This window comes from Podarcis bocagei (genome assembly GCF_964188305.1).
Source record: "Podarcis bocagei genome assembly, chromosome: W".
Classification (NCBI taxonomy): domain Eukaryota; kingdom Metazoa; phylum Chordata; class Lepidosauria; order Squamata; family Lacertidae; genus Podarcis; species Podarcis bocagei.
This window is the reverse complement of record NC_138131.1, coordinates 61,855,686-61,993,870: the sequence shown is the minus strand read 5'-3', so window position 1 is coordinate 61,993,870 and position 138,185 is coordinate 61,855,686. Positions and strand designations below refer to the sequence as shown.

At 44.9% G+C, this 138,185-nt stretch overlaps 1 protein-coding gene and 1 long non-coding RNA gene across 9 annotated transcripts; one reads left to right on the top strand and one right to left on the bottom strand.

Moving 5' to 3' along the window:
- The first annotated feature begins 20,059 nt into the window (after nt 1-20,059).
- Nucleotides 20,060-47,551, top strand: LOC308578287. Of its 3 annotated transcripts, none has more exons than XR_014003860.1 (4): nt 20,060-20,137; nt 24,479-24,539; nt 39,761-39,808; nt 47,477-47,551. It is a non-coding gene; the product is annotated as an uncharacterized lncRNA (long non-coding RNA). The 3 variants fall into 3 exon arrangements; XR_014003861.1 differs by lacking the exon at nt 20,060-20,137 and adding an exon at nt 20,974-21,103; XR_014003862.1 differs by lacking the exon at nt 20,060-20,137 and adding an exon at nt 21,289-21,341.
- LOC308578285 (receptor-type tyrosine-protein phosphatase epsilon-like) lies at nt 35,713-112,324 on the bottom strand. Of its 6 annotated transcripts, none has more exons than XM_081178549.1 (19): nt 112,132-112,324; nt 78,732-78,834; nt 78,343-78,416; nt 74,126-74,256; nt 70,937-71,027; nt 69,112-69,188; nt 68,946-68,982; nt 66,531-66,628; nt 64,580-64,699; nt 63,756-63,916; nt 59,563-59,698; nt 57,490-57,639; nt 49,421-49,514; nt 49,111-49,187; nt 47,582-47,716; nt 39,834-39,959; nt 39,415-39,566; nt 38,274-38,409; nt 35,713-37,444 (listed from the first exon to the last, which is right to left on the bottom strand). In XM_081178549.1, exons 1-19 carry the CDS (start codon nt 112,286-112,288, stop codon nt 37,370-37,372), a joined length of 2,130 nt encoding a protein of 709 aa, XP_081034675.1. In that variant the 5' UTR covers nt 112,289-112,324; the 3' UTR covers nt 35,713-37,369. The 6 variants fall into 6 exon arrangements, with proteins under 6 accessions (XP_081034675.1, XP_081034673.1, XP_081034674.1 ...); XM_081178547.1 differs by having other exon boundaries at nt 74,126-74,259; nt 112,132-112,321; XM_081178548.1 differs by having other exon boundaries at nt 63,756-63,919; nt 112,132-112,320.
- Nucleotides 112,325-138,185: the final 25,861 nt, after the last annotated feature.

The window sequence follows — 138,185 nt, the reverse complement described above, 5'->3', positions numbered from 1 at the left end:
GCCCTGTCTGGTCAAGTTGCATGGAATCAATTTCAATCCGTTACCCCCGAGAATGTGGACAGGCTGCTTGGATGCGTGAAACCAACCACCTGTCTCCTTGATCCTTGCCCATCCTGGCTAATAAAAGCAAGCCGGGAAGGGCTGGGCAATGGGCTCTGCGGGGTGGTGAATGCTTCCCTCTGTGAGGGGGCATTCCCAGACCAGCTGAAAGAGGCGGTCATTAAACCGCTTCTTAAAAAAACATATTCAGACCCGGCCAGTATGGCCAACTATCGCCCGGCCTCAAATCTTCCATTCTTGGGCAAGGTGATTGAGCGGGTGGTTGCTGAACAACTCCAGGCACGCCTGGAGGATGCAGACCATTTGGATCCCTTCCAATTGGGATTCACGTCTCCTCATGGGACTGAAACTGCCTTGGTCGCGACAATCGATCATAACATCCTTCTGGACCGTCTAGAGGAGCTGGGAGCTGAGGGCACTGTTATACAGTGGTTCTGCTCCTTCCTCCTGGGCTGTGTCCAGAAAGTTGTGGTGGGGGATGAGTGTTCAGACTTACTTGTGGGGTGCCTCGGGGTTCCGTCCTCCCCTCCATGCTTTTTAACATCTACAGGAAGCTGCTGGGAGAGATCATCAGGGAGTTTGGGCTTGGTGTCCATCAATATGTGGATGATACCCAACTCTACCTCTCTTTCAACTCAGAACCAGTGAAGGTGGTGAAGGTCCTGTGTGAGTGCTTGGAGGCGGTTGGAGGATGGATGGCAGCTAGTGGATTGAGGTTGAATCCTGACAATAATGAAGTTCTGTTCTTGGGGGACAGGGGGTGGGCTGGTGTGAAGGACTCCCTGGTCCAGAATGGGGTAACTGTGCCCCTGAAGGGCCAGGTGCACAGCCTGGGAGTCATTTTGGACTCACAGCTGTCCATGGACGCACAGGTCAATTCTGTATCCAGGGCAGCTGTCTACCAGCTCCATCTGGTACGCAGGCTGAGACCCTACCTGCCCGGAGACTGCCTCACTAGAGTGGTGCATGCTCTTGTTATCTTCCGCTTGGACTACTGCAATGTCCTCTACGTGGGGCTACCTTTGAAGGTGACCCAGAAACTACAACTAATCCAGAACGCAGCAGCTAGTCTGGTGACTGGGAGTGGTCACCAAGACCATATAACACATGTCCTGAAAGACTTACATTGGCTCCCAGTACATTTCTGAGCACAATTCAAAGTGTTGGTGCTGACCTTTAAAGCCCTAAACGGCCTCGGCCCAGTATACCTGAAGGAGCATCTCCACCCCCATCGTTCAGCCCGGACACTGAGGTCCAGCACCGAGGGCCTTCTGGCAGTTCCCTCACTGAAAGAAGCAAAGCTACAGGGAACCAGGCAGAGGACCTTCTTGGTGGTGGCGCCCGCCCTGTGGAACGCCCTCCCACCAGATGTCAAGGCAGCCACCAGACTTTTAGAAGACATCTGAAGGCAGCCCTGTTTAGGGACGTTTTTAATGTGTGACTTTTTAATGTATTTTTATTTCATTTTTTGGGAAGCCACCCAGAGTGGCTGGGGAAACCCAGCCAGATGGGCAGGGTACAAATATATTTGTAGTAGTAGTAGTAGTAGTAGTAGTAGTACTTTGTAGGATTTGATAATCTTTATAGGTCTTTTAAATTTCTAATCTATCTATCTATCTATCTATCTATCCCCTCCCCCGTTTCCCTTTCTGTACTTCCTTATCCTTATAAAATTGAATATATATATATTTTTAAAATTTACGGCTCCACAGTTCTCTGGGTCGCCCCATATTCATTACCCAACCACCTATGCTGCTCATGGCCAGATCACTTTGGGGCACTGCCATGCTGTAAAAAGATTCTCATGAAGCACAGATCCCCATGGATCCTTAGGGTTTTTTTATGTTTGGTCACCCTGAAATCACTATCAAATCACACCTGATGTATATGACCACAGAACGAACCACAAAAACCACAGAGCACAGCCAAGGAACAAACACTATATTAAATACTTTAATCCTCATGGATCGGCATTGTCAGGGAACTGCCATCAGAGCATCAGGTGGTGGAGGGACTCAGGCAGGATGAAAGAGACTCAACTGCTGAAGCAGGGACCAGCAGGGGGAGGAGTGGGTCTCTGAGGGAATGCGAGCAGGAGGGAGGGCTCAGGGAGGCTTCCAGCGAGAACAGTGGGGAGGTATCGGAGTCTCCCATAGGGAGACCCATACCTCGCAGGAAACTGTCACGCCGTGAGTCCAGGAGACGCGTTTCCGTTAAGGAACTTCTTTGCTGGAAACGCTTCCGCAGGCAGCCACTGTCGGACTCTACTAGTGACTAGAGCAGACATGTCTGAGGAGCTCCGTCACACACGGAGGTTTGTGGGGGCGCACAAACTCTGAGGGAGCACGTTTTCACGCACAAGCAGCTAATCAAACCCTCACAGCAGTCCGACAGTCTTTGTACGCTGCCTGTGCAAGAGAAGGCATCATGAGCGAACCAACCGGAACCGGAGGAGCAGGGGCTGGAGCTGGTCCAAGCTTGGAAGATAGATACCGAGCGTTGGAGGTTCAACTGGCCCTGCAGACGGCGAGGCTGGAGGAGAGAAGGGCTCAGGATGCAGACAAGAAGGGGAGAGCCACTCAATTCCCCAGAAAGGTACCAGGATTGGTGCAGAAATTTGGGGGGGACCCCAAGGACTACCATGCTTTTAGGACAGAGATGCAATATGCCCTTAATGTGCAGTTCGATGAGTTCCCTGATGAGGAATCGCGAGTTGCTTTTGTAATTGGGCATCTTGAGAAAGGGGCTAGAGACTGGGTTCGACCCCTAATGGCAACGCACAATGACATACTAAAGGACACAATGAAGTTCTTTCGTGCAATGGATATCATGTTTTCCAGCGATATTGAGGAAGGGGTGGTGCGCAGACAGCTAATGGCTTGTAAGCAGGGGAGTCGATCTGTCCGTGAATATTGGACTGAGTTTACCATGCTGATTCACAGACTGAGTTGGGATTTATCGGCGGCACCCGTTCAAATGCTATTTGAAGAAGGTCTTTCTTCGGGGGTGAAAGACGAGCTGGCACGGAGCCCCAGGGCGGAGTCTATGGATCAGCTGACCAAATCTGCGCTGACCATAGGAGCGCGGCAGGAGGCAAGAGCCTTGGAGAGGCGGGAAGGGAGAGGGGAACGTTGGAAGGAGTTCCGCATTCCAGACATTCCTGAGCCAGCTTTCCCGCCGGCAGAGCCGATGGAAATCGGAACAGCGCGCGCGCGCGCATTTTCAAAAACCAGCGAGGGAGCTAAGAAGGAGGGAAAGGGCCCCCGGAAATGCTATCTCTGCCAACAGCCAGGCCACTTTGCCAGAGTCTGCCCCCAGAGGAAGGAATGGCAAGGGATGGTGGGAGCTGTTGAGGGGGGAGAAGAAGGGGGAGCGGAGCAGGTAAAAGCCAACGCCTGGTTGCCACAATTGGGGCACTGCAGCCAGGCCAAAGAGCAGTGAAAGTGCCCGTGCCAGAAGCTCCTCGACCTGCTCTAGTGATTGAAGTGTCGCTAGAGCTGCAGAATGGGCACCCCCTAAAAATAAAGGCGCTATTGGACTCAGGCAGCTCCTGCAATTTTATGAGCAAGGAGTTTGCTGCTGAACACCAGATACAGACCATCCCTTTAAGCAACCCCCTGCAGGTGACCACGATTGATGGCAGGGAGTTGTTGGGAGGAGGAGTCCGCTTGCAGACTGTCCCAATGATAATGAGGGTGGCAAGGCACACAGAACTGATAGCGTTTAATGTGGCCACCCTGGGAGGCGCTCCCATTATTTTGGGAATGAGCTGGCTAGCTCTACATGATCCGCTGGTTGGCTGGCATCAAAGAGTGGTGTCCTTTGGTTCAGCACATTGCCTAGAACACTGCAAAGGGGAGAAGGGTTCAGTAGGGGCCCAAGCCACCCTAGCAGGGACTGAAGTAATGGGGAAGGTGAAGGTACCACCACAGTATGCAGATCTCAGCGACGTGTTCAGTGAGAAGGAAGCTGACCAACTACCACCTCATAGACCCTTTGATTGTCAGATCAATTTACTCCCTGGAGCACAGCTTCCCGTGGGCAAGTTGTATGCCATGTCAGACAGGGAAATGCAGGAGTTGCGAGGGTTCATTGACAAGAACCTGAAGAGAGGCTTCATCAGAGAGTCCAAAGCAGCAGGGGGGAGCCCAGTGTTCTTTGTGGACAAAAAAAATGCGGACAAGCCGAGACTTGTATGTGATTTTAGGCGGCTGAATGCAGTGACTGAACCGGTGGCGTTCCCTATGCCCAGAATTGATGATATTTTGACCATGGTGAGGAAGGGAAAGATTTTCACAAAGCTGGATCTAAGGGGGGCGTACAACCTGATACGCATAAGGAAAGGGGATGAATGGAAAACCACCATGTTTACCCCTTTGGGGGCGTTTGAATACCTCGTTATGCCATTTGGATTACAAGCAGGCTCCGCGTGTTTTCAATCTTTTATGAACCACGTGCTGGGCCCTTTGCTCTACAAGAATTGCGTTGCCTTTCTAGATGATGTGTTGGTGTATTCTGAGAATGAGGAGCAACATGTGAGAGACGTCAGAGAAGTGTTGAGCAGACTGCAAGCCAACAGGCTGTGGGTCAAACTGGAGAAGTGTCGGTTCCATACCAAGGAGGTGGAATTCCTGGGGTACCGCCTGTCAGACAAGGGATTGGCCATGGATCCCGGCAAGGTACAGGCAGTGCTGGAATGGAAAACACCCAAAACCAAGAAGGATGTGCAGAGGTTCCTAGGGTTTGGAAACTTTTATCGTAAGTTCATCCGCAACTTCGCCCATCTGACGGCGCCCATCACTGACTGTCTCAGCAGTAAGAAGAAGTTTGTATGGACGGCGGAGGCGGAGCGAGCGTTTGAGGAACTGAAAAGGGCCTTCGCCTCTGAAGAACAACTTCTGCATGTGGATTTACGAAAGAAGCTAAGGGTTGAAACAGACGCATCTGACAGAGCCATAGGGGCGGTGCTTCTTCTGCAGCCGGGGAAGGAGGAGTCGGAGTGGCGTCCGTGTGCCTTCTTCTCGCGGAAGCTGAACAAATCCGAGAGGAACTACACGGTGTACGACCGAGAACTGCTTGCTATTCATGAGGCGTTCCGGAGATGGAGGCATCTGCTAGTTGGTGCACAACATAAAGTGCAAGTGTGCACGGACCATAAAAATCTAGAGTACTGGAGAACGGCGCGAGTGCTCAACCAAAGGCAGTTGAGATGGGCCCAAGAGTTCTCCAAATTTAACTTTGAGATTTGTTATGTGCCAGGCCCAGAGAATGTTAGGGCGGACGCTCTCTCACGCAAACCTGAATATTTGGAGGGGGAGGGAGCACCCGAAGAAACCCATATCATTCCAGAGGACCGCTGGGTGTGTGGGGCGACTTTGGTGGGGCAAAGGGAATTGGTAGAGGGTACGGTGCAGGATGCATACGCCCAGGGGAAACTCAGGGATCTCAGAGGGGAGGAAGACAAACCCGGTGGTTTTGAGGAGAGAAATGGGGCATTGTATTATAAGGGAGCGTTATATATACCTGAAGGGGAATTGAGGGAGAAAGTACTCAAGCAGCTGCACGATAGCCCCACAGCAGGGCACTTTGGGCAACACAAAACCATGTGGCTGGTTACCAGGGAATTTTGGTGGCCCAAGGTCAGGGAAGATGTGCGGGAGTATGTGAGAGGGTGTGAACAATGCCAAAGAGCCAAGGGGGAGAGGCAGGCGCCGGCTGGTTTATTAGAACCACTGCCCACACCTGAGAGACCGTGGGAAGCAGTGGCAATAGATTTCATGACTGATCTGCCAAGGTCTAGAGGGAAAACAGCCATCATGGTTGTAGTAGACCTGTTAACTAAAATGGCCCACTTCATAGCCTGCTCACATGCGGTTACAGCAGAAGAAACCGCCAAATTGTTTGTAGAGAATGTGTTTAGGTTGCATGGCGCCCCCTTGAGGGTGGTTTCAGACCGAGGGAAACAATTTACTTCCAGGTTCTGGAGGAAGCTCATGAGCTTACTGCATGTAGAGGTTAATTTCTCGACGGCCCGTCATCCTGAAACCAACGGGCAGGCGGAAAGAGCAAATGGGGTTCTCCAACAATATTTGAGGTGTTATGTTAATGACAGAGAGAATGATTGGGTGGAGAAGCTGGCGTTGACAGAATTTGCCTACAACAATGCAGAGAACGTGTCCACGGGGATGAGCCCCTTTTTGGCTAATCACGGGTGCCATCCCAGAGCCTTCCCAGGGGGGGAGGGGGAGAACTGGAGCGTTCCAGCTGCAGAACAGTTCGTGGAAGAAATGGAAGCGATCCATCGCCAGCTCCAACTCAACTTAAACAGGGCTAAGGAGGAATATAAGAGGCAAGCAGACAAAAACAGAAGGGAAGGTGAAAGCATCAGGGTGGGGGACCAGGTGTGGCTGTCAACCCAAGGGTTGCCATTCAAAGGAGGTTGTAAGAAATTAAGACCCAAAAGGCTGGGTCCGTTTGAAGTCATACAGCAGGTCAATCCAGTGGCTTTCAGGCTCCGGTTACCGAACCACATGAAGCTGCACCCAGTTTTTCACAGGTCGTTGCTGTCACCGTATAGAGGAGACAGTGAGGGGAGGGTCACTAGGGGACCAGCAATGGAGGAGAAGGAACACAGCTACCATGTAGCGGAGATCCTCGATTCCAGGTGGAAGGGAGATCAAGTAGAGTATTTGGTAATGTGGGAAGGGGAACCGGAGTCGGAAAACACCTGGGTTAGGGCAGAGGATGTCAATGACGAGGTTTTAATAGAGACTTTTCATCAGAGGTTCCCACGTAAACCTCAGCCTGTAGCGAGGTTCCGAAGGGAATACTTTGCCACCACCGACGAGGAAGAGGAGTTGGAGGGGTTCCCAGATTCTGAAGAGGAGGAGGATTCAGCTGGCCAGGACGACGATCGATGGAGAGAATTGTTCGAGACGTCAGAAGATGAGGAAGATTCGTTTCGGGGTTTTAGCCCTTCACCTCCCAGGGGGGAGGAATTGGGAGGGGGTGAGGGGGGCCCTGGAGGGGAAGTGGATGTCAGGGAACTGCCATCAGAGCATCAGGTGGTGGAGGGACTCAGGCAGGATGAAAGAGACTCAACTGCTGAAGCAGGGACCAGCAGGGGGAGGAGTGGGTCTCTGAGGGAATGCGAGCAGGAGGGAGGGCTCAGGGAGGCTTCCAGCGAGAACAGTGGGGAGGTATCGGAGTCTCCCATAGGGAGACCCATACCTCGCAGGAAACTGTCACGCCGTGAGTCCAGGAGACGCGTTTCCGTTAAGGAACTTCTTTGCTGGAAACGCTTCCGCAGGCAGCCACTGTCGGACTCTACTAGTGACTAGAGCAGACATGTCTGAGGAGCTCCGTCACACACGGAGGTTTGTGGGGGCGCACAAACTCTGAGGGAGCACGTTTTCACGCACAAGCAGCTAATCAAACCCTCACAGGCATGATTGTTAAATGGACTCCACCAAATTATATTGTAAGATCACACCAATGTCTATGGAATGACCGAAATACAAACGCTATCTGAAATGGTTCTGCATTAGCAAGAACATTGAAATAAAATGACATTCATATTCATAGCTTCCACTGTGAAGAACTGCACCTGGAAATTTTTGACACTGCTAAACCTCAAGAATGTCCAAGGCAGAGATTGTGATGATCTTACCTGTGAATGTAAATTATCAAACCAACTAGATGGAGACCACCAAAGTAACCATGAAAAACAATCACCTGTCTTGCGTCAATTCAGCTACAAATGGTTTTGGGACAAAAGTTGGTTGCTTTGCAGGGGTAGTAATTATAAATGGAGGTTTAACTGCAAGTTTTTTTGAGAACAGATTTTGTCAGTGCAAACTTTGAAATAGGGGGTTTCCAACGTGGTGCCCATGGGAATCATGTTGCCTGCTGACAGCTTTCCTGGAGTCCACCACGTGTTTTTAGAAAAAGAACAGGATTAGTGGTGAATTGTGCCCAGCATGACTTCAGATTGTTCATAGTACATTTGATTGACTACAGGGGCATATGAAGGGGCAGCGGGGTGATGGTGCCCCAGGGTGCCATGCTGGGGGGAGAGTGACAGTAAGGTCGCTGTACTGGCTGCCGCTCTTGCGGCAACTGTACAGGCAGCCCCTCTCGCAGCGACCGTATGGGCCATACGGGCAGCTGCTCTCACGGTGACTGTACAGGCTGCTGCTCGCGTAGCGTCCGTACAGGCAGCTCCTCTCACGGCGGCCGTACAGGCTGTATGGGCAGCCGCTCTCCTGGCGACCATACGGGCAGCCATGCATGCACAGTCCGTACAGGACATCATCCAGGACTTGTTACCATATTATAGCTGCCACAAAATCTATCGGCATGCCACCAGAACCAGGGAAGCCTTGCCAGTTGCAGCTCACACAGTTGAAGTGAAATAAAAGACAGAAGAGTAGATCGGGAAGAAAGTTCCCCAGACTGCAGGAAAAGATAACAGTAGCTCCAGCATCTGATTCAGTGCAGGCTGCTGAGGGGGTTGACTCCTTAAGATCACCAACTGACTATGAGACACCTGGAAAGCACTCAGCCTCAGATGACCTCCACGCCAAAAGGTGGGAAAGAGGATTTGACAGTGACCAATATTGATTATTTTGATAGCAGCCCCATATTCTCAACACAAAGTGAGAAGTGTTTGGACAAATCACTGATTTGTACATCAGTTCCCCCATGGCACAACTGTACCTTCCCCACACTCAGTCTACAAACCATGGGACTTGGGTTCAGTTGGCAACATCTGTGTGTATGACTATGACATAAACACACTGAAAGGATCAAACTGGATAAATGATCGCATAATAGATGCCTTTCTTGCCTCCAGGGTGATCATGGCCAAAGAGCTAGGTCACAATGGAACAATTTTCCCACTTACCGTACTTGCCACTTCATGCAGATATGTCAAAGATTGCCAGTGCAAGCTCTGAAGAACTGTTTGAGATTTGGAGTGCTAAAGAAAGATGTTTTGATTATTCCAGTAAATGACAGAGAAGTCCACTGGAAACTGATAGTAATCATTTTTAAAAGGAAGACCATGCTCTATCTAGATTCCAAACATGGATTGAACCACTCTGTGATTGATGCAATAACATCCTTCTTAGCATGTCTGTATGAGATGGATTCAAAATATCCCTATAGTTTTGCAGCTGATCATTTTTTGCACCAACTGATATACCCAGGCAAGGTACCGTAATTCCAGTGACTACGGTCCTTTCACATGTACCATTGCCCATCTGATTGCTTCTGCTGCCCAATTACAGTCCATACAAAAGGATATGGCTGCCATTAGACCCTGGATTGCAAAAGAAATAATACAGTACTGTGGGAAAACCTATTTTGAAGGACAAGACAAATATTTTCAAGTGGAAATTGATGCTGTTCCTCCCAAGAAGAGACAAATCTTGAACGAGAGTTACATTACTGTGTCTCGATCATGCCCAGAGGGATGGAAGGATACACTAGCCTATTGCTCAGATATCCTTGTTTGAAGGCTGCTGGTCACTATGTTTCTTGAAGGAAGGGTGCAGGAGGCCCAGTGGTGACCTAACTATGGCTTACTGTGAAGGAAACTGCAAGGACTGGTACCACTGCTTTCGCATAGGCATTGATTCAAAAGATCTTCCAGAGGTTTTTGTGTGTCCAGACTGTCAATCCACTGTGGCCAAATAGATTTTGAAACTGCGAACTGTCATATTCCACAGGTTGGTATAATACAGCAAAATCCAAACATATAGTTTTCATCATCATGGCAGGGATGGTCCTTTTCCATAGAATTCTTATTTATGGAGTTAGTTTTTATATCCTGCTTTTCTCTACTTGAAGGAGTCTCAAAGTGGCTAAAAATCTCCTTTCCCTTCCACCCCCACAACAGACACCTTGTGAGGTAGGTGGGGCTGAGAGAGTTCAGAGAGAAGTGTGACTGGCCCAAGGTCACCCAGCAGCTGCATGTGGAGGAGCGGGGAAGCGAACCCAGCTCACCAGATTAGAGTCCACCGCTCTTAACTACTACACCACAGAAACGTATCTCTTAAAACTCTGGAGCAAGCTGTTCAGTTCAGCCTCATAGTGATACTGATTTGTGGAGGGAAGGTTGGTGATGAGCAAGATCTGTTCCCATTTCCCAACACAGAGACCATAGAGCAGTTTCTTTTGGGGGCTGAACCTGCAGAGTGTTTCTGTTCAGAATTTCCGTGGCAGAAATTGGCTAAGTGCCTTTATAAACATTCAGCTTCTCAAATCGAACCCCATCATGAAACTTTCAGGTGTAGCTGTTGGAGGTGGAGGGCAGAGAAGGTGCTAGTCCTTACCTCCCTCCTCCCAGCCTATCATTGCCCAATGGGCTGAATTTCAGGGCTTTTGCATGTAAAGGGCAAGCTTGTTCTTTACTTGTTTAGACTCTTTAAACTTGGAAACAGATATTTGGCTCCATGACCAAAATGACCAAAAGGGTCAGCTTCTAGAGGACTGGAAAGATCATAATTGTACTTCCCCTACCCTCAGCCCTAACTCCGTTGAGTATTTTTTGTTATGAGACTGAGTGTTTGGGGCTGATGCTGTAGCATTCTTGTCTGGGAGCTTGATGAAAAAACAGAAAAGTGACCCTCACCTAACTCTCCAATGCCCTTCAACAAGAATGCTGTAGGAAATATTGCTAAGCCCAAAGGGAGGCAAGAATTTGCTTCAGCTCACCTTGTTAATGGCAGAGCAAAAGCTATGCGTGTGTCATTCTCAATCAGTCTACTTTCAGGACTGATTTTAGAACCCTCTTATATCAGGCCACATGGTCACTGGAGGTGGCCCCATCATGCAAACATGACTATCCACACAGGGACCATCTATTTTTGTTTTTTCCCCTGATACTGGATTTTAAGTCACAGTTACATCTTTTAAAACAGCTGTCAGTATATCACACTGTATTCCACTTGCCTTCCAAAGGAACACGTGGCTCTCCCCACATAGCGGGTTAGGTTGAAACTGCTGATCCAAAGTAATCAGTAATTTTTACGGTAATTACAATCCTGCTTTCCCTTGTACCAGCTTACCTTGACTTCAGTAAGGCCTTTGAAAAGGTCCCCCATGATATTATTGCAAAACAACTAGTAAAATGTGGGCTAGACAAAGCTACTGTTAGGTGGATTTGTAATTGGTTGATGGGCTGAACCCAAAGAGTGCTCATCAGTGGCTCACCTTCATCCTGGAAAAAAATGACTACTGGGGTTCCACAAGGTTCTGTCCTGGGCCTGGTGCTATTCACTATTTTTATAAATGATTTGGATGATGGAATAGAGGGTGTGCTAATCAAATTTGCAAATGACTGCAAACTGGGAAGGGGTTGCTAATACACCAGAGGACATGGTCAGAATTCAAAATGACCTGAATAGCCTAGAGAGCTGGGCCAAAACCAACAATATGGAGTTCAATAGGGAGAAATGTAAGGTACTGCACCTGGATAGAAAAAATGAAATGCACAGGTGGGGGACACTTGGCTTGACAACAGTACCTGTGAAAGGGATCTGGGAGTCTTAGTCGACCACAAGCTGAATATGAGTCAACAGTGTGATGTGGCAGCTAAGAATGCCAATACAATTCTGGGCTGCATCAATAGGAGTATAGTGTCTAGATCAAGTGAAGGAATGCTACCACACTATTCTGGTTGGTTGGTCAGACCACACCTGAAATACTGTGTCCAGTTGAAGAAGGATATTGTCAAGTTGGAGCATGTCCAGAGGAGGGTGACCAAAATGTAAAAGGTCTGGAATTCAAGCCCTATGAGGAGAGACTTGGGGAGCTGGATTTGTTTAATCTAGAGAAGAGAAGATTAAGGAGTGACATGATATCCATGTTTAAATATTTGAAGGGATGTCATGTTGAAGAGGGAGCAAGCTTGTTTTCTGCTGTTCTAGAGACTAGGATGCAGAATAATGGATTCAAACTATGGGAAAAGAGATTCCACCTGGGCGTGGTAATCCAGTCAGGGAAAAAGGGAGGCATACTATGTTTAGGGCACCGTTTCCAGCCCCTTCCCCTTTTCGGGGTGAGCATAGTGGATCCTAAAAAGGGCTGCTCAGTCATGGATACAGCTGCTGAGCTGCTCAACGGCCTCATTCCTTGAGTCAGAACGGCTGACCGCCCATGTGTCGGTTCATGACTAGGGGCTTCACATTCCTGCCCCCATAGCCATTTAGTGATGGCCATGGGGGGAGGGTTTGGGGAGGTTGGGTTTGGTTTTTGGAAGACGCCTGTGCGTGAATTTGTTTTATGTGTGTAGATTAGTGCACGCTGACCAACGCACAGTCTTCGCAGTAGGGCTCTGTTCTGATGGCATGAGTAGTCATGACAAACTGGTGGATCCTATCTGCTGCAGCCTTCATCCGCCTTCAGAGCCGTTGTAACACACTGCTTGTTGTAACACACCCGCCTGTTCTGCCGTTGAGGACTTCTTGGATCATTCTTTGTCTAACTCCTTCCCTGTTATGTACTAAGCTTGGATCCTAGAACAATAGGCAAGTAGGTTCCTAGAATGCAAGAACTGATTGGCTTGCAGGAAAAGACCAATCAGGCTCCAGGAGGGAAGCAGAATCAGCTAGTCAGACGGGACTCATTGTGTAAATAATGTATATAAAAGCCTGAGGTTTTGGGGGAAATTCAATCACTGTTTTACAAGCTGCAATAAAGAGCATGAAATCACTACAGGACTCTGAGCATATTTAATTTTCTTTGACCTTACCACCTTGGGTGACCCTGCTGGGAGTACGAGATTCCCAATGGCTTCACTCACAAGGGTCATAGGAATGTGCAAGCCCACTCACCATGACAAGTGAGAGAACTGAGATAGATTGCACTGAGCCCTGGTTCTCATTAGACAAAGCGTTCCACCAAAAAGGCTCTGGCTCTGGTTGAGGACAGCTGGATATGTTTTGGGCCAGGGACCACCAGTAGGTTGCTGTTAGATGAGCGTCACACTCATGGGGGGTGTATTGGAAGATAATTCCCACAGATAAGAAAGGTCACAGACTGTTTAGGGCTTTAAAGATTAGCACCAAAACATTGAACCTGATTCGATACTCCACCTGGAGCCAATCCAGCTGATGAACAACCAACTGAATGTGGGCTCTCCACAAAGTCCAAGTAAGAACTCATGCATCTGCATTTTAGACCATTTGGAGTTTCTGGAGCAGTCTCAAGGGTAGCCCTGCATATCTATCTCTCTCACTCTCTCTCTCTCTCTATCACATTTATACCCTGCACTCCCCGGCTCAGGTGTACAGCAAGTTAAAGTAGTCTAGTCTGCAGGTGACTACTGCATGGATCACCATGGCTACGTTGGAAAGGGACAGGTACGGTACCGATCTCCTAACCTGATATAGATTCAAAAATTCCAGTTTGGCTACATTTGTGACCAATGCCTCCATAGAGACAGAAGCATCCAGGATCACACCAGGACTCCTGATGGCAGCTACAGGTGACTATTGCGCCCCATGAAGACCTGGGAGCTGGCAAAACAAACTGAAATCATTCTGGCCCAGCCATTGGACGCCCATCCTTAAAGGATAGAGATTCAGCCGACTCCGTTTCCTCCATCCCAGCACACCCACCTAAAAATTGGCCAATATATCCAGGGTAGCATCTGGCCAGGGCCATGAAGCAGTAGAACCATGATGTTTGTGTTCAGATCTGTGGTTATGTACAAGATATGTGAATAAAGGGTGAGTTTGGGGTTCCCCAATGCAAAAAGGGTGATGATCCATGAGGATCTGTGCTTCAAAACCATGTTTTTGAGCCATGGAGTGGCCAGGAAGCCATGGATCCGTGATTTTTGTGGTGCAGGATGTGCCCCTGGCCATGATGTGTGATTTGATGGTGAGTTTGGGCTGATCTAGTGCAAAAAGCGTGAGGATCCATGAGGATCCGTGCTTCAAAACCACCTTTTTTGGTCCACAATATGGCCAGGAAGCCGTGGATCTGAGTTTTTTGTTGTGCAGGCTGTGCCCCTAGACATGATGTGTGATTTGACAGTGAGTTTGGGTTGGCCCAAAGCAAAAAGTGTGATGATCCATGAGGATCCGTGCTTCAAAACCACGTTTTTGGGCCACGGTATGGCCAGGAAGCCGTGGATCCGTGAATTTTGTGGTGGATGTTGTGCCCCTGGACATGATGTTTGATCTGATGGTGACTTTGGGCTGATCTAGTGCAAAAATAATGATGATCCATGTGGATCCGTGCTTCGAAACCATGTTTTTGGTCCATGGTGTTGCCAGATAACTGGGAATCCGTGATTTTTGTTGTGTAGGCTGTGCCCCTGACTATGATATGTGATTTGGCGGTGAGTTTGGGTTGGCCCAATGAAAAAAGCGTTAGGATCCATGAGGATCCGTGCTTCAAAACCACGTTTTTGGGCCACGGTATGGTCAGGAACCCCTTCATGGATCACTGCCTTGCCGTGGCGAAGGGGCTTGAAGAACTCAGAGAAGCTATGAACTACGCCGAGCAGGGCACCCAAGATGAACAGGTCATAGTGGAGAGTTTTGACCAAACGTGATCCACCTGGAGTAGGAACCGGCAAGCCACTCCAGTATCCCTGCCAAGAAAACTCCATGGACAAAGACAACAGGCATATAAAAGTTATGACGCTGGAAGATGAGCCCCTCAGGTCGGAAGGCGTCCAACATGCTACTGGGGAAGAGCGGAGGACAAGTACAAATAGATCCAGAGCTGATGAAGCGGCTGGGCCAAAGCCGAAAGGACGCTCAGTTGCGGATATGCATGGAAGCGAAAGGAAAGTCCAATGCTGTAAAGAAAAATATTGCATAGGAACCTGGAATGTAAGAACCATGAACCTGGGTAAGTTGGATGTGGTCAAAAATGAGATGGGGAGAATAAATATTGACATCCTGGGCATCAGTGAGCTAAAATGGACGGGAATGGGCGAATTCAGTTCGGATGACTATCATATCTACTACTGTGGGCAAGAAACCCGTAAGAGAAATGGAGTGGCCCTCATAGTCAACAAAAGAGTGGCGAAAGCTGTACTGGGATGCAGTCTCAAAAATGATAGAATGATCTCGATACGAATCCAAGGCAGACCTTTTAACATCACAGTAATCCAAGTTTATGCACCAACTACTGGTGCTGAAGAAACTGAAATTGACCAATTCTATGAAGACTTACAAGACCTTATAGAAGTGACACCAAAGAAGGATGTTCTGCTCATTATAGGGGATTGGAATGCTAAAGTAGGGAATCAAGAGATAAAAGGAACAACAGGCAAGTTTGGCCTTGGAGATCAAAACGAAGCAGGGCAAAGGCTAATAGAGTTCTGCCAAGAGAATAAGCTGGTCATCACAAACACGCTTTTCCAACAACACAAGAGACGACTCTACACATGGACATCCCCAGATGGGCAACATCGAAATCAGATTGATTATATTATCTGCAGCCAAAGATGGAGAAGCTCTATACAGTCAGCAAAAACAAGACCTGGAGCTGACTGTGGCTCAGATCATCAGCTCCTTATAGCAAAATTCAAGCTTAAACTGAAGAAAGTAGGAAAAACCACTGGACAGGTAAGATACAATCTAAACCAAATCCCTTATGAATACACAGTGGAAGTGAGGAACAGGTTTAAGGATTTAGATTTGCTGGACAGAGTGCCTGAAGAACTATGGGTGGAGGCTCGCAACATTATACAGGAGGCAGCAACTAAAACCAGCCCAATGAAAAAGAAATGCAAGAAAGCAAAGTGGCTGTCCAATGAGGCCTTACAAATAGCGGGGGAGAGAAGGCAAGCAAAATGCGAGGGAGATAGTGAAAGATACAGGAAATTGAATGCAGACTTCCAAAGAATAGCAAGGAGAGACAAGAAGGCCTTCTTAAACGAGCAATGCAAAGAAATAGAGGAAAGCAACAGAATGGGAAGAACCAGAGATCTGTTCAAGAAAATCGGAAATATGAAAGGAACATTTCGTACAAAGATTACCATAATAAAGGACAAAAGTGGTAAAGATCTAACTGACGCAGAAGACATCAAGAAGAGGTGGCAAGAATACACAGAGGAATTATACCAGAAAGATATGGATGTCTCGTACACCCCAGATAGTGTGGTTGCTGACCTTGAGCCAGACATCCTGGAGAGTGAAGTCAAATGGGCCTTAGAAAGCACTGCAAATAACAAGGCCAGTGGAAGTGATGGTATTCCAGCTGAACTGTTTAAAATTTTAAAAGATGATGCTGTTAAGGTGCTACACTCAATATGCCAGCAAGTTTGGAAAACTCAGCAGTGGCCAGAGGATTGGAGAAGATCAGTCTACATCCCAATCCCAAAGAAGGGAAGTGCCAAAGAATGCTCCAACTACCGCACAATTTCACTCATTTCACATGCTAGCAAGGTTATGCTTAAAATTCTACAAGGAAGGCTCAAGCAGTATGTGGACCGAGAACTCCCAGAAGTGCAAGCTGGATTTAGAAGAGGCAGAGGAACCAGAGACCAAATTGCAAACATGCGCTGGATTATGGAGAAAGCTAGAGAGTTCCAGAAAGACATCTACTTCTGCTTCATTGACTATGCAAAAGCCTTTGACTGTGTTGACCACAGCAAACTATGGCAAGTTCTTAAAGAAATGGGAGTGCCTGATCACCTCATCTGTCTCCTGCGAAATCTCTATGTGGGACAAGAAGCTACAGTTAGAACTGGATATGGAACAACTGATTGGTTCCAAATTGGGAAAGGAGTACGGCAAGGCTGTATATTGTCTCCCTGCTTATTTAACTTATATGCAGAATTCATCATGCGAAAGGCTGGGCTGGATGAATCCCAAGCCGGAATTAAGATTGCCGGAAGAAATATCAACAACCTCAGATATGCAGATGACACAACCTTGATGGCAGAAAGTGAAGAGGAATTAAAGAACCTTTTAATGAGGGTGAAAGAGGAGAGCACAAAATATGGTCTGAAGCTCAACATCAAAAAAACGAAGATCATGGCCACTGGGCCCATCACCTCCTGGCAAATAGATGGGGAAGAAATGGAGGCAGTGAGAGATTTTACTTTCTTGGGCTCCATGATCACAGCAGATGGTGACAGCAGCCACGAAATTAAAAGACGCCTGCTCCTTGGGAGAAAGGCGATGGCAAACCTAGACAACATCTTAAAAAGCAGAGACATCACCTTGCCAACAAAGGTCCGTATAGTAAAAGCCATGGTTTTCCCAGTAGTGATGTATGGAAGTGAGAGCTGGACCATAAAGAAGGCTGATCGCCGAAGAATTGATGCTTTTGAATTATGGTGCTGGAGGAGACTCTTGAGAGTCCCATGGACTGCAAGAAGATCCAACCTCTCCATTCTGAAGGAAATCAGCCCTGAGCGCTCACTGGAAGGACAGATCGTGAAGCTGAGGCTCCAATACTTTGGCCACCTCATGAGAAGAGAAGACTCCCTGGAAAAGACCCTGATGTTGGGAAAGATGGAGGGCACAAGGAGAAGGGGACGACAGAGAATGAGATGGTTGGATGGTGTTCTTGAAGCTACCAGCATGAGTTTGATCAAACTGCGGGAGGCAGTGGAGGACAGAAGTGCCTGGCGTGCTCTGGTCCATGGGGTCACGAAGAGTCGGACACGACTAAACGACTAAACAACAACAACATGGTCAGGAAGCCGTGGATCCGTGATTTTTGTGGTGCAGGCTGTGCCCCTGGAAATCATGTGTGATTTGACGGTGACTTTGGGCTGATATAGTGCAAAAAGGGTGAGGATCCATGAGGATCCGTGCTTGAAAACCAAGTTTTTGGGCCATGGAGTGGCCAGGAAGCCGTGGATCCGTGATTTTTGTGGTGTAAGCTGTGCCCCTGGGAATGATGTGTGATTTGAAGGTGAGTTTGGGGTAGCCCAATGCAAAAAGCGTGGGATCCATGAGGATCCGTGCTTGAAAACCACGTTTTTGGGCCATGGAGTGGCCAGGAAGCCGTGGATCCGTGATTTTTATGGGGCAGGCTGTGCCTCCGGACATCATGTGTGATTTGACGGTGAGTTTGGGGCAGCCCAATGCAAAAAGCGTGAGGATCCATGAGGATCCGTGCTTCAAAACCACGTTTTTGGGCCACGGTATGGTCAGGAAGCCGTGGATCCGTGATTTTTGTGGTGCAGGCTGTGCCCCTGGAAATCATGTGTGATTTGACGGTGACTTTGGGCTGATATAGTGCAAAAAGGGTGAGGATCCATGAGGATCCGTGCTTCAAAACCACGTTTTTGGGCCACGGAGTGGCCAGGAAGCCATGGATCCGTAATTTTTGTGGGGCAGGTTGTGCCCCTGGGAATGATGTGTGATTTGATGGTGAGTTTGGAGTGGCCCAATGCAAAAAGTGTGAAGATCCATGAGGATCCGTGGTTCGGAACCAAGTTTTTGGGCCACGGTTTCGCCAGGAAGTCGTGGATCCGTGATTTTTGTGTTGCATGCTGTGCTGCTGGTCATGATGTTTGATCTGATGGTGACTTTGGGCTGATCTAGTGCAAAAATAATGAGGATTCATGAGGATCCGTGCTTCGGAACCACGTTTTTGGGCCGGGGCATGGCCAGGCAGGCGTGGATCCGAGTTATTTGTGGTGTAGGCTGTGCCCCTGACTATGATATGTGATTTGACGGTGAGTTTGGGTTGGGCCGATGCAAAAAGCGTGTAGATCCATGAAGATCCGTGCTTCAAAACCACGTTTTTGGGCCACGGTTTTGCTAGGAAGCCGTGGATCCGTGATTTTTGTGGTGGATGCTGTGCCCATGGCCATGATCTTTGATCTGATGGTGACTGTGGGCTGATCTAGTGGAAAAATCATGAGGATCCATGAGGATCCGTGTTTTTTAACCATGTTTTTGCGCCCCTGCGCCCCCCCCAAAACAGTGGATGCGTGATTTTTTTGATGCTTTCTACAGAGTAAGACATGGTCTACAGTATCATGGTGGTTTTATTTAATTTGAATGAAAAAATCATATGAATTCACGAGGATCCGTGTAGATCCGCCTTTTACCTTTTTCCATAAAAAAACACAAATGAAATACAACCTATATACAGCAACAGTAGCAAATGGCTTTAGATACCTATTAGGTCCATAAATTACCATGTAGCATATATTCAACACAAAAAAACAGCGACAATTTGTTGTTGACAAAGGACAGCTGGACATATAAAGGGCCCCATTATCGTCAGTAGCTTAACGCCTCATCAAACCTAAATCCGGCCTTGGCTGTGAAGGCTCTAAGGGGAAAAACTAAAGGTAAAGGTAAAGGGGCCCCTGCCGCCAAATCTCACTGATTCCCCTCAATGACACCCTCATTTCCCCCAACGCCTCTCTCTCCTACGAACAGCACAGAGGGGACGCTTCTAAAAAAGAAGAGGCCGTTGGGCCAACTCACTCGCTTTGCCGGCACAACCGCTCGCCCCCAAACAAGCCTTAGCACCGTGGGCAGCGAATGCTCCTTCCCCCATTGCCAACTTCTCTCTCCCCCCCCCCCGCAATAAGAGTCTGGGTCGTGCCCCCCCCCCGTTCCCCACACGGGCTGAACGTCCCTTACCTGCGCGCGCGTCCTCCGCCAACGAGGATACGCAGGACCCTCTCGCTCTCCCCTTCTCTCCCCCCTAACAGTCCAAACCGAGTAACAAACCCGCGTGCGCGCGAGCGCCTAACTCCCCACTTAATTGAAATCCCCGCTCTGACGTCGTCACGTCCGTAACTCCGACGTAAAACTCTCCTCACTCCAGGTCTGTATCTCTCCGCCACGCAAAACTTTGCCGCCTTTTCTTTTAACTTAGTTGTCCCCTGCCCTGGAAGACCGATAAAATATAAGAATGTTCCTTACCCCACCACCACTCCCACACTGAAATGAGCTTTCTGGGGGGCGGGGGGGAGCGGGCTGCGTGGGGACTACTTCCGAATGGTTTCTGCGGAAGCATAAATATGGCGCAACGACAGCCGTAATGCCGCTTACCTGCGAGTAAGCGCCTCTGAACTCAAGTCTTCTCAATGGGCGTGCTTATGAGGGTGCCGTTCCTCCTCTGTTCTGAGGTGCTGCTTAAAAATAGCACAACAGGGGGGATATAATGACAACTTTGAGTGCTTATGAAGTAGCTGAAGAACTTCCAAGTACAATGATTGAATTTTAAGAAAAAGAAATTTTAGTGTTTTGTTGGAAGCCGCCCAGAGTGGCTGGGGAAACCCAGCCAGATGGGCGGGGTATAAGTAATACATTATTACGGTATTATTATTATTATTATTATTATTATTATTATTATTATTCCCCCTACCCTATTTTCTTTTTTTGAAAATGGAAAAACTTGCCAAGGCAGACACGCCCCCTAAATTAATGGAGGATGGGGGGCACCCACGTGACTACACATGACAGGGGTGTGGCAACTTGACTGAAATATTGGGGGGCCAAGCAAGCCCCGCTCAGCACATGACGCGGGCACGCACATGCCCATCAACTGGGGGGGGGGGACAGCCGTCAAATGTTTTACGGGGGGAGAAGACCCCTCGGTCCCTAGGAGTTGGATCCTATGATACAGGATTTGACAATTGCAGTTCCACACAAGTAACCCTCAAGTTCTCCAGTTTAGCATCTCTTTTGTACGCAGCCCGTCCCAAGCCCATGCAACTGCTAAAGCTTGCTTTTCACCATCCCAACTCCCATTTCTGAAAAACCCTTTCTCCTATGCAGTCCCACTGTACACTTGTTCGCATCTTCACCCCCGCGTCCGTGCCTCCCCGCATTTTTTTTGTGCAAGATCGCTGCAGTGGTGAACTCCATGGTGAACTCCTGCAGCTTTTCAATCATACGTAAACGACACGTCAGAAAAAATTAGCTACTTTTACTTACAAAGAGATACGTCTAAAACATACCTGGTTTATTTCAAATATTTGAAATTTTAGCTCAGAAAGAAGAGTACGTATAAATACATTCTACATTTATAAAGAAATGCTTTCTACATTTATGCAACAGGGGATGCATGGGAGTCTTCTGAATTTCTAAAGGTATAGATATATAATCCTTCCTGCTACCATCAAATACCGGTGCTTAATATAATTACAGTATTTTCCTGTGCCTTTGTGTGCTGGTTTGACTTTTTCTTTTCTGTTTTCTTTTCTTTTTCTTTTACAAAGTAGCCTCTTGTTTCCCTGGACAATATATGAATGGGAAGTGAATGGGAAGTGGACTCCTTTGTTACTTAGTTTCAATATTTATCTAAATTGGGAAGCTCCTTCTGATGCAGTAAGTGAAAGTGGTGCTGAAAGAAAAAGTATTTTATAAATAGCATACTCGTACGCTTTCCACCAAAATAGAAGAAATGTCCATCTCAAAAGAGTCTTAATGCAAAGATTTTTGTTTCTTAGTTTCTGGTCCAAGGAGTAGGGCCTCTTGAACCTTTGGGCTGGCTGTTCTAATTTCATCACATTTCTTTTTTTAATATGAGCAGAATTTTGTGAGTTAGGTTGTTGAGTTTGAGAAGGTTGATGACTCAGTTGATGGATGTTGTGTATATTTTGGGTGCTTGCTAATAAAATATCTGTTCTAAGTTGCTACATCAAATCTGGAACTTCATGCAGAACCAGGAGTGAAATACATTGCAAAAAAATACTATAGAATATTTGAGGACTCCACATCCTTTATCTCTCTCAAATGAGACAGCTGAGGAATGCAAAAGGGATAAGTTTCAGGATAACAAGAAGGGAGAAAACACTGAAAGGGGTGGAGGGGAGTGGCTGCTTTAAACCTTCCACCCCTAATTTACTAAAATTTCTGCTGGTGTTGAAAGTTACCATTTTCTTCCCAATTTTCTCCATCTCTGCTTTACTCAAACTTCCACAACTTTAAACCACTGCTTTCTGCCTCTCAGTGTGCCTCCCTTCCTCACTCCCATGCTGCTGTTGTGCAGCTTGCCTTCACATTTGCTCCTCTATACTGCCCTGACTTCATTCAAATCCAGGTTTGTGATGTGGCACTGCAAGCCTCCAGTGGGGGCTGTTTGATAACGTTCTTACATTTATATTATATACAGAGAAACCAATCCTCCCTCCCAATTAGGCTTCCTGGAGGAGGGTTTCTCCCCAACCTCAATCTGAATAAAACCTGCAGTCATTTTGATTTCATATCTGTATCGTCTTACATTAGTCTTGTCTGAGCTGCTTCCACTTCCACTTTCCATTATGTCATCAGATTCAAAAAAGTGGAAAAGTGAAAATCAAAAGCAGATGAGGAAAACTGCTTTAAAATTTAAAAGGTGATTGAGATAGTTATAGATTCTAAACTCTGTACACATGAATGAAACAAAATGAGTATGTACAGTGTATGTGTACACCTAAATGTCTTTGAGTGTTGAGGAGAGAAAACAGGATACTCCACCCATGGCCAGTAATGTATAATATTGTACACTTGTTACACAGAAACTGTATGCATGGTCTGCAGAAGTGCTGTTTTCCCTCCCACGTGCCGTATGCTAATTTTTTCTGCATATTTAATTAAGGGTACCTGGGAGTAAACCCCACTGAACCCCACAGGACTTATAAGGAACTTCCTTGCCTCGCCTCGCCTCACCCTCACTCCAGACATTTTGAGTACTTGAGTCATGTGAAATCTAGTAATTTCTAATGTGGTATTGCGATAAGGCTATTTTTTTCAGGGGAGGGCACAAGGGACCCTGTGTACACCTCTGGGTGTTTGTATATTGATGATTTAGTAAGGAGGTGATATATGTGTGAATTATATATATTTTTGTGTAAAAGTAGTTGATACTGAAAATTAATAGCATATACGTTGCAATTTATATGCTGCATATTAACTTACTTCCAGTAGTTTGCCTTTGTAGAATATATGGTCTAGTATCAAGTTAATAAAGTTTTTGTGAGCAGAATATATACACAAAGGAAGCAAAGGCTCAGCAAGGTCATACTTTCTTTTCTGCTGCAGGGCATAACATTTTAATATTTAGATCTTTCAAAAAGCAAAATCTCTTGACATTTGTGCTTTGCTTTTGTAATTTTTATAGTTTGCCTCATTTGCTGTTTTCATGTGGCTATGATGTTTAGTCACTTCAAATGTGTTGTAGTTCAGTGTAAACAGCTTTGTTAATGTTAGCTTCACTTTGGAATTAAATTACTCTGAAGTGGCAAAGCTACTGGCACGATCCAGCTTAGGCCATCCTGACCCCATTTACTTGAGAGTAAGCTAAGCCCCACTGAATCCAGTTCCCATTGGACTAACCTCTGACGAAACATGGTTAGGATTGCAGTGTCAATTTGCCATTAGATTACAATATGTAAAGTTTGAGTGGTCAACTTAGTAAAACCTAGTTATTTTCAAAATAGTATAACTTTTCAGTCCCAGTTATACAAATACACCATTCTGGAATTACTACTGTGTCATGTGCAAGGGTGTACAGTAATTGAGTAAATAGCTGACAATGTACATCATTTTATCATGGTAGAGTTGCTCTTTAACATGCTTTTGGAAGTTGCACCTTTGAGCCAGTTATAAGGGACATCACAATAGGATATTTTATTTTATTTATTGCATTTCTATTCCATCTCTTTCTCCATGGAGCTCAAGTTGACATACATGGTTCTCCTCCTCCTCATTTAATACCCACAGCTACCCTATGTAGTAAGTTTTACTGAGAGGCAGTGACTGGCCCAAGGTCACTTTGTGAGCTTCATGGCTGAGTGGGGATACCAGCCCTGGTCTCCCAGATCCTAGTCCGACCACTCCAGCATGTAGGAACAAATCATTTTGACCATACAATTGTAATTATCTGAATTATATTTTCACATATTTTCAGTATCTCGAGAATGAGGTACATGCCAAGGCTTGCTGCATAGGAGTGCACTCAAAAGAAAGGATTTTCTGCAGAAATAATGCTGCAAAGTAACTTCACTATAGTTTTACTGTAATAAAAAAAGAAAGACACCAAGCCTTTAGCACACATTCAGGATTTTTTACCAGTATGTTACGACTTACAGATAAGTGAACCAAGTTTATAAGGAGAGATACCACTAATGCCAGGGTGGTTAATGAGGAAAGTCAGAGAAGCTATTGGAGAAGGCTTCATTCAGAAAAAATACTTATTTTTTGTTCTCATTTGGCAAAGGGAGCACAGCCCTTGGGGGGGGGGGTTGCAAACAATAAGGGATTTAAAAAAGAATTTGAGGAGCAAATTACCAAAAACATTAAAACCAACAATAAAAAGAGGTGAAATAAAATGGAGACCAGCTATGGAGGCAGTCCTCTTATGGATCAGTAACTGGTTAAAGAACAGGGAGAAGTGACCAAGAAAAGCTTCTCAGAAGAGTCCCCTGAGTGTTTGAAGTTTCGCTGCTTTTCATGAAGTAATGAAGGTCACCTTCCCTTCTCAGGAATAAATGGACAGTTCTCCCAATGGAGAGATGTAGAAAGCCAAGTCCCCCAAGATTCTTGGTAAGACTCCACTTTTGAACTTGTTCATAAATAACCTGGGGTTAGGGGTGAGCAGTGAGGTCACCAGATTTGCTGTTGACACCAAATTGTTCAGGTTTGTAAGAAGAAAAATGGATTTGCAAATTAGCTACAAGAGGATCTATCCAGACTGGGATAGTGGGAATTAAAATGGCCAGTGCAATAAATGCAAACAATTCTAAAGTGATGTACATTGCAGGGGGAGTTCTAACTTTTCATATATGCATTTATGGGGTCTGAAATGGCAGTGACTTATGAGGAACGAGATCTTAGCTTAATGAAAATGTTGAGTCAGTGTGTGGCAGGTATGAAAATTAGGATTCATCAGGACAGGGTTTGAAAATAAAACTGTCAATATCCTAATGCTGTTACACAAATCTATGGTAGGAGTCATTCTGCAAAGAAACAGAAAAGATTGTTGTAACTTTAAGAACTGTTTCTGTGAGTTCATGGTGTGGTTTTCTAGACTGATTAGGTACAGCTGGTGATGGGTACAAAAGGAGAAGTTGCAGTTTGCATTAGCCTGCAAAAGAGAACACCCACATGCTTTGTGTTTGTAAGGTTGTAAATAAAACTCTTGCTTGAGTATTTTACACCTGTCTCATGGTCCTGTTGTCTGCTACCAGGAAGATACAGGTCCAATAATGTATGGTGACAGCACTGGAATACTGTGTTGAGCTGGAAAAGGATATTGTTGAGGTGGAAAAGGGAGGAGCTAACCAAAATGATCAGAGAGCTGGAACAAGATTACAACATTTGGAACTTTTTAGTTCAGAAAAAGGTATGGTGGAGCATGATAGAGTTGTATAAAATTATGCATGGTGTGCAGAAACTGGTAAGAGCAGGGGTTTTCAACCTGGTCCCCACCGCCCACTAGTGAGCATTTCCGAATTCTAGGTGGGCGGTAGGGGTTCTATGGCACAAGCTGAATCCTCCTTCCATCAAGCACTGGTGGGTGGTAAGGAAATTTTACCATCAAGAAAGATGCATTAGTGGGCGGTAGTTATAAAAAGGTTGACTACCCCTCGGTTAGAGAGACGTGTCTATCCTTCTCACATGTACTAGAACGTGGGCCATCCACCAAACTAGAATGCTGAAAGATTCAGGACCGACAAAAGGAACTATGTCACACAGCACGTGCTTAGACTATGGAATTCATGATTGCAAGATGTAGTGTTGGCCATCAACTTGGATAGCTTGAAAAGGACACTGGACAAATGTATGGAATAAGAGCTATCATGACTGTATTACTTCCACTGTCAAAAGCAGTATGCTTCTACATATCAGTTGCTGGGAGACACTGCTGTTGTGCTCCTGTCCTTCTCAAAGACTTCCCACATGAAACCATAGTTGGTTGTCCACTATGAGTACAGGATGCTGGACTAGATGGGAGTTGGTCTAATCTTATTTTATTTTATTTAGAACTCTATGTGTTTTCATTTTTGAGAAAGATGGGTCTGCACATTTTATTTTCTAGCTAAGGACAGTTACTGGCATAAGCTATAGCCATTTATTTTTTTCATTCTAGATATCTAGATAGTGTAATCTGAATGCCAGTATTTGAGGAAGGTATGGTTTATCAGTAACTATTTCATAAAAACTGCATCAAAAGTATTTTTTATTTCTATTTGTAAGACACAAATCAAAAGCTCAGAGACATGATTCTTGCATGCATTTATGAATATGCTTTATAAGAAGCTCATATTAAATTCAGATTTAAAGTCCTTTCAAATAATTAATCTATCTATCTTTTAGATGATAAAAGTGCAAAGTGTAGCAAATTACCTGGGGAAACAGAACTCCAAAACATCAAGATATTTTATTTGATATAAAAAATGGTAACAAATTGTCGAGATTTTTTTCTTTCAACTGCCCTTCTCCCACAAGAGTTCTGTGTTTTATTAGATCAAATATAATATAGAATATTACTTTTACTAATGTATTCTTTTTAAATACACTATTATCAAAGCCATAGAGGATGTTCAGAAAACAGACTACAAATCTCATGAGGTCTGCCACTGCAGTTTCAAATAAAACTATATAGCCTGGGTAGTAAGAAATTCTGGGAATGATCCCGAGAAAGTCACTTATAATCCAGCTACAGTGGTCTTTGTTTACACATGTTCTGGCAAAGTGAATAGATGTATGCTAGACTGGATAATTAAAGAATCTACCAATTTACAGGTTTTCAATATTCAGAATCAGACTTCTAAAAACGAGATCTCAACAGGGCCAAAATAGATTGGAAACATTTTAAATTCTTTCAAGCACTGACATCCCATGTAGTCAATTTTATAAGCTTTTTTCCATAGTCTGTGGAATTAGGTTACCAAGAATTAAACAAGGAACTGTCAGAAATGAAGAACTTGCTCATGGAAATTCACAAGTAGTTTTCTCATGGTGATGGCAGATCTGGATTTCAGTTATGTGAGACACCATGCAGTTATCTACTGCTTGGTGACTGAAAGGATTTTTAATTTTTTTAAAAAATAAATCTTCTAAAATAGTTGATTCTTCAAGAACTACAAGCAATAGGCTCTGATTGATAGCTGCTATATGTTAATTTCACAACAGGGATGTAATTGAAAATTGTAACTTTGTGACTTTGTGTGTGTCTGTGTGTTTTCATAGAATTCAGACACTCTTTTACAATGGCTATGAGTAGCTATCTACCTCCCATCAGAAAACCTCCCCAGCAAACAGGGTTCTACCAACTAAAAGCATGATGAAGGTAATCTGCAGTGTAACAATTTCTGGAACTTCTTGGGTGAAGATCTTACAGCAGGATCCTATTAGTGAAAGTAACATTGGACAACTGTGGATCGCCTCAAGGCAGGACATTTAGGAACATTTGGTAAATACAAATACCATAGAATGGTTTTGATATGAGTAAAGAAATCGTTAGCCCAAATAAATGGTTCTGTCCAGTTTTATGCTCCAATGAAATCCAGTCTAATTAGATTATATCTAATCAGGATACAATATTGTCCACATAGCTGAGATATCAGTGGTGTGTGCCTTTGAATTATAGAAAATAGTACCCTACTAAATCCAGAGCAGTGACTGAAGCAAACTAGGATATGGTCTCCACATAAAGCAATATGAGTGTAGAAAGAATGCTGAGGAAGGAGACAGGATGCAACCATGTTAAACTATCCATGGACACCCCAGATTTGAATGCTCCAGCATATTAAAACACCCTGCGAGTAAAAGCAGCATTACCAGGAAGAATGGTTCTAGAACAGCTTGTTCCCAGTTGTTTTCTACTCATGAAGGAGTTTTGCACATAGGGGAGCATTATAAATGTGACCACCTATTTGCAGTCTGAAGTGGAACACTGCCTGTAACACAGGCAGCACCAGAGAGGAGAAAGGGAGAGGACATACTGTCCAGACACTGCTGGATTCCTTTTGTACTTCCTTCAAAGGAAAGATGTTTTAACATAAACGTATCATTCTCTTTCAGAAATCTAAAATATGCAACAGAACCATCTCTCTTGGCACACACAAAAGTGCACCATGTCCTTTTTATGCCATTCCCCATCACCACCATGTTTCTGCTCCTGCAGTCCAGTCTAACCCTCCCAAATCCGTTTTGATGCATGTGTAGACAAGGTCTAAAATGCCTGCCATGGCTATATTTGTTTCAAGTAGACCAAAATGTACTGCCTAGGAAGATTACATTTACTTTTGTATAATCCATTGGAACAACTGAGAATAATGATTACTTTTATTCAGATTACTTAGAATAAATAAGCGTGTTCTGGTTGAGAAGATAAATTGCTGTTGCAAATTAATGTTATATGTATAATGCTTCATTTTTAACTTTTTTTTTTGTCAGAACAGTGCTCTGAGTCAAATAGCTAGAGTTTTTAAAGTTCTGGGAAGTAATTTAAGTAAGGGATTTTATGTCCTTTGCACCATTGCTGTATTTAGTTTAAACGAGCAAATAGTAGAGGAATGAAATTAAGAGATTTAAAGAAAGAAATGCAGCCTGAAAATAAAAATGAAACCTTGTTCTTGCATCAGAATTATTAGATCTTGCGATTTGCATATACAAATAATTCAGCAACATTCACTGGCATTATAAATACAGCAAGATCAAATTATAAATGTAATAAAAGAAAATATCACTGTATAATACATACATATATTATAAAGATCTTGACATAAATTAAATATAGTTTTGCATATACAGAATAAGGTTCAGTAGCAACATACTAAAAATGATACTGCGTAATGAAAACATTTTCAAATGCTGGAAACAAAGATGTTCAAATTCCTTTAAAAACCAATTCATAAAAGTCATTTTCAAAACACTAATCAATACAGCAGGCATTCTTCTGTTGGGCCTGATTAACCCAAGCCATTAAGTATCTTACTTAGTACAAGATTTCAAAACTTGCTTGCATCAAGAAATGCTTTCCACACTGAGTTGTCTGCCAAGAACTATGTTGTGTGTTGCAGGGAATTCTGGAGTGCATTGTGTCACCCTCTTAAATTTGCGTAGTGAGACTAGCTGGCCTCTATACAGAGCATGTATGTCCCACAGCACCAGGGCTGTTTCCAGGATTCTTTGGACCCCATGCAAGAGACAGCAGGAGGCCTGAACACGCAGAGATACACATCCACATCAAATACAAGAGAGTACATACTTCATGCATTCAAAAGAGTGCATGAGAGTTCAAATTGCGTAGGGTCACAGGGATGCAGTGCTGCCCTTTCCCCCAGTAACCCTCTGCATGCTTCCTACTCCCAACCTTTTGAGCTCTGAGCACAAAGGTCTGCAGGGAATTTCTGAATGCAGCTAGAATATTGCTGCAGATATTTCTGCTCAAACCTCAGGAGAGGAGAGAGTGGAGATGGCACACATGAGGATACTGGAGGCGGGGCTGGTGCACACACTCCTGGACTGTTTCAAGCTCAGGTGTTCTTTTGAATGCATGAGCAGGGCTCCCTCCAATATCTTCTTTTGCTCCTAAGCTCCATGCAGAGGGCTAGCTGGCTGACTAAATGGGGCGTGCGGATGGGCTGGCTCTAACAGCAGATGAGTTGGGAGCACGGAGCCTGCTCTGCCTGATACAGCATCCACTACTGGTAACATGGGAGACCAGGCAAACTGTGAGCTTAGGCTCTCCCAACTTCTGCAACAGTGCCAAGGAGGAGTTAATCCTGAACGTTGTGGCTGATTGTGGGCTCTGCAAATCCTGTGGCAATCAGGGGAGCAAGGAATCCAAGTACGGTATAGAATAGTATGACCTTGGCTGTCATACAGGCAACAGAAGGTCAAGACCAGAGCCTTCCTTTCCCCACACAGCTGCATTTCCCCCCCCCCCACATTAACTATTTGCATGCCTGTGTGCGCACTGCTCTTGTTTGTTTTTAAAGCAAATTTATGTATATAAACTATTAGAGGGGGCCCTGCAGATTTTACTAATCCCTGGTGCCAGGCCTGCAAAGGACATGTCTCCTCTGCTGCTATACTTTCCAGGAAAGTATCAGTAACAAATGATAAGATGCCTTTTGGTTAGCTAAGTTACAGTTCTTTATCTTGTTGTTAGTCCTTGCAAGGCATTAAAAAGCAGATGCAATAAAGGGAGTGCTGGCCTGCTCCCTCCATGCATTGGAGGGCAAAGATCTGTAGCCAGGATGCTGCTGCATTAGTGTTAGCTCTCCACATGATGCTGATTGTGCAAGGTTCTAAATCACACTGGATCTACATGCATATAGTAGACATCCAGCCTCGTGGAGGGTAAAGTTGGGGAGCTGACACGCCCCTGCCCTCTCCTTACGCAAGTAAAATCGCATGAGGGTTTTAACACACAAATAGGGCTATTGTTGACTCCCTGATAAATTGATAAGGAACCCCGAGTTTCTAGAAACATACTTCGAAATAAACTGCTTTAACAATATTACTATTTGTGCACTGTTTCTGAGTTAAGCATGTACTTAAGAGCTTTGGCAATCAATGTCCACTGTCACACAAGACAATAAGTTGAGTCACATAGTGACTAGATATGCAGATCAGAACATATAAATTTCTAATCACTGTTTGGCATTTATTAATGCAATCTCATGCAATGTAAAAAAAATTAAGTGTGGAAACCCATAAATATGTTTGTTATACCATTGTACGAAGTATCACAGTCTTATTTGACTAAACACCTTGAAGTGAAAAACAAGCTTTCTAAAGTTGCAATTCACCAACCTCATAAAACAGATTAGTTGTGATTAAAAGTGATTTGGCTGGGTTTAGCACAGTATTTCCTCAACTGTGGCAAGTCTTGTCATCACCAAATGGGAGAACCTAGTAGAACTAGATTGTCTGAAGGGAATCCAACAAAGCCACAGAGAAGGTTTTGTGCTTCAGATTACTTCAGAGAATTTAATCCCACGGAATTATCTGAAACTGTTGAGTATAGAAATTATTCCACATTGGGGGAGGAAAGCTGCTCCATTTTAAGTGCACTCATATTAGTATTACCAAAATGAGCCTCACCCCAAGTATTCTGGCTTCACTTGGGTAAATATAAGAAAAGTTAAAACATCCCTACTTCATTAATGGATTCCGCTATGTGCATTTCTGGTCCACATCTTACGTTTTTAAATATTGCTTTACAGAACAAGCAACAAATTAAGAGAGTTCTGGATGCTATTAGAAATATTATCTAATAATTACTTCCTTCCACCAAGGCAGGATTTTTCTCTACATCTGAAAATGACTTTGTTTGGATAATTTAAAAAGGAACAACTGCAATGCTTTCCCTTAAGCAGATTTCACAGTTACAGCTATGGATGCTGGTCAGAGGTCAAGGAAGGGGTACTGGACTGATACTAAGAGAAGCAAGGAATTCCAGTGTCATGGATGAGGGAACAGCAGCTACCTATGCTATTCTAGGTTTACTGAAAGCTAGGAAGTGGGAAATTAGAAGACGGAGACTAAATTGGTAACTGTAAAGACTATTTTTGTGTTATCAAGCTAAATAAGATACTTTGGCTAAGTGCAGAGAGGCCATTCATCAAGGAGCCAAGAAAACCGAGGGGACATATTCACCAGGACCTAAAGGTGTTACTAATATCCAGTAGTCAAAAACTCAATACCAGGACTAGCACATGTCTCTATTGTAACAAAAATAGAGATATTAGGAAGAATATGATTATGGTTTTGTCAAAACCCCAGTATTTTGAAAACAGCAGTTTCCACACAATTTGTACTGCATTAGAAAGCGTCTGACACTCTTAAGGCTGTCGGAAGCAGCTTCTAAACTGGTGGGTAGAAACAGTGGTTTTAAAAAACCTATCTTCATCTGTTAATGTGCTCACAGATTTGGGTCCATAGTGTATTGGACTGTTCATTCCTCACATTTTGGAGTTTGGATTTCCAAACTTATTATGATAGAAAGCTTATTTTACATTCAACTCTTAACCAAATAATGGTGTTTGCTTTGGGGCTTAGAGAGCTTAACATCAATCACCTCTTACAATAAATTCTATTCATTAAGTGCATAACAACTGTACATATACATATAGATTTACAGAAGTGCATTACTGGGAAGACACAAGCAATAAAATGGCAGTGCTTTAAAAACAGTGTGCTTATAGACTAACCTGAACTGTTTTCAATTAAAAGTCGGTAAGTAAAAGACTCATGTGGACACCTTGCAATCCTCTGAATTGCTAAAAGTATCCACCTTTCTTCCAGTCGTGTATTAAAATGAACATAGATTAAAATAATGCAGGAGCTGAAATGTAATGACCAGGTTAAAGTCTACATAGTTGTCAATAAGGCTTTCCTTGTTGTATTAAAAAAACCACCAATGAACAAGCCCAAACTATTGCATATTAGACATTTATATACAAATTATTCTTTTGTACTTGTGCTCTTTAATTTATGCCTTCTAAAAAGATGGGAGCAATAGATATAAAATGTACTGTGTGTTTTGTCATTTTTCTCCAAAGCTAGTTTTGTCCAGACGATGACATTGCCACATGGGGCTTTATATATAGTCACAGCCATTAAAGTAAAAACCCTAGGAAGCAACCCATCATACAAGTCAGTTCAAAACAAATGGGTTTTGTGCCCTAACAGTAAATGGTCAGTTGTGCACCAACAGCCCAAACCCAAATTTTGTGGGCACTCCTACATGTCCATACTTCATTGGCTACACTCCTGGGATAGTTCTGTATACTTACAATAAGGAAGAAAATTGTGAAATAATAGGTCATATAGGAGGTCTGAAAGCATACTGGCATTGAGTACCACACCATTTGTAGGAACACAATTCAGGACACTGTTCATTCCCATTAAGTACCACCAACACTAAAGGAGCACAAGTGTATTTATCTGTGTCCTTAATTGAACACTAACACCAGTATTCTAAGGACTTGGAAGTAAATGTCTTGACTTCAGTAGATGCTATTCCCTGATTCAGCTAAAGATTTGTCATGACTATACTCCACTGACACCAGTGAAGCAAGTTTGCCACTATGTAATTACTGAAGTTGTGTTGCTTTCAGTAGTGCTTAGCCATAACTATCTTAAGCTAGATTGTTTTAAATTGAAAGTATATGTTTTCCTTTACCGTATTTTTCGTTCTATAAGACGCACATTTTCCCCTCCAAAAATTAAGGGGAAATGTGTGTGCGTCCTATAGAGCGAATGCAGGCTGCGCCGCTAAGCCCAAAGCCAGAACAGGAAGACGGAGCACTGCGGAGCGCTCCGTCTCGCTGCTCTAGCTTGGGGATTGCTGTGCGCAAACCTCTGTAGGGCAGCGGGGTGCCTTCACCTCGCTGTCCTGCAGAAGCTAGCAAGGCTGTTCCCAAGACAGAACAGCGAGACGGAGGGCTCCATCTCGCTGCTCTAGCTTGGGGACGGCTGCGCGCAAACCTCTGTAGGGCAGCGGGGTGCCTTCACCTCGCTGTCCTGCAGAAGCTAGCAAGGCTGTTCCCAAGACAGAACAGCGAGACGGAGGGCTCCATCTCGCTGCTCTAGCTTGGGGACGGCTGCGCGCAAACCTCTCCAGGGCAGCGGGGTGCCTTCACCTCGCTTTCCTGCAGAAGCTAGCAAGGCTGTTCCCAAGCCAGAACAGCGAGACGGAGGTCTCTGTCTCACTGCTCTAGCTTGGGGACGGCTGCGCGCAAACCTCTGTAGGGCAGCGTGGTGCCTTCACCCCGCTGTCCTGCAGAAGCTAGCAAGGCTGTTCCCAAGCCAGAACAGCGAGACGGAGGGCTCTGTCTCGCTGCTCTAGCTTGGGAACGGCTGCGCGCAAACCTCTGTAGGGCAGCGTGGTGCCTTCACCCCGCTGTCCTGCAGAAGCTAGCAAGGCTGTTCCCAAGACAGAACAGCGAGGCGGAGGGCTCTGTCTCGCTGCTCTAGCTTGGGGACGGCTGCGTGCAAACCTCTGTAGGGCAGCGTGGTGCCTTCACCCCGCTGTCCTGCAGAAGCTAGCAAGGCTGTTCCCAAGCCAGAACAGCGAGACGGAGGTCTCTGTCTCGCTGCTCTAGCTTGGGGACGGCTGCGCGCAAACCTCTGTAGGGCAGCGTGGTGCCTTCACCCCGCTGTCCTGCAGAAGCTAGCAAGGCTGTTCCCAAGCCAGAACAGCGAGACGGAGGGCTCTGTCTCGCTGCTCTAGCTTGGGAACGGCTGCGCGCAAACCTCTGTAGGGCAGCGTGGTGCCTTCACCCCGCTGTCCTGCAGAAGCTAGCAAGGCTGTTCCCAAGACAGAACAGCGAGGCGGAGGGCTCTGTCTCGCTGCTCTAGCTTGGGGACGGCTGCGCGCAAACCTCTGTAGGGCAGCGTGGTGCCTTCACCCCGCTGTCCTGCAGAAGCTAGCAAGGCTGTTCCCAAGCCAGAACAGCGAGACGGAGGGCTCTGTCTCGCTGCTCTAGCTTGGGAACGGCTGCGCGAAACCTCTGTAGGGCAGCGTGGTGCCTTCACCCCGCTGTCCTGCAGAAGCTAGCAAGGCTGTTCCCAAGACAGAACAGCGAGGCGGAGGGCTCTGTCTCGCTGCTCTAGCTGGGGGATGGCTGCGCGCAAACCTCTGTAGGGCAGCGTGGTGCCTTCACCTCGCTTTCCTGCAGAAGCTAGCAAGGCTGTTCCCAAGCCAGAACAGCGAGACGGAGGGCTCTGTCTCGCTGCTCTAGCTTGGGGACGGCTGCGCGCAAACCTCTGTAGGGCAGCGTGGTGCCTTCACCCCGCTGTCCTGCAGAAGTTAGCAAGGCTGTTCCCAAGACAGAACAGCGAGGCGGAGGGCTCTGTCTAGCTGCTCTAGCTTGGGGACGGCTGCGCGCAAACCTCTGTAGGGCAGCGTGGTGCCTTCACCCCGCTGTCCTGCAGAAGCTAGCAAGGCTGTTCCCAAGACAGAACAGCGAGGCGGAGGGCTCTGTCACGCTGCTCTAGCTGGGGAATGGCTGTGCGCAAACCTCTCCAGGGCAGCGGGGTGCCTTCACCCCGCTGTCCTGCAGAAGCTAGCAAGGCTGTTCCCAAGCCAGAACAGCGAGGCGGAGGGCTCCGTCTCGCTGCTCTAGCTGGGGGATGGCTGCGCGCAAACCTCTGTAGGGCAGTGGGGCACCGCGCTGTCCTGCAGAAGCTAGCAAGGCTGTTCCCAAGCCAGAACAGCGAGACGGAGCTCTAGCTTGGGGACAGCTGCGCGCAAACCTCTGTAGGGCAGCATGGTGCCTTCACCCCGCTGTCCTGCAGAAGCTAGCAAGGCTGTTCCCAAGCCAGAACAGTGAGACGGAGGGCTCCATCTCGCTGCTCTAGCTTGGGGACGGCTGCGCGCAAACCTCTGTAGGGCAGCGTGGTGCCTTCACCCCGCTGTCCTGCAGAAGCTAGCAAGGCTGTTCCCAAGCCAGAACAGTGAGACGGAGGGCTCCATCTCGCTGCTCTAGCTTGGGGACGGCTGTGCGCAAACCTCTGCAGGGCAGCGGGGCGCTGCTCTCCAAAGGCTTCAGGGATCTTTGAGGCTGGCGGTGGGGAAAAGCAGCGCTTCGCTCCACCGCCAGCCCCACAAGCTCTGGTGAATGTACCTTGGACGCACCTAGTTTTAGAGGGGGAGAACAAGAAAAAAATTTTTCCCCCTGTTCTCCCCCTCCTATGGTCCTGTGCGTCCTATGGTCCGGTGCGTCCAATGGAGCGAAAAATACGGTATATATTTGCTTTCTATCTGGCAATATACCTTTTTGTGATAGCAAGAACAGAACCTCTTTCTTTTCAAAATACAAAATAGTTTCAAAATATTGATTAATTAACCTACATTAAATATGTTACTTTATGTTAATATTTCTTTTTTAAAAATTATATCAGGTTAAATAACTTAAGGTGATCTTTTAAGATTATTTAACTGAATTCAACGAACTCAGTATTTGCATTATGGTGCTAAGTTACAGCTTGCAATTATAACAGAACTATCTAGAGAATCTTGTCTTCAAAAATAATTATACGTTTTATGTTTTTTGCTAAGGTTCAAAATCTTAGACAGTTGCTTGTGGAGGATTCATGTACCATTATATATAATCCACTGAATGAGTTGTGCTTAACAGGAAGAATGCTTTAAAAATACAAAAAAAAAGCAAACAGATATAACCTGGCTATTGACCGTTAAGATTAATAGTTGTAGAATATTAACCAACTTTCTAGAGCACCTCAAATAGTGTCTTCCACAGTCAGCAGTTCACATTAGCATCAATAGGTTTACAAGTGGAGCAAGGTGCTGATGAACATAAAAGCATCAAAACACCGCCACAACCGAAAAAAGAATACTCTGCAAATACTGAGATGAATGCAGCAAGCAAATGCATATGCTCTTGGGTGGCCACACTCATTTCAGTGGGGTTCACACAGTGTTTCCTAGTAGCATGTGGCCATTGTGTGGAACTTGCTCTAAGAGAAATAATTGTCATGTGCGCGGATTTGGATCCAGCCTATTTACTCTTATTCCTCTGCTTTATAAACACGGGTTATTTTATAAGTCATCTAAAAGTTAAAAAGTAAAAAGTAAAAGTCAGAATTTCATAGATGTTCAGGGGAAAATATGGGTATGATCCAGCCAAAACCAAGCATTTTTGAAGTCCCATTAATGAATTTTAAAAGTATTTATTTCCTGTTCTTCGATGGACTCCCATCCAAGGGGCTGATCAGATCCATGCACACTTAGCTTCAGCAGTGCTGCAGCATCAAGTGCTCCCAGACCATTAACTGGACTCCAAATCCCATTAACTTCAATGGGAAAAATTTAAGCATAAGCTTAATACACCCACTGAAATCTGTGGGTATTGAATATGCCTAACATAGGCTGGATTGTGCCCTATTTTTATAATAGTTTATACTGTGATATATTGTACACGGCCATCTGTTATGCAAAACTTAAAGATCACCTTGATCCAGCTTGGGGAACTAGATACACAGACACAGCCTTTGCACATATATCCCCAGCTGAATGGGGTGTCCCACATGCAAAAGTGTGCTAGATGTGCAGCTCCCCTATTTTATGTGCTGAAGCTGCACATGTTGAGCATTTCAAAACAATAGCAATCCTGCTGTTTGGCTGTTTGGGAAGGAAAGTGGGACTCTGGAATCAAACAGGTTCTTCAGGTGGTTTTTTTTGGTTTTTTTTTTGAAACAGTTCTGCGCATGCTCCTTTGGATCAGAGAGTAAAAGTCTTGAATAATTTATACATCTAAGGAGGCATTCCGAGCAAGCCAAACATGGTAGTATGTACATTTAGAGTTTTTAAAAAGTCAATGGAAATAAATTAACATGATTTACAAATCTCTGTACAGATGATTAAATTAATAATAATAAGGCAGGAGTTTTCACTTGAAATTGGCATAATCAGAAAATATGTCAATGAAATCTTGTACCACTTTGTAGCAGAATTCATACTGTTCCTGAAAAGAGAAGAAGAATACATTTACTCTGATGAAAATTTCTCTGAATCATAACAATTCCAGTGAAGCATGTTTAACTCTAAACTAGAACATAATCATATCTCACAGACAACATTTTTAATTTCTTATCCTGTTAAAACACTTTCTTTTTTGCAGGTGGTAGCATAATTAATTTTAAAATATAACTAAAACAACAACAACAACAGTTGGTTCACTGAGAAAGCAGACTTTGAATGAGAGGTGGACAGTGAGCCCAATGGGAGCATTTAAAAAAAACATAAATCCTATCAGGAGTCACTGTCAAATCAAGAAGTTTCCCATTTACTTTTTCATTTTAATTAGTTATAGCCTGCCTCTCAGGGTAGGGGAGCCATCAAAAGACAGCTAAAAATGGCTATATTCTGATACCAGGACACATATGTAAACCTGACTATTGCTATTGTTTTTAAAAACAACTGTGAGAGGCAAGCAGAGCACAAATAACCAGCTCTAATTAATCTGCCCATTATATACAGGGAGGCCACCCTTGCCGTAATTCCTTGATTGCAAAAGTATGCAATGATATTTGGATCTTGCCACTGCTATTAGCTGTTCAGAGGACCAGCTGTACACTCCTCTCCCCCGCCCCCCAAAATCCAAGATACCCTATAGCACTGTGCAGAGGCTATTCAGCAGTTTCAAAAGTTGTTGTGGTGTGGCTTTGCAACATGACTAAGCATTGGCACGACATGTATTTGTGAACACCCAAGTCCTGTGTTGTGACACTTTGCTCAAATACCAACATCCTATTATCCTTTTGACAAATATTTTTGTGGTTAAAACAACATACCAGTGTTTGCACCATATGTGGTCTTTGCAGTCGTAAACTCTTCACAGCTTGAAATACATCTAAGAGACCCTCAGCTTTGACTCGCTCCAGAATATTGCTGAGTGCAATGAATGTACCTGTTCTTCCAGCTCCAGCACTATAATACATATACTTTTTTTTCTTTAACAGGTTATATTACCAAATCCATATTCAATACAGTGAAAATACACCCTGAATTGATTCCCTGCTACTTAGAAGAATCCCTGCATTGCCTCATTGTTCTTTCCAAGGACTGGCAGAAGCAGAATAAATTATGCCAATTTGCTTAATATAAACATTTTCATGCAGATAACGGAATTTAGTTCTACTAGCCAAGGAAAACTTTCTTGAAATATAAACTCACGTCTAAATTTTTCAACCACCCAACCTTAATCTTGCAATCACTTTATGTGCATAAATGTTTACATCATGCTGTTTCTAAACTACCAATATATAAACATAGTTCCTAGCACTTCTGGAAACTCTTAGAAACATCCTTGTCTCAGCAGCCAGAGCCTGACTATCACTATGTGACTGACTGCTGTGCATTACACACTGAAGCTAACGTAATGTATGAATTATAGTTCTAGCTAATAAGAAATTGGGCTTCAAAATCATGAACACAGTTTATCCAACAAAAGCAGATCTCCGTAGCTGACATCTTATGACAATAGGTGACTGGTAGGTGAGTGTAGTTTGCCCAAAATGGTCTTGCAGCCCAAATTCAGAAGCCAGGCAGACCTAATTAGGTCCATGGCCAAGAGGTTCCCCATTGCTGATCACTTTGTGTAATATCACTTTATTTAATATCACTTTATCACTCTAGGAAAGTGAAATTAAAGCTTTGCTGACAAATGCCCCATTTCTGATAACTGAGTATCTTGTCATAGTTGTCCATTCCCTCTTAAACTCCCAGAGTACAGAAAATCGTTTCAAGGCTACTAGATTGGTAAATGTGTATGTTTTTTATAGAAAATTATTGTCTTTTTAAAAAAAATTGTAAATATATTTTTACATTTTTGTAAATATTTGTCATGGAAATATTGATGGGCAGAATAGAAATATTGCAAACTTACAAACAAGCAAAGGAGTATAGAGCAAAATAAAATACAAAACTATTTACCTGCAGTGCACTGTAATGGGATGGTTTCCTGTCTGCTGTTGCTGCTTTTGGACAGCTGCAATGAGGTCAATCATTCCCTTCCCTTCAGCAGGAATTCCAATTTCAGGCCATCCATGAAAATGAAACTGTCGGACAAGTCTGCCCAGCTTCTCCTGGTCATTCAAAAGCAAGAAAACCACAAATTCAATGCAGCTTCAAGAGTGGAACGGAACACTGGAAGCCAGCTACATACCTTCTTATCTATAGGAACCTTTTCATATATGGTCAATGTAACTTAATCATGTGATTTATATAAGGTAAGAGGATTTTAACGAGTAATCTAAATTGAGCTAAATTTACATTTCAGTTGGCTTTAAGCAACCCTGAAGTTCAGAAAACCACAGCGGACACAGACGTATTTAAAATGTTATCATTAATACCTGATTGTGCATAATCAGGAAGTCCCTGACGCTTATGGCATCAGCCAGTGAGTCAATCTTTATCTCGATGGTAATCTCTCCATAAGTAACAGATCCCTCTGATGGCCAGTATTGAAAACATTTTTCCTGTAACATTGAGGGAAGAAAAGGGAATGAATGCTGCCTCCAGAACTTCTTGGTTGAAATATATTCATGCAGATACAGCACTGGTTCCTCAAAAACATTAGTAAGAACTAGTTCCTGTCTCCTTCCCCTCCCTCCAATCGCACATTACATATTTGTCAGGGGTTTAGGAGCAGAGGCACGGGCAAGGGAGGAAACAGAGAGCGAAGGGGAGGAGGCAGAAGAAAAGATGAGTGATGACGACGACCCGAGATCTCCTAGTCTTTCTAGTGAATCAGAGGATTCACAGAAAGGAGCACCAGTGGCCAGGGCAAGGGGGGCACCCCAGGAAGATAGAGCCAGAGGGGACTCAGGGGGGAGCAGCTGGAAATCGGGACCAGCGTCACCGCCAGGAAGCAGGGAAGAGGAAGGGAGCCAGGGGGGAAGCGCTGGCAGCTCACCACAGGAGGGAGGGCATGAGTCAGGAGTGGCCACACCTCCATCGGGGAGCGAAGAAACGGTTAAGAGGAAAGTGGAAGGTTGGGCGCGCGCGCCAAGTTCAAATGCAGAGGAAGGTGGCGCAGTAAGCAGCCCCGAAAGGGAACCAGGTCCTAAAGCCCGGCGCAAGGAGGCAGGAGGGTCCGGGTCAGCGTCAGAAGAATCCCGGAAGGAAGAAGCCCCGGGGGGTAGAGGGACCCAGAGGAGGACAGTCAGGCGGAAAAGGTGGAGCAAGGCTAGGATATTAAGTTGGTGCACACGGGGCGGAGACTCAGACGGAGCTTCGCCGATCTAGCTACTAGACGTAGAGTTTGCGCGCAGCAGCGTGAGAATGGAAACTGTAATTCAATAAAGACTTTTACTTAATGATCGCTGGCTAGCGTGATCCTCTGTGAGCTAGGATCTTCAAGCAGCTCTGACAGTAAGCTCCGTCACTCCATTGTGGGCATCTACAGCCTCGAGGAGGGGAGAGAAACAGGTGCCTACTAGCGAGCTCACGAACGGCAGACGACATGACGGCTGAGCAGCAGATAGAGGACCTCAGAAAAGCAGTGGCACAACTGAACGCCGAGGTTCTCGCATCCAGGAAGAGAGAGGAGGAGGCAGCTGCCGCCTGCAGGGATCTCCAGGTCAGGTTAGACGTGCTGACAAAGCAGACACCCCGGCAGGAGGGAATTGGGTTGGCGAGACGGACAGGCGGGCTAGTCTCTCACTTCGATGGGAACCTGCAACAGTATCCCAACTTTAGAGCCGACGTACTGTGCGCACTGCAACTGCTGCATAAAGACTTTAGAGATGAACAAGAGAGAGTGGGGTTCATCATGTCCCATCTGCATGGGGATGCGAAAGCATGGCTACGCAATTTATGGAGAGATAATGATCCGGCGCTCCAGAATGCGGATGCCTTTATTAAAGCGATGGATGGGTGCTTTTTATCAAGTATTGACGTGGATCTTGCACGGAAGGAGGTGCATGGGCTGAGACAAGGGAGGGCCAGCGTCAGGCAGTATCATGCCCACTTTTTCGCCTTGGTCAGTGCCCTGGAATGGGACAGAGATTCGGCGCCTGTAAGAGACCTCTTTTGGGAGGGGCTGCACAACTCGATTAAAGATGAGATCGCGAGGGGGGAGAGACCCCGAACCACCCAGGAGGTTGTTCAGAGGGCACTGGCAGTGGGGGTGAGGCTGGAAGGACGTCCGTGGAGCAAGGACGAAGGGCGTGGAGGGCGCGAACCAGCCGGGGGCCCCTCCTTCCTTCCCAGAGAAGCAGCGCGGGCGCAATCCACGCCTCCGCCAGGAGGAGGAGCCGAACCTATGGAGGTTGGAGGTGCAAGGGCTCAGTCAGCAACCAGAGCCCTAGCACCGGCAGCAGTGAAAGCGAAGCCTCCTAGAGGGAACAGGAAGTGTTACGTCTGTGAGGAACCAGGGCATATGGCAAAAGAGTGTCCCCAGAGGCCCCACAAGCTCACTGCAGCCTCAGCAATGGTGACTGCAGCAACGCAGCAAGGAGGAACACAGCAGGGAAACGAAGCAGTCTGGCTGGAGGAAGAGGCCCTGGGGCCCAGCCAGACGTGTTAGTGACGCAGTCCCCAGAGATTTTACAGCCCGTGAACCCCCTCCCGCCCAAACCAGTAGTGAGGCTCACAGCATCTCTCCAGCTGCCCAATGGAATCACCATAGACGTGCCAATCACCATTGACTCAGGCAGCAATGCGGACTTTATAGGGCAGGACTTTGTCGACAGGCACGCTGTGCAGTTGCTGCCGGCCACACTGCCCCTGCAGGTTGTCACGGTGGATGGCAGGGAGCTGCTCGGGGGGCAAGTGGTGAAGCAGACGCCACCAATGGTGATGCGACTTGGGAATCACAGAGAAATCATCAGCTTCAACGTCACTCAACTATCTGACACGCCCGTTGTATTGGGCATGAGTTGGCTGGACAAGCACAGCCCAACGATGGCTTGGTACCAGAGGCAGCTGACCTTCGGCTCTTCCTTTTGTGCTGAACACTGCATCGTGCCCAGGCAGGAAGGAGAGGAAGAGGAGTCACAGCTGCTGCTAGGCACGCTGCAAGCGATTCCCCACAAGTACGCTGAATTTTTGGAAGTTTTCTGCGAGAAGGAGGCAGACAGGCTACCCCCTCACAGACCATATGACTGCAAAATTGACCTGCTGCCGGGGGCGGCGCTGCCTAAAGGGAGACTGTATTCCATGTCAGAGGACGAACTGCAAGAACTCAAGGAGTTCATTGATCATAATTTGCAGCGCGGCTTCATCCGGGAGTCCAAGGCAGTGGGGGGCAGTCCCGTATTCTTTGTTAAGAAGCGGGACACGCCCCAAAAGAGACTCGTAGTGGATTACAGGATTTTGAACAGTGTGACTAGGCCATCGGACTTCCCCATGCCCCGAATTGACGACCTCCTCGCAAAGGTACGGAAGGGCAGAGTGTTCACCAAGTTGGACCTGCGGGGGGCGTACAACCTCATTCGCATGCGGGAGGGTGATGAGTGGAAGACAGCCATGTTCACGCCACTGGGGACCTACGAATATAGAGTTATGCCTTTTGGATTGCAAAATGGCTCCCACGTTTTTCAAGCATTTATGCATCACGTGTTGGCGGGACTTCTCTACAAGACGTGCGTCTGTTTCTTAGATGACATCCTGATCTTTTCGGAGTCGCAGCAGGAGCATGACAAACACGTCAAGGAAGTGCTGAGCAGGCTAAAGCAACATAGGCTCTACGCCAAGCTGGAGAAGTGCCAATTTGACGTGCCGGAGGTGGATTTTCTGGGCTACAAGCTGTCTGACAAGGGGCTCGCCATGGACAGCGCCAAGGTTCGAGCGGTGTTGGATTGGAAGAGCCCGCGCAACCGGAAGGAGGTCCAACGGTTTGTCGGCTTTGCGAACTTCTATCGCAAGTTTATCAAGGGCTTCGCGATGCAGACGGCGGCCATCACTGACACGCTTAGCTCCAAGAAAAAGAAGTTCATTTGGACAGAGCAGGCGGAGCAGTCCTTTCAGGCACTCAAGCGTCTCTTCGCGTCGGAAGAGCAGCTGCTTCATGTCAACCCCAGCAAGCCGATGAGGGTGGAGACAGACGCTTCGGACAGAGCCGTGGGGGCGGTCCTGCTGCAGAAAGACCCGCAGGGGGTGTGGCGACCGGGAGCGTTTTACTCCAGGAAGCTCAGCAAGTCCGAGCAGAACTACACCATCTGGGACAGGGAGTTGCTGGCCATTCACGCAGCGTTCAAGGCGTGGAGGCACTTTCTGATCGGCGCCAAGCACACGGTGCAGGTTTGCACGGACCACAAGAATCTAGAGCACTGGCGCACGGCACAGTTCCTGAACCAGAGGCAGATACGTTGGGCTGAGTTCTTTGCGAACTTCGACTTCCGAATAGAGTATGTCCCGGGGGACACCAACATCATGGCAGACGCTCTCTCCCGTAAGCCACAGTATCTGGAGGACGCAACGCCAGCGGCAGCCATGCACATCTTCGCACCGACAGTGTGGGCGTGCGCCGCGGCGACCGTGGACCTAGAGGCGGTGCGACGAGCGTTGCAGGGGGACTCCTTCGCACAAGCAAAGATGGCAGAGGTGCAAAGGGGCAAGGCAGCGGCCGACGGTTTCCAGCTAAGAGATGGATTGCTCATCCGTAAAGGGGCCATCTACGTGCCGGGAGACGAACTTCGAGCCAAGGTGCTGCAGCAGCTGCACGACGCGCCCACGGCCGGGCACTTTGGCAAGGAGAAGACGGTGGAATTAGTAGCCAGGGATTTCTGGTGGCCTGGAATGAGAGGGGAGGTCGCAGACTACGTGGCGAGGTGTGACACCTGCCAGAGGGCCAAACCAGTGCACAAACCGCCGGCCGGACTGTTGGAACCGCTGCAAACTCCGGTCGAACCTTGGGAAAGGGTGGCCCTGGACTTTGTCACGGATCTGCCCAGCTCAAGGGGCAAGACGGCAGTGCTGGTGGTGGTGGACCTGTTTTCCAAGATGGCGCATTTCATTCCGTGTGCTAAGGTGGCCACGGCGGAGCAAACCGCCAAACTGTTCATAGACCACGTGTTCAAGGTTCACGGTCTGCCACGGTCTATTCTGTCCGACCGGGGGCGGCAGTTCATCTCGAATTTCTGGCAGAAGCTGATGGGCTTCCTGAACGTCAAGATCAACCTGGCGTCGGCGAGACACCCGCAGACCAACGGGCAAGCGGAGCGGGTCAATGCCATCATGCAGCAGTACCTGAGATGTTATGCAAATCAACAGCCTGCGACGTGGGTGGATTACCTGCCGCTTGCCGAGTTCGCCTACAACAACACGAAGCACGTGTCCACGGGGGTCACGCCGTTCTTCGCCAACAACGGGAGGCACCCCAGAACCTTCCCGGGACTGGAAAGAATGGGGGAGGGGGAGCCGCAGACAGCAGATGCGTTCGCGTCGGAGCTGCAGGAAGTCCACGATCAGCTGAGGCGCCACCTGGAGCTGGCCAAGCACGCATACAAGGTACAAGCAGACAAGCACAGAAGGGTTGGAGAAGAGCTCCACGTGGGAGACTGGGTTTGGTTAGCAGCCCACGCAGTGCCGGCCAGGTCGTTGGCCAAGAAGAAACTAGGGCATAAACAACTGGGGCCCTACCAAGTCGAAGAGCAGGTCAACCCGGTAGCTTTCAGACTGGCACTTCCGGAGGGTTCCAGAATGCATCCGGTATTCCACAGATCGGTGCTCACTCCCTACAAGGCACCGCACAGGTTCCAGGAACCCGGAACGGCGCCGAGTCCGGCCAGAGACAGAACAGGGCACGCGGGAGTGGCACAGAAGGAGCGCATCAACGAAGTCACGGAGATTTTGGACTCCAGATGGGGGGAAGAGGGGGTAGAATACTTTCTCGCCAAGGAGGGCACCCCGGCCAGTGCGAACAGCTGGGTGCCGGGCTACGCCCTAGACGAACCTCTGCTCAAAGACGAGTTTCATGCCCTCTTCCCACATAGACCTATGCCAGCAGACTTTTTCGACGACTGGCTTTTCACGCCCACGCTTTCGGCCAGCACGTTCCGGGGGTTCGACTCGGACGAGGAACCGACACGAGACGTCCGTTCCCCGGAGGGGTCACCCTCGGGATCCGCCTCAGAACCCTCGTATTGGTGGGACGATAGGCCAGAGGAGCAGTTCCGCAGAAAGTGGCTGGAATGCTCAGGACGAGCAACGCCGCCAGGAGGAAGGGAGGGAGAGACGGACATGGACATTTTCGGGGACGACCCGGGTTTCGAGCACGGCGGCACAGAGATGGAAGCGGAGGTGACCGTCGTCGACGAGAGCAGGGAGGAAGACCCGGGAGAGTTCAGATGGAGGCCCGCCACGGGAAGCGACCGATATCCGACGTTCGTCCCTTTGCAACAGCAGCCCCCAGCTCCAGCACCGGAAGGAGGGGAGGGGGGAATGGGGGGCTTCGAGGGGGGGATGGATGTCAGGGGTTTAGGAGCAGAGGCACGGGCAAGGGAGGAAACAGAGAGCGAAGGGGAGGAGGCAGAAGAAAAGATGAGTGATGACGACGACCCGAGATCTCCTAGTCTTTCTAGTGAATCAGAGGATTCACAGAAAGGAGCACCAGTGGCCAGGGCAAGGGGGGCACCCCAGGAAGATAGAGCCAGAGGGGACTCAGGGGGGAGCAGCTGGAAATCGGGACCAGCGTCACCGCCAGGAAGCAGGGAAGAGGAAGGGAGCCAGGGGGGAAGCGCTGGCAGCTCACCACAGGAGGGAGGGCATGAGTCAGGAGTGGCCACACCTCCATCGGGGAGCGAAGAAACGGTTAAGAGGAAAGTGGAAGGTTGGGCGCGCGCGCCAAGTTCAAATGCAGAGGAAGGTGGCGCAGTAAGCAGCCCCGAAAGGGAACCAGGTCCTAAAGCCCGGCGCAAGGAGGCAGGAGGGTCCGGGTCAGCGTCAGAAGAATCCCGGAAGGAAGAAGCCCCGGGGGGTAGAGGGACCCAGAGGAGGACAGTCAGGCGGAAAAGGTGGAGCAAGGCTAGGATATTAAGTTGGTGCACACGGGGCGGAGACTCAGACGGAGCTTCGCCGATCTAGCTACTAGACGTAGAGTTTGCGCGCAGCAGCGTGAGAATGGAAACTGTAATTCAATAAAGACTTTTACTTAATGATCGCTGGCTAGCGTGATCCTCTGTGAGCTAGGATCTTCAAGCAGCTCTGACAATATTATATAGAATAACTATTTAATGCCCCTGTATCTGAGTACTGAACAGAAGAAGAAAAATACAGGAAGTTCTACATTCTCCATGTTTTAGTTGATGCCTGTTTTCTATGTGAAATTGATGTCACACAAGCATATGTTTGACATGCAATACTTCTGTACTTTGGGAGACAAATGAAAAGTTTTTAAAAAGGGGAAAAGTTAGAAAGACACATTAAAAACTTTCACGAATCATATGACAACACAAGTTGCTTTTGTAATGACTTAACAATGATTTCAGCAACGCTTGAAATGGATATAACTGTAAAACCCATTATAGCTCACCTTAAGTTAAGAAATGTAGTTTGATGCTGCACCAAACATGCAGACTTCTTGACACCATGCAACTGCTGACACGCAGTGCAGTCCAGAGGACGTTAAGTAAGCACTATTAAGCTCCACTGACATCTTAGCACTCAGTTGAGCACACTTAATTCCCATTGATTTCCCAATTGACTTGATTATATGTAACTTTCCCTAGAATTGTGACAATTTTTGTCTGAATTTTCAGTACTGAGGATCATCAAGCCAGGTTAGGTACAATTCGCGTGAAGCTGTGTGCATCAGAAACCATGCTACTACATGTCTCATTCCTAGCCTGGAAATCTTTTTTCAAGAGCAAAGCATTTTTTTAAAAAAGTGGGGTGAGGAATAAGAACAGCAAAACACTACAGTGACATCACAAAGTCCCCAGTCTGCACAGCACTCTGCAGCTAAACACAGCTGGGCTTTGCTAAGATTTGGTGGTATGAAGCATATTTGTGGCTATTTATAGGCTAATTATCTTTCTTTTTTTTTTTTTAGTGGGTTGGAATGTCCTGAAGAAAAATTTCATTTCCTCATCACACTTTACGCTATTCATAAAAATATATGTTTGTTTTTTTTTTAAATTGGGCAAAGTGGTCATACCTGCTCCCTTTCGAGAACTTCGGTGAGCATTACAATTGTGTGGCATTTCCATTCCCACACCATTCGCCAGAAGTCTTCCACAGTGTGAGGAAGAGGTCCTTGTGTTGCAATGAAGTAATCCTTCTGGCGATAGCCCTTCACAGTAAAAAAAATACATGCAACGATTACCTACCTGATGCCTCGGTGATTTCAATTTTTTAACTCCAGGCAACCTAAAAGTGATTCTAGACTAACTAGAAATATCAGAAATATTAGAACAAACTATTCTTTTCAGAAAGCTCCAGAATGAGCCACAAATCCAGAAAACTGTAGTTAGTCCCTTACATACAATGGAAGAAGAGGGAAACCAGTTCAGGAATAGAAAAACACAAGATATATTGCATATTGCATTGCATTGCATTGCATTGCATTGCATTGCATTGCATTGCATTGCATTGCAATCATGAACGAATTCCTATGCCCCACAAATAACCCAGAGATGCATTTTAAATAAAAGAACACATTCTACTAAAAACATGCTGATTCCTGGACCGTCCGCAGGCCGGATTGAGAAGGCAATTGGGTCACATCTGGCCCACAGGCCTCAGGTCGCCTACCCCTGCTCTAACCCCTACACCACACCAGCTGCCATTCATGATCTGAATTCAGGCAATAATCTCAGGTGGCTGCCTCATGTGGGCATGATGAACTGATACTCCACCTGGCCCCCTGGCTGCCAAGTCAGCCCTGAAGAAGCCTTGCATGGTTGTGTTTACTGCTGCCACCCATGTGAGACTTCTGTGAGGCCTCTGAGAACGGGCAAATGGGGTCCTTCAGAGTGAGAGAGGGAGCCAGGTGCTTCTCACCACCCACCTCCTGCGAGACAGACTTTCATGCAAGCCCTGTAGGCGCACGCACACACACACACACACACACACACACACACACCCACACACACCACAAGAGAGAAAAAGCCAATGGACAATCCACCAGGTGTCTGAAAATGTAATTAGGTGGCACTGGAAAGACTGTGGGAATTTAACCGGGTTCATTAACTGACTTATTAAGCTTCCCTTGAGGACTGTATTAAAGTATTAGAAAATAAAATAAAAATCTAAGGGTCAAGAGAAAAAAGATGGCAGTGTGTATATAGAGATGAACCCTACGACTGAGACCATGAAGGAGTAAATACTGTTCAGGCAGCTGAACTGTATTTGGAAGAAGTGGAGAAGAGGAAAATTCTTATTTGATAGCTAGAAAATGCTTCGCTGCAGGTGGGGACCTCAATTTCTGTTTTCTCTTAAGGAACAAGGAGAGCAGGGAGGTTTGTCTCTCTCTGTTGACATTTTAAGTGCAAAGCCATACTTTTTATGATGTTGATAATTTGATTCTTTTTGAAAATTCTCAAGTTACTCTTCAATATAGCTCATGTGGTAATGATAAAGGCACATGTGCAACCATGTTGCCTGCTAGTCGAAAACAAAGTTGACTGCTGAAAAGACTTGTAAAAATCAGTACTACACATATTCCACATACACAGAAACACTTACGTCTATGAAGGAAGCATTGATATAATCCGTATACTCCTGACCTCTTTTCATTGAAAGAATCACTCTGTTAAAGTCATCTAAAATACAAAAACACCACATATTAGGTTTCTTAGAATACTTAGCATTTTATAGTCAATAATACAATAAAGATATGAAGCTTCAGGCTTTCGTAGAATCAAGTTTACGATATATCTTTGTACTTCAGCCTAGCAGTGCCACCTGCTGTTGAATGTGTAACATAACCGTACACTACTAATTTGGATAAATACAAGTATTTCGGTTTTTACAAAGAGGAAAATTAGTATCTTACATGGGATGATTTGGATAACTCTGGCTTTCTTCATATTTGCGGGCAGATTACCAGTTCTCATGTTTTCTTTCATTATTCGAACATTTGTTAATTTCTACAGCAAAAAGAGAAATTGGGCTAGGACTTTGTAGATTACTGTATAAAAACACAGAATACCAAAAATGGCTAACAGGTACACATCAAAATTTCATGATATTCTGTTCCTTTTAGAGATTTCTAGTTGATTCACCTGATCCCAAACCACATAAACCTTCACCTGTGTTCTTTTATGTTACACCTATATGGAAAGCAATTTTTTAAAACCTGGAAACTAAGACACACTGCTTTTGTTTTCTGCAGGCAAGGTATGTAGCTAGAAAGAGTGATATGTACAGTTCAATTTCTAGTAGCTTGTATGTATTACTTGTTTCTAGGTTAGATTACTGCAATGTGTTATACATGGGGCTGCCTCTGAAGACAGTTTGGAAACTTCAGCTGATGTAAAATTCAGTTGCCAAGTTCTCACTGGGGCAAGACAAGCTGAGCATATAGCGCTAATCCTTGCCCAACAGCACTTGCTGCCAATTGGTTTCTAGGCCCATTTTAAAATGTTGGTGCTGACCTATGAAGCCTTAAGCGGCTCAGGACCTCAGGACCTTAAGGACCGCCTCTCCCTATATGGACCTACCCAGCCCCTGTGTTTGGAGGGCCTTTTCTTTGTCCCTCCCCTCCCCAAAAGGTTCAGAGGCTCACAACATGAGAACAGGCCTTTTTTGTGGTGGCTCCCCATTTGTGAAAAGCTCTCCCCAGAGAGGCTTGCTTGGTGCCATCGTTACATGTCTTTAGGTACCAGGCAAAAACATTCCTCTTTAACCCAAGCCTTTGGCCATTAAATATTCTATGGCTTTTTATATGTGGAGAGACTGTTATTATGATTTTTCTGTGGTTTTTTATTTTTTTTAAATATGCTATTGTCAGGGGTTTAGGAGCAGAGGCACGGGCAAGGGAGGAAACAGAGAGCGAAGGGGAGGAGGCAGAAGAAAAGATGAGTGATGACGACGACCCGAGATCTCCTAGTCTTTCCAGTGAATCAGAGGATTCACAGAAAGGAGCACCAGTGGCCAGGGCAAGGGGGGCACCCCAGGAAGATAGAGCCAGAAGGGACTCAGGGGGGAGCAGCTGGAAATCGGGACCTGCGTCACCGCCAGGAAGCAGGGAAGAGGAAGGGAGCCAGGGGGGAAGCGCTGGCAGCTCACCACAGGAGGGAGGGCATGAGTCAGGAGTGGCCACACCTCCATCGGGGAGCGAAGAAACGGTTAAGAGGAAGGTGGAAGGTTGGGCGCGCGCGCCAAGTTCAAATGCAGAGGAAGGCGGCGCAGTAAGCAGCCCCGAAAGGGAACCAGGTCCTAAAGCCCGGCGCAAGGAGGCAGGAGGGTCCGGGTCAGCGTCAGAAGAATCCCGGAAGGAGGAGGCCCCGGGGGGTAGAGGGACCCAGAGGAGGACAGTCAGGCGGAAAAGGTGGAGCAAGGCTAGGATATTAAGCTGGTGCTCACGGGGCGGAGACTCAGACGGAGCTTCGCCGATCTAGCTACTAGACGTAGAGTTTGCGCGCAGCAGCGTGAGAATGGAAACTGTAATTCAATAAAGACTTTTACTTAATGATCGCTGGCTAGCGTGATCCTCTGTGAGCTAGGATCTTCAAGCAGCTCTGACAGTAAGCTCCGTCTCTCCATTGTGGGCATCTACAGCCTCGAGGAGGGGAGAGAAACAGGTGCCTACTAGCGAGCTCACGAACGGCAGACGACATGACGGCTGAGCAGCAGATAGAGGACCTCAGAAAAGCAGTGGCACAACTGAACGCCGAGGTTCTCGCATCCAGGAAGAGAGAGGAGGAGGCAGCTGCCGCCTGCAGGGATCTCCAGGTCAGGTTAGACGTGCTGACAAAGCAGACACCCCGGCAGGAGGGAATCGGGTTGGCGAGACGGACAGGCGGGCTGGTCTCTCACTTCGATGGGAACCTGCAACAGTATCCCAACTTTAGAGCCGACGTACTGTGCGCACTGCAACTGCTGCATAAAGACTTTAGAGATGAACAAGAGAGAGTGGGGTTCATCATGTCCCATCTGCATGGGGATGCGAAAGCATGGCTACGCAATTTATGGAGAGATAAGGATCCGGCGCTCCAGAATGCGGATGCCTTTATTAAAGCGATGGATGGGTGCTTTTTATCAAGTATTGACGTGGATCTTGCACGGAAGGAGGTGCATGGGCTGAGACAAGGGAGGGCCAGCGTCAGGCAGTATCATGCCCGCTTTTTCGCCTTGGTCAGTGCCCTGGAATGGGACAGAGATTCGGCTCCTGTAAGAGACCTCTTTTGGGAGGGGCTGCACAACTCGATTAAAGATGAGATCGCGAGGGGGGAGAGACCCCGAACCACCCAGGAGGTCGTTCAGAGGGCACTGGCAGTGGGGGTGAGGCTGGAAGGACGTCCGTGGAGCAAGGACGAAGGGCGTGGAGGGCGCGAACCAGCCGGGGGCCCCTCCTTCCTTCCCAGAGAAGCAGCGCGGGCGCAATCCACGCCTCCGCCAGGAGGAGGAGCCGAACCTATGGAGGTTGGAGGTGCAAGGGCTCAGTCAGCAACCAGAGCCCTAGCACCGGCAGCAGTGAAAGCGAAGCCTCCTAGAGGGAACAGGAAGTGTTACGTCTGTGAGGAACCAGGGCATATGGCAAAAGAGTGTCCCCAGAGGCCCCACAAGCTCACTGCAGCCTCAGCAATGGTGACTGCAGCAACGCAGCAAGGAGGACCACAGCAGGGAAACGACGCGGTCTGGCTGGAGGAAGAGGCACTGGGGCCCAGCCAGACGTGTTAGTGACGCAGTCCCCAGAGATTTTACAGCCCGTGAACCCCCTCCCGCCCAAACCAGTAGTGAGGCTCACAGCATCTCTCCAGCTGCCCAATGGAATCACCATAGACGTGCCAATCACCATTGACTCAGGCAGCAATGCGGACTTTATAGGGCAGGACTTTGTCGACAGGCACGCTGTGCAGTTGCTGCCGGCCACACTGCCCCTGCAGGTTGTCACGGTGGATGGCAGGGAGCTGCTCGGGGGGCAAGTGGTGAAGCAGACGCCACCAATGGTGATGCGACTTGGGAATCACAAAGAAATCATCAGCTTCAACGTCACTCAACTATCTGACACGCCCGTTGTATTGGGCATGAGTTGGCTGGACAAGCACAGCCCAACGATGGCTTGGTACCAGAGGCAGTTGATCTTCGGCTCTTCCTTTTGTGCTGAACACTGCATCGTGCCCAGGCAGGAAGGAGAGGAAGAGGAGTCACAGCTGCTGCTCGGCACGCTGCAAGCGATTCCCCACAAGTACGCTGAATTTTTGGAAGTTTTCTGCGAGAAGGAGGCAGACAGGCTACCCCCTCACAGACCATATGACTGCAAAATTGACCTGCTGCCGGGGGCGGCGCTGCCTAAAGGGAGACTGTATTCCATGTCAGAGGACGAACTGCAAGAACTCAAGGAGTTCATTGATCATAATTTGCAGCGCGGCTTCATCCGGGAGTCCAAGGCAGTGGGGGGCAGTCCCGTATTCTTTGTTAAGAAGCGGGACACGCCCCAAAAGAGACTCGTAGTGGATTACAGGATTTTGAACAGTGTGACTAGGCCATCGGACTTCCCCATGCCCCGAATTGACGACCTCCTCGCAAAGGTACGGAAGGGCAGAGTGTTCACCAAGTTGGACCTGCGGGGGGCGTACAACCTCATTCGCATGCGGGAGGGTGATGAGTGGAAGACAGCCATGTTCACGCCACTGGGGACCTACGAATATAGAGTTATGCCTTTTGGATTGCAAAATGGCTCCCACGTTTTTCAAGCTTTTATGCATCACGTGTTGGCGGGACTTCTCTACAAGACGTGCGTCTGTTTCTTAGATGACATCCTGATCTTTTCGGAGTCGCAGCAGGAGCATGACAAACACGTCAAGGAAGTGCTGAGCAGGCTAAAGCAACATAGGCTCTACGCCAAGCTGGAGAAGTGCCAATTCGACGTGACGGAGGTGGATTTTCTGGGCTACAAGCTGTCTGACAAGGGGCTCGCCATGGACAGCGCCAAGGTTCGAGCGGTGTTGGATTGGAAGAGCCCGCGCAACCGGAAGGAGGTCCAACGGTTTGTCGGCTTTGCGAACTTCTATCGCAAATTTATCAAGGGCTTCGCGATGCAGACGGCGGCCATCACTGACACGCTTAGCTCCAAGAAAAAGAAGTTCATTTGGACAGAGCAGGCGGAGCAGTCCTTTCAGGCACTCAAGCGTCTCTTCGCGTCGGAAGAGCAGCTGCTTCATGTCAACCCCAGCAAGCCGATGAGGGTGGAGACAGACGCTTCGGACAGAGCCGTGGGGGCGGTCCTGCTGCAGAAAGACCCGCAGGGGGTGTGGCGACCGGCAGCGTTTTACTCCAGGAAGCTCAGCAAGTCCGAGCAGAACTACACCATATGGGACAGGGAGTTGCTGGCTATTCACGCAGCGTTCAAGGCGTGGAGGCACTTTCTGATCGGCGCCAAGCACACGGTGCAGGTTTGCACGGACCACAAGAATCTAGAGCACTGGCGCACGGCACAGTTCCTGAATCAGAGGCAGATACGTTGGGCTGAGTTCTTTGCGAACTTCGACTTCCGAATAGAGTATGTCCCGGGGGACACCAACATCATGGCAGACGCTCTCTCCCGTAAGCCACAGTATCTGGAGGACGCAACACCAGCGGCCGCCATGCACATCTTCGCACCGACAGTGTGGGCGTGCGCCGCGGCGACTGTGGACCTAGAGGCGGTGCGACGAGCGTTGCAGGGGGACTCCTTCGCACGAGCAAAGATGGCAGAGGTGCAAAGGGGCAAGGCAGCGGCCGACGGTTTCCAGCTAAGAGATGGATTGCTCATCCGTAAAGGGGCCATCTACGTGCCGGGAGACGAACTTCGAGCCAAGGTGCTGCAGCAGCTGCACGACGCGCCCACGGCCGGGCACTTTGGCAAGGAGAAGACGGTGGAATTAGTAGCCAGGGATTTCTGGTGGCCTGGAATGAGAGGGGAGGTCGCAGACTACGTGGCGAGGTGTGACACCTGCCAGAGGGCCAAACCGGTGCACAAACCGCCGGCCGGACTGTTGGAACCGCTGCAAACTCCGGTCGAACCTTGGGAAAGGGTGGCCCTGGACTTTGTCACGGATCTGCCCAGCTCAAGGGGCAAGACGGCAGTGCTGGTGGTGGTGGACCTGTTTTCCAAGATGGCCCATTTCATTCCGTGTGCTAAGGTGGCCACGGCGGAGCACACCGCCAAACTGTTCATAGACCACGTGTTCAAGGTTCACGGTCTGCCACGGTCTATTCTGTCCGACCGGGGGCGGCAGTTCATCTCGAATTTCTGGCAGAAGCTGATGGGCTTCCTGAACGTCAAGATCAACCTGGCGTCGGCGAGACACCCGCAGACCAACGGGCAAGCGGAGCGGGTCAATGCCATCATGCAGCAGTACCTGAGATGTTATGCAAATCAACAGCCTGCGACGTGGGTGGATTACCTGCCGCTTGCCGAATTCGCCTACAACAACACGAAGCACGTGTCCACGGGGGTCACGCCGTTCTTCGCCAACAACGGGAGACACCCCAGAACCTTCCCGGGACTGGAAAGAATGGGGGAGGGGGAGCCGCAGACAGCAGATGCGTTCGCGTCGGAGCTGCAGGAAGTCCACGATCAGCTGAGGCGCCACCTGGAGCTGGCCAAGCACGCATACAAGGTACAAGCAGACAAGCACAGAAGGGTTGGAGAAGAGCTCCACGTGGGAGACTGGGTTTGGTTAGCAGCCCATGCAGTGCCGGCCAGGTCGTTGGCCAAGAAGAAACTAGGGCATAAGCAACTGGGGCCCTACCAAGTCGAAGAGCAGGTCAACCCGGTAGCTTTCAGACTGGCACTTCCGGAGGGTTCCAGGATGCATCCAGTATTCCACAGATCGGTGCTCACTCCCTACAAGGCACCGCACAGGTTCCAGGAACCCGGAACGGCGCCGAGTCCGGCCAGAGACAGAACAGGGCACGCGGGAGTGGCACAGAAGGAGCGCATCAACGAAGTCACGGAGATTTTGGACTCCAGATGGGGGGAAGAGGGGGTAGAATACTTTCTCGCCAAGGAGGGCACCCCGGCCAGTGCGAACAGCTGGGTGCCGGGATACGCCTTAGACGAACCTCTGCTCAAAGACGAGTTTCATGCCCTCTTCCCACATAGACCTATGCCAGCAGACTTTTTCGACGACTGGCTTTTCACGCCCACGCTTTCGGCCAGCACGTTCCGGGGGTTCGACTCGGACGAGGAACCGACACGAGACGTCCGTTCCCCGGAGGGGTCACCCTCGGGATCCGCCTCGGAACCCTCGTATTGGTGGGACGATAGGCCAGAGGAGCAGTTCCGCAGAAAGTGGCTGGAATGCTCAGGACGAGCAACGCCGCCAGGAGGAAGTGAGGGAGAGACGGACATGGACATTTTCGGGGACGACCCTGGTTTCGAGCACGGCGGCACAGAGATGGAAGCGGAGGTGACCGTCGTCGACGAGAGCAGGGAGGAAGAACCGGAAGACTTCAGATGGAGGCCCGCCACGGGAAGCGGCCGATATCCGACGTTCGTCCCTTTGCAACAGCAGCCCCCAGCTCCAGCACCGGAAGGAGGGGAGGGGGGAATGGGGGGCTTCGAGGGGGGGATGGATGTCAGGGGTTTAGGAGCAGAGGCACGGGCAAGGGAGGAAACAGAGAGCGAAGGGGAGGAGGCAGAAGAAAAGATGAGTGATGACGACGACCCGAGATCTCCTAGTCTTTCCAGTGAATCAGAGGATTCACAGAAAGGAGCACCAGTGGCCAGGGCAAGGGGGGCACCCCAGGAAGATAGAGCCAGAAGGGACTCAGGGGGGAGCAGCTGGAAATCGGGACCTGCGTCACCGCCAGGAAGCAGGGAAGAGGAAGGGAGCCAGGGGGGAAGCGCTGGCAGCTCACCACAGGAGGGAGGGCATGAGTCAGGAGTGGCCACACCTCCATCGGGGAGCGAAGAAACGGTTAAGAGGAAGGTGGAAGGTTGGGCGCGCGCGCCAAGTTCAAATGCAGAGGAAGGCGGCGCAGTAAGCAGCCCCGAAAGGGAACCAGGTCCTAAAGCCCGGCGCAAGGAGGCAGGAGGGTCCGGGTCAGCGTCAGAAGAATCCCGGAAGGAGGAGGCCCCGGGGGGTAGAGGGACCCAGAGGAGGACAGTCAGGCGGAAAAGGTGGAGCAAGGCTAGGATATTAAGCTGGTGCTCACGGGGCGGAGACTCAGACGGAGCTTCGCCGATCTAGCTACTAGACGTAGAGTTTGCGCGCAGCAGCGTGAGAATGGAAACTGTAATTCAATAAAGACTTTTACTTAATGATCGCTGGCTAGCGTGATCCTCTGTGAGCTAGGATCTTCAAGCAGCTCTGACAGCTATGTAAGTTATCTTTTTAATATTGTACATTGCCCTGGGATCTATGGATAAAGCGTGGTATATTAAATTTAAGTAAAGTAAGTTAAAAAAATAAAGGTAGTATGTACATATTAAACAATAAGTATTACACACAGAATCATAGAATTGTAAAGTTGGAAGAGATCCTGTGGGTCATCTAGTCCAACCTCCTGCAATACAGGAAAGCTGAACATTGATGTTATACCGCAAATGTATGTATGAATGTAACATTAAAAAACTTCCAAAAGTAGAAGGGACAATTACTTTTGTTCATATTTGCAAATTCAGCAGATCTCAAAATGCAAAAGAATGGTTTGAGATACAGTTAAGTCGAGAAAGTATAACTGGTGTTAGCCTTAAAACTTTACTTCACTATATTCATAACTCCAGACATATTATATATGCTATGCATAATATGACTGTTATCACCAAATTCTAATTCAGGTGAAGTTTCTTTATCTAAAAAATACCCAACCCAATACTCTAAGATGATTAACCTTTTAAAAATCAGAGTAAGAAACTATTTCTTTTAAGTGTGAGCCTGAAATCTTTGTAAAATTTTATTTAATACTTACTTTAAACTCTTCTTCTAGCCCTAGTTTGACAAGATTTGGTGCTGCATTGTGCGATGGCTGCAGGTGCTTTTCTAAGGAGGACACATCTAGTTCTGTGTCACCATAGAGGTAGTATTCAAGTAAGGCTTGATAAATGAAGGAATACTGCATCTGTAAAGAACGTAAGCCATTTTATAAGCCAGGACACTTTAAATATTACTAATCGCATATAATATATGATATGAATAACCTCAAGCTATCTCATACACTTTTATACAGTAGTCAGAAATGTAACTGTTGCCTTTACGAGTGGTAGGTAAAAAACTTACACATACGTTATGATTGAATAAGCCAATAAAATACAGTTTACTGTAAAGGAACAAGTCTAGGCTTATCCCTCTCTCATCCACCGGAGCTTGGAAGGAGCTTGGAAGTTTTCACTTCCATTTTCAATTAACCCAAGCTCAGCATTACATCAAAATCCTAAAATGTGGCTAATATATGGTTTATTGAAACAATCCAGATTCAAAAACCAAGGCTTGGAGATTAATCACAGTTTGTTTGAATTTTGATTAATCATCCTAAGGCAGTTCAACAAAAGTTGAAGTGAAACCTACTATCCCCTTTTTCTGGCCACACAAAAGGCTAGAAAAAGCATGAGCTTGACCTAAGTTTATTCCCATAATGATAAAACGTATCTTATCCATATGTAATAATTCATCCTTATGGCATTTAGGAATTTTGGTGACAAACCACAAACGGTAAAGGAAAGGAAGAATCTTGGTTTCAGCTAGTGATTTGTCTGGAGAGGTAAAACAACATTAAACTACAGAGAAGCTTCATCCTTCAGAATAAATTAACAGCTCACACTCCATAAAAGCATTCTAGAATCACAAAGAGCCATTTAGAACACAAATAATGAATCACACCTTTAAAAAAAGAAAAGAAAACAGAGACTAAATATGGCGAAAAATAAGACCGTGCTAAGGTGCAAGAATTGAAGCTTTTCAGGGCAAGAGGATTAATACAGATGTTTTGTATCTCTGGAACTTAGAAAGTTCTCTTATACTATGTCAGACTAGCCCAGTATTGTTTACATCAGGGGTAGTCAACATGGTGCCGTCCAGATGTCCCTGAACTACAGTACCCATCAGCCTTAGCCAGCATGGCAAATGACCAGGGCTGCAGTCCCAACAACATCCGGAGGGCATTGGCTATCCCTGGTCTACACTAACTAGGAACACCCCACTACCCGTGTATCATAGAGGCCAGGGTGGTGAACCTCCTGCTGTGGGCTGAATTTAAGCCCACAAGGACGTTCCTCAAACCGTGCTCAACCTGCCTCCTACTCGATGTCAAACATGGTCAGGTGAGGGCAGGTAAATGCGTGGCTGCATGACTGACTGCCGCGTGGTGAACTCAGTCACGCAGCCTGTCCCTGCAGAAAGCAGGGCTGGAGTTACCGCCCAGCAGATGGGCTGCCTGATCAACTCTAATGGATTGGGCCATGCACTGAGCTCTTTGTGGGAAACTTCATTGTGCGGCTGATCCCTGGATGGCGGGTTGACCCCTGTGGATTGACTGAGTTCGCTGTGGAGAACTTCCACTATCTGCCTTAATTTCCACTATCCCTGGCCCCACAATTTGTTGCTCTAATTGGCTGCTGCTTTGGCACACTTTTTTAAAAAATAGGTCTTGTCTGCTTTGGAATAATGATGTCATTACATAGATGAACTAGATGCTGGTCTATGACCATAATAAAGATTTGGATTGGATTGGATGTCATCACATAGCCAACCATGATTAGCCAAGTGACAATGTCACTGAGGACAAGCAAAGCTGATTTAGTATTAAAGGAACAGCAGATCAAGACAGGAAAGAAGTACTTCTTTTTTGGTAAGGGAGCACAGGTGAATTCCCAGGGTGCAAACATTTTCCTGCTCCTACTCACAAGTGACAAAAGGTGTAATGTTTTTCATGGGTGAGGGCAGAAAATGTTGGCCAACACCTCCCTCCAATTGGCTGAGTCATTCTGTCATCTTTTAAGCTGAAAAGATTGATAAATTTGACATAAGGTGTATTTTATTTACTTACATCGGTCTGAACCATTTGTTGGCGTTGATTGCGGATTCTTGCCACAAACTCAAAAACGTCAACTTTTTGCTCGACATGCATCATGTCAATCATAGCATCGATTACTATGAATGTGCCTGTACGACCCACACCAGCACTTAAGAAGAAAGGAAACGCAACAGGAATTAGGAGGAAAATGATGAAACATATTGCAGTAACTTTTTTGGACTTGGCAATCCTTCTTCTGAAGTCTTACTCCCAATATTTCTGATTTTCTTTGTCTTCCTTACTTATATTGCAAGCACTATGACAGGTCAGAGCAGACTCTCTCCACTACGTTTAGTGGCAGTATCAACATCTCCTGCATTTAGTTTATTGTGAGACAGGACCCCCTATTTAGGCAATGCTTCCGTCTTAACAACACAGGAGTAGGGATCGCCAAGCAATCCCACCCTCCGTGTTTATGTAAAAAACATGTATGGGTCCTTTGCAAATATGGCTGCATGCTCAAAGGCTTTCTCGCAACCTGGAATAATAACAATAACAATAACAATAATTTATTATTTATACCCTGCCCATCTGGCTGGGCGGCTTCCAAAAAATATTAAAATACTGTAATACATCAAACATTAAAAGCTTCCCTAAACAAGGCTGCCTTCAGATGTCTTCTAAAAGTATGGTAGTTGTTGTTCTCTTTGACATCTGGTGGGAGGGTATTCCACAGGGAGGGTGCCACTACCGAGAAGGCCCTCTGCCTGGTTCCCTGTAACTTGGCTTCTCACAATGAGGGAACCGCCAGAAGGCCCTCAGTGGTGGACCTCAGTATCCGGGTAGAATGATGGGGGTGGAGACGCTCCTTCAGGTATACTGGGCCAAGGCCGTTTAGGGCTTTAAAGGTCAGCACCAACACTTTGAATTGTGCTCGGAAACGTACTGGGAATCCTGCCCAGTTGTGAGACAGTCTTTTTGCAAAGGTCCCAAGGCAACAGGGTTTCATTCTTTGTCCAGGGCTACTTCGCATTGACTCACAGCAAGAAGTCTGAATGAACATAAATAAATCTAAGTTGGGATAGAAACCCAAAGTAGCTCAGATTCAAGTAACCATTGGACCATACCCATAAGTAATATTGAATCTACTTCCTGCTGCTTATGGCCAAATTACATAATGTGGGGTTCACTGTGCCTTTAATTGCAAGTGTGCTGCGATCACACATATTGTAGTACAATTTACAGTGACAAAACGGCTGCGTAGGCAGGGGCTACTGAAACCTCCCTGCTGCTTTCTGCTCTTCCACGTAGAGCCATCCTTCAGCTGCTGTTCTTCTAGCAGCTGGACTCACTTCGGTATCTGTGTGGAAAATTATCCCATGGGATGGGCTAAGGAGGGGAAATCAGGAGGTAAGACAAGGGCTCCCTCCTCCACCCACTCTTTTCACTTTAAGACACACTTTGCACATCCTCAAGTTAACTACTTTAGGATCTTGAACTTGAGACTCACCTTTTATTTTTAACTAGCAACTATGCTGGCCTTATAAAGAGCTAAATACAGTCTTACCTAGGATCCCGAATGCCTTGCGAGTCGAATGTTTTGGCTTCCAAACGCTGCAAACCCGGAAGTGAGTGTTCCGGTTTGTGAACGGTCTTTGGAACCCGAACATCTGACGCGGCTTCCGATTGGCTGCAGGCACTTTCTGCAGCCAATCGGAAGCCGTGCCTTGGTTTCCAAACGTTTTGGAAGTCAAACGGACTTCCAGAACAATTCCGTTCGACTTCTGAGGTAACACTGTATACTGAATTGAATTCTAAAATACCATTTTGACACCAATATGAACATTAGATATAAAAATGTACAGTATTGATTTACTGTGAAATGCTAAAATACTGTCCTAGTGCAGTGTTTCCCAACCTTTTTTGGGCAAAGGCACACTTGTTTCATGAAAAAAATCTCGAGGCACACCACCATTAGAAAATGTTTAAAAAATTAACTCTGCGCCTATATTGACTATATATAAAGTAATTCTCTTTAATAGGAATCAAATAAACACAAAGAAAGTAAATCCTATGAGAAAATCCTATGAGAGAAGAGAGCAAATGTTATTAGAAGCTGGGGAAATATCCATGTAAACGTAACAGATTCAAATACTTAAAAGGAGGTGCTGAGCCCTTGACATATGCCTGTAAAAAGGTTGTTGTTGGCGTTGTTAATTGAATTAGTATTCAGCCTTTCAACCCAAACATCTCCAGGGCAGTAATGTAGCTGGCATGAGTCTGATTTAAATTGTGCTTATACTGTGAATCTAAATTCAATTTCATTTATAATGAATTGATTTATTATTTATTAAAGTATTTAGGCTGCCTTTCGGGATAAAGAAATACCCACAGAGTGGTTTGCAATGCAATGCATTGCAATAAATAAAATAAAATAAAATAAAATAAAATCTATTTAAAGCTCCACAAAGGTTATGTGGGACACTGTTCAAACTCTTTGTGATTAGGATTTCAATAATTTCCTGATAGTCCAGTTCTCTGTATTTCCCAGGTGATCCTTATTTCACCTGGCCTTGGCTTTCCTTGTGCTGACTATCCATTTTCTTTCATAGTATGGGAAGAGACTGTCCGCCCAAACAAGCCCAACTGCTGCCTGCTTTACAGAACCTCCTGGATGACTACGGATTTGTGTCACTGCCCATTTCCATGAAAGATTTATTCATGCATTTTGCACAATGCCACAATCCCACATGCAACTTTTAAAAAGGATAATAAAGGATGATCTGCATGACTGCCTTGGCAAGCGCAATACCTGCCAGGCTCAACGGCCGGTCTCGCGCTGCCGCTTCCCGCGCTCTCAAGGACCCGGGAGGAGGAAGGCGTGAAGGGAATCCCGAAGGCGCGAAAACATCGCGCATGCGCAGGCCTTCCGCCTGCGACAGCCCAGTAGGCCGGCCGAAGCGAGCGGCGATGGGATGTGGGAGCTCGCTCGCTCGCCGCCCCGCGTGTGCCTATGTGGGGCACGTTACAGCCCCGTGACGTCAGCGCCACGCAGGCAGCCAGGCAGGCAGACGGCGAGAGCCCCGCGCTGGGCGGCCTCTCCTCGCCGCCGCCGCCCCGCCTCTCGCCGCCCGACTCGCCCGCCTCCCTCCCACGGCACACCAGGCAACGTCTCGCGGCACACTAGTGTGCCGCTGAACACCGGTTGGGAAACACTGGCCTAGTGTTTAATAGCACAACCACTAGAGGGAGCATGGTTGCTTCTGATTAATGATAACTCAAATGATTTTCAGCCTTCCTTTCAGAGGAAAAGGGCCTGGCATCCTGTGCTAGGCATAAATGTTCCTCTGGTATCCTATTATTTTATTTCGGTTTGTTGTTCTTGTGATGTCATATTCCAGCTTTCTAAATCATAACTTATTTCCTTAGACCCTTTCCCATTTATTATATATACACACAAAAAAGTTTATCAGCGATACCACTTCTTCTAAGCATCCTGGTACAAGTTGTACAAAGAGCATTTTTATATTTTGATTGGGCGTTGATTACTTTCAAGTGTGTTTTAAGAATGCATGAATCACCCATGCTTCCTCCTCCATCAGACTCAAACTGCCTTCCCCTACCTCCTTCATGGTACTGGTAGCTACATAGACTGCTAAGAATACAACTACATTACTACAAAGAGCTTGTTCCTTTTCCTGTTCCATCGCTATCCTTTTTCACTTCTGTGCCATATCTAAGCTTGCGGCAGTGACTGTATTGTTTTCTTAACCTAGAAAACTGCTGGTACTTTATGAATATATTTATGCTGATAGTAAAGTTTTGAACGATGGGCTATTTTTAAAATTGTAAAAAAGATTCCTGAAGGGAGATTTGCACAAGCTTATCTTGGCATAAGTCACAACAAATGGTCCGTCTCTCAAAATGGAAAAGGGGACAAATTAATCCCTGCTGATGAATAACTAAGGAGAAACCTTTGCTTTTTTTTCACAGGTGATACAATACGGATAATAATCATCATCAAGAAGAAGCCAGTTTCCTGATACTAGTTCTGATGTTGGCTTGTTCTGCTTTTTCTCAGAGACCCTAGTAGGAAAAGCCCACATTAAGGAGACACTTGTTGCTTAAGCACGCAAAAATTGATTTTGCCCACTTCCTGTTAGGCCACCCCAAGGTAAGTTTTCATGGGTATGTGTGTGTACCTGCATATTTATACATACACATACCTGCAGTGAACCACAATTGGTCCAGCATGTGCAGGATTCAATGATTTTACTTTCTTTAGGAATTTGAGCATTCCAATAGGTGTGAAAGGCACTCCAAAATCAGGCCAGCTGGTGAAATGAAGCTGTGTCACAAGCCTGGGAGCTTTGCAGCCATCAGAAACCTGCTAGAGAGCCAGAAACAGAATATGAGTATGACCATTGATTTCTTTGGCTAAAATCAGCAAACAATCCAGTTAGTGTGACCGATCCCTCCCTCTTCAGACATCAGCAATAGCAGCCTAGACTAAGAATTAATTTAAAATGTTCAGTATATAAAGAGAATTACAGAGTCACTCAGCTGCCAGCAAAAAGCATAGAAACTGCAAGTCATAAGCATATTCCATGACCTTGCATGTTGTGCTCACTTAGAACTTAGTATTCATGCACCCACATTTCCCCTTCTTTCAGCAAGAGTTATTGTGGGGACACCTTAACCTGTAAGCACCCCTGGCCTGAGACTGGCAAGTGGATGGGGAACGATTTACCCCAATTGGAGCTAGAGACACTTCGCTCCCAAAAGAAGCTTCAGAGAACAGAGAGCTACTAGAGCCTTCGGTGTTTAATGGCAACATGAAAACAAAAACTACATGCAGAATGCCAAATGAAATCTCACTTCGGGCACAGTTTAATAAAATGTAAGTATTGAGTAGAGCTAAGTTTTCATCTGACAAAAACAGTTTTCACTCAACAAAAACAGACAATTCCAAGTACGTATTTTAGAGGTTAAAAATAGATCAGGAATGTTTTCCAGTTATGAGAAATATTAAATGGGGTCTATAACTTACTGACTGAATACAAAACTTCCGAATAGTATAATCCACAAGAACTATACAGTCCTCCACAGAAACTCGGATGTTTCCATAAGTCCAGCATCCCTGATCAGGCCAGTACTGGAAACACTTGTCCTGTGCAAATGTAAAGAACACACACAGTCACTTCAAGCTGCAATATATGCCCCTCAAATAACTGAGCTGTACTATAAAGCTGTACAATTATTTTGAGTCTATTTAAAGTATGCTTTTTAAAATTCTAAAACTGAAACTGACACCGCCTAACTATATTAATAGTGAGTTATGAAATATAATAGGACCAAAAATTCATTAAGGTATGACTTCACCCCCCTATGATTTCTAAAAGCCCGTTTCTCCAGGTTGCAGGATGCAATAATTTCAATCCAGAGCCATTTGTAGCCAATGGTTACATGACATTCTTTTAAAAATCTATACTGCATACAATGAGAGAATTGTTGAGAACTCTGTCAACATTTCTCTATGAATGCCAGGAGAGGTCATCCTTGAGCAATAAAAGTTGCATGCTTCTCAGTGACCGAGATATATTTATTTTGTTAGCATCTGTATTGGAATTGCCTTTAGATGTTTTTCTTAGGTCATCCTTGAGCAATAAAAGTTGCATGCTTCTCAGTGACCGAGATATATTTATTTTGTTAGCATCTGTATTGGAATTGCCTTTAGATGTTTTTCTTGTCTTACTGCTTGGGTTTGCCACCTTGGGCTCTTTGGGAGGAAGAGTGGGATATAAATTTAAAAATTATTACTATTATAATTTTCTGCTTTCCAAACACACCTTATTCACTTTTAATTAGCTACCTAAAAAGCACAACAGGAAATGAATATGCACACGAATACGCTCCAGCCATCATCTTCTACCCTGCTGCAGATGTGCTGGGAAATTTCATATTGTATTTTATGAAATCAGTTTTATTCTAGGAACTAGTAATTGGGCTGGAAGGTAAGCTGGAGCCTGAAAGTCCATCTAGCATTCCAGGAAAGATAACGAAATTTGGCAGTGGATTAGGGAAGAGAAAAATGCAGTCAAACAATTCTCAGCCATTCCTGCCCCCCACAACACATGGCTACTAGTCATAATAACTATGCTGTGCCCACAACACTGGAGGCAGTAATGTTTCTGAATACCAGTTGCTGGAAATTGCAGGAGGGAAGAGTGTTCTTGCGTTCAAGTCCTGCTTGAAGGTTTCCCACAGGCATCTGACTGGCCACTGTGGGAACAGGATGCTAGATGGGCCATTGGCCTGATCCAGCAGCCTCTTCTTGACTTCTTACACAAATTACTATCTTAAAAGACGTTTTCCTAACCCTATGCAAGTGTATATTCCCAGGTGGAAAATAGATGCAGAATAAATAATACATATTTTCCTACCAATGAAAACTATGTGCAGTGGACGCTCGGGTTGTGAATGTGATCTGTGCGGGATGCACGTTTGCAACCCGCAGTGACGCGTCTGCGCACGCGAGTTGCAATTCGGAGCTTCTGCGCATGCGCAAAGCGTGAATTAGCACTTCTGCACATGCGCGACCACTGAAACCCAGAAGTAACCCGTTTCAGTGCTTCTGGGTTTCGGCGGTCTGCAACCCGAAAAAACGCAACTTGAAGCGTCTGTAACCCGAGGTATGACTGTATCTCTAAAGGTAATTCACAACTGCCATAAACCAGGGCTAAAGCCCGAACATTCACATTTGACTGAAAACATGATTCAGAAATGACACACAGACACCATTAAGTTTCTCAGTTAGTCACCAATTATTTGCTCAGAAGTAAAGAAAGTTTAGTTAAGCCAGCATGCTGCAGCGATTGTGTCAGAAACCCCAGACTTATTAAAAAACTCGGAACAGGAAGTGGTAACATTAGTAACAGTCTTGTGAGTTATGGGAAAACTCCAAACAGTATGAGGGGAAATATTTTCAAAATGTGTCCTACCTCTTTTCTCTCTTTCACATTTGTTAACATGACAATAGTTGCAGACTTTTGTTCCCATATCATCCTCCAGAAATCATTTACAGTGTCTTGTTTAGGGCCTACACATACAACACAGCTATTTAATCAAAAACTATGATGACCACAAACAATACTACTGTACTGTTAAAAAGGAAAAGGGTAAAAATATTTATTTCCTTTATTTAAAAATATCTCATCGATAATAATGTTCAAAGCAGTTCACAAGATTTAAAACCAACCAAATAATTCCACAATAAATACTAAAGCAGTAGCAATGCTGCCCAGAAGCAAAATTGTCAAACAAAAGCCCAGGCAAATAAATCTGTCTTCATCTAGCACCTAAATAATGCTAGCATATGTGTCATGCATACAAATGTAGACAGGCTATCCAAAGAGGCAGCAAAGGTCCTGTCTAATCTCAGAAGATAGGGCACTCAGTGTAGGGCCTCCAAATATGATGTAATGGGTAACTTCATAGAGGACAAGGCTGCACTTTCATTAGATGGAAATGGTCTGATAACAAATCCATGTGCTTCCCATATTTACTGTATGTTTAAAGCGGAGCTATGCATCTTAATGCAGCTTATTAAAAAATAGCATTTCTCACAAAATAGAGATATTACATAAGAGGAATGATGTCATTGTGACCATGCTATCTTTCATTGTCCAAAATCTCCCTTTCATTTTGACTTGGGGTGCTTCTAGATGGCAACTTCTCACACAACTGGAGCACCAGCAGGAGATGGGCGGAGACGGGACAAGGCAGGGACTTTGTAGAAGATGTAATTCCTCATGTGGAAGGTTGGCAAAGTGGTGGTTAATTTCTCACTACTGTTGCCTGGCTGCTCACACCTTTTCCCGATGTGCTATATAGGGCTCAGCCTTGGGCCTGGCTGCCTGTTGATGTAATTTGGAGAAATGGATGAAATTGCACTAAGTGCTTAGTCCATGTCTTGAGCAGCCCATCCTTCAAGTCTGGGTTCTGAGTTCTGAGTTAGCATGCCAGCTGCAATGGATGGCATAGAAACAGTCCAAGGCTAAATGCCTGGAGCAGGGCTACTCACCTACCCTCCCTTTTCTCTAAGGAATGTGTGAACATGCAGAGTGGGGTATAAAGCCAAAGCTGTATTCAAAAAGCTCTTTAAAATCTGACTGCCTAAGCATAAGGGTAAATTCTGAAGAACACATTTGCTGAAATTGCTTTGTACATGCAGATGTTTAAAGCAAAACATTTAAAAAGAGAAATGGATGAAATACAGTGGTACCCCGCAAGACGAACGCCTCGCAAGACGGAAAACCCGCTAGACGAAAGGGTTTTCCGTTTTGGAGGCGCTTCGCAAAACGAATTTCCCTATGGGCTTGCTTCGCAAGACGAAAGCCCATAGGGAAATCTCCAGGGACCTCTTTTAAATGCTAGCGGTGGGGAGCAAAGCCTTCCCCCCCCTTCAGAAGAGGTCCAGGAAGGCTGGCGGGGGCCGAAAGGCTTTGCTCCCCAGCGCCAGCATTTTAAAAGCAGTCCGGGATAGCAGGGAAGCGCTTCCCGCTATCCCGGACGGCTTTTGAAGGCAGGAGAGGCATGCCGGCAAGTCTCCGCCAGCAGCGGCACCGCTGCCGCTGTTGGCGGAGCACTCCGCGAAGCCTGCGCGGGCTAATGTCAGCGCGCGCAGGCTTCGGCATGCGGGCAAGTCTCCGCCAGCAGCGGCAGCGGTGCCGCTGCCAGCGGAGCGCTCCGCAAAGCCTGCACGCGCTGACATTAGCGCGCGCAGGCTTCCGCCTGCGGGCAAGTCTCCGCCAGCAGCGGCAGCGGTGCCGCTGCTGGCGGAGCGCTCCGCAAAGCCTGCGCGCGCTAATGTCAGCGCGCGCAGGCTTCGGCATGCCGGCAGAGGTCCGCGAAGCCTTGGCCGGACAGCTTTTGAAGGCAGGCGGGGGGAGCAAAGACTTTCGCCCCCGCCAGCCTTCAGAAGAGGTCCAGGACCTCTTCTGAAGGCTTGCGGGGGGCAAAAGTCTTTGTCCCCCCTGCCTGCCTTCCCAGGGGCTTTTAAATCGCCCCGGACAGCGGAGAAGTCCTCCGCTGTCCCGGGGCGATTTTAAAATGCCGCCCGCCAGCATTTTAAGATCGCCCCGGACAGCGGAGAAGTCCTCCGCTGTCCCGGGGTTTTTTAAAATGCTGGGGGTGGGAAGAAAAGCCCTTGTCCCCCCCCCCCAGCCTTCAGAAGAGGTCCGGGGACAGACTGTCCCCGGACCTGGTCTGAAGTCGGTTTCCCTAGGAACGCATTAATTGATTTTCAATGCATTCCTATGGGAAACCGTGCATCGCAAGACGAAAAAACCGCAAGACGAAGAGAATTGCGGAACGAATTAATTTCGTCTTGCGAGGCACCACTGTAATGGAGATACCTTGAGCTGCTATAAATTTATTCTTTTCCTTGTAGCCCTGGAGGGGAAAAAATGTACACAGTTGTCTTTTAAACTTACGCTCTTACAATATGAATTTCAAAACTGTCAATGTGCTGCTTGCTTAACAAATTTAAAAAGTAATTTAAAAAGAAATCTATTCACTTACATCTATATATGAAGCATTGATGTAATCTGAACACTGAAGTCCACCTATTTGCGTTAAAACTACCCTGGAATGGTCGTCTGTAAAGAACAAACATACACAATTAGAAGCTCCTTTGGCAAATATAGATACAGTGCTGACAACCTTCTGAAACACATTGTTTTCTTCTCAGCAACAAAACAAACTCTAAAAACATTATTCTGCCTGATGAATACCTTAAGCCAATAGCGACACCATTTGATTTATTAAATTTGTATACCACCCTTCATCCGAGTATCCCAGGACAGTTCACAACACAAAAATGCAAAATGAGAATACATAATAAACACAAAACAAAACAAAAACCATTAATGAGACCATGAAACAAAATCAAATTTACTGATGAATTCTACTTCAGCAGTTTTACTCCGCGGTCCACTTTTAAAGTTCCTTTCTCAAAGAATATTAACATTAAGTTTTCATCTAAGACTAAAATACCATCTCACTGTTTCGGAATGCAGCCATTTCTATTGTCAAATATTTGTCCATTTATAATTTTCATGTAGAGACTGACCTGTTTGTCTTACGCAGACAGAAGAAGGGCAGGTTAGAAGTGATACTTGTCCGGGATCAGCATATGAACAGCCTTAATATGGCTGATGCTATTACTGTTGCCTCCAGCAGCAACCAGCTAAAACCATGCCAATGTATCATCAGTGATGTACAGCCATCCTAAACAATTATATTTCTCTCTCACAGGCCTGGGGTGACAGGCCTTCCCTTGTTTACATTCAGCCCCTCGTGTAAAAAGGTGACCCAGCCTAACGGAGAGACAGAAGCCCTGGGACAGGGCACTGCTACAAACCCTGATACCAGCTCTGTCCCCAAATGCACTCAGGCAAAACTGTTACAGGACCTAATGGCATCAGATAAACACCAACAGGAACTCATTCATTCATGTGCAGTCACCCTATTCTCTTGACTGTAATTTATTTTAAATTGATTTTAATATTGTACTTTTAAATTGCTGCAGGTCATCTGAGGCCTTATGATGAAGGGCAAGAAAGAAATCAAAGCAACGATTGTCATCCTGGTATCACCTACCAACAAGGACAAAGCTGAAGGAGAACTCAGGAAGTTTGAGTCCATTTATTTAGACCATAATCAAACCATAATGGTTACCTCCCCAGTTATATATGTTTAGCAAAGGTTAGAAAAAACCATGTTATCAGTGTTGTGAATTGTCAATGTGATTATCTTAAATATACAGAGCCCACCCATGATGGGGGTGAAGAGTCCACCTCAGGTGGCAGAAGTGCAAGAGCTCCGTCCGCCTGCTTGTGCCGCCAATAGGGAGGTGTTCTGGCATGTGACATTGCCAAGCAAGTGGCAACACTTTGAGGAGTGCCCTGGCTTCCACCAAGTTTGGTGAGAGGTGGGAGTGGTGATGGCGGAAGTGGAGGAGGGGGAGAGGAGGCAATTCCTGTTTTGCCTCAGGTAGCAAAATGGGACAGGTCTCCACTGTAAATACGTTTAAGCTTAACACACAACAGTCACTGTACATCTTGGTCATTTGGCCGAAATGTTTACTATTTTTCACTTTATCCATGCGCATTTGTATCTGCCAACTGAGAATAGTACCAATGCATGGATCTGTTGAAGGAGACTCTAGTCGATAAAAGCTAGGGCTAAAGCTTGTAGCCTTTAGATGCCACAATACAGTTGTTTCTTTCTGCAACAAATTAAGATGGGTACTTGCATGGAAAACACTATTACTTTAATAAGAATTTGGTCCTTCCTAATATAAACCTTATTATTTATAATAAATCAACAAATCATTAATACTTACAAGGTAGTATGTTGGGATATCTGTTCTTTTCTCTGTTTTCCTCTTTATTTGCCATCTCAAGTGTTCCTTGCATATATCCAGGAGGTAATGACTACAGGAAAAATATGTAGTGTCAGTTCAAAACAGCATACTATAGTGAGTAGTTACATAGAGGAGATGGTTTAAGTAAAACAGTTGTATCCCATGGAGCTCAATAATGCCCACATGAAAAGGTTAACAAAATTCTTTGAATCCATCAACCCCAGGAATAAGTTCCAGTTTCAAAGAAAGATGTGTGTTTGTTGTTTGCACTGGCAACTTGAAATAACAATCTCAAAATGACTCATGTAGTGACCATGCCATTAAGAACTGAAGCATAAACATTGAAAATGAACGAGATTATCGAGTATGGATGAAGGACTCAAAATCCCAGTCATGTGAATCCAAAATAAGAAGTTCAAAATATGCAAGGCAATAGGACAATCAAAGTGTGTGTGTGATGTGATTAACTTAATGTGCTATGTTTTTAGAAATCTATTTCAATCCACATATAAATGCTCATTAGAAACTATAATGACTATAAACTTTTAAAGTTTTTAAAGAAGATATGTCTGCATAGAAATCCAGGTTCCAAATCCACACCAGGACCTTGTGCTTGTAATTTGTGGAAGAAAACTTGCACTCACTTACAATTTAAGTGACACATGTAGTTTGCGCCTTAGACATGCCCATCAAATACATAACATACCATCTGACCATCAATGCCAGAAGGCAGCGTTGATATTCACTAGGTTCATGTCCCAATCAATTAGGGCAGAAATGCACCTGGAGGCATGCTTCTATGGACAGATTTCCAGCTGCACTGGAAAGTGTGCACACCTGTACCACAATATATCCTTGGAGTCAAATCATTCAATCCTAGTAGGAATAAATACACTCTCTCTCAAGCCAGTAGTAACATGCAACACCTTGTTATACATCACTCTATCCGGACCAGGACTTCCGTGTTTTAAAATAGGGTTTCATGTAGTTTGCATTACTACATTTAAAATAGGTACATTGGTACATTCTTCCATTTTGGAGGCAGGGTAAATTACCATTAGAAAGTAATAAACATAATTAGTGAAGGAGAAGTTTTTTTTACTATGAAATCACCTAATATATTTAGGAGATCCACACTGTGCCAAGGCATCAGGATGTATTTAATTATTATTATTTATGATTTATTTATTTATAGACATGCAAAGATAAAACATTTAATTGACAGAGATGCACTATTACTTTTAAAAAGGCACATTTTAAGCATATAATCATAATAAAAACTGCTGACATGCAATCCTGACAATTATAGCCTCCTCCTATATTATAGCACTGCTGCATAACAGAGACGGTTTAATTGGCATTTGCTTTTTCACTTAGATGAACTCAAATCTAAACTAATGCTGTTCCTTCATTGCCATGGCTGCATCTATGAGACCTGATGTAAGGAGTAAGTTCAGCTTCACAGAACTGTTCATATGAGGTCAGAGAGCAAACCCAACATAGTATGTTCCTTTCTGCTAGTGAGCGAGCAGCCAGGAAAAAGAAAGCCTTGCTGTATGCAACCACAATGTAGCAGGAAACGAAAGAGCAAGCCTGCTTTACTGAACGAGGTGAGGATCGTATTTACAAGAAACCTTCAGCACCATTAAAAGCAGATATTTAGGGACTACTGCTAATAGGGAGCCAGAACTTGGGGGAAAGGTTCCTGAGTAGCAACATACACTCCTCTCTGGGTTGTGCTCAGATTAACAACATGCCTCTGCTTCCTCAAAATTGTCATATATTTTTTAATCGGTAGGAAGGTCAGGATATCACAGGTCACTGATTCGAAGGGGAAAGCTGTAGATTTCCCTAGGTATCTGAGAAGCTTCAGTTCTCTCCACATCCCATTCGCAAAGCGGCAAATAACAGCACAATGATGCACAGTTGCTACCACAATTCAGGCCTCAGCAAGATTCACGGATTTTCGGCACCTACCCATATGCCTGCACGCTATTCTGAGTTGTGGGATAGCTTGGTGATTATTTATCTCTTTTCTCCACAATAACTAGTTGCTAATCCCCATTTCTTGCAACAAGGCACTGTGGAGTGGGAAACTCCATAGCTTTTAAGGCAAAGGTCAGAATGTTTGATAGGAGATAGGATTTCGGAAAGTTGTGGCACACGGGACAGAATGTCGCTCAGATATGTAAGTATTGGGAGAAACTCCCTAGGTTTGGAGAATATGAACACCACTATGAAATGACATTGCTTTTTCTGCCTTTCCCCCTTCTTCAGTATTTCTACAGGAGAGAATTGCCAAGGCCCTTAATTGTTTATGCTGTAGCACAGTGGCTCTGTGTGTGCTGGAAATGATGTACAGGAACTTGGCACATGAGAACCTGGAGGGGTGGCTGAATGACCAGTCAGGATGGGCAGACTGGAAGCAAAGCTGCCCTGAACCTGAACCAGCCAGGTGGAGTAAAACTATGATGGTGTTTGCTCAATAGAGGCACCCTGCAGAACTCCTCCCATCCCCCAATATAGCTGGCAAGGAGCCTTATAAACTATCAGTGTGAACGGAAGACCTACTTATTCACCCAGCCTTTTGGTTGAATGCTGCACTTTGCAAACAGGTGTTTTAACTACCTATGTGTTCTTTCCTGCTTTGTTGTTTATTGACAGCTGGACTGTATAACTCTATTGTGTTTTTTTATTGGCACTATATTCCTCTTCAGGATTATTTTGTATGAGATAAGTTGATAAAAGGAAACATAGTTAAGCACACAGGAGCTGAGAATGAAGAGCCATTTTGAGTTCAGGCACATCATGGATTGTAAATAGAATACAAGGCCAGCCCCCTACATGGCTTCACTGGCAAACCTGGTCATGCCTCAGCAAGATTTTTAATGTTTCTAAATGGCACGGTATCAAAAAGGAAAGATGGTAAGGTTTACATAGTACAGGCCCATACCTTAGCCTGAAACAAATGCCAACTGATGCACACATGTAAATTTTAAACATGAGGTCCTACACCTTTTCTTCTTTTAGAGGAAGAGTAGCAGGGGGAGCCCAGGCAGATTAGCAGGATATAAAAAATAAAATAAAAGTATTACACACAATTTGTTACCTGTACTTGCTGTGTCTTTGAAGAAAACGCAACATTAAATACAAAATATGAAGACGTACATTAAATTCCTCCCGAAACAACTTTCCATCATCAGCTGCTCTTATCCGTATTTCATGTTCCAGATGTTCCACTGGAATAGGAAAATACTTTTTTGGGCCAGAAGGAGACCTTCTGAGAAGCATCTGTTGTTCTGCTGGATAGAATGCCAACATAATATATATTATTACATATGGTATGAATAATGACACTGCAGTTCAAATGTTCATTTAGAATCCCCTGCTCACCAAAAGAAGAAGATGGGTGCTGGCTTTTAAAAAGATAATGTGTAAAAAGAGTCTAGTAATGCTAAGGAAGAATTTAATCTTCAACTCTCAGGTGTGTTCCTAAGATGATGATTTGGGAGGGGGTTGGGGTGGATGAAAGCTTCACCAATAGGAGCTGTGGTGGGTGGGGAGACTGGGAAATTGGGGACAGACAGTGGGTGGAATAGAAACACATCAAACTCAAGCAATGTGTACAATACTGTACTGTGCAAATTTGACTTGAAACACAGCGGGGGGGGGGGGGATCTCACTACGTTTTTAGCCAGCATGCTCATAATTAACAGTGAATATCAATGGAGTATTTAGCTGAGAGGAGGGATGTACCTTTAATCCTCTTAAAATACAGAGCAAACCTTTACAATTCCAAAATGGAAACACTTACCATACTTTACACAAGTAAAAATAAATAAATCAAACAGTAAACACTAGGCATAAAAGCATACAAAGGGGAGCTGATGAAAACAAAAGCCTCACAATAACAGCGGGGAAAAGGATGAGACACTGTTGAAAGAGAAGTTTGTCAGTAGAAGCTGCTGGTTTGTTACTTTGTGGTTTTATTTTATAATTTTAATGTACCGTATTGTTCCATCTATAAGACGGAATTTTGGAGGACTCAGATTTAAGAAAATGGGGAAAGATGTATCCGTGTATAAGACACCCCCTAATTTTTGACATTTTAAAGGGGAAAAACCTAGTCTTATATACAGAAAAATATGGTAAATTGTACTTGTTTTAACTATGTTGTATCACCTGACTTCAGATCATTTGGTGCTGGGTGGGCTATAAGTTCTAAGAAGAAAGAAAGGAAAAAAATATCCCATAGCAGGAATATTAGTGCCAAAGCAAAAAAAAAAAAAAGGGGGGGGGGTTCCTTTCTGGGATGGGAGGGACTGAAGGGAAGGGAATCACACATCTGAACAGTTTAGATGCTTCAGTTTAGTAATTCTGAACTCATAGCTGAATGAGCTCAATTTCACAATGAGCTCTTCTGAAGGGAAGCCCCACATCTAGAAACACCCACCAATATTTATTCTGCTGAATCTGACAAGCTGACTATTGTGTCATTCATTTTTAACGCTTTCAATATGTTGTAGTGGTTAGAGCATTGGAGTAGAACCTGGAAGACCAGGGGTCAAATCCCCACTCAGCCATGAAGCTCACTATGTAACCTCGGAGCCAGCCACCATCTCTCTCAGCCTAGCCTACATCACAGGTTTGGGGGAGGATAAATTGGGAAGGGGAGAACAACATATATCACATTGGGCTCACTGGAGGAAAGCAGGACTATGTGTTAAATAAATACGTACACAATAAAAGACATTTAATTCTCCAGACGACTGCCGTATATATTGGTTTTGTAAAAATACGCACAGCATTTGAAAAAATGAGCATTAATACAAGCTGTAATGAAGAAAAGGCATGAAACAATTTAGCTGTGATTCCTGCATGACAGGGGGTTGGACTATATGACCCTTGGGGTCCCTTCCAACAATTCTATGATTCCCCCTCTTTTTGTTTCCTTATTATATGTTTCTGCTATAGGTCTGCTATAACAGCTGGATGGTGTATTCTTGTGTAACACTTACTATGCCTATACAGTGGTACCTCGGTTTAAGAACAGTCCGGTTTAAGAACAATTTGGTTTACAAACTCCGCAAAACCGAAAATAGTGTCTTGGTTTGAGAACTTTACCTCAGTCTAAGAACGGAATCCGAACGGTGGAAGGGCATCAGTGGTGGGAGGCCTCATTAGGGAAAGCGCGCCTCGGTTTAAGAACAGTTTTGATTTAAGAACGACTTCCAGAACGGATTAAGTTCGTAAGCCGAGGTACCACTGTATTTCTATTAATGTATTTGTATTTATTTATACATAAAATCAGGTGCAGCTCAGTGGTCAGTAATGTAAATTGTGAGTCTAGCCAACCAGTTTAAGGATTAAACTCAGCTATAAACCAGCTGCGCCTGGGCAAGCTCATAGCCCCTTGCCCATGAAATGGAAATTTACAATACAGGACTATTGAAAGAATGACGGGTTGAAGCCCGAGTTGCCCTCAGTATGCCTCTGAATGCAAGGCTGCTGGGAATAAAAAATGGGGGACATGCTGTTACATCCAGCTTGTGAACTTCCTATAGGCTTCTGCTTGACCCCCGTGAGCCCAGGATGCTGGACTAGATGGGCGTTTGGCCTGATTCTGAAAGGCTGTTCTTACGACCTTACGACAGAGGGCCTTCTTGGTAGTGGCACCTGCCCTGTGGAATGTGAAGGAAATAAGCAGCTATCTTATCTTTAAAAGACATCTAAAGGCAGCCCTGTTTAGGGAAGCTTTTAATATTTAATGCTGTATTGTTTTTAACACTCGATTGGAAGCTGCCCAGAGTGGCTGGGGAAACTCAGCCAGATGGGCGGGGTATAAATAATAAATTATTATTATTATTATTATTATTATTATTATTATTATTATTATTCACAAGAGAGACTGTAACCTAGTATAAACTCCCACTGGAAGAACGGGGAGGGGGTGAGGTGGGGGGGGAGCAGAGATTTTTGCCAGCTTCACCTTCTTCCTGCATTCCTCCAAGCAATCTCATGTGTTTCAAAGAGCCTGAAACCTTTGAGAGCAGATTCTCAGTGGGAACTGGCAGTTCCAGGGAAAAGGACAAAATAGTAACTTCCTCCTTCCACTCACAGGAGTGCCCTAGTTCTGCTCACCGAGTTTCTGGATCCAAGCCACTGAGAGTTAAACTACACAAATGTCACATGTGGCTGCCTCTTGCTTTTCATTCACAGGGGAAGGGGTATTATTGGGGACACAGCATACCTGGAGTAAGGCATGTTCCATCCTTCCTTAGCTACAATGGACTATAATCGCATATTTTATTTTATTTTATTTATTTATTTTTAAAAACTAAGCCTTGAAATTTTGTGAGCAAGGGGCACACTACGGGTGTTGGGGTGTTATATCTGGAAAGCAAAATACTTGCTTAACCAACCCGCTATAATTCCAGTTACAAACTGTAGTTTCACACCAAGAGAATGTTTCTCACAGCACAATCACAGCACAGCAACACAGAAGCAAGTCCTGTTAAGTTTGGTAGGACCTTGGTCACATTCACGCCATACACTGAAAACACATGACTTCCCCCAAATAATCTTGGGAGCTGCAGTTTGCTGAGGTCTCTGAAGTTCACATGATTCTTTGGGGAAAGCCAAGTGATTTAAAGGATGTGACCTTACTTCAGGTAAGTGTGTACAGGATTGCAGTCTTAAGTGCCCTGAACACTTGGAATGCAATATCTAATTGATAGGTATTAGCAACATCACACTGGTTTTGATCTAGGGCAGAGATAAAGATGCTTAAGAGCCACTACTTTTAAACAAAAGTATTATTCAATAGCTGCAACTTTCTGCAAGTCCAGTTCATGGCTCTGTTTCAAGGCTTTTTTAAATACATGAAATAAAAACATCCAGTTCACTCAGCTGGGTTGTACAGTGATTTCTGTCTCCTTCACAAATGAATAGGTATGATACACATGTTTTAAAACTACTGTTTCTCACATTCACAAAACATTCTTGTGTAATTATTTCTTTAAAATATTTATATACCCTTCTTCAAACCTAATTTTAGGACAAGGTATACTTAAGATCTCTCGGTTCTATACCTAACATTTATAATATGTAAAAAGTGGCCCAAGTCTAACTAGACTTTAAATATAAATATATTCAATTTCCAGTCTTTGTCTTGGATCCTACACCCTGTTATAGATAGAAACTTGTAAGCAGCATATTACTACAAAAGCGAAAGTTGCTTTAAAAAGTAAAGAAAGTTTTAAAATAAAAACAACAACTAACAGTAACAAACATTTCAGTAATCAAACATTTACATTCAGCATTATATTTACCACTTTAAAAAACCTAAGATTTTCAATATTAAGTAAATCAAATTTATATTTTACCTTGCTCTTCTAAGATTCCATTCGGTATTTTTTTATCACTTGAAGTCACCACTGCTTTTCTGTGTTTCCTGAACCTTAATAATTATAATAAGATAAATTTAGGGGGATAGTGCAGATCTGTTGTGAATAAATAAGTTACCTGTTTACGTATAATACTGCAGCTTGTCTCACAAACCATGTAATTCTGGAAAAACTCTTTCTAATCATCTTCCGTTTGTAAAAGCTTCAGATGGTGGAGAGAAACAGTGTGTGTAACATCCTCCGCTGCCCTCGCTAATGTGGGTGAGTGCAGCCAGCACAGCTGCACGCAACACACTTTCATTTCCTCATTAGATCACATGGAAACAAGACAGAACTAGTTCCAAGCTAAGCGTCTGATGTCTGCTTACCTGAAGAAATAGCCAGCTAAAAGGATCAGAATTATAAACACCAGAATCAGGATCAGCATTGAAGTCAACAGATGTGGCGGTGGACTGTTTTCTTTTGGAGGGCCTAGGAGTTTAAAAAGAGAAGTAAGAAGTGGGGAAACAACGAATTTCTTAATCTCTAACAGATAAAATCGCATACACACAGTTCCTACTTAACAAATTACTTAACACGAATTAGCCACATAGCATTTTGAGCAAGTTATAATCTCTTTTGAAGTTCTTGGCTAGAAATGAGAATCCTGACAGCAACAATTCCCTTGTCACTTCCAAAATAGTTTTGCCATACAGCTATTTGCTTCTTTGTTGTCAGACAACGCCATCAAACCATAAATGGCCTTCATGTACCCTTCTGAGCTTTGTGGAATATTTGACCACCAGGAACAGGTGGATGCCAACTGATTTTCATCCTAAACTTAAAAGGGCAGTAAGTTTTCCCCACTCACAAACCACCACCAGTTCTTACTTCCTCATCAACAATCTCTGCTAACGTGCTACACCATGGGTAGGCCAACTAAGGCCCGGGGCCCGGATCCAGCCCAATAGCCTTCTAAATCCGGCCCCCAGACGGTCCGGGAATCAGCGTGTTTTTACATGAGTAGAATGTGTGCTTTTATTTAAAATGCATCCCTGGGTTGTTTGTGGGGCCTGCCTGGTGTTTTTACATGGGTAGAATGTGTGCTTTTATTTAAAATGCATCTCTGGGTTGTTTGCGGGGCATAGGAATTTGTTTATTATTATTTTTTCAAAATATAGTCCGGCCCCCCACAAGGTCTGAGGGACAGTGGACCGACCCCCTGCTGAAAAAGTTTGCTGACCCCTGTGCTACACTGAATCTGGAACTTTGTGGTACCAGGAATTAAATACATATTTGTGGGAATGTACCATGGAATATGTCAGGGCTTTGCATCTGTTATCTCTTTGACAAGAGCTAGGTGAGAAATGGAAGAGGGAGAAGTTTAAAACAGTCACTTTCCCCCTTTCAGTGTTCCTGTCTTCTCGTTGTACTCAAACAGGGACACAAGTTTAAGTAAATTGGGGGTAGAGCCACCCCGAGATGAAAACTGTGGATTTAAACAATGCCACAGGTTTAAGCAAAGCAGGTATGGAGCGAAGCTGAACTTTTTTAAATTAAGAAAACCCAGACAAGTCAGTTTTAACAAGGAAAATAGCAGAGATGGGCACAACTCCAACCCTCTTTTAAATTGCCATTTCCTCACCCCTGCTCACTCTACTCAAACTTTTGCCATGGTTTTAAGCCATCACTTTTTCTTTTCAGTTTTCCTTCCACTGTGCTTTATTCAAACCTCTGCTGTTTAAAACCAAATGCAAATGAAGAAGGGATAATATAAGGTGAAAAAATGTGTGTTGACATTAGGCATATAAAAATACTCGGAGTAATAATCTTAGAAAATACCAACATCATATTTCAGAGGGAGGAAGAAAGAAAAGATGGCCGATGAGATATGAGAGATAAAAAAGTGTATAGTCATAACATTTTTGTTTTTACAATAATACTGAGACGACAGGCATTCCTTATGTAGAAACAAAAGTATTATTGTCTGCTGAATCCTTAGGGCTTTTCAGACACAGAACCACCCTAAATATTTAGTTCCAGAAGCTTTAATTACAGATTTCTTCTATTTATAATGAAATACTTTTTCTATCCAATGCCATCCATTGCAACAAAACTAATAAATACCCATAGGACTAAGCATACTTCATTCTGCCTCATAACCTAGAGGAATCCAAACTAATTATTTTACTTTAATTGATAAGGTTCCCCCCTCTTTTCCCCACCCATTGTTTCCTTCTCACAGCTTCTGAACTTTAAATAGAGCAGCAGATCTCCTTACATGGAACACACGAGATTGTGCATGTGCAACAGACTTTTGCTGAACAACAACTCTCTTGCAAAGCACAACAGCGGTTCACAACATAAAAACACAGAATACATAATAAAAATTAGAACAAACCAATAAAACCCCTCCCCCAAATACGTTTAAAAAGACATAGCAAGTTAATCAGTCAAACGTCTGGTTAAAGGGAAACATTTTTGCCTGGTGCCTAAATATATGTAATGAAGACATCAGACGAACGTCCCTGGGGAAAGCATTCCAGAAACGGGGATCCGTCACTGAAAAGGCCTGCTCTTGTATCATCACCCTCTGGACCTCTCGGGGAGCAGGCACATGAGAAAGGCCTCAGATGATGGTTGTAGGGTCTGTGTTAATTCATATGGGGACAGGTGGTCCTTAATATCAGAACTTGGAGAAGCTTATCATAAGCTTGAGATCATTCATACTACTCTTTAGCAAAAGTGCAGATGACAAAGTTGTGTGCTCTGGATGGGATTTAGATTTAGATAAATTTATTGTCATTGTCCGTATATACACAGTATACACAACAACGAAAATCAAACACCCACCCAAAGACCGGGTTCACATATACATTTGCACGTATCTCCGAACTCTCATCTATTTAGACATAATCTATAAAACATACATAATCCAGAATATAGCATGACCTATTAAAAACATAACATAACCTAAAACCTATCTCATTCCTTCCACTCCCTACTTACTAAACCTTGCAACTGGCCCTGAGATCATTATTTAGTGCAATCAGAGCTCTTGGATAGAAACTATTCAGAAGGCGTGTGGTTCGTGTTTTCATTGTCCTATATCTTCTGCCCGAAGGCAATAGTTCAAAGAAGTTGTGAGCAGGGTGGGTGGGATCTCTCAGAATATTATGTGACTTCTTCAAGATGCGAGACGTGAAGATCTCATCCAGGGTTGGTAGTCGGAGCCCAATAACGTTCTGGGCAATTTTAATTGTTCGCTGTAAAGCTTTTTTATCCGTTTCAGAGCTGCTCCCATACCACGATAATATACTATAGGTTAGGACACTCTCGATGGTACTATGATAATAGGACAGGAGTAGGTGCTGGGATAGATTCAGTCCCCTGAGCATTCTCAGGAAATACAACCTCCCCTGCACCTTCCTCACAACCATATTAACATTTGCAGTCCATGAGAGGTCCTCCGAGATATAAATGCCCAGGTATTTAAAACTACCAACCCTCTCCACTTCCTCGCCATTTATGTGCAATGGTAACAATACACTTTTCTTTCTCCTAAAGTCAATTATGAGTTCTTTGGTTTTTTTGGTGTTAAGCATAAGATTATTTTCTTTACACCATTGAATTAACCCCTGTACTTCTTTCCTATAAGCAGTCTCATCGTTCTCACTGATGAGCCCCACCACTGTTGTATCATCCGCAAATTTGATGATTGTGTTGGACTTATACAGTGGGGTGCAAACAAATGTGTACAGAGAATAGAGAAAGGGACTTAGCACGCATCCCTGAGGGGCTCCTGTGCTTAATACTAGAGTAGAAGAATAGTAAGGTCCCATTCTCACTGTCTGCGGCCTATCAGTCAGGAAATTCCTTACCCAGAGACAGATCTTCTGATGTATACCCAAGTTGGTCATTTTAAGAAATAACCTGTCTGGCAGAATTGTATTGAAGGCAGAACTGTAGTCCACAAACAACAGCCTTGCGTAGGTTCCCTGTCGTTCTAGATGACTCAATACAGTATGGACGGCGATGGAAATAGCATCATCAGTAGATCTGTTTCTTCTGTATGCAAACTGGAACGGGTCTAAAGTGGATGGAAGACTAGCCTTAATATAATCTAGCACCAATCTCTCAAAACATTTCATAACAACAGATGTTAAGGCTATTGGTCTATAATCATTGAGAGATACCACCACTGACTGCTTGGGGACTGGCACTATAATCGATGTCTTCAGGCAGGTAGGGACATAACCCTGCAACAGGGATAGGTTGAAAATGTCCGTAAATACGCCGGCTAATTCTGCAGCACAGTCCCTAATAGCCCGTCCCATGATTCCATCCGGTCCAGCTGCCTTCCTGATGTTAATGCTCCGAAAGGCATGTTGTACGTCACAGGTCTGTAATAAAAGTGGTTGTCTATCAGTAGTAGTTTCTGATGATGTGCTGGTGGCCAATGCTGTAGTGACGATAGTTCCGGTTCCCTCCTCAAAGCGGCTAAAAAATTGATTCAGTTGATCAGCCAGGTGCGCACTGCTGCTAGCCAATTCGTTTTTAGTATTTTGCCCTGTAATTTGTCTCAAGCCTTGCCATACTCGACGAGGGTCGGAGCTCTCAAAATGTTTTTCGATCCTCCGGCAGTACATAGCTTTGGCGTTCCTAATACCCTTTTTCAATTTGGCTCTAGCTTCTCTATACTGCTGCGCATCACCAGAGTGAAAAGCAGCATTTCTTGCCTTTAACAGAAGATACACATCCCTGTTTAGCCAGGGCTTGTTGTTAGGGAACACCCGTATTTGTTTGGTGGTAGTGACAACATCAATGCAGCTTTTAACGTAAAACAGTACTGTTGAAGCATATGTGTCCACATTATTCTCCTCAAAAAGCGACCACTCGGTGCTCCGAAAGCAGTCTTGGAGTTGCTCAGATGCACCTACTGGCCACACTCGTATCTCTCTAGTTGATGGTCTAATTCTGCGTACGAGAGGTCTATATGATGGTATCATAAGTAAGGATATGTGGTCTGACTGCCCCAAATTGGGCAGGGGCTTGGTCTTGTATCCATGCATGATGTTACTATATACTCGGTCCAAGGTGTTTCCCCCCCTAGTGGGACAATCAACATACTGGTGGAACTTAGGGAGCACAGTCCTTAAATCGGCTCGGTTGAAATCACCAGCAACCACAAGTGCTCCATCCGGGTGGGCCCGCTGCTGTCTGCTAATAGCAGTCAGCAGGTGGCCCATAGCTGTAGTAGTGTTTGCATCGGGAGGTATATACACCGCTGTTATTATAACAACATTAAACTCACGTGGCAAGTAAAAAGGGCGGCACTTCACCACTAGGTACTCCAAGTCAGGAGAGCAATGCGTGTCCATTTGTTTAATGTCTGAGCTCCAGTTGTTGTTTATATAAACGCAAATTCCTCCTCCTCTGCTCTTCCCGGATTTGGCGGTTCTATCCGCTCTAATTACTGAGCGTCCTTCTAGCTGCAGAAGTCCCTGTGGAAAGGAGGGATCCAGCCACGTCTCTAAAAGGACCATAACACAACAGTCCCGGATACTTTTCTGCCGAGAGGTAATAAGTTCCAACTCCTCTACCTTGTTGGGTAAGGATCTCACATTTGATACAAGGAGACTTGGCAATGCAGGCTTGTGGGGGTTTTTACCTAGCCTCACTCGTAGTCCAGCCCTGCAACCCCTCTTCTGCTTGCGCCCTCTCCGTTTCCTTTTCTTTCTGGCAAGGAGAGCAAGGGGAGTATCCCAAGAATGTGCAAGATATGGAGGCTCTCTGATAAGCTCAGCTGGAATGTTGTAGGTTGAGACCTCCTGGTTGCAGCCTTCCCCTCTGCCGATACTTAAGAGCTCTTGACGACTATAAATTACTTGTGCCTGAGTATTCACAGTCCATAGCAGCAATAAGTTCACAGATAAAAATAAAACACAAATCACTGAATACCGGTCTTCGGAGTGCCGAGCCGCTGCAAGTGCTTGCGCCGCCATCTACCAGGCATCCCCCTTAAAGAGGCAGGTTGCAGTTTGGGCGTGCTCCTGGAACCATCACTGTATGTACCGTATTTTTCGCCCTATAGGGCACACCTAGGGGTTTTTTTTGGAGGGGAATAAAGAAAAATAATTTATTCCCCCCCCCCAGGCATGGGGCTGGGGTGGGGGAAGCCCAAGCTTCCCCCGACCCCAGCCCCCAGAACAGGCTGCTATCTGCAAGCCTTGGGAGCCCGGCGGGAACTCCCGCGGGCTCCCAAGGCTTGTGGATAGCTTCCTGAAGCCTGCATTCACCCCATAGGACGCACACACATTTCCCCTTCATTTTTGTTTTTTGTTTTTTTTGTAAATTTTTTATTGGTTTTACAAAAAAATTTTAAACAATACAAACAAATAAAAAGACAAACAAACATGTATAATTTCATAACCTTTTTTTCATATCCCTTACTTCATTTTTGGAGGGGAAAAAGTGCGTCCTATAGGGCGAAAAATACGGTAAATAACAATAATAAAACTAATAATTATTATGGTAGAAATGCCTCATGAAATGAGTGCAATTATGTGGTTACTTTCCATGCCACTGAGACAACACACTGCTGGCATGGAAGAAACTAGGCTGTCGCACCCATTCCACATGGTTCTACTTACAAATGACACTGAATTACTTATGCACTTATGGACCACGGGTGCTACAAGCTGCACACTGCAGGTGAAAACTATTGTATGCATATAAAAGTTTGCAAAACTCCAGGAGATATACTCTTACAGCTCAGGTGTAGTGTGTGTGAACATAAAAGCACACACACAATAAAATACATCTCTTAAGTGAGTGAATTTTCACTACTATGAACTATTATGAATTTTTTACTTTGAAAATATGTGTTTTTGGAATGATGGACATCAGAATCAATGTCTTGTAAGGTCACCCATATTTTCCATAAAATTTATTTTCCTGTGTTCAAATAGCCATCCAGTGAAGCCAAGCAAGAAGGGCAACAGGGACCACCTTACCAACACTGGCAGTGCGACTGTAACATATAATAGGTAGATACTGAAGGTGACTCCTAGCTCTGTACTGAATCCAAACAGTGATACTTCATCATCATCATCACCCTGTGTTATCACAACAACTTTCACTTTGTTATGGATGTTCTTTGCAGCGTGTCATGTGTGTAACAGAACATGCACATCTAATTTTTCAGGCGATGTTGTTGTTTTCTCTTGAAGCTATTACTAAAACTTTGTATGTTCACAATATTTGCTTTCCTGTTTTGAGCTTCATAATTTGAAAAGGGAAAAAATGGAAGGAATGTTCCTGCTTAGGGATCCATCCATCCACCCACCCATCCACCACACCCTTCTCCAGCATACAACTCTGTAAATTGTCAGAGGATCATGGAGGGCATTCTACTCTACACAACCAGTTTTCTGTTTCCTATCTTTCAACATTCTGCAGCTACTAAGAATGCACAGTTCACCCTGGGCTGGTTTGTCTTTTTTAACAGGGGTAGTGTATACTTCTGCAAACCCTGAAAATGATACTGTAATATTTAATGGATCCCTTTTTGGTGTTGGTGGGGTAAAGAGAAGAACATTTTTCATAAAGTATTTGGAACACGTAACTTTTTGTCCTTATGAACTTACAGATGGCATTGAATTAAAACATTTGGGCAGGACCTTCCAGTTATTATCTAGTTGCAGTCTTGTAACATCCCTGAAAAGGTTAGTCAGTACTGTATTATCCATTTACAATGGATGGGAGGACTGAGGCTGAGAGCAGCTTGCCTAAAGCCACCTACTAAGTTCATGGCTGAGAAAAGATTCAAACCAGGAACTTCATGATTTGCAACCTAGTCTCTTAGATACACCACTGGAAATAATATGCACAAGAGCAGAATTTTCAAAAATCCACACTGGGGAAAACTACTTAGTGATTTTCTGATTTCCATATGCATACAAACTTGTAATACTCTTATGAAAGTGAATTATCTTTGCACTTTAAATGCACAGAAGCATATAAATGCAACCTGAATAATAATAATTTAACAATTCTTATAATAAATATACTCAGCAGTTATACTAAAAGCAAACACAAGCAATGAACTACAGATCTATTTGCTGCAGTCCTTTTCATTGCAACAAATAGTCAACCGCAGCAGTACAGGCCTAAAATAGAGTATGGCAATTTGTTAAACATGTGACACTCGGTGGGCTATGTGGTTTGAAAGGTTTGGAGAGCTGTAGCAACAGTAATTTAGGGTCCACGTTATGAGAAGCTTCAGTTATCGTCTGGATAATCAGATCCAGCCAATCTTTGTAAATAACCTCCCTGTTCAATATGCAAATATTGCCTCTTATTAGATGGCACTCACCCTCTTCCTACTTGAAATGCATTAAATAAAACAGAGGTCCGGCCCCCCGTCTTAAAAAAGATCTTCTCCCTGTATAAAATTTTATAAACAGGAAAAGCTTCAGAAGAAGATGAATGACCAGGAAGGAGCATGGCATCCATTACCCCCTCCCTGAGAGCCTGCACATTCATCCTTAACCATGGTTTGGGCTTGGTGTAATATGCAAACCAGGCCACTGTCAAAGAGCTGTGAGTAAGGGAAAAGATCCTGTGGCCAAGGAATCTGTAAGCCTAGGAATGTCTCTTCTATTTTTTTTTAAAAATTTTTTTATTGGTTTTACAAATTTTTTAAAAACAATACAAACATATAAAAAGACATACAAACATGTATAGTTTCGTACCCTTTTTTTCATAAACCTTGTTTCTCGGACTCCCCCATACCTCCCCTTTCTGTATCCCAATGTCCAAAGTTTTTCAGCAAGTTCTAAATAGTTCTGTCAAGCCTCTGTCCTCTTAATCTTTCCTTTAATCTAATCTTATATCGCTGTAACCCTTTCTTTCTCAAAACCTCGACATTCTAACATTCATCCAGTTTATAGTAGTCCTTAAGATAAATTTTAAACTTCTTCCATTCTTCTTCCGCCGTCTCCTTTCCCTGATCGCGGATTCTGCCAGTCATCTCAGCTAATGTCATATAGTCCATCACTTTCATCTGCCATTCTTCCAGGGTGGGTAGATATTGTGTCTTCCAATACTTTGCGATAAGTATTCTTGCTGCTGTTGTAGCATACATAAAGAAAGTTCTATCTTTCTTTGACACCAATTGGCCGACTATGCCCAAGAGAAAGGCCTCTGGTTTCTTAAGGAAAGTACATTTAAGTACCTTTTTCATTTCATTATATATCATTTCCCAGAAAGCCTTAATCTTCGGGCATGTCCACCAAAGGTGATAGAAAGTACCTTCAGTTTCTTTACACTTCCAACACTTATTATCAGGCAAATGGTAAATTTTTGCTAGCTTGACTGGGGTCATGTACCACCTGTAAATCATTTTCATAATATTTTCCTTTAAGGCATTACATGCCGTGAATTTTATACCGGTGTTCCACAACCATTCCCAGTCAGCAAACATAATGTTATGGCCAATATCCTGTGCCCACTTAATCATAGCCGATTTGACTGTTTCATCTTGTGTATTCCATTTCAGCAGCAAATTGTACATTCTTGACAAATTCTTGGTATTGGGTTCTAACAGTTCAGTCTCTAATTTTGATTTTTCCACCTGGAAGCCAATTTTTCTATCTTGTTTGTAAACCTCCATTATTTGATAATAATGGAGCCAATCTTGTACTTTTGGTTTCAATTTCTCATGACTCTGTAATTTCAATTTATCTCCATCTTGTTCCAAAATTTCCCAATACTTTGGCCATCCGGCCTCCATATTGAGTTTCTTCACTGCCTTAGCCTCCAAAGGTGACAGCCATCTAGGGGTTTTATTTTCCAACAAGTCTTTATATCTTATCCATACATTAAACAACGCTTTTCTGACAATGTGATTCTTAAAGGCCCTATGCACTTTGATTTTATCATACCTGTCAGGGAACTGCCATCAGAGCATCAGGTGGTGGAGGGACTCAGGCAGGATGAAAGAGACTCAACTGCTGAAGCAGGGACCAGCAGGGGGAGGAGTGATTCTCTGAGGGAATGTGAGCAGGAGGGAGGGCTCAGGGACGCTTCCAGCGAAAACAGTGGGGAGGTATCTGAGTCTCACATAGGGAGACCCATACCTCGCAGGAAACTGTCACGCCGTGAGTCCAGGAGACGCGTTTCCGTTAAGGAACTTCTTTGCTGGAAACGCTTCCGCAGGCAGCCACTGTCGGACTCTACTAGTGACTAGAGCAGACATGTCTGAGGAGCTCCGTCACACACGGAGGTTTGTGGGGGCGCACAAACTCTGAGGGAGCACGTTTTCACGCACAAGCAGCTAATCAAACCCTCACAGCAGTCCGACAGTCTTTGTACGCTGCCTGTGCAAGAGAAGGCATCATGAGCGAACCAACCGGAACCGGAGGAGCAGGGGCTGGAGCTGGTCCAAGCTTGGAAGATAGATACCGAGCGTTGGAGGTTCAACTGGCCCTGCAGACGGCGAGGCTGGAGGAGAGAAGGGCTCAGGATGCAGACAAGAAGGGGAGAGCCACTCAATTCCCCAGAAAGGTACCAGGATTGGTGCAGAAATTTGGGGGGGACCCCAAGGACTACCATGCTTTTAGGACAGAGATGCAATATGCCCTTAATGTGCAGTTCGATGAGTTCCCTGATGAGGAATCGCGAGTTGCTTTTGTAATTGGGCATCTTGAGAAAGGGGCTAGAGACTGGGTTCGACCCCTAATGGCAACGCACAATGACATACTAAAGGACACAATGAAGTTCTTTCGTGCAATGGATATCATGTTTTCCAGCGATATTGAGGAAGGGGTGGTGCGCAGACAGCTAATGGCTTGTAAGCAGGGGAGTCGATCTGTCCGTGAATATTGGACTGAGTTTACCATGCTGATTCACAGACTGAGTTGGGATTTATCGGCGGCACCCGTTCAAATGCTATTTGAAGAAGGTCTTTCTTCGGGGGTGAAAGACGAGCTGGCACGGAGCCCCAGGGCGGAGTCTATGGATCAGCTGACCAAATCTGCGCTGACCATAGGAGCGCGGCAGGAGGCAAGAGCCTTGGAGAGGCGGGAAGGGAGAGGGGAACGTTGGAAGGAGTTCCGCATTCCAGACATTCCTGAGCCAGCTTTCCCGCCGGCAGAGCCGATGGAAATCGGAACAGCGCGCGCGCGCGCATTTTCAAAAACCAGCGAGGGAGCTAAGAAGGAGGGAAAGGGCCCCCGGAAATGCTATCTCTGCCAACAGCCAGGCCACTTTGCCAGAGTCTGCCCCCAGAGGAAGGAATGGCAAGGGATGGTGGGAGCTGTTGAGGGGGGAGAAGAAGGGGGAGAGGAGCAGGTAAAAGCCAACGCCTGGTTGCCACAATTGGGGCACTGCAGCCAGGCCAAAGAGCAGTGAAAGTGCCCGTGCCAGAAGCTCCTCGACCTGCTCTAGTGATTGAAGTGTCGCTAGAGCTGCAGAATGGGCACCCCCTAAAAATAAAGGCGCTATTGGACTCAGGCAGCTCCTGCAATTTTATGAGCAAGGAGTTTGCTGCTGAACACCAGATACAGACCATCCCTTTAAGCAACCCCCTGCAGGTGACCACGATTGATGGCAGGGAGTTGTTGGGAGGAGGAGTCCGCTTGCAGACTGTCCCAATGATAATGAGGGTGGCAAGGCACACAGAACTGATAGCGTTTAATGTGGCCACCCTGGGAGGCGCTCCCATTATTTTGGGAATGAGCTGGCTAGCTCTACATGATCCGCTGGTTGGCTGGCATCAAAGAGTGGTGTCCTTTGGTTCAGCACATTGCCTAGAACACTGCAAAGGGGAGAAGGGTTCAGTAGGGGCCCAAGCCACCCTAGCAGGGACTGAAGTAATGGGGAAGGTGAAGGTACCTCCACAGTATGCAGATCTCAGCGACGTGTTCAGTGAGAAGGAAGCTGACCAACTACCACCTCATAGACCCTTTGATTGTCAGATCAATTTACTCCCTGGAGCACAGCTTCCCGTGGGCAAGTTGTATGCCATGTCAGACAGGGAAATGCAGGAGTTGCGAGGGTTCATTGACAAGAACCTGAAGAGAGGCTTCATCAGAGAGTCCAAAGCAGCAGGGGGGAGCCCAGTGTTCTTTGTGGACAAAAAAAATGCGGACAAGCCGAGACTTGTATGTGATTTTAGGCGGCTGAATGCAGTGACTGAACCGGTGGCGTTCCCTATGCCCAGAATTGATGATATTTTGACCATGGTGAGGAAGGGAAAGATTTTCACAAAGCTGGATCTAAGGGGGGCGTACAACCTGATACGCATAAGGAAAGGGGATGAATGGAAAACCACCATGTTTACCCCTTTGGGGGCGTTTGAATACCTCGTTATGCCATTTGGATTACAAGCAGGCTCCGCGTGTTTTCAATCTTTTATGAACCACGTGCTGGGCCCTTTGCTCTACAAGAATTGCGTTGCCTTTCTAGATGATGTGTTGGTGTATTCTGAGAATGAGGAGCAACATGTGAGAGACGTCAGAGAAGTGTTGAGCAGACTGCAAGCCAACAGGCTGTGGGTCAAACTGGAGAAGTGTCGGTTCCATACCAAGGAGGTGGAATTCCTGGGGTACCGCCTGTCAGACAAGGGATTGGCCATGGATCCCGGCAAGGTACAGGCAGTGCTGGAATGGAAAACACCCAAAACCAAGAAGGATGTGCAGAGGTTCCTAGGGTTTGGAAACTTTTATCGTAAGTTCATCCGCAACTTCGCCCATCTGACGGCGCCCATCACTGACTGTCTCAGCAGTAAGAAGAAGTTTGTATGGACGGCGGAGGCGGAGCGAGCGTTTGAGGAACTGAAAAGGGCCTTCGCCTCTGAAGAACAACTTCTGCATGTGGATTTACGAAAGAAGCTAAGGGTGGAAACAGACGCATCTGACAGAGCCATAGGGGCGGTGCTTCTTCTGCAGCCGGGGAAGGAGGAGTCGGAGTGGCGTCCGTGTGCCTTCTTCTCGCGGAAGCTGAACAAATCCGAGAGGAACTACACGGTGTACGACCGAGAACTGCTTGCTATTCATGAGGCGTTCCGGAGATGGAGGCATCTGCTAGTTGGTGCACAACATAAAGTGCAAGTGTGCACGGACCATAAAAATCTAGAGTACTGGAGAACGGCGCGAGTGCTCAACCAAAGGCAGTTGAGATGGGCCCAAGAGTTCTCCAAATTTAACTTTGAGATTTGTTATGTGCCAGGCCCAGAGAATGTTAGGGCGGACGCTCTCTCACGCAAACCTGAATATTTGGAGGGGGAGGGAGCACCCGAAGAAACCCATATCATTCCAGAGGACCGCTGGGTGTGTGGGGCGACTTTGGTGGGGCAAAGGGAATTGGTAGAGGGTACGGTGCAGGATGCATACGCCCAGGGGAAACTCAGGGATCTCAGAGGGGAGGAAGACAAACCCGGTGGTTTTGAGGAGAGAAATGGGGCATTGTATTATAAGGGAGCGTTATATATACCTGAAGGGGAATTGAGGGAGAAAGTACTCAAGCAGCTGCACGATAGCCCCACAGCAGGGCACTTTGGGCAACACAAAACCATGTGGCTGGTTACCAGGGAATTTTGGTGGCCCAAGGTCAGGGAAGATGTGCGGGAGTATGTGAGAGGGTGTGAACAATGCCAAAGAGCCAAGGGGGAGAGGCAGGCGCCGGCTGGTTTATTAGAACCACTGCCCACACCTGAGAGACCGTGGGAAGCAGTGGCAATAGATTTCATGACTGATCTGCCAAGGTCTAGAGGGAAAACAGCCATCATGGTTGTAGTAGACCTGTTAACTAAAATGGCCCACTTCATAGCCTGCTCACATGCGGTTACAGCAGAAGAAACCGCCAAATTGTTTGTAGAGAATGTGTTTAGGTTGCATGGCGCCCCCTTGAGGGTGGTTTCAGACCGAGGGAAACAATTTACTTCCAGGTTCTGGAGGAAGCTCATGAGCTTACTGCATGTAGAGGTTAATTTCTCGACGGCCCGTCATCCTGAAACCAACGGGCAGGCGGAAAGAGCAAATGGGGTTCTCCAACAATATTTGAGGTGTTATGTTAATGACAGAGAGAATGATTGGGTGGAGAAGCTGGCGTTGGCAGAATTTGCCTACAACAATGCAGAGAACGTGTCCACGGGGATGAGCCCCTTTTTGGCTAATCACGGGTGCCATCCCAGAGCCTTCCCAGGGGGGGAGGGGGAGAACTGGAGCGTTCCAGCTGCAGAACAGTTCGTGGAAGAAATGGAAGCGATCCATCGCCAGCTCCAACTCAACTTAAACAGGGCTAAGGAGGAATATAAGAGGCAAGCAGACAAAAACAGAAGGGAAGGTGAAAGCATCAGGGTGGGGGACCAGGTGTGGCTGTCTACCCAAGGGTTGCCATTCAAAGGAGGTTGTAAGAAATTAAGACCCAAAAGGCTGGGTCCGTTTGAAGTCATACAGCAGGTCAATCCAGTGGCTTTCAGGCTCCGGTTACCGAACCACATGAAGCTGCACCCAGTTTTTCACAGGTCGTTGCTGTCACCGTATAGAGGAGACAGTGAGGGGAGGGTCACTAGGGGACCAGCAATGGAGGAGAAGGAACACAGCTACCATGTAGCGGAGATCCTCGATTCCAGGTGGAAGGGAGATCAAGTAGAGTATTTGGTAATGTGGGAAGGGGAACCGGAGTCGGAAAACACCTGGGTTAGGGCAGAGGATGTCAATGACGAGGTTTTAATAGAGACTTTTCATCAGAGGTTCCCACGTAAACCTCAGCCTGTAGCGAGGTTCCGAAGGGAATACTTTGCCACCACCGACGAGGAAGAGGAGTTGGAGGGGTTCCCAGATTCTGAAGAGGAGGAGGATTCAGCTGGCCAGGACGACGATCGATGGAGAGAATTGTTCGAGACGTCAGAAGATGAGGAAGATTCGTTTCGGGGTTTTAGCCCTTCACCTCCCAGGGGGGAGGAATTGGGAGGGGGTGAGGGGGGCCCTGGAGGGGAAGTGGATGTCAGGGAACTGCCATCAGAGCATCAGGTGGTGGAGGGACTCAGGCAGGATGAAAGAGACTCAACTGCTGAAGCAGGGACCAGCAGGGGGAGGAGTGATTCTCTGAGGGAATGTGAGCAGGAGGGAGGGCTCAGGGACGCTTCCAGCGAAAACAGTGGGGAGGTATCTGAGTCTCACATAGGGAGACCCATACCTCGCAGGAAACTGTCACGCCGTGAGTCCAGGAGACGCGTTTCCGTTAAGGAACTTCTTTGCTGGAAACGCTTCCGCAGGCAGCCACTGTCGGACTCTACTAGTGACTAGAGCAGACATGTCTGAGGAGCTCCGTCACACACGGAGGTTTGTGGGGGCGCACAAACTCTGAGGGAGCACGTTTTCACGCACAAGCAGCTAATCAAACCCTCACAATACCATAGATATGCATGCCAACCAAATGTATTATTGAAACCTTCTAAATCCAAGATATCTGTGTTCTCGAGGAGCATCCACTCTTTCAGCCAGCAAAACGCTGCTGCTTCATAGTACAGTTTTAAGTCCGGCAGGGCAAACCCCCCTCTTTCTTTTGCATCTGTAAGTACTTTAAATTTTATTCTGGGCTTTTTGCCCTGCCAGACAAATTTCGCAATATCTTTCTGCCACCTCTTGAAACAGTCCATCTTGTCAAGAATCTGCAAAGTTTGAAACAAAAACAACATTCTAGGCAATACATTCATCTTAATCACTGCAATTCGGCCTAACATTGACAATTTCAAATTTGACCATATTTCTAGGTCTTTTTTAATTTCTGACCAACATTTTTCATAGTTGTCCTTATACAAGTTCAAATTTTTAGATGTCAAATAAACCCCTAGGTATTTCACCGTCTTAACCACTGTCAAACCTGTCTCTTCTTGAAATTTCTCCTTCTCCGTATCTGTTAAGTTTTTTTCTAATACTTTAGTTTTTTGTTTGTTCAGTTTAAATCCGGCTACCTGACCAAATTGTTGGATTATCTCCAACAGCCTTTTCGTACTAGTGTCTGGCTCTTGTAGAGTCAATACTAGGTCATCTGCAAAGGCCTTTAACTTGTAATGTTTAACCCCGACCTGTACACCTTTAACCTGCTGGTCATTTCTAATCATATTCAGCAACACCTCCAGAACAGAAATGAAAAGCAATGGGGAAATTGGGCACCTCTGTCGTGTTCCTTTTTCTATCTTAAGTTCCTCCGTTATCACATTATTTACAATCAGCTTAGCTTTTTGTTCAGAATATATCGCACCCATACCATTCTCAAAACCTTGGCCTACCCCCATCCCATGAAGATTCTTTTTCATAAAGCTCCAAGAAATATTGTCAAAGGCTTTCTCCGCGTCCACAAAAATCAACACTGCTTTGGTGTTTATATTCACCTCTAGCCGTTCCAAAATGTCTATTATATTCCTTACATTGTCTGATAAATGCCTCTTTGGGAGAAAGCCTGCTTGGTCCCTATGAATCTTCTCCATCAACACTCTTTTAAATCTTTTCGCCAAAATGTCTGCAAAGATTTTGTAATCCACATTAAGTAATGATATTGGGCGGTAGTTCTTAAGTTGAGTCTTTTCAGTCTCTGTCTTTGGTATGAGTGAAATATACGCTTCTTTCCACGATTCTGGTGCCTTTTTTCCCTCTAAGATCTCGTTGCAGACTTCCTTTAACGGTTGAACCAACCACTCCTTCAAAGATTTGTAATATCTGGAAGTCAGTCCATCTGGCCCTGGAGATTTGCCCAATTGCATGTCCTGAATGGCACCCTCTATCTCTTGTTCTGTTATTCTCTGGTTTAAATCCACCTTGCTTTGATGAGAGATTTTTTGTAATCCATGTTTATTAAGGAATTTATCTATGTCCTCTTCATTTTGTGGTCCTTGAGAATAAAGTTTTTTAAAGTAGCTCAGAAAACAGTTTCTAATCTCATTGGGTTTAGATATGTTCTTTCCATCCACTTCTAGGCTTGTAACTGTATTTAGTTTCTGCCTTTTCTTCAATTGCCATGCCAGAAGTTTGCCACATTTGTCTGCCGATTCGAATGTCTTTTGTTTCATTTGCTTTAACTTCCACTCAATCTCTTGATTCATCAATTCCATATATTGTGTCTGGTATAGCTTAATCTCTCTCAAAATCTCCTGGGACTTTGGTTTTGATCTTAATTTTTTCTCTCCTTCTTTTATCTTTTCCAGGATCTTTTCCTTCTTCTCATTCTGCTTTCTCTTTTTTATTGAGTTTTGTTGAATCAAAAAACCTCGCATCACAGCTTTACTTGCATCCCAGATCACTCTTTTTTCCACATCGGCCTTTAGATTTATTTCAAAATAGTCCTTTAGAGTTTTTTGGGCCTTCATGTGGATCTCCTTGTCTCTAAACAGGGTGTCATTCATCCTCCATCTAAATTGACCAGTTGTTGTAAGTTTCATTTCCATCTTTACGGCGTTATGGTCGGAGCAAGTTTTTGGACAGATTTCTATCTTCTTAATCTTTGGAGCCATCCCACTAGTGATCCAGTTTTGATCAATTCTGGTCCAGGTCATCATTGCTTGAGAAAAGAATGTTCCTTCTCTCTCAAGAGGGTTCCTCGTTCTCCATATATCTATTAAGTCCATGTTCTCGGTCATTTCAAAGAAGGTCTTCGGAAGTCTCCCTTCCTTTGAAATTGTCAGTCTTTGTGCTTTGTCCATATTTGTAGAAACCACACCATTCATGTCTCCCATAATTATCACATTATAATCCAAATAGTCCATCAAAGTTTCATGGAGCTTCTTGAAGAATTCCGCCTTGCCTTCATTTGGTGCATAAACTCCAACTATTAGAAATTTTTCTCCTTGCACTTGTATTTCAACTGCCAAATATCTTCCTTGTTCATCTTTAAACATCATTTTTGGAACCCATTTCTCTTTTACATAAATCACAACTCCTCTTTTCTTAACTTTGTCCGATGAAATGAATTCTTGTCCTAATCTTTTATTTATGAGTAGTTTCCTGTGTGCTCTGGTTACATGGGTTTCTTAGAATCATAGAATCATAGAATCATAGAATCATAGAATCATAGAGTTGGAAGAGACCACAAGGGCCATCGAGTCCAACCCCCTGCCAAGCAGGAAACACCATCAGAGCACTCCTGACATATGGTTGTCAAGCCTCTGCTTAAAGACCTCCAAAGTAGGAGACTCCACCACACTCCTTGGCAGCAAATTCCACTGTCGAACAGCTCTTACTGTCAGGAAGTTCTTCCTAATGTTTAGGTGGAATCTTCTTTCTTGTAGTTTGGATCCATTGCTCCGTGTCCGCTTCTCTGGAGCAGCAGAAAACAACCTTTCTCCCTCCTCTATGTGACATCCTTTTATATATTTGAACATGGCTATCATATCACCCCTTAACCTCCTCTTCTCCAGGCTAAACATGCCCAGCTCCCTTAGCCGTTCCTCATAAGGCATCGTTTCCAGGCCTTTGACCATTTTGGTTGCCCTCCTCTGCACACGTTCCAGTTTGTCAGTGTCCTTCTTGAACTGTGGTGCCCAGAACTGGACACAGTACTCCAGGTGAGGTCTGACCAGAGCAGAATACAGTGGCACTATTACTTCCCTTGATCTAGATGCTATACTCCTATTGATGAGGCCCAGAATTGCATTGGCTTTTTTAGCTGCCGCGTCACACTGTTGGCTCATGTCAAGTTTGTGGTCAACCAAGACTCCTAGATCCTTTTCACATGTACTGCTCTCAAGCCAGGTGTCCCCCATCTTGTATTTGTGCCTCTCATTTTTTTTGCCCAAGTGCAATACTTTACATTTCTCCCTGTTAAAATTCATCTTGTTTGTTTTTGCCCAGTTCTCTAATCTGTCAAGGTCGTTTTGAAGTGTGATCCTGTCCTCTGGGGTGTTAGCCACCCCTCCCAGTTTGGTGTCATCTGCAAATTTGATCAGGATGCCCTTGAGTCCATCATCCAAGTCGTTGATAAAGATGTTGAATAAGACCGGGCCCAAGACAGAACCCTGTGGCACCCCACTAGTCACTCTTCTCCAGGATGAAGAGGAACCATTGATGAGAACCCTTTGGGTTCGGTCAGTCAGCCAGTTACAAATCCACTGAGTGGTAGCATAGTCAAGACCGCATTTTACCAGCTTCTTTACAAGAATATCATGGGGCACCTTGTCAAATGCCTTGCTGAAATCAAGGTAGGCTACATCCACTGCGTTCCCTTCATCTACCAGGCTTGTAATTCTGTCAAAAAACGAGATCAGGTTAGTCTGACATGACTTATTTTTCAGAAATCCATGCTGACTATTGGTGATCACAGCATTCCTTTCTAGGTGCTCACAGACTGTTTGCTTAATGATCTGCTCCAGAATCTTCCCTGGTATTGATGTCAGACTGACTGGGCGATAATTATTTGGGTCCTCTCTTTTCCCCTTTTTGAAAATAGGGACAACATTTGCCCTCCTCCAGTCTGCCGGGACTTCGCCTGTTCTCCAGGAATTCTCAAAGATGACTGCCAGTGGTTCTGAGATCACATCTGCCAGTTCTTTTAATACTCTTGGATGCAGTTCATCTGGCCCTGGAGACTTGAATACATCTAAACTAGCCAAGTATTCTTGTACTATCTCCTTAGTTATTCTGGGCTGTGTTTCCTTTGCTGAATCATTTGCTCCAAATTCTTCAGGTCGGGCATTGTTTTCTTTATCGGAGAAGACTGAGGCAAAGAAGGCATTGAGGAGTTCAGCCCTTTCTGTGTCCCCTGTTTGCATTTCACCATTTTCTCCTCTGAGTGACCCCACTGTTCTTGTAGACATATCAAATCCAATTGTTCTCTTTTCAAAATATGAAAAACTTGACGTCTCTTCAAAGGCATATTGAGCCCATTACAATTCCAACTAAGGAATTGCAGGGCCATCTTGTTACTTTTCCGTTGTTCCTCCAACTGCTCCCAGTTGTTGCTCTTCCTCTGATGGTGGTGGATTAAGTCCAAACGATAAGTTCAAAATATCTAGTGCTCTCCTTTGTTCTGCGATTGGGTCCACAGTTCCCTTCTGTAGGTCCTCTTGGTTTCTTTCCAGGAACCTCTCTTTGTCTTGTGTTGTCTTTATTTTCACCTTATTTCCCTTGTAGTCAAAGGACAGTCCTTGTGGGAACTCCCACCTGAAAGGAATGATGTTCTTCTTCAGCAGGTAGACCAGATCCTTATAGAAGGTTCTCAACTCCAAGATATATTTAGGGATGTCTTTAAAAATCTGTATAGATGAATTTTCAATTTGCAAGGCCTTTTGGTAGTGTAATTTTAATATTTTATCTCTTTCTTCCTTAGATCTAAGGGTAATCAGGCAATCCCTCGGGGTCTTTCTGTTCAGTCTTCTGCCCAGTCTAAATGCTGTTATTATCTTAAATTCTTCCTCCTCCAAGTCTTCCCAGAAATCAGCAAACTCTTGTGTTAAATACTCCACGAGGTTGTCTCCTTCGCTCTCGGGAATCAATCTCAGTTTCAGATTTCTTTCCTTTCTCTGTAATTCCCACAAAGCCAAAGTTGCATCATGTTCATGAACCTTTTTAGCAATCGGTTCTAAGTTCTCTTGTGTCTCTCCAGCAATAGTTCTAGCTTCCTCTGGAATCTTACGTGTTGCAGAGTTTTCTTGAATCAGCCTGTTTATAGATTCTGTGTTCAAGTCCAGTCTTGCTGTTAGTTCTGTTAATTTCTGTGTATTTTCTGTACTCTGCTTTGTCAAGGTCTCCAAAGATTGATTTATCTTGAGTAACGCTTGTGTCACTGACTCCATGGAAGCAGCTGTCACTTTTTCTTGTCCTTATGTTCCTGTAGGAGTTACGCCTGTAATTGAGCCTCTTTTCTTTTGTTGCTGTTGCTGGTGTTGTTGCTGCTTAGCTTTGGCTCTGGTGGTTATCTCTTCTGCTGGGCCACTCATGTCCCAAGGACGTTCCCACGAAAACAGTCCCCTGATGGAAAATTCCACTGTCCTAGACTGTTACAACCGTTACTTAAGCCCTCTAGGGGGAGCAAAGCAAAATGTCCGAGTACGGAGACAAAGAAGTTAAAGACAAGTATATCAGGAGGCTTGTAAATATATGTTACAGCACTTTTTCCAGTGGATACTATTTCAGCATACTCCAATATACTGTAGCAACAAGGTCTAAAAACTTTGTAGCAAAGGAAACTTCAACCATGTAACTTTCCCAAGAATTTAAAGACAGTTCAGTGCTCTATTGTCTTGTTTGGCAGTCTGTTTCAGGGTATTAAGGCAGCAGAAGATTTTTCCCTTTTAGATAAGTAATGCAGTTCTTATTGTCCCTTTTTCCTTCCCTCTGTCCTGCTTGCTAGAGGGGAGATCTAAGTCCAATGTCAGGTTAAATAGTCAAGGAATGTTTCATACGGATGCAGCTTTAAATTTCCGTTGCTTTAGCTGTCATGCAGTCGGGGGAAGGCAGACTTCCTTAATTTTTACCTTCCCCGTTTTCAGCCAAATTTTCAATTTTAAAAGGTTCCAAATTAGCGTTCAGTCTTACTCACAGGTTTTTCAGTCCCAGATTTACAGGAAGGAATCGGCGCTCTCCGTCAATGGCGACGCGGCTTCACTCTGCAGGCTGGGTAACGACTCTCAGCACCGCGCTCTCCCGATGCCGTTCCAGAGCCTTTAAAAAGGCTCTTTCTGCAGTAAGGGGGGGCGCTTCTGGTGCCCGCCGAGTCTCCTTGTTCACAGGCTTCAGCGCCTGTGATTTTAGGGGTCCCCCGCTTGCCGTAGCGGGTCAGACCCGAACTCGCAGAGCAGTCCTCCTCCGAAGCTCGGAAAGAGGACCGCCATTAACGCTGGCGCCGACCGGAATTAAAAAAAAAATAAAAAAAATTAAAAAAGGAATGTCTCTTCTAAGCATCCTTGCCCTCTAACCCCTAGATTATGGAATATTGCTTTGCATCCGCAACCATGACACCAGTCTCAACCATCACTGCAGACCTTTATGCATGCCTAGCCAACAACAATAATAAATAATAAAAGGGGACAAAGAAAGTCCACGTTCTATAACGCTTCATACATATTGTTGCTTGATATAAAAGAGAAAGGTCTGTTAGCACATGGGCTCTTCTCCACCTGGCCTGGGCAAGACTCAATGTGCATGCATACACCACCTCTGCTAGACAGGCAGCTAAATGCTTAATTTCATAGTAATACAAGCTATGACATTACTGAATGTACAATTCTGGTTTTGAAAGAATGAGCTTTCAAAATGTTTCCACAGACCCTGAAGCAGCTGTCACTGGGATTGTGTTGATAGCCATCTTAGCATTGCTGTGCCATAGGATTTCTGCTTTCAGGCCCTACAGCAAAAATCCTGAGGGTTGTCAAATGAGGAGGGTGGGGTGGGGGGAACTGGCAGAAAGCATGGCAGTTTCCAAGGCATGACTTTGTTGTTTTCCAGGTTCTGCACAGGATGGTTTTAGGTGCTTGATTCTTATTGCTCCAACCAGGGGGTAAATTCCAGCAGGTACTCTCTAACCCAGGATGTGAAATTTTGCAAGAAGGAATATGTTCAAAATCTAGTACATTAAAGCAAATACATTTCCCCACTTCTGAGCAGGCTTTGTGGCAATAAGGTAGCATTCATCAAAGCTGATAACTGCCTGGGTGGATTAGGCTAAGCTCTTCTTTCTAGTTCCTGTTTCAACAACAGAGAGTCATATGCCTCTGGAAGCTGACAAACAAGGCATGAAGGCAAAGCCACCCATTTATGGCATTATGAGGAAAGGGGGAAGTTCTATATTGATGCTCTTATTTTTAGAAACCTCTATTGTATCACCCCACCCCCAGCAATCTTTATTTTCCTCTATGACACCATTATACACGTTTGTGGCCTGTGTGTCTCTTAATACTAACATTTAGTACTGTCTGCTGTTTGCCGTTTTTGCAAATAAGGTAAGGTATTTTTGTTTAACACCCCGCCATCCCACACACAACCGATGTATCGCCAAAAACAACTTACACGTGCCTCACCTTGGCTGCATACACAACAAGCATTTGAAGCACATTTAGACAACGTGACTCCCCCCAAGGAATCTTGGGAAACTGTAGTTCACCATTCACAGAGCTACAGTTCCCAGCACCTTTAGCAAACTACAATTCCCTGGATTCTGTGAGGGAAGTTATGTTCTTTAAATGTATGGTGTATGAGCATTCTCTATTAGAACAACTGCTACACTGTTTATTTAAGCTACTGTAGAACAGGTGACATACCTGCTTCCCCTGGGCATTTATGTGGCTTTTGTCCAAAGTCCCTAGAACAGTCGGCATTCTTGCTGAGCAAAAAAATGCTTCAAGTAACTCATTAAGAATTGCATTCAACAATACTCAGCATGCAAGGATCCCAAAGGGGACATGGAGGTAAAGGAACTTAAGGAGAGAAGAAACAGGAGAAGGAAATGTGCCACATTATTGCTGCTGAGAAGAGAGGTAGGTAAAGGTAAAGGACCCCTGGATGGTTAAGTCCAGTCAAAGGTGACTTTGGGTTGCAGTGCTCATCTTGCTTTTCAGGCCAAGGGAGCCAGGGTTGGTCCACAGACAGCTTTCTAGGGTCATGTGGCCAGCATGACTGAACCACTATTGGCGCACAGAGGTTTGTTATGAGAGCCAGAACACACGGAAACACCATTTACCTTCCCACTGCACCGGTACCTATTTATCTACTCACACTGGTATGCTTTCAAACTGCTAGGCTGGCAGAAGCTGAGACAGAGCAACAGGAGCTCACCCCGTCGCAGGGATTCAAACTGCCAACCTTCCTATTAGCAAGCCCAAGAGGCTTTACCTGCTAAGATAACTGCCTGAGAACACACACACACACACACACACACACACGGAACGGGAGGGGGGGAGAGAGAGAATATGTAATATGACTGGGGGCTAAGCAGGCCAAGTTGCTCCTTGCTTTTTCGGGGGGGGGGGACCCTCACCGGTCAAGCACAATTTGCTTCCCTTGCCCCACAGCCACACTCAGCGCTGGTATGTTGAAAAGCAATATATCACGAGGTGAGAACTCCACATCAACTTTCTATTAGCAGGCCACTTCTTCCAGAGGAGAGGATTCTGTGGTGTTGCTGACTTACTTCCATCAGTCCTAGTCAGCATGGTCTGTGGACAGGGATAGTGGGAGCTGCTATTCAGCAATATCTGGGGGGCCACAGGTTCCCCTTCCCATAGCTGTTCTTTCAGTGCTTTCTGGATGTTCCTCCCCTCCCCCCCAATCTTCCTAGGGGATATTTTTTTCAACACTTTGTAAGGATAGTAGCTACAAACTTGTTTGCACGAATAAATTTGAAATACTTTTGCTACCTTCTATTTTTTTCTTATTCAGAGAATATTAAAGTTAGAATCATCATAGAACTGTAGTTGGAAGGGACCACGAAGGCCACTTAGTCCAACCCCCTGCAATGAAGGAATATTTTGCCCAATGTAGAACTTGAACCCACAACCCTCTACTGACTGAGCTATTTAAGTGTACAGTCATACCTCGGGATGAATACGCTTCAGCTTAAATATTTTCGGGTTGCGCTCCGCGGTGACCTGGAAGTAACGGAGTGCCACTCGCACATGTGCAGACGCTCTAAATGACGTCACGCGCATGCACAGAAGCGGCAAAACGCAACCCGCGCAGACGTGCAAACGTGCTGTTGCATCTTACGTTCGCTTCAGGATGCGAATGGTGCTCCAGAATGGATCCCGTTCACATCCAGAGATACCACTGTATGGGGTAACCAGGAAAGGATGCAATCTAGCAAAATCTATCAGTGTCCAAACTCTGCTTAATTTTAATAATAATAATAATTTTTTATTTATATCCCACCCTCCCTGGTCAAAGCTGGGTTCAGAGCGGCTAACATCATACAAGTAAGACAATGCATAAAAACAAGCAATCAATAAATTAAGATACATCCCAGAATTAATTCAAACAAATTAAAATTAAAACTGGACAAGTGGCAATCTTCAGGTTAATTTTAGCCATTAATTAATTTTATTTCACAGGGCCTCTGTGGCCAACCTTGTTTAGATTTTACCTAGGGTAACTCATCTGTAACCTGTATCAACTGGGTGGTTCAGGTCTATGCTACTGGCCTAGCCCACATCATCACATTTATTCTTCTCTATCAAGAGAATGCCCCATGTGGAAGCAGCTTCTACACTTTGGTGAAAGAGGATAGACCATGCAAGCAAAGGTAAACTCAACAAATCACCCAACCAGTGGCATTATCATGCTTTAGCATCTTCATCAGTAAACGACAGCGATTTTCCAGTTTGTTTGTTATAATTCTTTCTCATCCTGAAACTACAATCCACTTCCATAGCTATAAACAAGCCAAACTGATCAGAAAGGGAAATGGATGCATTCTTCTGGGAAACTGAACATTATACATTAAGGTCTGATGGCAACTTTGGCAACAGATAACAAAGTTTAAAAACAAAACTAGGGGTATGTTGTTCTGAACTGCCGGCCCAAAGGAGAACTTGTGGGAACGGTTGGGTGCAGGGATACAACAGAAGGATTTCAAAAAACTAGAGTGATCAGTTCTAGTGCTTTATTAAAGAAAGGTGTAGAAAATATAATGAAAATGATGGTATATAACACCAGTAAAACTAGCCAAGTTGTACAAAACAAACAACAAATATTGGAAATGTAAAGAAAAAGAAGGCACGTTTTACCATATGTGGTGGGAATGTAAAAAAGTAAAAGACTTCTGGGAAATGATTTATAATGAAATTTTTAAAATGTTGAAATATACATTTCTAAAAAACACCAGAAGCTCTTTCACTTGGTATGGTAGGTACAGAAATTCATAAGAATGATAAAAAATTGTTTTTATATGTGACCACTGCAGCAAGAATATTATTAGCCCAACGATGGAAACAAGAGCAAATGTCAACAAAAGAAGAGTGGCAAATGAAATTAATGGACTATGCTGAGCTGGCGAGACTAACAGGAAAAATTCAAAACCAGCAGGACCAGACTTTCCTAAAGGATTGTAAGAAAATTATGTTGTATCTGAAAGACAATTGTAATTACCTAACATCACTTGTAGGGTTACAAGAAGTTTTGTAAGGAGGACTATATAAATTAATGGGAAAGGGACTAAAATTAACTGATGCAAGATTGGACTTATAGCAATAAGCATAGTAATAAAATGCAAAAATAAAAAGAAATTTAGAAAACCATTAGAAGGGGTCGAAGGAAGTCTTAGGCCGTGATAGCCAAAGATTTGTTATATGGTGTTGGAGTTGTTATGTTGGAAAATTTGTGCAAAAATCAATAAAAATTATTTTTTAAAAAAGAAGGAAAGGTGTAGACTTAAGCAATCAGCCTGCTGATCTCCCAGACTTTACAGACGCAGGACTGACAGACACTGCAGCATGGAGATGGCTTGTCTGCGTCCAAGCAACCATTCACACATTCTTTATATACAAAGCAGCATTATGTCACTTTGGCCAGGCCATTGCATCACCTCACATGACCAGTTGATGGCAAATACCCAAATCTTACCAATAGATCCCAAGCCCACAGGTAAGGATAACATCAAAGCAAGCCAATTAGCCTATATCAAAGCAAATTAATATAAACATACACGACCTTATTGTTACAACAACTATCAATTAATTGTGGGGTTATTTTGACTACCAAGATGGCATTTGCAGAGTTTCTGGAACAGTTCACTTTTGGTTCAGTGCATACCGTTTTACCTGCCATCTGAGTTGTGACGCTTGCTGACTTTGCAAGTTATTTTTTGTGTTACTTTTCACCCTGACCCACATAAGGCACACTACATGCACCTTTGTTTATCTGCTGGCCTATCATGAGACGCGAGATGAGACTGAGCTCTGCAGGAAGTGTTTTCTTTGTCATGCTCACAGAGTCCCGTTTTTCTTCTTGGCTGAGGCCCGTAAATACACAATTTGGGAATTCTTAAAACTGAAACTTGAGGAGTGATCACAATTCACATCTTGCAAGACTGTCTGGTTCCCACTAAGCATCTCTAAAATCCTGATGCCCCACGCCCCGTGACATATAATTCTTATTATTCAAAAAGTCAGCTCCTATTCATGTGGAGGAAGCCTGAAAGGCCATTCACTGTTAATAACTCATTCTCGAATTGTCCCCCTTAAAAATCGAATTGCACCCTCTGGGGCGTGTGCCCCACATTGGGAACCACAGGTCTAGAGGGTAGCTTCTTTATACAAGCCAGACCACTGGGAAAAAGCAATAAGCAAAAAAAAAATAGAGAGAGAAATGGATACAGACAACAAAAAGAGGTCCCATGTTGCAGACATGAAAATATGCATGACTGCTGATTTAGATAAGCAGAGGTTCCTGAACCAAGAAATAAACTTGCATTTGGAGTAAGATTATTTAAATGCAAGGGAACTCAGTAAGAGGAAGAGCAGTCAGTTTCAAGCTACTGCTTTATGTATTAATGAAGTTAATTGGAAACCATCAAGGCTTTTGTGGCAGCAGTAAAAGAAGCTCAATCCCTGTTCTTTAGAGTTACCAAAGAACTACTGGCAGCCCTTAATGACAAGTACTGGAGGTTTGTAGCTTCTTATCTAGAATTGCGTGCTGAGGTCCCCCAAAACCCCTACCCCAATAACTCACACATCACACATAATTTTTGTTTAAGGTTTTTGGCATACTTTTGGCCACAACTTTATTTTCATACAAATTGAGAGTGGTTGCTTAGGCATTGGTTATGACTATCTGTCCCCCCCGCCTTGGGGACAGCGCTGACTCCCGTGAGTCAGCGTGTGGAGGAACAAGACCAGGGACAGCTGGGACTGCGACACAGATCCTCAGCTATTCCCTGCTTGTTCCTTGGGAACTTACACGGCCCGCACCCTGCTCCAAGGGTTTGGACGAAGGGATGGTAAGCCCCAGAATTCCTTTAACGGAATACCCATCAGCAGCAGCATTGGAGGGGCAGGCACAGCCAATCCATACCCCTCCACCAACCAATTTAACCAATGCCTAACCGCCACAGAGCCTTAGCTCACCGCCAAACCACTCACAAATGCAACCCTTCCTTCAATCCCAAAGCAACCATAGCCAACCAGGTGTCGTTCCCTATAGGGGAAATATTCACCCTAAAGCTGGCAGCAGCCTTGAAGGTAATCACAGGGTGCAAAATCATGGAACCACCTGAAGCAAAGCCTACTTTACTTTATTATTTTTATTTTATTTTATTATTATTTTATTTTATTTTACACTTCCTTATTAACATGCTTCCCGGCCTCTTTGGTGGTAGTTTGTCTAGGCACTGGTTCCTGACTAGCTGCACCTGACCTCAGCAGGGCAGCACTGACGACTGGGCCCCACCATATCGTCAGTACCAGCAACATTGTGGGGGAGCAATGAATCCCAAGGCAATCGCATCCCGCCAGGTGTCGTTCCCCATAGGGGAAAGATGCACCCCCCATCTGCCCCAAAGAGGGGAACAGTCTTGAAGAAAATAGCAGGGTGCAATATCACAGAACCACCTAAAGCAAGGACCTATTTTATTTTATTTTTTATTTTATTTTATATGTTATTTATTTGATTTGATTTACTTTATTTATTTTATTTTCCACCGCCATATTAACATGCTTTCTGGCCTGCTCGGTGGTAGTTTGTCTAGGCATTGGTTCCCGACTAGCTGCACCTGACCTCAGCAGGGCAGCACTGACGACTGGGCCCCACCATATCGTCAGTACAAGTAAACAGCGTGGGGGAGCAATGAACCAGGATCAGACTCAAGCTCACCCCAAATGCTCCCAGGGACTCTTGCGTGGCCCTACCCCTCGAAAGGGGTTGACAAAGCATGGCAAATCCTTGGTTTCCTGTAATGGAATATCTTTGCGCATTGGAGGGGACAGGTGCTCCAACCCCCCCTCCAGACCACCTTGAACCAAATGCCTTAAATTATTTTGAGTCCAGGGAGAGCTGCCATCAACTCAATCCAAGCCCTCTTGCATGCAGGAATGCAAACTTATGCTGGAGGAAGACAGCAAATCATTCTTGCCCAGCTGTACCACCAGCCCTGCGGGAGGACCTGCACAGGTCACACTCGACCGCACCAAAGGAAGGACCTCCTCCCAAAGCATTCCCCATCTGGACATCCAGTATATGTCCACATGGGCAGGAAGACTGAGATGGCGCCCCAGTCCAGACTTGTCAGCGCGCTTGCCAGCCCAGTGTACAATGCTGTGGCCCAAATGTGCACCGCTGCTCCTATGAGAAAAGGAAATAACAGACAAGCATCAGCACAGACATCATTGTGACACTTCCTGATATAACCCTTGTCAGCGTCAGACTTCCAATGACCCGTATTCACAATCCTGTCTACAGACAGGCCCCCAGTGTGCAGCCGTTGCAGCAGCCCTATTCGGAAGGAATGAGGCGTGTTCAGTGGTAGGCAAGCCGCAGGCCGTAATAACTGGTGCACGGCGTAAGCACATTAATGCCTGGCTAACGGGAACCCATGTTCATGCACTAGGAGTGGGCCAGCCCCCAGGGGAATGAAAAGCCAATTTTTTCTGGTATCCATAACCGTGCAAGGGCCCTCCTCATGTGTAATGGGAAGCCTGATTGTGGCACTCCTGCCCACTAAGTCTGTTTTAGAGTTCCCAACTCTAATGACAAGCTCCAAAGCAGATAAGGAAAAGTCCTGAAGCAATAAGCCTCCAGACTCTCAGCCCTGTGCTGGCTCCAACAACCATTTCCCCAACCCTCAGTGCCCAAAATGCAATGGAATACTGAAAGGAGTCTCGCCTTGATCTTTTACCAGCAGAAAAGTTTTAACTTGTTGCAGATCCTGCATAGGTAAAATTGACCGACTTCCTGCCCACTGTCCTATGAGGTTGGAGCCTATTCCAACCTTCCAAGGCCCTGCACATTACAAACTTTATGCAAGGGTCTCTGAAAAATAAAGCTTCAGTATAACAGACATTGCAGCGGACTGAATTCTTATAGTTATAACAGGACGCCCAATCTGCGGCAGGTGGACCAAATACTGCAGGATCTGCTCAGAGGATGGGGGCCAGTTCATCTGAATGGCCGAGGACTGCCAGCTTAAGGCTAAGAAATCCATCCAGGCCTTCCCATAAGAGCTAAAAGCAGAAGGGGAAATGGAAGCTGCTGCTCTCTGTAATTACTAATTGTTGTCAACATGCCACAGGTGGTCTGGAAAAGTCTGGCAATAGCTGAGTCTGGAGCCCAGGATCTGAAGCGCTCCATCTGAAAATGGGATAGAGTGTCAGAGACATCATTAGAGGATCCCGTAATCAGGAGAGCAGAAAGCACAATATTAAACCTTAAGCGGTGCAGCTCAAAAGCATGAGCGGAGGGGCGGAGACTCTGCTGGAGCGTGAGAACTGTTTAGCCAAGACGCTCACCACTACCTGGTTATCAGACCAAAAGCAGATCCGATGGTCACTGAACTCCTCGGGCCACATGTGAACTGCTACTACAATGGGGAAAACTCAAAAGTTAGGTCACATGATTGCCTCACCATACCGGGCTTGAGGCCATGGCTTTGCACACCAGCAGCCCCTGAAATAAAAAACCAAAGGGCAAAGATCCAGCAGCATCAGCATGAACCTGAAAAATCCCTGTGCAAGTATCCTGCCATGGCCAACTACTATTGCATACATATAGGAATTGCAACCGTTGCATGAGATCCCATTGCATGAGAAAGGTAAGGGGACCTCAGGCCGCAGGCAGCCTGGCCTAGTGGGAAGGGAAGGGGCGGCCTGGGGCAACCACTCTGCATGCAAGATTAATTAAGTGACCCAGCAAGATCGGATCTGATGAAGCATCACTTGCTACAGAGGAAGTATTACAAAATAACTTCCTTCAAGGCAGACAGCTTCTCCATAGGCAAGTGGTATGTTTTAGCAACGATATCCAACTGGATCCCTAAATAAAATGGGAATATGGGCAAGTATTGAGGTATTGCTTGCCAGCTTCCAGCCCCGCTTGGGCAGGGGGCATCTTGTGCTGCCATCATAATACGTAAATTTACAGGGCCGACGCTGGCCAGAACCGCTAAAAAAAGTCCCGACAAAACTGCCGCCGAGCCAGCTTCCTTTTCAGACACACACTGTGCAATGCAAAAACACACTCCGTGCAGTGCTCACATAATCCATGCAATGCAACTATACTCCGTGCGATGCAGCTACACACTCCGTTCAATGCAACTACACACTCAGTGCAAAAACGCACTCTGTGCAATGCAAAAACGCACTCCATGCAATGCAACTACCCTCCATGCAATGCAACTACCCACTCTGTGCAATGCAACTACACACTCCATGCAATGCAACTACACACTTCATGCAATGCAACTACACACTCCGTTCAATGCAACTACACACTCCGTACAATGCAAAAACGCACTCCGTGCAATGCAACTACCCTCCATGCAATGCAACTACACACTCCGTGCACTGCACACACCCTCTGTTCAATGCAACTACACACTCCGTGCAATGCACTCTCTGTGCAATGCAAAACAAAAAACAAAAACAAAAACCAAACCACACACACTCTGTGCAAATGCCACTACACCCTCCGTGCAATGCACACACACTCTGTGCAATGCACACACACCCTCTGTGCAATGCACTCACACCCTCTGTGCAATGCGCACAACCTCTGTGCAATGCAAATGCAAATCTCTCACGCAATGCAATGCAAATGCAGCCCGTGCAGCGCTGTGCCCTGCAACGCACAGAGCAAACTGCAGTGCGGGCACACAAAGGTGCTTTCTCCCGCTTGCATATTGCAAACGTGGCGCCTGTTACATCCCTCGCAGTGAGGGAACCACCAAAAGGCCCTCGACACTGGACCTAAGTGTCCAGGTAGAGCAATGGGGGAGCATGCAGCTGTCCCATATAGGGACCAATCCTGCAACCTAGGCATTACCGGCACTATGCGCTGACCAGCTGAGCTATCCAGGATGATCCCTAAAGACCCGGGACAGCCTCACCCTGACCCCTGTAGAGGTCCAAGGTGATGTCTGAATCATGATCCCTGCTCCTCTTTGCCCTCCTCCTGGATTGCAGCCTTCGAAGATGCTTCCTTCTGGAAGAAGACACCTGGGGCGTCCACAAGTCATCCCCTGCAGGAGAGGCAAGCTCTTGAGGCATTTGCAAAAGCCCAGTCATAGTCCGCAAAAACTAAACAATGTAAGGAACTGGTGAAACCAATGCTTCATGGACCACATGGGGACACTATTCAGGCCGGAAACGCTTCCAGGCCATCGAATTCTAGGGCAAAGCCCTAGGATCACCTGCCAGGCCAGGCATAAATGTTTCCAGTGAAATAGCAGAGTTGAGGCAGCCCACAGCTTGTCCAGGTACCCCTGCTTGCCCTTTTAGAGGGAAGCACCCCTTCAAGAAACCCAAAGTTCTTTTATCACAAATGGGCCGAACTACCCAGCAACAGAATAGCCCAAAAGGAGCAGTTTGTTTTGTTTTGTTATAACAATGGCTAAGAGGGGGATATGAACCCTGTCTCCCAGGTCCTAGTCCTACACTTTAGCCACTAAATCACAATGGCTCGCCTCTAAAATGGCAGTCGCCACTATCAGGGCAAAACAAACTTAAAGAAAATAAACTTGTTCAGAAACAGCATAGTTCAAGAGCATATACAGAGTGCTCATAGTCATTGGAGGCACTGAGAGCCTCTGCCGCCCTCTGACTGCCTCAGATATACATTAGCAGCAACTGAGCCTGGAAGCAGGTACATTCTTATAGAGAGGTCAGAGACTTAACAATTAACTGCTACCTGTAGCATACTTAGGCTCGGAAGTTATGCCCAGGCCGAATAGGCCTCCATGCCTCTGCTCTTGAGAATCTTAGTCTCATAGCAATATTAAAGGAACTCAAAATAGTGCTCCCGCCCAAGGCTAGATTAAAATTTGGCCAACAGCGCTGCACACACTCAAATAAAGCCAACCTTCGGGGTGCTATGAACGAAAGTGATTCCAGCTAAGCTGAGAACAGCCCTGACTAGCCCCACAATTTCAACAAGAGAAATGGGGGAAACCTTTTTGCGAAAGAAAGGCAAGCCACAGATACAGGGAGAATCTTCCCACAGGGCAGGGTAAGGGGTGGGGTGGGAAATTGAACAGGAAAAAGGGGAATTAAATTATTTAAGGGACTAAAGAGGATTAAAAGAAGGGGGAATTAAAGAAATGTAACCAGACAATGAGAAGTTTGCATCACTGTCCTCCAGACAGTCCAAGTGCTCCATGTGATCCGATGTCCACAGCGAAAGAGAAAGAGAAAGCTGTGGACCTTGCTTAAATAACCACTGATCCCACCCCTAAATTGGCAACATCAAATTTACCCCAGTAACACCATCCTCCAATCTGCTCCAGGCCCCTTGAATCTAATACTGCCTGGCAACCAAGTGGAGTTTTGTTCGGCCCCATCCGCAACACGTGCTCTCTTTTAGTGAGAACACGCTTTGTAGAAAAGCCTCAGAGAAGCTTCCAAAGTAGAGCATCATAACAAAATATTTGTCAATGGGAAATTGTCAATTACTCATACATATTACAGATAATGTTCAGCGTGTATGAGTTGAGAAGAAAGCAAGCCTGATCCCACATTGATTTCATAAGATATGTGACATGGTGCTATAAATGTTAAAGAAGGAAGCATGAAACACCATCTGAAACCAAAGGAATGAAGATTTATATGAACAAGGTACTGACGCAGACTAACCCCCAAAATTCAGTGTTTCTTACTTGTTGTTGTATCATTAAGTGATGCAGTCCCATTGCCACGCAACGCTTCGCCGTGCAGAAAACTAATGGAAATTAGCAAGACTGAACAGGAGTATTCCATCATGGACCTGTTAAGCAAACACAGAGAAAAATATAAAACCCATACTAACATACTCATGTCATGTTCATACTATCACGAAGGAGGTTTGAATTTTATTTTTTTGAAAGAATGACTTTTGTAAGGGAATATGATTTATCTGTTGTGTCCAAAGTCTTATAAGTATTTGTGAAACTACCACCCTAGTGCCCAAAGTCTTATTCTATACCACAAATCTTCCAAGTTTGGAAAATTAAGGGATTTGAAAAACACCAAGAATAAAAACTTGCTACTCCAAAAAAAAAAAAAAAAAAAAAAGGGAGCTCCAGGCATTACACAGAAACTGCAAGAGAGGACACATGCCCCACTCGCCCTTCCTCTTTTCTTCTGGGATATGCAAACTGGGGGTTTCTGCCTCTTCCTCAACATTTGGCCTTCAGTATCTCACCAGGGGAAAGGTGCACAAGTTCTCACGTTGCATATTACATGGAAGTACAAAAAGAGGAAATGCGAGTCACCCACATTTCCTCTGTTGCTGCTTGTTTGCACATCCAAAAGCTGGCAGAGATTACAAGCTGTTCAAGAAGAAATCTGACACAAATTCTAGTGAGTATAAAACTAAACAACATATGCAGAAAATGGAACAAATTCCTAGGTTGTGTGATGATCATTTTGTAACAATCTGCTGCTGTTCCGGTCTACTTTTCTTGCTGACAACTTAGTTTCTTATATGATGAGTTGCTGGATTGTTATTGTTCTTCCACAAGTGAGCACTGAAAACATGCAGTCGGAACTGGTACGCTTGAAGCTGCTACAACACCAGCTCCACTAATACATAAAATAATTTAAGTATAACTCGTAATCATACGACTAGATATTATAACTAGATATTATACTACTGACTGCAGGTCTGGTTTGCCTCCTAAAAACCCACACGCAGCAGGCTCAATTCAGTCTCCGGGGGGGAGGCGGGAGATCCCACTGAATGTAACCAAATCCCTTTTCCCTTCCTTTCCTTCTTCCATACTCACAGGCACATCATGGGAGCTCTCCACATTCCTCCCATATCCTCATCTGTCCCTCTTCTTCCTGCTCAATCAAATAATGCAAGGCTGACCTATAGGAAGGGCTCGACAGTAATTTGGGAGACGTGCTATGCAGAACTGCCTTGGGCATTGTCCCGGAACACCAACTGATGCAGCAGATAGACTGGTGACGGTGGGAGGCAGTGCGAGACAGTGGGATGTCACACCTTGGCCAAAACATATACACCAGCTGCCTATAAATTCCTGCACAAGGTTCGTGTACCAATCTACAAAGCCCTGAACAACTAACTAAAATAAGAATACTCTGGCTGCTTCTCTTTCTCTGTAATGTGTTCACAGAGTGCCCCAACATACACACTGGACCGAACCTACTATATTTTTAAAAATTATTTTGCTTCTCATTAAAGGTACATAGGATTACATTATGAACTAGGCAAAACTAGTTGTCATCTGCCCCTCCCTCATTATACCATGTAAATATACAATACCAGCATGCAGAGAAATCCTGACAGCGGCATAACAGAACTTGTGCAGGAGAGAACCTTTAAAAGTACACAGGGCTTTAAAATATAATTTATCAAAAATTACTGGTTCTAATATGAGATGACAAAGTCAGGAAAAAACTTTTTGAATGGCATGAGTGGATAGAGAAGGGTCAAGAACCGCAATTCAGTACAGTGGTACCTTGGGTTAAGTACTTAATTCGTTCCGGAGGTCCGTTCTTAACCTGAAACTGTTCTTAACCTGAAGCACCACTTTAGCTAATGGGGCCTCCCACTGCCACCACGCTGCTGGAGCACGATTTCTGTTCTCATTCTGAAGCAAAGTTCTTAACCTGAAGCACTATTTCTGGGTTAGCGAAGTCTGTAACCTGAAGCGTATTGTAACCTGAAGCGTATGTAACCTGAGGTACCACTGTAATACTAAACTGTATCACCAGACTTTCCTAAAGCACTATACAAAACATATTTTTTTAGCCTCAGGCAGCCTATATTCATTTCAGTAGTCACTGACAATAACTGAAGGATGAAATACAATCCAAGAATTGACTCAATTCCTAGCTAGTCTTTTTGAGAGCCAGTGTGGTGTAGTGGTTAAGAGCGGTAGTCACGTAATCTGGGAAACCGGGTTCGTGTCTCCGCTCCTCCACATGCAGCTGCTGGGTGACCTTGGGCCAGTCACACTTCTGTGAAGTCTCTCAGCCCCACTCACCTCACAGAGTGTTTGTTGTGGGGGAGGAAGGGAAAGGAGAATGTTAGCCGCTTTGAGACTCCTTAAAGGGAGTGAAAGGCGGGGTATCAAATCCAAACTCTTCTTCTTCTTCTTCTTCTTCTTCTTCTTCTTCTTCTTCTTCTTCTTCTTCTTCTTCTAAAGACACATTATTACAAGCGAAGAACTGAACACCTAAATTCAGCACACCAAATACAGTTCTAGTGACACAGACAGATCTTCCAGATGGTATCACTGTTCACCAAGTAGCGAAGTTATAGTTGACAGGAATGAATAATAGAGAATTTTTGCATCTCTTCAGTAGTAGTGAGAATGATTACTACCAGGAAATTCAAAATAGTGACAGGCATAACAACCTAATGGGGGTTGGAGAGAAGCAAAGAGGTGATTCTTACACCCGTCCGAATTATTCCTCTTTAGCAATAGAGCTATGGCTTCTGAGAAGGCATACCTTGGATTTCATCAATACAAACATTTTTAAAATGACATCGCGAAGTCCCAGTAAGTTGACAACAATTTACCAATTATGATAGCCACCCCAACCTCATTATAACTCAGCCTTAAAGGTAAAGGTAAAGGGACCCCTGACCATTAGGTCCAGTCGTGGCCGACTCTGGGGTTGCAGCGCTCATCTCGCTTTATTGGCCGAGGGAGCTGGCATACAGCTTCCGGGTCATGTGGCCAGCATGACTAAGCCGCTTCTGGCGAACCAGAGCAGCGCACAGAAATGCCGTTTACCTTCCTGCCTATTTATCTACTTGCAGTTTGACGTGCTTCCGAACTGCTAGGTTGGCAGGAGCAGGGACCGAGCAACGGTAGCTCACCCCATCGCGGGGATTCGAACCGCCGACCTTCTGATCGGCAAGTTCTAGGCTCTGTGGTTTAACCCACAGTGCCACCCGCGCCCCACAACTCAGCTTTACTTATCTCTAAAATGTGTTCAGAAGATGCTTCAAGAGAATATGTAGGCTACTTTTGATTCACAAATAAGAAACAGGAAAAGCTCGAATTCAATTCTAAATTCACATGGATACTTCCGTCAACTATTCTAAATATATGATTAGATGCTATGGGAGGGAAAGTATATATTAAAATTCTAAAGCAAGGAAGTAGTTTTATGATTTCTGCTTATTTTTTAATCTTTCGAAGACACAAGCAATAAACAAGACAGTACACAGCACAGCTAAAAACGATTCCCAAAGCTGTAAATGGCTTGAGCACTGCACCATTGCTAAACTGCCCTCCTCTCTGTCTCCCATTACAATCCCTAGTATAGGCAGCATCTTAAGCTCACTATTGATTATTCAGCTTACCAACGACGCACAAAGACAACACTTCAAGAGCATACAGTGGTGTGTGCAATGTCTGCCTCTCAGCTATGAAATCCTTTTCCACTGGAGAATTGCCCAAACCTTTGTCTGACTAAAAGAAAATAGATTTTAGATTATTCACATACTAACATGTCATCTGGACCCTAAACTCTTGTTAATCTTAACTATGGTTTGCTAAAAAAAAAATTCCAAGTTCATTAACTGTGGTCTAAAGTAAAAAATAAATAAATAAAAAATTGTTGAAGCAAGCTAAGACTAACCATGTTTTGTCCAGATTTGAATATTGTGACATGGTGTAAGTAATTTAAAATTCAAATGAAAGTTTCCCAGCTCTTCCTTATAATCCTGTAGGGTAGGGGGAGCCAAGGCTTCTGCAGGAAATCCGAATTAGGCCAGTATGACCTGTTCAGATGGGCCAGGAAACAAATGCAACAAATGAATCAATGAATAAGTAAATTAGTAGCCAGACTTCATTTTTATTAATCACATGTATCAAAAGCTGCTTCCTCCTGTTGGTTCTACATCATCCAATACCCAAGCTGACTATTCCAATGACACACAGATAAATCGCAGCTTTTGAAACCATGTGGCGGACAATTATATCCACCAGGAAAAAAATATAGCCAGCTTGAAACTAGAGGTTTGGCAAAAAAAAAATTGTAGGTTTATTTGTAGAATTTTCATTGCTTAGTTGCAAAAACACTATACAGTATTTCTGAAAAATAATAATAATGAAAGGAATAGCGTGAGCTTAAAGAAGGATGTAAAACATGTTTCAATGGTAAAATTATGCCCGTTCCTGGGTTGGACAGCATTTCTGAGGTGCCACTATATTTTTGTACAGCAGATGGGGCTGTATAGCAAGAGACCTGAGCCATGTCAAATGCCAGTTTTCTGCTTTTCCTGCACTTTCTGAAACATAAGAAACTCTATCCATATCACATCCCCAAAACTTTTTTTAAAAAATAAATGTAGCATTATGTGAAAAAGGTAAAAAAACAAACTGAATATTTCTAACACAGACAAGTGTGAAAATAGTTCAATACATACAGCATGCCTAGATGGAGTATGCATACGATCACTTCTTTTGTTATAGAGAACTACCATGACCTTTTACAGCAGCAGTGGGGATCCTTTTACAGCCCGAGGTCCACATTCCAAGGGCCACATTCCAGTGGTGGGAAGGGCCAGAAGTGGATGGAACAATGAATGCAAGTTTCTCCTTTGGACAGTAGGTTAGCTTCCACACACACACACACACACACACACACACACACACACACACACCTTTCTCAATCTTCATCTCAGCAAGAAGAGTCATCATCTGAGCTCAAGGACACATCACTGCCAGGCAACAAATAATGAAGGACAAAGTGAAACAGGTCAAGTGAGAAGTGTAGCCTGAGGAGAGTCCCAAAGGACAGACAGAGAGACCTGGAAGACTGCCTGAGGCTCCCTACCCATTTAATAATTTTGCAAAAAACAAAAACGAGTTCAGTGCAAAGTGGTTGATTGAAATGCATACTTGAAAGGATTAAAACTCCTGCAATCCCTTCATGTGAAGGTACACCACTGAGATTCATCTCTGATTAAGATCTTGGGACAATGCTCAGCTCCAGATGCTACTTCTGCACTACAATGGGAGCTACACTGACACCAAATATTGTAGGTACCAGACCCAGACTTTACAGTACAGTGGTACCTCGGGTTAAGTACTTAATTCGTTCCGGAGGTCCGTTCTTAACCTGAAGCACCACTTTAGCTAACGGGGCCTCCTGCTGCCGCTGCGCCACCGGAGCACGATTTCTGTCTCATCCTGAAGCAAAGTTCTCAACCTGAGGTACTATTTCTGGGTTAACGGAGTCTGTAACCTGAAGCGTATGTAACCTGAAGCATATGTAACCCGAGGTACCACTGTAGTACCTCAGGTTAAGAACTTAATTCGTTCTGGAGGTCCATTCTTAACCTGAAACTGTTCTTAACCTGAGGTACCACTTTAGATAATGGGGCTTCCTACTGCCGCTGCACTGCCGGAGCACAATTTCTGTTCTCATCCTGAAGTAAAGTTCTTAACCCGAGGTACTACTTCCGGATTAGTGGAGTCTGTAACTTGAAGCGTCTGTAACCCGAGATACCACTGTATTATTCTATCACTCTTAATGCTTCTGCTGTTTTTCTGTGTTTTTAGTCTACAATTATTAGTGGTGCTTTTACTGAAGCTGTTTATGTCTTAAAATTGTTGACCCAGCGAATGGCCTGGGGCCACCTGAGAATGCAAAGTCACTGAAGCAAAGCTAGTGTGAAACTGATCACAAAGCTTCGACGGGAGGTTAATGCAAGTGGGACAATCCTAAGGTTTTAGTTTTTAATGTTCTAAACCATCTTGTTCCGAACTGAAGTACAGAAGTTTTCTAAATGGAAAGGCAAATGATAAACAAATAATGCTTCCATTAAAGCATAATGCTGAAACATGGATTAGTGTTGCATAAACACTAATCACATCTCTCCCTGGGCTCACATGCTCCAACTCCCTTTCCCTCATCATTTGAGGTGAGTACCTGTAGGAGGAGTTCAGAAGCTTTTGCTGCCTGTGCTGTGTTTAGCACCAACTATGGTTAGTTTAATGCAGGTGATACCCAGCCCTATTTCTCCATACCATGTGAACTAGATGAAGCCATGCTGAACTGGTGCCTGGATGACAGCCAATGAACTGAAGCTGAATCCTGAGAACATTGAACTACTGTTGGTTGGTGGTTCTCATGCCTGGGAGGTGGTTCAATAGTCTGTTCTAGATGCTGTCCTTGACACTTAGGGTACTCCTAGATCCAGCATTGACAACGTGAGTCCTGACATCAGTAGCAAGGGTTGTCTATCTCGGCTGTGGCTGATTCATCAGCTATGCCTGTTCCTGGTCAGCGACAGCATTGCTGCTGTGATCCATACTCTCACCTCATGTCCAGACTACTGCAATAAACTCTAGATAGGGTTACATTTCAAGATGGTCCAGAAACATCAGTTGGTCCTGAGCATGGCTACCAGGTATACCTGTGCAGTCATATAACATTAGTTCTGTAGGACATATAGCACTGGCATATGCTGATACATAAAGACCTAAGCAACTTTGGATCCAAGTTGATGGAACAAGGTTTGGCTTGTTGTGGGGAGACATGGAATATAGTCTTCTTTGTAGTGGCACCTGACTCCAAATCCCCTTCTTCTAGAGGTGCAAATTGCTCCTATGCTACTGGGCTTCCACATCAGGTTACAGAACACTTGTTCACCCCGACTTACGAGGAATTTACTGTTCCAAGTTTAGTGCAGCTGCTGTTGCATTTATAGCACGTAATTGTTTTGTATCTTTAGAAACCACTTAGGTTGCTGTTTTAGTGTTTGTTTCTAGGACTCTATAATCTAAGTTCCATTGTAATGATAATGGAAGCATCTTTAAAGCTTTCTTACCGGAAGCTCTACGCCGGCTCCCTCGGCGAATAAAGTGAGATGGACGCCGCAACCCCAGAGTCGTCTGCGACTGGACCTAACGGTCAGGGGTCCCTTTACCTTTACCTATGTACTTCTCCACATAGAATATAGCTAAATGGTGGAATTTGCTCCCTCAGGATGGCCACCAGCTTTGATACTTTTAAAATAGGATTAGAAAAATTCATGCAGGACAAATGCTATCAATGGCTACTAGAGGCAATACGCTTCTGAATAGAATCATAGAATCATAGAGTTGGAATAGACCACCAGGGCCATCGAGTCCAACCCCCTGCCAAGCAGGAAACACCATCAGAGCACTCCTGACATATGGTTGTCAAGCCTCTGCTTAAAGACCTCCAAAGAAGGAGACTCCACCACACTCCTTGGCAGCAAATTCCACTGTCAAACAGCTCTTACTGTCAGGAAGTTCTTCCTAATGTTTAGGTGGAATCTTCTTTCTTGTAGTTTGGCTCCATTGCTCCGTGTCCGCTTCTCTGGAGCAGCAGAAAACAACCTTTCTCCCTCCTCTATATGACATCCTTTTATATATTTGAACATGGCTATCATATCACCCCTTAACCTCCTCTTCTCCAGGCTAAACATGCCCAGCTCCCTTAGACGTTCCTCATAAGGCATCGTTTCCAGGCCTTTGACCATTTTGGTTGCCCTCCTCTGGACACGTTCCAGTTTGTCAGTGTCCTTCTTGAACTGTGGTGCCCAGAACTGGACACAGTACTCCAGGTGTGGTCTGACCAGAGCAGAATACAGTGGCACTATTACTTCCCTTGATCTAGATGCTATACTCCTATTGATGCAGCCCAGAATTGCATTGGCTTTTTTAGCTGCCGCGTCACACTGTTGGCTCATGTCAAGTTTGTGGTCAACCAAGACTCCTAGATCCTTTTCACATGTACTGCTCTCAAGCCAGGTGTCCCCCATCTTGTATTTGTGCCTCTCATTTTTTTTGCCCAAGTGCAATACTTTATACCAGTTCTAGGAAACCACAGGAGGGGAGGATGCTGTTATGTTCCAGTCCTTCTTTCACACATCTCATAGGCATCTGTTGGCCATGAGAATAGGATGCTGGACAAGATGGACCATCACCTGATCCAGCAGGGATGTTCTGGTGTTTTACTGTATGAAAAATAATGAGCCAAAATGACCTGCACAAAATGTCAACAGAAATCTTTTAACATGTTAGAAGATGAAATAGCTCTCCCCCCCCCCCCAGAAGGCACATAACGTTTCAGACAGGACACAATCCAGCCAATGCTTTCCATCAGTGTAAAGAGTTATGTTTGCACAACAAAATTTATCTCTGTCTCTCCTCCCCTTCTACACCCTCCCCCAAATCTGCTCTGGAAGATTGTTGGAACCTCCAAACATGAGGTTAGGGAGAAGTTCCGTAAACTGAGTGTCAGTCGTTGTGCTGATGGAATGAGTTAGTTGCATGCTGCTCATGATTTCTTCACAAATCTCCCAACTGAGACAAAAAATATGCAGTGCTCCAATAGTGCTGATTGCTGTCCAAAAAGAACAAGGACACCCTAGCTCTGAAAGACTGAATAGTTATACCGTAATTGTTACTGGGAGAGAGCTTCCAGATGAGTAGCTTGCAGCAAAAATAATTCTATGGTCCCTTAAAGACTATTTCATTTATAAGCATGAGCTTTCATGGGCTCTGTTCACTTTGTCAGATTGCATGACATGAAACAATTGTATGGTGAGATTTGAATGGTAGTGAGATGCAATAATAATAATAATAATAATAATAATAATAATAATAATAATAATAATAATCACAGTTGGTGACAATTAGAGCTTAAATATATGTTCAATAGGTACAATTTTAACCTTTTACATTAGCAGATTGGTGATAATTGCTGTGATTCTTGTATTAACATCTGAAGTGAAGCAGGAACCCATTCACAAGAAACACAAATGGCATTGGAAAGTTAATTAACACATTAAACTTATTGATGATCATTACATTGTTGTCTAGTTATAGATAATGCATTATTCAACAATATGTTTTCAAAGTCCAGTTTACATTGTGCCTTCAACCTTACTGTATCTAGTTACCATATTTTTCCGTGTATAAGACGACCCCCAATTTTAAACTTAATTTTTTTTGGGTGGGGGGAATATAGTCTTATACATGGGAAAATACAGTATATGCTCTCATGAAAATCAGTGTCTTAAAATGGTGGGTCACAGATGGCCTCTGTTGATATTGCAGAGTCCTGTGCACAACGGAATGACGAACAGTACGTGCCACATGCTTAAAGTTGCTTTATTTTCAGTTCATTGTTGAGAAATTACAAACATGCATCTTGCCTCTGCTGGAGCAGAGAAGCAACCGTCTTTCTCCTCGGAATAACGAACACCGAGAGAAACTGTGAAAAACAGGAAACCAGTGTACGTCACATCCAGCTTCCCTTTCCCGTGGGAAAACCCAACAGTACTCTGACTGTGGAATGTAAACATTGTCTTGTGACAAGCACTTTGCTGCACAGTGAAGAGAGCAGAAACCAACATCCTCCCCCTTTCCGTGAACATCACTGGGCAGCGTGTTCGTACAATATCAGTACAAACCCAACTTCTGTACATAGGTACAGTGTTGATCCCTTGATACAATCTTGGACAATACATCAGCAGGAATTTCATTACCTGGCATATAGGACACCGTTACGAGTCCCTTCTGAATATGTTCCCTAGCATGTTGCACCTTCAATTGCAAGTGCTTCGTGCTTTGCTTACAACCTTCCGAATTCAGCAAAGCCAAACATGCTTTGTTGTCCTGGTAAACCTGGATTGGACATTTGACAGGAATTCTCATGTCTTTGCACAATTGTAACAACCATTCACAATCCTTAAGTGAATAAGACAGTGCATTCAGTTCAGCTTCACAAGTACTTAAGCTAATTGTTGTTTGCTTCTTGCATGACCAATCAAATAGACCCTGATTGTACATGTAGCAAACTCCAGACGTACTTTTCCTGTCTGCAGTGTCACTTCCAAAACTAGCATCTGCAAAAATCTCAAGACCACCAGACTTCTGATTGTTAAATCTCAGTCTGTAATGCATAGTGCCTTTCAAATACCGCGCTATGCGTTTCAGAGCTTTCCAATCCTTAACAGTAGGATTGTTAACTTGTCTGCTTAGCAAATTACAGCTAACAGCAATGTCAGGTCTTGAACATCTGGCAATGAAGTTTAGCTTGCCTAGCACACTTCTGTACAGTGTAGTGTCAGAAAATGCTTCTTCAGTGTCATCTACCTGATAACCTGTTGTCATCGGTGTGTCTACAGGGTTAGCATCCATCAGGTTCAGTTTGCTTAACACATCAGCAATTTTCCGTGACTGGTGTACTAGAATGTTACCACTTTGATCTTTCTCTATTTCCAGAGATAGGTAGTTGTTTACCTCACCAAGATCTTTCATGTCAAAGTGCTCTTTCAGTTGAGCTAGGGCGTTATTGTACATTGTGACATCTTTCCAAAAGAATAAAATATCATCAACATAAAACAAACAATACAGCTTCTTTTGCCCCTCCTCTTTGACAAATACACATGGATCAGCTTTCCCTTGCTGAAAACCTAGAGAAAACAATGCTTCAGTGAGTTTTGTGTGCTAACACCGTGCACTTTGTTTGAGACCATAAAGGGACTTCTTTAGAGCACAAACAAATCCCTGTTTTACCTGTACGCCATCAGGTGGAAGCATATAAAGTGATTCACCTAGAGATCCGTACAAAAATGCTGTATTTACATCGTGGTGACTAATGTGTAGATTCTCCTCTGCAGCTAGCTTGAGCATAAGCCTAATGCTCTCATACCTCACAGTGGGTGAGTAGGTCTCGTGATAGTCTTCACCTGGTACCTGTGCAAAACCTCTGGCTACCAATCTGGCTTTGTGTCTGACTATCTTGCCATTCTGATCTGTCTTCGCTTTGAAGACCCATTTGCTTCCAAGCAGTTTCATTCCTGGAACTACTGGAACTAGCTCCCATGTTTTGTTCCTTTCTAAGGAATCAAGCTCAGCCTTCATGGCATTTAACCATGGCTCAGCTTCCTTAGAATCCAAATCCTGGATTTCTTGGAAACTTGAAGGTTCAAATACCTTCTTGGAGCTCTTAACAGCTGCTACTGCTGTTTTAGCAAATTCATCAGCAAATCTCTTTGGAGGTCTGCCTTTTGTGGCTCTTTGTGACCTGCGAATCAGCCTTAAGTCTTCAACACTTTCCTCTTCCTTCTTAGGAGAAAAGTGGCCTATTGTGAACAATGGTTCTTCCAATTCTTGATCAGAGCTTTCAGAGGGACGCATAGAGGCTTTCGCACTCTTGAAATCCTCTGAAGTATCCGATTCAGTTTCAGACTCAGAATCAGAACCTTCATCAGTGGGTGTGGGTTGTTGCGGCTGCTTTTGCTGTTGCTTATCCTCAGTCTCATCACTGTCATCAGGATAACATTGGAAAATTCCCACATTCTCCCCCCACTTGGCATTGTACTCAACACTTCTTGTGAGCTTAATTGTCTTAGAGTCAGTCATCATTATTCTGTAAGAACCTTTCTGATAACCTAGAAAGATACCATGCAATCCACGTTTGCCTAACTTGGAGCTTTGTGGTGAGTGAACCCACATGTCAGAACCAAAAATTTTCATGTGTTTGATGTATGGTTTCTTGCCAAACATCTTCTCATATGGGGTACAACCAATCGCTGAAGATAACCTGCGATTGTAACTGTAAACAAAACACGAGAGAGATTCGGCCCAATAACTCTCTGGAAGATTGGCATCATGCAGCAAGGTTTTTAACCCTTGAAGCAATGTCTGATTTGCCCTTTCGCAAAGTCCATTCTGCCATGGCGAGCGAGGACTGGACAAATCGTGTTGAATTCCTTTCTCAGTCAGAAAAGCTTCAAACTGCTGAGAAGTGAATTCTCCCCCACGATCAGTGAAAAGAGTCTTTATCTTCTTACCATGCACATTTTCCAACCAAGCACAGAATTCCTTGAACCTTGGAAAAGCCTCTGATTTCTGCTTGAGATTGTACACATAAATATACCTGGAAAATGCATCAATGAGAACCATGAAGAACTTATTTCCACCCAAAGAGGGTGATAGTGGACCAACTAAATCAGCATGAACAACCTGGTATGGTTCTGTAGCTTGCCTACTAGACACCTTACCTTTCGCAGCCATTTTCACCTTGTTTGCTGCGCATGCCTTGCACTTCATGTGGTACCTGCAGGGTTTAATAGTCATACCTTCAACCAAGGCAGGCATTTTAGATACTGCCTCAAAATGCAAATGACCAAATTTTCGGTGAAAATCATGAATACATCCTGCATGCAAACTTTTGTTAGAACCTGCAATGCAACAAGTCTCATTCTGCACATCATCATAATACAAAACAAACAAACGATCAACATTTTCAGCATGCAATACAAAATCGTCCTTCTTTGTGATGGTGCATTTCTTGTTCTTGAATGAAACGTCAATGTCCCGTTCATTCAGCTGCATAACGCTGAGTAGATTGTGTGTGGCATCTGGGACATAAAGTACATCCTGTATCGATAAGTCCAAACTGTGAAGTACAACAGTTCCGTAGCCTTGACTGGGGATCGTGTGGTCATCCGCCTGGTGAATCGCACCTTCCTGCTGTGTAAAAGACACGAACAGTCGCTTATCGTTGCACATGTGGTGGGTAGCTGCTGAATCAACAACGAAGAAAGATCTAGACGTCTTCTGGACCTTTGCAACGTTTGGAGTGAAGCGTGAGACCATTGCCTTGTGCTGCGTTGTCCTGGAGACCGGACCTTTGCCTTTGCTTTGGCCTTTTCCACTCGCTGAACTTCCGCTGCGCTGCTCTGTCTTGGCCTTGGGATATCTGCATTCCCTCTTCATATGGCCTAGACGTCCACACGAGTAGCATTTCACTGCCTTCAAAGCTTTGGCGCCCTCTGGTGGTTCCACTGCACTCTGGGATGACGTCTGTGAAGACTCCCCCATACCCATGCAGCTAGCACCCCGGCGATCTGCTTCATTCTGGATCACGGCAGTAACATATGCTACTGTGAGCTGAGCAGTTGGCTGAACAGCAATCTGAGTGGCAACGGACTCCCAACTTGGACCCAAAGAATGTAGTATCATGAAGGAATACACAGCCTCTGGAAAGTTGAGTCCTCTCTGTTGCAGCTCATGTCTCAGATTTTGCATCTCCATCAGGTGTGTACGCACATCTCCACCTTCAGCAAGAGCCATACCATGCAGCTTGGCATAGTAGTACATTGAGGAACCAGCTTCCGTCCTCAAGTGAGCCTCTCTTAAAGTGTCCCAAATTTCTCTGGCTGTGGTCTTTCCACGCAACAGACAGAGCTCTTCTGGGGATACTATCAACGTAAGCGTTCCCCTTGCTTTTGAATCCTTAGTAGCCCATTCATCTGTAATTGGAGCTGGGGGGTTGTCTGTAATAACATTAAACAGACCTTCTTTCCGCAGAACAGCCTCTGCATACTGCACCCAGTTCGTATAGTTTTTCTTATTGAGCTTAGGAATCCCAAAAGCATCAACCAGCTTTGCATTAGCCATCATTGCTGCTTTAAACAAGCTGCGTCACTGCTGCTTTCAAACCTCATTCCAAAAGCACTTGTAAAAAGTACTTTCGCTTTCCCAGCCTCCAAGCCTTTGCCTTAGAGCCTTTGCCTGTATCGCGGCAAAACGGCTTTAAAAGTACAAAGTCCAGCCATAAAACCATAAACTAGAAGCTGGCAGGCTGCCCGGAGCATGAGCACATACCTCTCATCAATCAAACTCGACGCGCAGAGCAGATAACTCCGATCCGTTTCTCTGTCCCTCTGCCGGCATTCCGACTCGGCTTCTGGAGTCTCCATTCTTCAGTTTGATTGCGTCTTTCTGGGCCCATAACCAAAAATGTTGTATTTGCAGAGTCCTGTACTCAGCGGAATGATGAGCAGTACGTGCCACATGCTTAACGTTGCTTTATTTTCAGTTCAATGTTGAGAAATTACAAACATGCATCTTGCCTCTGCGGGAGCAGAGAAGCAACCGTCCTTCTCCTCGGAACGAAGAACACCGAGAGAGCAGTGAAAAACAGGAAACCAGTGTACGTCACATCCAGTCTCCCATTCCCGTGGGAAAACCCAACAGTACTCTGACTGTGGAATGTGAACATTGTCTTGTGACAAGCACTTCGCTGCACAGTGAAGAGAGCAGAAACTAACACTCAGCCCATGTCCCCTTAGATGGCATGTGCTGACATCACACCGCTCCAGGGCATTTTGAGGGGGGCACCCCCTTGAAAATTTGGAGTCCTTGGCCTCCCCATCCTGTATATGTCACAAGCACACCATGGGGGTGTGCTGACATTGTGTGATCCCAGGGAATTTTGAGGGGGCCCACGCCTATTGAAAATTTTGGGAGTACCTTGATCCCCTAGATATCTCAAGCACACCATAGGGAGTGTTAAAGTCTCACTGTCCCAGGGAATTTTGAAGGGGCCCACCCCTTCTTTAAAATTTCGGGGGTCCTCAGTCCTTTGCCACTATAGGCTGTGCAGTCATGCCACAGGGTGTGCTGATGTCAGGCCTCTGGATTTCCCTCTTGCATAGATGCTGTATTGGGTCCCTGGACAGCAGGTGGAGGATATCTGCAGGATTAGGAGCAACTGAGGAAAGACACAGTTGTTGCAAATTAGGCTTCGGGGTACTTACAGAGGAGAAGGAAGGGGTGAGGCATACAGAACTTGGCTGGGAGTGGGATTTGTGGGGCTGGCAGGGTGAGGCTGCAGCAAGAAACTGCTAGGGTGTTTTCCTTGGGGGAACAGTTTGCGACAGAACACTGGGGAAAGAGTTTGTGGTGTAAAAATCCTTTTTTAAAAAAGTTTGTATTTATTGATTGATACTTATTCTAAGACAGACAGAAATAATATTCATTATAAACATATATTTTATAATATACTGAGTTAAAACAGCTACTTAAGCTAAGAAAGAGCAGAAAGAAAGTCAGAAGGAAGAAAATACAAGAAAAAGAGAAAACAAAAGTAGAAGACAAAGGGAAAGAAAGAAAACTAAAGGGAGAGACTAGAATAAAAGGACTTCTGGGTCTCAGTAGCTACGTATGATACTGGTTTATAGAAAATAGAATGTTAAAGAGAGTATTTTTTTTTCAATCTTCAAATTCAGATACTGCAAGTTCATTTTCTCTTTCACACAAAAGGTCCATAGGAAACTTCCAATCCTTAACAAATGCTAGTAATGATTTTTCTCTAATTAAACATGTTAGCTTAGCCATCTAAGGCAATGTGGGGTAAAACTCCTGTGGTTGTAGATATTTTTATTTTATTTTTTGCAGCAAGGGGAGGGCTGGGAGCAAGGTCATTGAGGCTTTTCCCAGTCCATGAAATTCAGAAGCATTATAAACAAACATTACAATTCAACTTTAGCTTAAACACATTCCTACTTTCATCTCGGGTTTCCCCCACCTTAAAAAAGAAAGAAAAAAAGCTTTCAGACTACCCAAAGAGGATTAGCAATGAGATTGTAAACTTGAGGACGGGAACTATCTTTTTTGTTTGTGTGTGTGGGGGGGAATTATTTACTTAGACATAATATTTGTACCTACTTAACATTTGGTTTATCAGTTTTCCTACTACATAAAAACCAAATATTAATACAACTTTTATAGTAGCAAAAAGCAAAGGCAGCTTTGCATAGCCTATTGCGTTTAGGCGTTATTCAAGCTTAAGCTTTAGGCCCGGACCCAAAATTTCAAAGCCAATGTTTCCAAAAGATTGTGCTGTTTTAATATTAAGTGTGAAAACATTTAAACAATCGTCACTTACAGTTCCCATAGTTGTTTGCTAATAGTAATGGAGAATCTGTGACTCTTTTGGATGCTATTGGGACTCCAGCTGGAAGAGAAGCTGGAAAAGGAATACCGTATTTTTCGCTCTATAACACGCACCAGACCATAACACGCACGTAGTTTTTAGAGGAGGAAAACAAGAAAAAAAATATTCTAAATGAAACAGTGGATGTATGATTTTTGTGGTTCATGCTGTGGCCACAGACATGTGATCTGACAGTGAGTTTGGAGTAGCCCATTGCAAAAATCCTGAGGATCCATGTGGATCCATGCTTTGTAACCATGTTTTTGCACCACTGCGACCCTAGGCAACAGTGGGTGCGTGATTTTTTGGGTGCAGGCTGTAGCCATGGACATGCTATGTTATCTGATGGTGAACTTGGGGTGACCCAATGCAAAAATCCTGAGGATCCATGTGGATCCGTGCTTTGTAACCACGTTTTTGCACCATTGCAGCCCCAGGCAACAGTGGGTGCGCGATTCTTTTGGTACAGACTGTAGCCATGGACATGTAATGTGATCTGATGGTGAATTTGGGGTGACCCAGTGCAAAAATCCTGAGGATCCATGTGGATCCGTGCTTTGTCACCACGTTTTAAATGGGGTGGGAAGGAAAAACACAGAAGGGACAAGGAGCACAAGAGGGGTGTGCGGAGAAGCAGCTGGCTAAGAATGCAGGGGAGGGGGTTTAACGGGGTGGGGGGGAGGAAAGGAAAGCAAAAGGCCCCCCCCAAGCCAGCCCCCCCTCTCTCTCTCCCACCTGCATGTTTTTCGGCTGCCTGCGAGTCCCTAGAGCACGGAGAGGAGGAGGTGGTGGGCTGGAGCCTGCACGCAGTGTGACTCGGAAAGAATTAGAAGGAAGGACTCGATCCTTTCCTTAACCCTCTGCTTGCCAGGAGGGCAGGGGATTCCCTTCTCTTTGTTGAGTTTGAGCAAACGCAGCAACAGAAGCAGGTGGGCAGTAGGACCCTGAGGCAGAATGCAGGAAAGCAGCAGCTTCCGCCTTCCCTCCGCCCGCCCGCCCGATCTTATTTTTGCCTGATTTTTGCCTATTTTTGCCCCTGCGCTCCGGCGAGTCAGCTCCAGGGACCACACATTCGCTCAATAACACGCACAGACATTTCCCCTTACTTTTTAGGAGAAAAAATCTGCGTGTTATAGAGCGAAATTTACGGTAGCTGGGGAAAGACACAGCTGTTGATAATGAGGCTTCAGCGTTCTTAGAGGAGAAAGGGGCGAGGCAGAAAGGCTTTTGATTTTCTTTCACCCATAGAAGCCCAGCTAAAACATTTATATATATTAGAAAATTTCAGTACTTCCTAATCCATGAAATTCAGAAGCTTTATAACGAAACATTGCAGTACACCTTTAGCTTAAACACATTCCTGCTTTTCTCTCTGGTACTGAATGTGGGAAACACCCTATGTGCTTTGCAGGCATTTCACACAACCTTGCCATTACTTGATAAGTGTAATTGCGTGTCAAGGTCCCCAAGCCACCCCTCAAATAACTCACAACACACACATAATTTTTGTTTAAGGTTTTTGGCATAATTTTGGCCACAACTTTATTAACATACATGATTGTTAGTGGTTGCTTAGGCATTGGTTAAGACTATCTTTTTTTTTTAAATATAAACTATTTTATTAAGTTTTAAAACACACAATAAAGAGTAAACACACAAAATCCCCTCACCAAACAGAATAACAAACAAAACACCAAATGCAAGAACACCAACAAACACTATAGATAGAAAAAAGAAAAAAGAAAAACAAAAACATAACTATTCAAAAACTTTTTTATATAACTAACTGGACTTCCTCACATCTCCCTTACCCTGCGTTCTTTATAATAGAAAATACCAGCAAATTGTTACCTTATTTCATATCTTATTTTGTACTTTTCAAACGTTATATTTTTTAATTTTAAAGTAGTTTTTGTCAGTTATTTGTACCTTAAATTAAACATTGTATTACTTTAAACTTCGACCTTATCTTACTTATAACTTAGTTTCTATATCTCACAATCAAATTACTGGAGCCATATTTTTCTAGACCATGCAATTTCTTAACATTCATATAACTTATATTGTTTTTGTAAGTAGTCTTTAAATTTTTTCCAGTCCTCTTCCGTTGTTTCTTCTCCCAACTCTCAGATACTGCCAGTCATTTCAGCCAGTTCCATATAGTCCATCAGTTGCGTCTGCCACTCTTCCAGTGTGGGCAAATCTTGTGCCTTCCAATGTTTTGCAATAAGTATTCTTGCTGCTGTAGTCGTGTACATAAAAAAGGTTCTGTCCTTTTTTAGCACTTTCTGGCCGACTATGTCCAAAAGGAAGGCCTCTGGTTTCTTGGTAAAGGTATATTTAAATACCTTTTTTAGCTCATTGTAGATCATTTCCCAGAAGGCCTTCACTTTTGGACAAGTCCACCAGAGGTGAAAAAATGTCCCTTCAGCCTCCTTACATTTCCAGCATTTATTATCAGACAGGTGATATATCTTTGCAAGCTTGACTGGGGTCATGTACCACCTATATATCATTTTCATAATGTTTTCCTTCAAGGCATTACATGCCGTGAATTTCATTCCGGTGGTCCATAACCTTTCCCAGTCCTCAAACATAATGTTATGCCCAATATCCTGTGCCCATTTTATCACGGCTGATTTGACTGTCTCATCCTGAGTGTTCCATTTAAGCAGCAAGTTATACATTCTTGAAAGTACCTTAGTCTTTGGTTCTCACAATTCTGTCTCTAACTTCGATTTTTCCACCTGGAATCCTATCTTTTTATCCAATTTAAATACCTCTTGAATTTGAGCGTAGTGTAACCAATCTTGCACCTTATTCTTTAATTTTTCCAAACTCTGCAACCTCCAATTATCTCCGATTTTTTCTATTATTTCCCAATATTTCGGCCAACCGGCCTCCATATTGAGTCTTTTTCGGGCCTTCGCCTCCATTGGTGATAACCATTCTCGGGGTCTTGTTTTCTAATAAGTCTTTATATTTTGTCCAGACAATAAATATTGCTTTTCTGACAATATGGTTTTTGAATCCTTTGTGAACCTTTACCTTGTCGTACCACAAATATGCATGCCATCCAAAAGCATTATTAAACCCTTCCAGATCTAGGACATCAGTGTTCTCTAACAGTAACCAATCCTTCATCCAGCAGAAGGCTGCGGCTTCATAATATAACCTTAAGTCCGGCAGGGCAAATCCCCCTCTTTCCTTTGCATCAGTTAAAATCTTAAGTTTTATTCTGGGCTTTTTGCCCTGCCAGACAAACTTAGAAATATCTTTCTGCCACTTTCCAAAACACTCCACTCTGTCCACAATCTGTAGGGTTTGAAACAAAAACAACATCTTTGGCAATACATTCATCTTTATAGCTGCAATTCGACCCAACAAGGAAAGCTTCAATCTTGACCAAGTTTCTAGATCCTTTTTAATTTCTAGCCAACATTTTTCATAATTGTCTTTAAATAAGTTCAGGTTTTTAGCAGTCAAATTTACCCCTAGGTATTTCACCTTCTTTACAATTTTTAGGTCTGTCTCTTTCTGAAACCTTTCTGATTCCTCAGTTGTCAATTTTTTTCCCAAAACCTTGGTTTTTTGCTTGTTCAGTTTAAACCCCGCCACACGACCAAACTCATGAATTAATTCTAAAACTCTTTTCGTGCTAGATTCTGGCTCCTGTAATGTTAAAACCAAGTCATCTGCAAAAGCTTTCAGTTTGTATTGTTTCACTCCGACCTGTATTCCTTGCACCAACCGGTCCTCCCTAATCATGTTCAAAAACACCTCCAGGACTGAGATAAAGGGGATATGGGGCAACCTTGTCGTGTTCCTTTTTCAATTTTAAACTCTTCTGTCACCACATTGTTAACTATCAGTTTAGCTTTTTGCTCTGAGTAAATTGCCTCTGTTCCATTTTCAAACCCCCGTCCCACTCCCATCCCTTCAAGGTTTTTCTTCATGAATTTCCAAGAAATGTTGTCAAAGGCCTTCTCTGCATCAATAAAAATTAGCACTGCTTTTGTATTTATGTTGGTTTGCAAAAGTTCCAAAATGTCAATAATGTTCCTAGTGTTATCAAACAAATGTCTACCTGGGAGAAAGCCTGCCTGGTCTTTATGAATTACTTCATTTAACACTTTTTTGAGTCTATTTGCCAAGATATCTGCAAAAATTTTGTAATCCACATTTAGGAGTGAGATGGGACGGTAGTTCTTAAGTTGAGTCTTTTCAGTTTCCAATTTAGGTTTCAATGTGATGAAAGCTTCTTTCCACGATTCCGGCGCCTTCTTCCCCTCCATGATCTGATTACAAACCTCCAATAGTGGTTGTATCAAAAAATCTTTCAATGTTTTATAATACTTGGAGGTAAGACCATCTGGCCCTGGAGATTTGCCTAGTTGCATATTCTGAATGGCACCCTCAATTTCATGTTGTGTTATCTTGTAGTTCAGGATTGTTCTCTTTTCCTGAGATAATTTCGGTAACCCATTAATTTTTATGAATTGGTCTATCTCCGTCTCATTTTGCGGCCCTTGCGTATAAAGGTGTTTGAAGTATCTCTGGAAGCACTTTCTAATTTCCTCTGGTTTCTGGATATTTCTCCCTTCAATCTCTAGGTTTGTAACCGTATTCAATTTTTGTCTCTTCTTCAACTGCCATGCTAGCAGTTTCCCACACTTATTCGCTGATTCAAATGATTTTTGTTTCATTTGTTTAATTTTCCACTCAACTTCTTGATTTATCAATTTAGCATATTGTGCTTGGTGGAATTTGATTTCTCTCAGAACCTCCTGTGATTTTGGTTTTGATCTCAATTTTTTCTCACCATCTCTTATCTTCTCTAAGATCTTATCTTTTTTTCATTCCAAAGTCTTTTCTTTATCGTGTTCTGTTGTATCAAAAACCCTCTCATAACAGCTTTACTTGCGTCCCAGATTACTCTTTTTTCCACCGTGGTATTCAAATTTATTTCAAAGTAGTCTTTCAAAGTTTTTTGGGCCTTCTTCACAATCTCCTGATCTCTTAATAGGGTGTCATTTATTTTCCATCTGAAGGAACCAATTGGAGTAAGTCTCATTTCCACTTTCATAGCGTTATGGTCGGAGCAGGTTTTGGGGCAGATTTCCACTTTTCTGGTCTTAGGTGCCAGCCCTCTAGTTATCCATATTTGGTCGAATCTTGTCCAAGACAGATGGGCTTCAGAAAAGAATGTTCCTTCTTTACCTAGGGGGTTCTTTGTCCTCCAAATGTCAATCAAGTCCATATTGTCAATTAGTTCAAAAAAGGTTTTAGGTAGTCTGCCGTCTTTTGTTAAGTTTTGATTTTGTGACTTGTCCATATTTGTGGAGACCACCCCATTCATAACTCCCATCATAATGATGTTGGTATAGTCCAAATAGTCCAGCATTGTCTCATGCAGTTTCTTATAGAATTCTGATTTCCCCTCATTCGGTGCATAGATTCCTAAAATTAAAAACTTTTCTCCTTGAGTCTGTATCTCAATAGCCAAAATTCTTCCTTGCTCATCTTTAAATAAAAATTTTGGTGACAGGCTCTCCTTTGCATAAATCACCACTCCTCTTTTCTTAACTCTCTCCGATGAGATAAATTCTTGGCCTAATCTTTTATTGATTAACACTTTCCTATGGAGCCTAGTCACATGCGTTTCCTGCAAGCAAATAATGTCCAATTGTTCTTTTTGCAATATGTGAAATATTCTTCTTCTTTTTTCCGGGGAATTCCCGCCATTAATGTTCCAACTAAGAAGCTGCAGAGTCATCCTGGATCAATCTGTTATTCCTTTGGTGGTGGCGTCTCTTCCTTTGAATCCTCTGGTCCCCAGGGTGCAGGTGTAGGTGCAGGTACCGGCGGAGGTGGTGGCCAGGATGCTATTGCTCCTTTCTGAAGGTCCTCTTTGTGGTCGTTCAAAAACTTTTGTTGGTCTTCTGCTGTCTTAATTTTAACTTTCTTTCCTTTGAAGTTGAAGGATAATCCTTGAGGAAATTCCCACCTAAAGGGAATTGAGTTGCCTTTCAGTAGTTTTGTTAATTCCGTATATGTAGCTCTAAGGTCCAAGAGTTGTTTCAGAATATCTTTGTAAGTTTCTGCTCTGTTGCCTTGAATGTCAAGTGATTTTCCAAAATGAAGGCCTAGTATTTTATCTCTCTCTTGCTTGGATCTCAAAATGATCAAACAGTCTCTGGATCTGTCCTTCCTCACCACTCTTCCCAATCTAAAAGCACTTACAATTTTAAAATCCTTATCTTCTTCTATCCCCCAGAACTTTGAGAATTCCGATGTCAAATAGCCGATCAAATCTCCCTGTTCAAGTTCTGGGATTGCTCTCAATCTAAGGTTGTTTTCCCTATTTCTCAGTTCAACCATAGACAGGTAGGCCTGCTGTTCACCAATCTGTTTGTGCAAGGGCTTTACCTCCACCTTTATTGCCTCAAGCTTCTGATTGGCTTCCACGGCTTTTTGGTTAGCTTCCTCAGCCAATTTGCGATTTTCTGCAGTTGCTTCCTGGAGATTCCCAATTGCTTGTGTATGTTGAGCAACTTGGTCAGTCAGTTTGCTTATAGTGGCTGTGGCTTGGTCAATTTTGGACGAATGCTCATCCGCCTTCTTATTTAAAATTTCCAATTGTCCCAAAATTTGATCTAAGACTGCTGCAGATCCTCCTGAAGCCATATCCTCTAATGGTGTTTGCTCAGCTACCCCTTCTTGTGTCCCTAAAACAGCTGGGACAGATGATCTGCGTGGCGGAGAAGTCAAGGTTGTTTGTACCAGTTGTTTAGCTTTCGTTTTAGCCAATCTTGCTTTCCCTGTGCCACTCATTCCAATCCTGTCTACGTGCGGCATTGGTTAAGACTATCTGTTCCCCCCCCGCCCCCCGCCTGGGGACAGAACTTACTTCCGGATTCCACCGAAAGCCAGTAAGGGAAAACAATATTGGGGAGAAATGGAGCTGAGCGACAGGCCCTCACTTCTCCCCGCATGCTCCCTAGGGCTTGCCGGTCCTAGCCCCATTCCAGGGATTCGGACGAAAACATGGCAAGCCCCTGGGTTCCTTTAACGGAATTCCCTTTCCGCAGCAGCGTTGGAGGGGCAGGCCCAGCCAATCCTTGCCCCTGTTCCAAACAATTTGATAACCAATGCCTAACCGCAACTTACAAGTTGTGACGATTTGCAGTAGGCAAAAAACAAATCAGCCAGATGGACAAAATTCCTACCAGTCCCCTGCCACAACAGCAGATGACCCCATGACAGGCATAGCAAGGTCGACGCAGAAAACCCTTAAATTTAGGGCGGGCGGGTGTTCCGATGCACACAGCAAAGAGAAAGTTTCCAAGCTGCGTGCACAGAGTATAAAGCATTAGATCCCTCCCACCAAATTGCAACACATAAATTGCCCCAGCAACTCAACCAACTAATCATTGCCACAGGCCAACTTTTCAATCATGCCTGGCAACCAAGGAGGGGGTGTGTGGCCTGATAGACCCCACCGCAACCAGCGCTCTCCATTAAGGAGAACACTCTTTGTCACATGAAAGTGGTGGGGCGTGGGTGAGAAGGCAAAACCTGTTTACATCCCAGGGGAAAGAAATGACTTGGGTATCAATCACCCATTTTCTGACTTCCTTCTACACTTGACCAGATGTACCCTCTTCGGCTGTGTCTGTCTTTCCAACCAGGGAAATGTTAATGCAATTTGGACTGTAAACAGAGTCAGGTACAGCTGTCCCCATGATCATAGCTGGAAGAAAATTACATCTGTGTCCACAGAAATGCCTGCCAGTGTTTCAGTCAGTAGTTCAGTTCATGCTTACATGCCCACATGTGATTTCAGCTGAAGTCTGCTTATGTGCGAGGGAAATCAAGCAGGCAAACATTTGGCAGCAACTCGCCATGCACTCGTAATGTACAGTACTTCCAGTCTGTAGGATGGTTCAGTTAAGAGAGATGTGATGTTTCGTTTCTCTGTGCCAAGTAACTGCAGCATCACAAGCAAGTTCCCCAGAGGTTGCAAAACTTGACACACAGATTCCATAAGCCCCTCTGCTTCTCAAAAGGCTAAACTGTGCTCTCGCCTCTTTTTTTTGCTCATTGTTAGTGCCCTCGCGTATGCATCTTGCTTTGTTGGGTTGCCAGGCTCCATAGAATCATAGAGTTGGAAGAGACCACAAGGGCCATCGAGTCCAACCCCCTGCCAAGCAGGAAACACCATGAGAGCACTCCTGACATATGGTTGTCAAGCCTCTGCTTAAAGGACCTCCAAAGAAGGATGTGGATGGCATAATGACCCGCAGAGAATCTTGTGGTAGATAATGAGGTATGAAAAACAATAAATCACATTTTCTGCTACATTGTTAAGCATCAGGTCACCACTAGATCTTGACAATTTCCTGCAATGATCGGTGCTTAGAAGGCCTATGATTCAGTTCCAGGAGATATTGGTGACAGGCGCTGTAAGGCAAATACTGCTTCAGCCTACCAAGAAATTCCTCTTGAAAGAAATTTGTCTCTCACCTGAGGGATAATTACCTCCTGTACCTGGAAATGCTTCATTTCAAATTACTGTGGACTTGACTGTTCACATAATTTCACTCTCTGTGCTTATGTGCACATTCCACATGTACTAATCCAGGGATTCAAAGGTGAAAAGTAGGCGAATAGGTAAGCAGTGGCGGCGGTGGGGGGAGAATGGTGGGGCCAGAATGCACAAACTTTTCAAGGCTAACTTGACTGAAGCTGCATAGGCAGACCAAGCAGCTACTCACAGGCAGGAGAAGGGATGGCGGGCACAATTCAAGAGGCAGCTGCTATTCTGTAATCAGCTTTTTGCCAAATTGCAGTCAAATTCCTCGGATGTGACCCAGGCGTGTCCATCCACGTCCATCGCATGTCCTACTTGGCTACCTACATCCCATGCCTCCTGTGGCTGCTCAAGACGGCCACTTGCAGTCCCATAACAACCCAGCGGTGGCCAGTGGCGGCCCCTTCGGTATCGGAGGGACTGATCCCCCTGCCTAGAAATATTGAGGGGGCTGAAGCCCCATATACCCGTTACCCCTGCTTTCTTGTATCTTTTGGTTTAGAAAGGGGTCCTTACTGTCACAGTTGCTTCTCTCATAGGAGATAGATGGTGAAGACTCCACCTGTTCTGATTCTCTCATGTCCCACTCGGCTACCTATGGTGTGTGCCTCCTGCAGCTGTAGGTGACTGTCATTTGCAGCCCCATAACTACAACCTGGCGATGGGGGATAGTGGGGGGGGGGCGGGCTGAGCCCCCATGGCCAGGATTTAATCCAGCTGGGAATGGATTTAATAATCTTGTGTTTTCCGAGAATGCATGTAGCTGCCCCACCAGTTTGCCTGAGATGGGTGGGAGGAGTTATTAACATTCCAAATTCTCCTTCATCTTTCACTCACTGGCCCATCTGTGTGGTCAAATTACTCAATGTGACCTAGATGTGTTCATCCACACCTGTCGTACGTCCCGCTCAGGTACCTACGCCCGGCGCCAAATGAATTGTTTGGTCCCATAGGCTGCATTAAGATGGGGTGAAAAACTAAGGATTTTGCTCTAGTTTGAGTTGCCAATCATTCTGGTTCCTTCGTCTTGGTTAAAAGTTGTTTATTTGTTTGGAAACCTGTTATGATACCCTGCAGAATGCAAATGGATTAAATCAAATTTTCCCCCTCCCCTCTCCTCTCCTCCATCTTCGCCTCCCCTGCCAGGCGTGGCCATTCATATTTCTCGCATGTCCCTCGTGGCTAACAGGGCCCTTGGCCTCCCACGGCTGCTGGGGACAGTCATTTGTGGCCACAGCAACAGCCTGGTGGTGGGGGATGGCGGTCCCCTCAATACTGGGGGGACTGAGCACCCTTCCTAGAAATATTGAGGGGGCTAAAGCCCTGGGTATCTACGAGGTCTGCCCTGCCTTGTACCTGCAGTCAGTCATTCCGGCCAACTGA

Excerpts from the sequence above, each read along its gene's own strand:
- LOC308578285 (XM_081178547.1), bottom strand. The coding sequence starts at position 112,288 with ATGAGTATGTTAGTATGGGTTTTATATTTTTCTCTGTGTTTGCTTAAC. Across the intron at positions 64,700-66,530 it reads ATGTGAAAGAGAGAAAAGAG|GACAAGTGTTTCCAGTACTG; the intron begins GTAGGACACATT and ends ACATTTGCACAG. Across the intron at positions 39,960-47,581 it reads AAGTTCTCGAAAGGGAGCAG|GAAAAATGTTTTCAATACTG; the intron begins GTATGACCACTT and ends TCAATGTTACAG.